The sequence below is a fragment of the Pleuronectes platessa genome, chromosome 2, assembly GCF_947347685.1.
Source record: "Pleuronectes platessa chromosome 2, fPlePla1.1, whole genome shotgun sequence".
Classification (NCBI taxonomy): Eukaryota; Metazoa; Chordata; class Actinopteri; order Pleuronectiformes; family Pleuronectidae; genus Pleuronectes; species Pleuronectes platessa.
In genome coordinates, this window is record NC_070627.1 from 14,544,821 (window position 1) to 14,669,613 (window position 124,793).

The window sequence follows — 124,793 nt, forward strand, 5'->3', positions numbered from 1 at the left end:
AGGCAGCTGTGAAATACACAAACTAAATAATCTTATCCTGGGCACAGAGATAATACGATTGGCATCAGGACTCCATCCCCACTATATTAAGTTCACTTGGAGATACTGGCGTCTCTGACCTGTGGATTCCTGCTCTAAGTTGAACCCGCTCTGCTTTGTGTTGATAAAAGTCACCAAAATATAAAAAAGTGACAATTACATATTTTTATTTTCTCAAACCAAATGCCGACATTTGCTGGTTCCATTGTCTAAAATTTAAGAAACTGACACTTTTATCTTTGTCATCTCCGGGAAATTACAATGGGGAAAGTGCTGTGGTAAGAAAATAATTGGCAAATCAATCAAAAGAAAAAAATCCATGTCAACATTCTTGAATTGAGAATATTTGCACATTGACAGTCTTCACAATAACGACTGACTTATGAAAGGAGAAAGAAATGAACTGCTCTCTCTCTCTCTCTCTCTCTCTCTCTCTCTCTCTCTCTCTCTCTCTCTCTCTCTCTCTCTCTCTCTCTCTCTCTCTCTCTCAATAGCTCACACTTTTACTCACCTACATCAGTGGATTAGCAGCAGAGTGCACACGATATGACTCCATCAAGGTGATGATAAAGCATCCATGACAAACCTCGGATGTATCATAATCACCAATGTTCGATTGTGGATCCAGTTTCATGTAAAATTTTACACATCGTACAAAAGTATAAAACGTGGATATATAATTATGCTATCGCTTAAGTTATGTCTACATGGATCAGCAGGTTTTCAGCATCACTGAAACAGAGGCCGTTTTCCTGGGATCTGTGGCCTGAGATTGGATTTTCAGTCTGTCATTCCCAAGCATGTCTCTTAAACAGATGACCACCTATCTATGACACAAGTGTCCATCTTTTTATATACAGTCGTTATGGTTTAGCAACACTGAGGAATCAGGAAAAAAAATCCTTAGTCTCCATGTACCTGAGCTGGTGAAACTCCTCGTCTGAGCCACAGACCACAACCGTATGTGTAATAATCAAATAAATTAAAGTGCTTCAGTTTTTACTGCGTTAAATAAAAGATTATGTTTAACGCTTGTTGCATTTCATTTCTGTGCCTCTAGAGGCACTGGTCCCTTACGTCACACAGGAAGTATTAACCATGAACCTTTGGAGCGTCCACATCTAAGGTATTTTCATTTTCCAATAAAATTAAAATTAAAATAGATGTTTGGACCTCAAGTTCCTACTTCATAAATGACATTATCTGGAGATCTGCTTCCTCTGTTTAATACCTGATTGCTGTTTGTATATATGATTTATACAACGCAATTATTTTTTCAAGTCAATACTTCGTCCCTGTCTCAGCATCTCTATTAATGGACACATTGTTGATTCCTCTGGAGGAGCTCTACGATGCTCCAAGATCAATGTGAAGGTAATTCTCCATTATGTATAAGAGTGTATGTAACCACTAGATGGCGCAGGACTCACTAACATCCATGCGATTCTCCTGGGAGGGGACCGAGGAGAGGATGAGTCATCTTACTTAGAATTCAGGCTTTAAAAAACACAGAGTCTGATGCCAGTCATTCACTGTCAGCAGGTGCTGACTTACATTCATACCATCTGTGTGTGAAGTGTAGAGATCTGAGGCTTTTCTTTAGGCTCCAGCATTCACTCTAATTATAATCTGTGATTTAATATTCAAAGGGGATGAGTCACTCGTCTCTTTTCCATTTAAACATGTGAACAAACACACATCAGTTATTAACCCCCTCGGGCCCCTGTACACAGTTTGATTTCATTTTCCATTCCTGTTAATGAGGAAATACATTCTGCATCCCTATATTGTTGTGCTGCTTTTTCCAAATGGTTACATCTAGGTACACACACCTGGCTGGTGAAGCGTGCATTATGGGTAAACAGGGTAACATGAGACGGTCGATACTGGAGCAGGGAGCGTGGGCATCAGTGCAAACCTCTCCTCTTCAATCATTCATCCAGCAGAGGAGTCACAGGGCAGGGGGTGAGGTTTCACACTGCAGCTTCTATCACAACGACGGACCAACGACCACGGACAGATAATGCTCTGCGGCTTCTCAAATGTAAAAGAAAAGTAGCTTGTTTCACATAATATTCATACTTGTTATAACTAAAGAACATGAACGTTTTCTTGCACGAAAGCAGGCAACTTCAACATACTGACGATGAAACAGCTATCCTGAAACTAAGCATTCAGACTATGACTACTATACATCTTTAACTAATTCAAACCTGGTCAAAGGCAACATTAAAAAGGAGCTATTCACCTCTTTTCTAGTTGCAGGGCCGCACTTCTATACAAACGCTTCTTCACTGTTCCATAAAGAAATGTGATTGTGTATGATCTACAAAACGACAGGCAAGTTTATGCCTATTGCTACAACTACACGACAGATGTTTGGACTTCAGGTTGTCTGAGGCCAATATATTATTTATCCAGTTGACTGTTCTGATGCTAGCACACTCCTGCTCGTGCTGTTTTAGGGAGATCCTGTGGCCAACTACCCAAATAAGGCTGAAAAGCCAACATCAACAAGTGTTGCAGAGGAAAGTGGGTCTGATGGACGGTTGCTGTAAATATGACTCCCTGCATGAACACTTCTCTCTCCAGCGATCTGTGTGGTCTCCCATTTCACCCTCACGTGAACAAGGCCAAGTCATTAGTCTAAAACAGAAACTGAAGCCAGATTGGATGCACTGAATTCAATAATGAGGAGACTGACACCAGTATGTATGCAGTTAAAAAAAAAAAAAGTGATAAAAAGATTAATAAAAACAAAGCTACAGTCAGTGGCTGGATAGCTTAGCTTGGCACAAAGACTGGAAATAGCCAGCTCAGTTCTGTCTAACAGAGATAATCCACTAACAAGCACCTTTAAAGCTCACTTATTAACACATCACACGTAGTATAAATGCTTGACCAATCGTGAGTCAGTATCAGCTGTCAATCATTGTATTACACCTCATTTGCATGGCATCAAATAACTAATTAAAATCGAATTAGCGGAAACCAACACCAGTGTGTTAATAACCTAAAATGTCCAAAAACATCTTTGAGAAAAATGTTTTAGTCAACTATCTTGGCTTTTTAGTTGTGTTCATGTTCCATCCATTAACACGGAGGGGGCAGGGTTAATACAGTGACCAGCCACTAGATGCAGTGGCTTCACTTTTGGGGAGCCATCATGCTGTCCATCTTTATAAACAGTTTATCATCAGACAGAGCAAGGCTAGCTGTATCCAGTCTTTATGCTAAGCTAACATTACAGGCCTTAGATTTATAAGGCCTGTGGATATTTAGATATTTTTTTTATTATCTAACTGCAGCTCTGACAGATTCATTCATCAGTGTATTAATGCCACTCAGTTCTTGTTGACATGAAGTTTATGAAATACAGGATCAATACATTAACAGACAACGTACAATACAGCAATAATTTAACAGCAGTCTGTATACAGGATTGCATATATTAAAATATAAGTTTGTGTCTCAACACAGAAATATACAGTAGGTGAGCTCAACATGGTAAAGACAGTATAACTGTACTGACTGTAAACACTGAACATATAGGTTATTAATGTATGTTTGCAAATAAATCTTTGGTTTTAAGAGAAGTATGTACATTAGCATAGAGTAGATGTGTCCCTATGAGAGATATAAGGTTTCTCAGCATGTCAAGCTACATTATTTTACAGTCAGTTCCATAGACGTTGAATGAAGGTGTAGAATCACCCAAATTATTTTTGAAAAAGCACCTACAGAACTGAGAGGATGAAAGTATTGTTCCTTCAAAATAAAAGCACTGTCCATTGCTACATCCAATATCTAGGGGAGTTTCATTCTGCGTTAAGTTGAATCCATTTAGTTTTGTGACGCATTTTTTTTTCCTGATTTACATGTGTTCATACCAAATGGAAGCAGCATTCGTAACGACACCATTATTAACACCTCTAAAGTCAAGAATTTAAAGGCATTTTCAAATGAACTAAAATGTAGATGTGTTTGAAAAGTGCAACTTCTATATTTACATTTCAGCTGTGTCCGGCTGCCTGTGTGCTGGCCCGGCTACAAGCTGCTATTCCTGACTGTGTTTATGAGACTTCTGGCTGGCGGGCTGGCATTTCCTGATTTGCTCTGGGTGAGGCACTAACGCCCAGAAGCATTCAGTAGATGGTACTCGCTCTCAGTTCTCTCCCCTGGGCCACTCCTCCTGCCTGGCTGCTATTAACTATCCAATATGGAAGGGTGTATGTTTATGTTGCTGGTCTGAATGTCGCTCTCACCATAACATATTATCCTAACTGCAATATAACAGTAGATATTATATTTGAAATTCCAGCCCAAACCAAAAATTGTCATTATAATGTTTTTGAACATTTGAACCCTAAAAATTTAAAATGTTCAATCTTGATCAGTGGTTCTCGACCTGGTTGTCCAGACCTCTAAGAGGGATCTGGAGATAAGTGTAATAGTCCCTGTATTAGATTAGTGTAGTGAAATATAAGACAAAACATTATTATCTATAAAATGATTCTTATTCTTCAGACTCTTATCTTATCATTGGCTCTTTCTTGGGAAACATTGACTGGTTGTGCCTCTTCAGGGTTCTAAAAATGACTCGGGTCAGGCAATCTGAGAAGGGAAAATCACTCTGATTAGGTTAATTACAACTCGTCTGTCCTGTGATTACTGGTTGCTGGATTGTGTTACGAGATCAGAAGTAGAACCGACTGGGAACCTCTCTACCGGAGAAGCAAGGCTGAAATCTGTCGTCAGTCGCTCCATTAACAGAGAACATCTTGGATGACTTGTGGAATGTGATTTAAATGAGCTTCAGTTTATTACGAGGGTTATATTTATTTTTAACTCTAAACTGTCTCTGCAGACTCTCTGAATCCACTGTCATGTCAGTTTACAAAGAAACTGCCTCTTTATACCTAGTTCTGCACAATAGAGCTCATCAATATTCAAATATGTTCCTTTGTTCAATATTTTTACAGTGAATCTGGAATGTAGCATTATAATATTAGTGACATAGATGGCTTAACTTAATTTTTCATGTCAATTTGTCTGTAAATAGCTAGTAGTTGTGTTTATATTGATGTAAACGAATAGATATCAGTTTGACTAATACCTACAGTGTGTATGAGGTCAATGATCAATGGGAATAACTGCCACAACAATACATATAATCTGCTGGTTTTTAAAACAGACTTGCATACAAGGTTTAAGGATTCAAAAACCCTTCAACTGGAGCACTAAATCTAAAACAATTTAAAATGGTAAAATTGCATAAGAGTAATTAACAGTATCACGTCCTGTAAGTGCTGACCAAACCAAACAGGAATGTAAAATGAAGAATAAATAATCACATTTATATTTATAATCGTTTCTATATCACGCAGCAGCTTCTGTCAGACCACTTTAAAACTCCTAGTATTTGTCGTGCCAAGATTCGCAGTGCATAACAAAAGCTGTGTAACTTTTATCTAATAATAACATCGAGCATATTTTCATGCTGTGAGTAACTGGGGTTGATGGCTACTTTTTTTTTCTCAATCAAGGACTTAAGTGAAAACTATATTCAAACTCCTCCATTACAACTTGCATAGCGATTCCTTGCAGGTTCAGCCAGTAAAAGCAATAGTTGCAATTTTCGAAAGCTCATTTGCAATGAAAGAAGATGCTTCATGTTTTGTGTCTTCACAAATACCACTCTTGCGATGTCAAATTAAATTTTCGCTAAATATCTTTAAGCATTAACAGAGTGCTTTGGGGTATTATTTTTTTTCACCGCACCGATAATCTTTCCTTTTTTCCTAATCAATGATACATGCTACTGAAACACTGCCGCTGACCATGAGAGACAGAGCTTTGGCTTTGTTTGGAAGATGCCAATGTTTGAGTCCTGCACAGCCGTGTGGATGAAGCCCTCACAGCACCATGGGGGTATCGGAGCACACGGAGCTGACCGACTCTGCGTCGGACCTCCTTCTCTCCTTGCTCTCCCCGTGCCAATCCTCGTCCTCCTCACCTATTGGATTCAACCTCCCATTCTGCTCCAGCTGGTCCTTGATATCTGGGAAGCCCACATGTCTGTAGCTAAAGCCACCTTCAACTCGCTCTTGCCCCGTCTCATTGTGTGCTTGAGAGACGCTGACAGTTGAAGAATGGAGGCTGTCACAGGGGTCGTTCTTCTCCAGGCCCTGACCCGGACAACAAGCGCAGCGACAGGGTGTGAGGTAGAGGTAGATTAGAACCATAACAGCACTGACCAGACATGCTACGAGGGTGGTGTAGGCCGTCTTCATGTTCTCCATGCCACCAGTCATGGTGGAGTTAAACACAACTACAGTCACATACAGCGTCTCGTTGACCGAGTCACTTGTGGCATAGCAGGTGTAGACCCCGGAGTCCTCTGCACTCAGGGGCCCGATCTGGAGGTTGCCGTCAGGACGCTTCACAGCAGTAGTGTTTGCTTTAAGAGACAGTGGGATGTTTCCAGGCAGTGCCCATCTCTTAGTCATGTCCTTCTTCCTGGTATCACAGTCCAGCACGAGGAACTGGTCCAGATAAGCTTCTTCGTCCAAAAGTTTGGCCTCACTGCAGTTCAAATGGACCTTGTTCAGATCCAGTATGGCCATTCTCTCTTTCTGCTGCCCTGGTAACACACAAGTGTGGCTGCTCCTGAAGTCAATAGCGGAGCTGAGCTCCTTGAGGCACCAGCGTGCCACCACTTCATACAGCTCACAGCTGCAGGGCAAAGAGTTGTTGTGGAAGTACAGGCCATTCTTGATCCAGGCTGGCAGGGCCTGAAGCTCGTGCAAGGGCAGGACTTTGATGCGGTTGGAGGAAACATCCAGCAGTCTGAGAGTTTCCAGCCGGCTCCGCTCCTTCACCAGCTCCAGGGGGAAGCGTGAGATCAGGTTGTGGCTCAGGTAGAGCTTCTTCAGCATGATGAGGCTCGAGAAAGCGGAGCGATCGATCTGAGAGATGCAGTTGTTGTAAAGCAGCAGCACCTCCAGGTTGACCAGCGGCTCGAAAATGACCTCATCCAGCAGGCGGAGGCGATTGGACGAAAGGTCCAGGTACTGAACCTTTGTCACGGACACAAACGCCTCGGAGGACAGAAAAATGATGCCGTTGTTGTTGAGCAGCAGAGTGTGCAGCCTGCTGAGTTTGACGGAGGTCCACTCGGCACGGAGCTTGGTGATGGAGTTGAAGCTGACGTCCAGGACGGCTGTGTATTCTGGAAGAGCGATGGGGACGTAGGTCAGGTTGCTCTTGGAGCAGCTAACGATGTTGCTGGCGCACACACAGGTCTTGTGGCAGTCCAGGGGGCTTCCCATGAACTGTGCACTGACTCTTACTGTTGGTAGCAGCAAAGCAAAAGGCAAGACCGTGATCAAGCTCCTTGTTCTGAGCACTGCCTCGGCGACGCGTAGGGAGATGCAGAGGGAGTCCCCCATCATGTCAGGATAACAAACTGTAGGAGTGTGGACCTGCTGCGCCGAGTCGTCACAGTGGAGAGCTGTGAAGCTGTGGGGACATATTCAAAAGACAAACGTAAATCATCTCTGCTGTGAGGGCTATGTGAGATAATGAAGCTGCAGATTGAGATGCCTGCAGGTGCACTGCAGCAGCCTGCCAGTCACTGTTGAAAAGTTGTGGTTGCTCAGCAGAAAATACAAATGTCAACCAATGAGTGTTATTAAATCAAGCCATCAAATTAACAATCCAACGATCATTAACATACATGTTTGTTTCAGTGGCCTCCTCCCATCACCTTCCTCTGTCAGGATTTAATTTAATTTAACATTGATCCCAGCGGACTGAAGCGTCCCGCCCGCTGCTGCTTCACCTGTTTACTGCCGGTTTCCAAAGATCCGATCAGAGGAGCAGGGACCAGGGAGGAGGAGGAAGAGGAGGGCTGGTCTGGGAGCGGGGGTCTTCAGCGGCCCAGTCTCGGAGATGATCCACAACAGGACAGCGTCATCCTCCTCTTCATCGCAGCAGCAGCAGCAGCAGTAGAAGCAGATCCGCGGAGCTCACTGGTCCCTCCTGCCTGTCATCCTCCTCCTGACGAACACACACGGTGCTCGGTGACGAGCGAACCATGTGATCGATGATCTGAGGGGCGCGCGCTGCACAGCGGAGCAGGGGGTGTGTCGCATCCAACACCAACCCTCTATTTACACTGTAACACTAGTTTCCAAACACACACATGACCTTAACATTATAAAGGATACAGCATGTGTATGATAACAGTGTATGGAATACTCTATAATAATAATAATACATAATAATAATAATAAAGACTGTAACATAATAAATAATTCAAAAGTAAATTTACAATAATAGAAGTGTGTACATTTAAAAAAAACGTATGGGTCAACATCGTCTTATGTGTATGAGGCAGTGGCGGATCTATTTGAAAAGTGTTCCTTGTTCAAGCATATTTTGTAAACAATCCTTAATAAATGTTCATCTTTGTGGTTAGTATTGTAAGTACGTGAGTATTTACCCCTGGTATGAAATAATCTGTCTGTATAATGATAATAATGATGATGGTAATAGCAATAGTAATAGCTAGTTAGGAGCTCCAAGATGAAACCCCCCAATGAAACCGCATCTAAGTTCACTAGATCCAGATTTGTATTTGGATCTGCACCAAATTTCACTTAATCATAAATATTATCCCCAAAAGATATGATATTTATTCATTCTGAATGTTGAAAAACATCTTATCTCACAATGTCACAGAGAGTGGAAAATAAATACTTGGTTTGGCCCAGGATCCGGATCTGTACCATAATGTACCGGGTTCTTGTGCCTAATCCTGCTGATTATCAAAAAATTTAATGCAGATGTAAACATATCCTCCTTGGCGAAAGTAATAATGAGAAGAAGAAGAAGAAGAAGAAGAAGAAGAAGAAGAAGAAGAAGAAGAAGAAGAAGAAGAAGAAGAAGAAGAGGTGTATAATCACTGTCTGTTAAACACATTGATTGCCATGCAGAATAGGTAATCATCTGGGAGGAGGATGATGAAGGTTAATTGTTCTCCTTTTTCTACTCTTCACACATGGGGGGTTGGGGAAGGTGAGTGGGGGTCCTCGGGGAGGGTTTACCATCTCTTTGCTCTCATGGCACATTCACAGGCGATGGCTCTTTCAGTGTTATGATGGTTTTAATGATGAAGCCCTTCCTCCTGGTCTGTGTTATTATTCATGTGAAGGAGAGGGCAAATGCTCACTGTGTGTGCTTGTGTGCTTGTGTGTGTGTGTGCTTGTGTGTATGTGTGTGTGAGTGCGTGTGTGTATGTGTGTGTGAGCGAGCTGCAGCAGTCTTTAGGTTGGGACGTGATGTGAATGCAGAAGTGTGTGAGAGGATCAATATGGGGAGTACTGTGCAGCGCTCTCATTAAGTGGTTAACGTAAACAGCTTTGAATCCTGCTGTGAGCTGGATAACAACAGTTATAACATTAGTAGGATATGTGTAATCATGAAGCACTGAAACTAGTTATGTGGAGTCTTTACAGATGATTCCATCTCATGTTGACCTGCCCTGTTCTTAGCTTGGCAGCCATGATCACATCAGCTTGCCAGAGGACAAATATGAGTGACAGTATAACCATGTAGCTTCATCTCACTTTCTGAGCCATGTGTAAAATTGTCCTGTGCTGGAGTGCAGGGGTGTTACAACAGGTCGGTTGCCTGGGGCCCCGGGGGCTCAGAGGGGCTCCGCAAGAACTATTGACTACATTACAATTCTGTGCAGCCTCTCCCAGGTCCATTTTGTCCCCGGCCCCCTTAAGGTTCTGTGTGGTAAATTGATCATACAAATAATAGAATTATAGATGCTTCCCTGTGCACCCTGGCTCACTGTCACACAGTCCTGACTCCATGGAACATGCAAGCCTCTGTTAATTGTATTTGTGCCACACATGATTTATGACAGGTGGAAATGTCTGCACTGGGAATTGTGCGAGGGAATGGGGGACGGCTGAGCAGGCAGGTGAGTGGGTCATGTGATCTGCAGAGCATCCGGAGAGCACAGTGCTGAAAAAAATCTGAGAACACACCCCCACACACCCACACACGCAGACACACACAGTTAGTAGCCTGCAGCTGAACAAGGTTGAAAAAGGGCGAAGATGTAAACGTCTATATGACAGACGACCGTCCAGCCGATGTAGAGCTGCACATTAAGTATCTGGTTATCACTCTGCTAGGCACAAGGTCACCTCACACGGAAACCTTCACATAGAATAGAGACTGATTGCTATGGGCGCCAAGGTCGCAGGAGATTAGGGGACAGTGGGGAGAGAAGACAACGAGAGCGCCATCTTCAGAATGGAATGAAATGTCATCCGTGAAGGAAGCTGAATTCAGACATTAGGGGAGATTTGCACATAGAATAAAAAAGATTTGAGTCTGGTCTGGTACTTGTACATCCATCCATCTACTGTATAAACCTTACATCATCCATACCACTTATCCTGTTGAGGGGTGAGGGAGGCTGCAGCCTATTCCAGCTGACATTGGGCGAGAGGCTGCGGAGGACGCCATTTACACACAGACATATCTACGGTCAATTTTCCAATCATCCTAACCCATGCATGTCTTTGGACTGAGGGAGGAAGTCGGAGTCCCCCGATAAAATCTACATCGGCATTGGGAGCACAAGCAAACTCCACACAGAAAGACAGGGTTTTGAACCATGAACTTCATGCTACAAGGCAAGGCACTTTACCACCATGCCAGAGACAACATCAAAATGTGGTTTACCATGTTAATGTGTAATTTGCTCTTGTTACAATATAGAGCTGCTATGATGTACAGCTTCAGTCTATTTACTTTGATTCACTGGAAAGGAATCATAAGAACAATGAATTATACATTCAGATTAAGTGAGAAAGTTTACGCTATAGGAAATGATTATAGCCTATCCTCTAACTCTCCGCTCACATTTCCTTTTTACACCACACTGGGAAATGATCGATGCTTTCGGAGATGTGATGAATGTGTCAAAACTTGGATGAGGATGCTCAGTTATAAAAAAAAAAAACTAAAACCTTTTTGAAAGTCCCGATGGAATATGTTATTTATTGATTAGCTCATCTACAGAGCGGTTAGTAATATTATCTGCCTCCATCATCATTAATCTCCTTGCTGGATGTCTCTTTCGATCCATGCTCACATCCTCCACCAGATCTGTTTGTGTTTCTTTCTGGACAAAGCATATGAAGTATTCATGATAATTTCATCTGAAAAAGTGCCAGTAATTCAGCCCAGTCACTTTCCAATTAGGTCAGTTACTAATGAAATACGATATCTCTGTTTTGAGCATTGAGACCAGGAATTTCTAAGTAATTGAATCAGTATTCAATGTTTTTAGTCGACAGCATTGAAGAACTATCTGAACTCATTATAGTTTATTTAATACCCCAATATGATTTTTACTCAGCAACGACATGCATCATGATAATTTCTGGTCCAGTGAGATGTGGAGCTGTGTTGTTAGGGATGTGCATCAATCTCCAAAGTGAAAATGAACTCAGTTGTAGTTATTACCCAACATTTCAGCTGCCATGATGTGAAAACAATGGACAGTGGCTGATTTCTTTAGTTAACAGTACCTTGAACCATAAAAAGAACAGTGTTGCCTGATAAGCCAAAGCCAGATATTCTTCGGGCCACAAGCTCCATTCTTGAGGAAAACACGTGAACACCATTAACATGAGCACTCACACACTTTATGTCGACTTATTCCCACAAAAAACAGCCAGCTGATAGTAAATAGCTCAACCAGCAAATAATACTCCTGTTTGAGTCGTGTGCTAAAAAACATAATTTGTACATCAAGATCCACAAATTATTCTCTGGGAAAACAGTGAAAATATTTTAAGATAAAAGTTTAGCAGTAATTGGTTGAGTTATTTTGTATAATCTTTCTCACAAACGTAATAACATACAAACCAACCAACCAACGGACAGACTGGGGTGGAAACATAACCTCCTCAGCTGAGGTAACAAAAGGTCTTGGGGCTGACAGGCACACACATACTGAAGTCTGAAAGTATTGAGATACTGACTGATCTGTCAGTTTTGGTCATTCATGGAGTTAATTGACAAATCACCAGTGTCATCCTTCAAATTGATCACAAAGGTCAAATCTGCTTTATCCTTTCTTTCACATTCTCCTTCAAACATTGTCCCAAATGAGTGTTGTTTTTTCTATTTGCACAGTTGAGACAGTTTGGATTTCACTTCCAGAGTTGAGTCGTGTAAACTCACCTGTCGCTGTCACCACAGAGCGTTCACAGAGCGGATTCTGCTTGAGGTGCTTTCAGCTGAGATGTATCAGATAGCGAAGTTGATTAAAGATGGGCGCTCCTCCACTCTCTGTAGACTTACAGTTCCCTTGTGAATTATAAATGAGCTGCCGCTCTGGGGCAGTGGCAGCAGGTTTGGATAATAATAACTCAGCACACAGCTCTATAGCTCCATCAGCTAAATGAAGCCAGCCTCTGCTGCTGCTGCTGCTCCCAGCTGGAAATCAAATAGATTTAAATGATTTGCAGGAGCTGATACTAAACATCATGTGAATGTACAGTGGAGTCAAATTGAAGCCCTAGATAATAATGAGGTAATTATAAATGTTAGACATTGACACAGCAGATCTTCAGGTTTTGTTTTTGTTTTTGGTTGTCATCTGTTGCATGTTGAGTTGTGTCATGTTATGTGTTGCTCCTTTTCAAAAAATGACTGTATATGTAGATGATATCCTTGCTTGTGCTGTGAATTTGGTGATTCAAATGTCGCAAAGTCCACTAACTTGGTCATGAGCGAAATATCTCAGCCATGATGTAGTTCCTATTTTCTTTCCGCGGATAATAAACTGAGATGTCTTTGGAATAATCTTGACTCCTCCTCAGATCTGTAACATTTATATTTTAGTGAATGACATTTTTAATGACATCTTCTTGTCATTGCAAAGATCCAGTCTTATTTTTCTCAGTGAATCTCCCTAATTATATGTCTATGAATGTATTAGACTCAAAACCCAGAGGGAGAAATAATGGGTTAACCAATCACAGGGATAAAGCTCTCTCTGTGTAGGCCTAAAGGACTTAACAAGAACAATTAGGTACTGTATAACCCCCCCCCCACACACACACACATACACACACACAGTCACATGCACACTGGTTGTAGTTAGGTTGGTTGGTTGTCTTGAAATAACATTCCATTTTAATATTTTAATATTACATATATATCATTTCTTTTTTTAACAAATACATGATGTTTGCGAATAGTTGTCAGATCTAACATTTTATCTAACGTCTGCCAAAACAGTAGCCTTGTTAAAACCTCCATATAAAACAATCTTTCCTCATCTTCTCTTTCCTCTGCATTGTTGTGATACAGTTTAAGGGCATGTGTATTCAAGCCTTTTATTGTGTGTCTGTTTATGGGTGTGTGTGTGTGTGTGTGTGTGTGTCTGATATGTCGAGATAGCAGGTCTCAGAGATGTGACAGTCATCACACTGGGCAGCAGGCAGCTACTTCACTACATGTACTTTATAGTGGACACACTGCCACCCTCTGGTATAACCAGTACGTTCAGGGGCCTGTTCAAGAGCCCAGTCTGTGGAACAAATACCAGAGCTCCACTGAACCTCAAACCTGTAAAATGTAATGTTCAGTGCTGTATTGAGTGGAGTCACAGACAACTTGGTAAATATGCTTCTTAGAATAGACCTCAGCTCAACTATGACAATATTTTAAAGCATTTTGTCCTTCTCTTTCAAATTTCCACAGCTAATGACAACAACCTCTTTCATTACAAACATGTTGGAAGCACAGGAACACCGCCACCATGACCTCAACTAGAGTCTATAAAAGAGTCCATACTATAGTCCGTAATAGTGTAGTAAGCATTTATTATAAATTTTATTATTTTATGACACATATAATCAACAACATGTGCTTAAAGTCTGAAAATGGCCCTTATAAGTGTAATTAGATATAATTTAAGGAGATGGTTGGACAGAGTGCAAAGCTGTCGACCCTGATGGACACCCAGTCCCAGCCCCTGCAGGACAGCATCACAGCACTGGGCAGCTCCTCCAGCGACAGGCTGATCCACTCAACGTGTCTGAAGGAGAGGTGTCTCAGGTCGTTCCTCTCTACAACCAGCTGGGCTTCCACGAGACTACATGCATCAACCCTGGACAGCACTTTAACTCAGGTTAGACGTTTTTTTTACTGTGCATTATTCATCTCTGTCTGTGCAGCTAAATGTCTAATATGCAACTGGTTTCACTGTATATATCCACACACTGTACATATTCTTTTTACACTGTATTATTTCTATTCCATTTTTATTTCCCTTGCTTTTATATTGCATGTTTCCCTTTTATCGTTTACTTTTTCTGCGGTAACACCGACTAAGTAACTCTTATAAAGGCTCTTATCTTGTTATTCAGCCTTTAAACACAGTCCTTTGTTTTAACTCTTCCTCCAGCTCCTGTCTGACGGTAAAGCTGTGAACCCTCCTCACCAAGTGTCTCCAAGGCAACATCCATCACTTCATCTCCAACACATTCTTTTGCCGGAGACATCTGTAAAATGCGACGTGACAGATGCTTGTTAGTGCAGCATGTTGGACATTTGTACAGCATCTCTCCCTCACTCACATCAGGTAACTGAGCAGCTCCACTCAACAATCAGTGTGTGTGTGTGTGTGTGTGTGTGTTTGTGTGTTTGCTTTGATGCTATTAAACACAAGGAGCTGGTTAATGTTCTCCCACTGGTACACCCATGCTAAACGTGCATTTGAATGTGACTCGATTGTTTGTGTAGGCTGCTGTAATTATGTTTTGGTGAGAGCGACGGCAGGATTTTATTCCTGAGTGCGGCTGATATTTATGCGTCCCTATCTACCGGTAGTTATTATTGGCAGCGGGGACTCTCTGGGGTTAGTGCATCGTCCTTTGCTATTTCTGAGTATATTGTATGTGGAGTCTATTTTTTCACGGTTGCCATGGTAACCATTGTATTTGTGGTGGCAGTGATTGGTGCTGCTGGCCGAGCAAGACCGCTATTTTTATCACGAGTCAACACCTGATACACACGCGCACACACACACACACACACACACACACACACTCCTGCATTCAGACGCACACATACATGTATACTTCACACAACATGCTAAAACCACACGACATTCTCGCACTATTGATTCTCTGGCATGCAGCGCTTTAGACGCACCATGTGTTAGACAGGCGTGAGTGTGTTTCCCATCTTTCCTCAGTGTTGCCAGACATCTTGAGACATCTTCACCATGACAACAGTTGTAATCGCTGGCCATTAAAACTCTCCCCCCAACTGCACCATGTTTGTCTTATGTTCTGCTGTCCTGGCATGTTTCATGATGGAAATATTGATGGGAGGAGACAGATGATGTTACACTGTAACCAGTCAGGTTTACAACAAACCCTTCAATTAAAGGGGCAATGTTTGTATGTCTGATATTTAAAGGTAAAATGTTTTTGGATGGTGAGACTGTGGATAAAAAATGTACTATTCTGAATGGTTTTCAATGATGACGAGATCTAGACGTTGGGCTGTGACTATCATCACAATGTTTTTTTTAAATGATCAGTTATTCAATATTTCATTTATCAGTATTTAAAGTCATCAAAACCTTAAGAAATAAAATCAAACAGTCCAAAACATAAAGATATTCAATGTTCTATCGTACAAAACAAGGTCTAGAGTTTGAGTTTAGAGTAAGACCCATAGGAAGTTACATGTGCATTCACACAAACATTTGCACATGTGCAAACAACCTACTTTACGTGCATGTGCTACTTGATGCATTAAGTACATTGATGTGTGAGCTGAAGCTAAAAATAGTAAATATTACAACAAGAAGACCTCTGTTCTCATGGTTACTCAACCTATGACATCACTATTACAAGTTTATTACTGGACTTGATTAATAGATCAATTCATGAGAGGTGCTGAAAATGTATAAAAATGCTTTTTAGCGGTTAAAGAGGTGCAAGGCCTCATCTCCATGAAATGCAAATCTTACACGTGTTATCACGGGGGGGAACCTTACAAATGCAAATGAAAAACTATCCAGGACTCTGCAGCTCCACTGCCTGCTCCTTCAGCAGAGTAGCCCTACCCGTAATAGCCCAGATTTCATTGTCCTCTGCAGACAGAGCAATGAGATGGACTGTATATGAAAAAGATCACCGTGGCAACAGGAGCCCCAGTTTGAGGAGCTGGGATTGTGGAGGCTGAGGCCTAATCAATGCCTCACAGTCTCAGTGAATCTCGTACTGGAGCACACTTTAATCCATGAAATTACTACTTTAATCATCGCTGGCTGACAGAAATAAATGAATTGGGAGAGGAACAAGAAGAAAGCAATTCGATAGGAGGTTGGTGGAGCGTTTTTTCACATGCAGGGATTTATGAGTGCACACTGAGAGTTCACTCGGAGGCTGTGTGTTAAGCGTATAGGAAAGAGATTGACCATTTATCCCTGAATATTTCTACAACAAATAAACAAGGGGCATGTCACACAATGGAAAACAGGTCAGAATTCAATCTGAAAAAAGTAGGAAACCACTGTTTGATCCTCATGATTACATGGTGGCCTTACAGGGATGCTTGGTTTAGGGTGAGGAGAAGTCATTTTATCACCTCCACCAAGGAGGTTGTGATTTCATTGGCGTTTCCTTGTTTGTCTGATAATTAGCAGCATCACACACAAACAACTGGACGGAGGATGCTACACAGATCAAAGAACAAATTCAATTTCGGGCTGATCCATTTCAGGGGTCAGATCCAGGATTTTTTTTTTCACTTGGGGGTTTTACAACATATCCGTGGATTCCTCAGAGAATAATTTATTGATCTGAGATGAAGAAAATCAGGAATGTTTAGGAGTAATAAATGTAGCAGCTTGACAGAATTTTAGATGGTTGTTGGGCCTTGGTGGAGGTAGGTGCTCTACTAAGTGCGATTCTATATACCTAAATCAAACACGAATAGGGAATTTAACAAACTTTCAGGTTTAGGTCTGCAATGTGACATCTTATTAGTCTTGAGCTTCTTTCAAGTCTGCCCCCGCTTAGTGAAAAAACTAAACACATAAGTGTCTGGCAACACAGCTGCAAAGAGACAATCCCCGGCAGTGACATCTAAACAAAATACAAAATGAATCAATTCAGCTTGTCAACAAACTGCTACAAGATACTTAACACATAGGCTAACAAGTATCCAAATTTTTTCTGTTTGGAGGGGGAAGTAATCATGTTGGAATAATGCTCAAACAGTCCCGGGGCTTAATAATGGGTGGTCTTCCTTTTCTTTCTGATTCTGCAGACAGTGTTTGAATGCAGCATCACTCAGCCACACATCCAATAACGCTCAGCTGTTTGAGCTGAGTATGTCAGCCAAATATATATTTTCATGCTAATAACAACAATATTTCCCTCATATCAATTTCCTTATTTCTTAAGGAGTAATAATAATACACTCTGGACACTAGGACCCTGCAAAGGCAGCAGCTCTAGGACGTTATTTCTCACTGCCTCCTGCTCCATCTCTGCAGTCACTGTGTGTGAGTGGATGGGGGGGAGGGGGGGGAGTGTGGGGGGGGGGGGGGGGGGGGGGGGGGGGATGAGGCAGAGAGTGAGCTGGTGTCTCAGCTTTGCAAACATTTACATCAGCATCGCTTCAGATGCATCCTCGCCCGCCACAGCTGTAGCCATCCAGGGAGGAGGATGCACGAGGCAGATGAAGGTACGAGAAGGGAAACGAGCTCTTGCAGTGGCGAGAACCTCAGCAGCATTCACAAGGTAGAGTGATTGATGTCCACTGTGTGCCTCAGCAGTGGGAGCTGAAGCAGGTTTTCATCCTCAGAGACCAAAGCTGCAGACAGCTGTAGCAGGGAATACTCTGATCCAGGAACATAATGCTATCTTGCCTTCTTCTCTCTCTCTCTCCCTCTCCCTCTCTCTGTTTCTTACCATCACGCAAACCTTATCCTCTCCACATTTTCCTACTTGTTCTCATCCACCTCTTCTTCTTCTTATCGGCTGAGTATATTCTGTCGAGCGCAAGCAATAGATCAAATCTGGAATGTGATGTATAAACCGTGGCCCTTGATTTATAGAGTGGGTGTAAATGCATTAATGATTAATATATAAAAATGAGTAGGCGTTAAGACATGACTAAACCAGACAGGAGGGTTGAAGTGAATTGGTAATACCCCTATGTGGGATTTAGAGACACTGCTCACTGAGGGAAACCATTCTCAGGTGAGGAGGGAGGTTAGAGCTCAGGTTTTAGCCTGATTCGTGCCATTATCAATGTAGACAGAACAACCTGGGCTTTGGTTACATCTCGAGAACTCATTGCAGCAGGCAAATGGGTTTTTGCTTGATCTGACATATATACAGCAGCAGCCACCCATGTCTGTTTGTTGCCTGTTACAGCTATAGGCACAGTTAATATGCAGCCAGCCTCGGTAACCCTTCGAATACCCTAAGCTTTCCCAGCTGAAACAATAAATCCACTCATCCTTCCTCAGTGGTAGTGGCAGACCTCATGTCGTGTCAAAACCTCACACATTGAATTTGGACATACACATATATGGGGAACATACTTATGAGGCCTCCCTGCATTTGACGACTGTTTATTTCTTTCGGAGTAGCAGCCAACCACTGTCTAAGATTAAACCCTCAGTGTATACGTATTTCTATATGAGTCCACGCATCTGGTGAGGATGTTATGGAAAAGGTCTGTTATGAATGTTTTGGGGGAATTAGCTTGGATCCATGCATTGACAGGATGTGTGCATGAGAAGTCCAGACTGGATGCGATGTAAAAAAAAAACATATATGCATCTTCTAAGAGTACGAGTTGATTGTCAAAATGCATTTTCAAAGTGATGACTGCAGATAAATGAACCAGGTTATGTTCAAGTAGCTCAACTTGCATCATGATTTAGGATAGTTCATATCCTGCAGCTCTGTCAGCATATTACTAAATAGGTTGAAAAATGTGTAATGAATTGAGTTGATTGGTTTGAGTGCTTGTATTGGATTATTATTATTAGCTAGATGGCCTGAACAGGGATCAGAGAAGTTGAGGGGGATTTTATAAATCTTCATTAGCATGAGCAACCTGATTGGTTGGATTAGTTCATATGACCCAGAAGTGCTAATAAGAGGTTGCCTATGACATGAATACATAACAAAAATAAAAAAGCCACTGCATCTGTAAAGGCCATCACCAGCCAGGATTGTCTAAGTGTGCAATATGATCATGTCCAATATAACTATATATAACTAACCTAGTGTTTTAATTTTAGATTTTTGTATTTATATTTATAGACTGTAATGTCTCTACTTGTCTGTATCTTTCTATTTTTTCCACTGGGACACTGTGCATTGACAATAAAGGCATTGGAATGAATACAAATTGTAATAAACACTCACCGTTTATTTTCCCATGTTTCTCTCCTGTTTTTAGGTTGGCTTGTAACCGATCGCAGACTTGAAGATTTTTATAAAAGGGCATGAATCATAAGCTCTAAACCTCCAGACAGGCACATCCTCTTACTGCAGAAGACCAGGCAGCTTTTGACCTCGTTTCCAAGCCGCTGCTTTCTGGCCGTACTTCCTGGCTTTGAAGGATGGGTGATGGGCCTGTGACTGATCCTGCCCGCCCGCCTTGTCCCACCTTTCAATGGAACCGATGTGGAACTCCTCCCACTCGCCTCCACAGCTCGTATCCAACATGTCTGCCTCCTCTCTGCCCGAGGGCTGGGCTCTGTCCCAGTCGCTAGCCCTGCTAGCCATGCTGCTCATGGATCTGCTGGCGGTGGTGGGTAACGCGGCCGTAATGTTGGTCATTGCCAAGGCGCCACAGCTCCACAAGTTTGCCTTTGTCTTCCACCTGTGCGTGGTGGATCTGCTGGCAGCCCTGGTGCTGATGCCCCTTGGTATGCTTTCCAGCCGGGCGTTCTTCGGGGAGGCCCTGTGCAGGAGCTACCTCTTTCTCAGTGTGTGCCTGGTCAGCGCTGCCATCCTCTCCATCTCTGTCATCAATGTGGAGCGTTATTATTACATCATGCACCCCATGCGATATGAAGTAAAGATGACTGTTGGCCTGGTAGCGTCAGTGCTCGTGGGGATATGGGTCAAAGCCCTGGCCATGTCTGCGCTGCCGCTGCTTGCCTGGTTCTTGCAAGGTGGAAGAACGCCGCTTCTGGAGAGTAGTGGGGTTGGAGGAGGAGGAAGTGGGGCAGTCCCATCTCCCCCTGCTCAGGGTCACAGGCGCTGCTCACTGCACTGGACGGGGGGAGGGTCAAACCGCTTGGCCTTTATGGTCCTCTTCACCCTGGTGTATTTCCTGTGTCCAATTCTGGTCATTCTTGTGGTGTACTGCAATGTCTTTAAAGTGGCTCGGGTAGCTGCCATGCAACACGGGCCTCTGCCAACCTGGATGGACACTCCTCGTCGCCAGCGGTCAGAGTCACTCAGCAGCCGTTCCACTATGGTTACCAGCTCTGGGACGGGGACAGGGACAGACAGAGCGACTCCACAGCGCCCCTTTGGGGGAGGAAAGGCTGCAGCTGTGTTAGCGGCAGTCGGGGGGCAATTCCTCTGTTGCTGGCTGCCCTACTTTACTTTCCACCTGTATTCAGCACTGGCTGCCAGCCCTCCAGCTGCACTGGCCTCTCTGGAGGAAGTGGTCACCTGGATCGGCTACTTCTGCTTCACCTCCAATCCCTTCTTCTACGGCTGCCTCAACAGACAGATCCGGGAGGAGCTGGGCAAACATCTTCCCTGCCTGTTTCGTCGAGCAGGGATCGACATCGAGGACAGACTGCCCAGCCGCGAAGGATCCATCGAGGAGAATTTCCTCCAGTTTCTTCAGGGTACCGGCTGCAACTTGGATCCTCAAAACTCTCACAGCACCTCCAGCCCAAAGGGGGAGGCCTGCTGCCCTGTGACACCGTCCCAACCACTTGAGCCAGCACAGCCCATACCCATTGATTTCCGTATCCCTGGACAAATTGCAGAGGAGACTTCAGAGATTATTGAGAATGAACAGGGGAAAAACAACCATATGTATACAGAAAACTAAGTTATTAATGTCTTTCTTTCCTAAAATTAAGTATCATTTGGGTCATTCAGATGTAAAGTGTTTCAGGAAAACATGCCTTTTCTATTTCTACTGAGAGCTGTCCAGCAGGTCGCTCAGTGAAATGACTTTATAATTGTATCGTTGAATCGCTGCACTTTGCCTCATCAGATTTCATCTAGTCACTGTGATACAGTCAAATGCATTTGTTTAAAATTTATTTCTGCCTGTTGCTCATGACCAGGGAAATAGATAAAAAAACAAAACACAACTGCATTTTGGCCTACCACACAATCGCTCAGCTCTGTACAGTAAATGTCTCAGTGAATTAACACTGATGTAACTTCTTAAAATTAAAAATAACATGTAAGAGCAACTAGTACTTGTACTAAACGTTTTAAGAATATCTCTTTTGATCTTGGATGAATCAGCACATGCTTAAATACACTGGTGATGTTCTGCTATAGGACGATTTGCCTAAAGACACCAACATGTTCATAACCGTTGATTCAATCATTTTGAGACTGTGTCAATTTGAACATTTTTAGAAAGAATTTTGTAAATTACTGCAAGAAAAATGACATCAGAGAGGACGACAAGAAAATACAAAAATTAATTTGTGTGTGTCCATTGGAGGAGAATGAGAATTGATCGATTCAAATCGATTGGTGTTCATCAGTGATAACGCTACTCTAACCCTTAAACCAATCTGATCATATTAGATTAGGAGGCAAACATATTGTGGCCTAACTCTCATTGAATCACGAAAAGTTGTTAACAGACAATCTTCAGAATTTTGTTCTCCTTTTCTTTTGGTGAGGGTCCAATCATTCTTCTTTAATTTCCTACAAAACCAGATCTGTTGTGACTCGGTTTAGGGTGTGGGTTTAATCTCTTACGGGTCACCAAGCTTTCTGCCATGTGATGTATTTAACAGTATATTTGGATACAGACCTTAATAACCAGTATTCTATTGATGCACTGCATTGCATTAAAAAAATTATCCTAATTTTTGCATTATGTTAAATGTACCTAACTGTTTGTTATGTTTAGTAAAACTGTATAAGTTTGGGCTGTGTGTTGCAATTGGACACACCCATTTTCCTTTAAAAAAAAAAATTATAAGTAAGTGTAAGTATTTGTCATTAGTTTCATCTCAAGGAGGCTGATGTATTTTGACACGTATGCAGTAGCTGCCTTCTTTGTGTGTTTTTCAGCTGTGGAAAGTTTTTATCCAGGAAGGAGAATACATGATTCTTTGACTACCGTGCTCATCAGGGGTTTTACAGGACCTCAGATGCTGGGAAATTAATCAGCAGCCCATGGGCAGTTCCATGTCAAGTGTGACTCCTGCACACTATTCTAATGTTGTAAGGAGACTAAGGCCCTGTCCACACTAATGAATATATTTTACCTTTTCCTTTTCAGTCTCTTTTTGATCTCTTGTTCCTCACACAAATGGTGTTTAAAGTCGCAAAAGCTTTTTACAAACACCTTCCAAACTCTGGGATGGCATCACAGCTTACGCATGTCCACTGTTGCTTTGTAGTATGACCAGCAATGTAGTATGAACAGCAATGGCGAATATAGAATATAACAGTGACCGGCCACTTTTAGAACTCTGGTTCCTGAAGTAATGCATTTTCTTCATTGACGTTTCAGAAAATCCTTCTAAAAATACTTAAAGCCTGGAACCGGACCAACGAGCTACCAATTGAATCATGACCGTACAACATTTGATACGGAACAAAACAAATATTGTAAAATAGAAAACTCAAAGGGTACAAGACTGTGTAGGCACTACACATCCCATCAACCATTGCAAACGATCCCTTTCCAATGACTTCTAGCATGCTTCTACTTGAATTTAATCTTTAAGTTGTCATTTTCACTCAATCAGGCTCTTACCCTCATCTCCAAAATAAAAAGAAACACAGCATGTTAGAAAGAGAAATCATGGTTGCTCTGTGCTAAACGCAATGTAACACTGACCCATCTGATCCAACCCAACGTGATTTTCATGGTTTACAAGTTCTATGCAGCAAGCTCCACTAATCAAAGCCTTTGCTATTACTCTGGAGGATGGTGGGTAGTTTAGTATTTCTCCTTGACATTGCGCCTAAAACATGTTTTTCCTAAAACGCAGTTGATATCAAACAGACTTGTCTACAGGAGCATATAACATCGTTTCACGGTCTTGTAGTTTGTGGTAAATCTACTTTGATGGATGGTTAAAATATAATGGCTCATTAAAAAAACTCTATTAAGAACAGGAATGGTATTTTTACTTCTGGAACCGCGCTGTTGAGCTTTACATACTGGTTGACAGGAGAACAGCTCACTGAGCATCTTCACAATGCTCTTCTCTGGTCTTTGACGGATTGTCGATGTAGACTCTATCGACATGCTTGTTGTCATTTCTGTGTTCCCATCTGGACGGAAATATTTATAAAAAGAAAGTTTGAGGTGAGAGATATTTTTTTTTAAACGGAGGGGAAAATATCCGTTCAAAAAAACATCCACAGTAGTGAAGACAAGGCCTCAAAACGATGTGGTTTCTTGTTGAGCTTTTATTAGAAATGAAGGTTCAGATTTTGCTATGTTTTTTAGCTTGAGTTTGATGATGAGAGGAATTTGTACTTTATAGCAAATAGTTAGGGATTCAGATGATAAACTGTGTGTGGAGATGTATGACTGAAACAACAGATCCTTTATTAATATGGACACAGGGTTATTAAGATTTTTTTTACAGATTCCTTTGAGTGGCAAAGCCAAAACCGAATTAAAGCTCACTGAGCTCGATCCCTCCTTTTCATCACTTCTAAATATCCCAAACTGTGAATGACTTTGAATGTTTGTGTTACGATTTCATTGTTTTTTTTTTTTAAATGCTGTGATTGAACTAAAACAACTTCCATTGTACTGCAATGAAATGAATGTGTGTAGAAAAAAAACATGGCTAAAACATGAGTGAGAGATGCAGATGTAATAAAGACTTTCTATGTTTGTAAAACATTTACGATGCACTCTCATAATTTTACAGATAGATAGACAGATAGAGAGATAGATAGATAGATAGATAGATAGATAGATAGATAGATAGATAGGCCTCACACCTTTACGATGGACCTCAGTCAAGCCGCCCCCAGCTTTGTCAGGCTCTGCCATCCCCATGGCAATTATACCTAGTGACATTTCTCAGAGCGCTGGTGGGTGGTGGGAGGAGCTTGCTCTATTCGGAATCCAACAAGACACTCATGTGTGTGAATTCTTAAAATATATTATCTCAACTTAACCAGAGCTGACACTTTGTTATTTTGTCACAAACTGAACTGAAATAATCCTTCATTTGCTGTTGGTTAGAATGACCTTTTTGTTATTTCCATATAATCTTAGAATACTTAGATTGATGCACACCTTACATTATCTCCTTATTATTTTCCTAAATTGTATATATGTTGTAAAATGTTAATATACTTACATCTTGTTTTACTAGCTTTTAAATTGCAAAACCCTAGCTTTTGATTAACTGGCACGTGTCATGTGTCAAGATAAAAACTAACGGCCACTAGACGATATTTTCCTACAAAGGATGTTGTTAAATGTAGGACATGGCTTGTTAAAGGATTTGAAGGGCCTATAATAAGATACAGGACAGGAACAGTATGACTGTCAGTGGAGGTAAAGAGTCTCGAGCGTAAACCAGGATAAACAAGTGAGACGTGAGCATTCAGCTGGAGGGAACATTTGAAATCACTCCCTTGGATAGACGTGGTGTTAATACAGCTTATTTGTGGCCCAGATCCGGCAGAAAGGAAACTTCAATTCCCCATAATGAGCATGTTGGGATACAAAGGGGACAGATATAATTGGACCTTTACTGTCACTTATATATAAAACTATTAAACTACAGTTATAGGAGACTGTGACTTTAGCAAGCCTCAGTGAATCTTGTCTCTCTCTGTGTGTGTGTGTGTGTGTGTGTGTGTGTGTGTGTTCACCTCTGGACACAGCAGGCGGCGCCTCTCAGAGTTTTGGGAAAAAACTGAATTTACATCAAAACAAAATTCAAACAAAAACCTGCGCAGCTGAGCGAAAGGTGAACACGACGCTTTGTTAGCTCAGGCTAACTTTTACTAATGTTTATTAGTTAGTACATCGAGTTGACCGATATTATAACTGACTAATCAAGTGACTTATTGTTGACGTTTCACTGTCACATGTTTAACGAACGCTAGTGAACAGCTAACTATTTGACTAACTAGTCGGTGTAACTTCAGCTAAGGAGAAGCGTGTTAGCTATGTGAAAATAAACAATAGCCGCTTGTGTGGAACTTCCCAGAAACAATAAGGAAACTGTCGAGGAGGAAGCTCCGTGGTTCAGCTGGCTAGCTTAGTAGCTAACGGACTAACACAAACTCACAGTACAGTGTTGTCACTGTGTGTTTTCAGGCGGACATCTCTCCTGTGTGCACCTGCTACGAGCTGCTCCTCAACATGTCCGGTGGTGAGTGAACCAGCGGGGACACGGTGCTAACATCTGTCAACCATCACACAACACACACACTGAGTCAGTGTCACAAAACAACAACACAACCTCAGTCTGAGCCACAGCAGGACTGAGTGACGCAGCATCATCACATAGATAGATAGATAGATAGATAGGAAGATACTTTGTTAATCCCGAGTTTCACAAAAAATATGAGACACAAGAGCATAATAATAACAAACGGGTCAAGAATCAGTTCACTGCCCTGAACTGACACAGAAAAATAGTTTAAAAAAACTCATTCAAACGATTATAAAAAAAGTAAGGACAGTGTATGTATTACCTGCAAACCATGTAAACTAAAGTTTAGAGACAATCATTTAATGTGAAGCTATAAACACCCACATTTTATCATTTTAAGTTACTTTTGTTTCCCCCGAGAGACAATAACAGGCCGAGGGCTGGAAAGGCAAAAAATGACAAAGACTGGATAAAAGTCTGAAGTAGATCGATTATGTCTTATACCTTCTCACTGAATATTGGACCTATTTTCTTTTGCTATAATAATGTATTTTGTTTTATTTTGGCGCCCTAACTTTACGATGTTTATTGTGTTTATTCATTTTCAGTGTTAAAGTAGAACAATGCCACCATGCACAGGTCACAGGTTTTTGTTGGAAACAGTTGGGTGCAGGAGTTCATCAGAAATCCCCTTCATCCAGTAGTGTTTGGCGATTAGCAGAAGTCTTGCTAATAGATGCAATGACTTTTATTTTGTTGCAATATGCTGCATGATACTTATTTATTCTTATGCATAGGCTTGGTAAAGACAACATCTGTATGCAAGTTGTGTGCGGTTTAATCTAATTAGGGAAAAATATACTTTGTTCTGTTTGGTTGGATGCAGTTTTATTCTTTATGCATTACTTCTCAGATGGCTTTAGATGGAAAGAAAGAATAAGCAATTATTTTTGGGTCGCTGCAATAAAATAACTGAACTCCTTAACTTTCCAAGGAATGAAGAAAAGGAACAAGCAGCTGGTGATATGCACAGTGGTCTCGTTTTTGGCTAACGGGTGTGCTGACAGAGAGCTTAAGCAGCAGAGGCAAATACCATAACTAACAGGGAGGAATAATCGCCTCGTGTTTCCTGGTAAGGTTTCTCGTTTTATCAGAATGCAGGAAATATTTATGGGGTAGTGATGTTTTTTTCTTTTAGACTAAAGTAAGCGTCCGTTATTATCATTTTCTGCTGTTACTGCACCAGATGATGAGTCATCTTCCTCAAAAAGCAGGTCAGATTTCAGAAGAAGCTGGAGACACTCAGAAACTAGACTTTATCAAAGTTGGCAAAGAAAGATTTGGACTTCAAACTATTTTGTCTGTTGCCAACAAGATGTAATCTCTTTGCAAGATGCAGATCTTTTATTATAAAGAATAACTATAGTTATAGATTGTTGTGTTTCTCAGATTGATTATAGTAAAGCTAACATAACAACTGTGTCTGAACATCTTAATCTGCTTTGTTACTTCCGTGAAGTCCTAGTTGTTTTGTCAGAGGATTATAGTTGAAAAACTGTATGAATAGTTTGACATTTTTTTGTGCTGAGGAGATGTAGATGATGTAACAGAAATCTTGTTCTCAGAGGAGACCATATTTTCTTCTACCACTAGATGGGGGTCTTTACACGTGTTTATGACTTCTCTGTGTAGTAATGGAATCCAGATGCTCTGGAACTCACTTTTGAGATATTCACCAGTCTGTCTTCCAAAATCAGTAATAACAGTAGATGCAATACAGTTTTAAAATATAGATTCATAAACAACATTTTATTTAATGTATGCCCCTGGAAATCAAATCAAAAAATGTTGTATTTTGAAAAGTCAAATGAGTGCTCATAAGAACCCAGACAAGAAAATGTTTGATGAACCGTTCATAGAGTTTGATATGAGTTTGTTTAATATGACGTGTCAGTGGCACAAAATGAAGAAGTGTCAGGAAAAGCTAATATCCCCTTTTTGTTTTCTTGATCAGGGTCTGCTAACTTTGAAAGTGTGTGTGGTTTCTGTACTTGTATATGTTAGTGTGTATTGACAATTATAAATGTTCCTTCACTACAGGAACTAGATGAAAGAGAGTAGTGAGCGGACTGTACTCCTTACAGGGGTTGCTGCTCGCTGGGCATTGGTTGTCACTATTTATAATACTTTATGTCAGGCGGGTCTCTCCTTTGTGTGTTTAGGCTCACTCTGTCTCCCCTCAGAATTTTCCAGCAAAGAACATTGGGAGTTCACCAGTCAGCTTACACGCTTATCTGCTTTCACTGCTTATCCACACCGACCATTGCTTATTCTTTGCCATTTTTCGGCACTTATCATCTTGGATCCACTGTGTTTGTTCCACTTCCTTTGGCTGAGCACACAATCACAGGATCTGATTGTTATTTTTAGATGAATGGAAAAAACTTTTGTCCTTCGCTCACCTTGGCACTCAGCTGGCGGGGTGTAGTCAGTGTTCAGGCTCGCTGGCTGTGATGCTAGTTACACACTGGGATCTGGGTTGCCCTCCTCTGTGGCTGCTTTTCACTGCATTGGCTACACGAGGCTTGTGCCCAGGTTGCTAGGGCAACCAAGGAGGATGGCCCTCAGCAGGGGCTGGGGAAGCCTCAGGCTGCCTCTCAGCTCGTCACTGTGCAGCACGCCGGCCGATCTGCTGTTGGCTGGGAGGAGGAGCCAGCTCTGCAGTGGAGCGTCTTCCAGCCCAGTATGGTTCCTGCCTCCCCTCTGCCCCACCATGAGACAGAGCTCCAGCATTAGAGCCCCTCCCTCCCTCTGCTGGCCACTGCGCCGCTCTGACTCTTACTGCTCCAGTGATAGCAAGAGCACAACTGGCAAGATGTCATCCTCTTCCTCCACCTCCAATGGACAAGGGAAGCCTAAACCTAAATCCCCCTTTCGCAAAAGGGGGAGTCTGCAGAGCACCACCATTCCTGGTGAGTGGGTGTGAGTGGATCCCTTAGAAAGAGAGAGATAATGCTTGTTTCATGAATGAAGGTTCGGGAAAATACACAGATGCTTTTGTTGTGATATTGAAGAATTGATGCTGCTCCACAATGAGCAATAACACTGAGATATGAGTTTACAGATGTTGCTACAACTTTAGTTTGTGTACGTTTTGGTTTAAAGCTTTGATTTCATTTATTTAGCATTCAGCGTGAATGCTAAAACTGTAATTGTAATGCACATATCGCTTTAGGAATATTTTTTCAAATAATACTCATGAAACTGTGCTAATCTATTCGTAATTACTAATATTATTATATTTTTGATTAACCAGTTCATTGTTGAGTGTATGAAATGTCCACCTGGACTAGAGCACTCAGAGCCCATCTAGTCAGTCAGTTGCTACCCTTGTTACTGGTGAGGTATGACTTAAAAATATTTAGCATTTTAATTTGAAAAAGTTCAGCTCTCTCTAAAAGAGACGTGAGAAGCTCACCCCTTAATGTGGCCCCTCTGCCCTCCTGTTCATCAGCCATCTACTGGTGATGGTCTCTCCTTCTCTTATCAGCTCGGTTCAGACAGAGCAGTGAGGTCGTTTTATCTTCATTCGTGTCATCGTGACGAAAATGTCCTCGTACTTTTTGGTCAGGAGAATATGCAGTGACGTTGTAATATTATGATGTCAGTGGTGGATCTGAGTGTTTGCTACTTCAGCAAAGGTTTATTAGCATTTTATCAACCCTATAATATTCAATCAACATCCCATATATAACAACAATTGCAAATTTGTGTTAAATTAAAAAAAATTGCAGCTCGTCACAATTTTTTTTTTATAGTTTCGAGATGCCAATTTGATTATTTGGATTTAGCTACTTTTATTACATGCATATATAATTATGGTTATTAGTTACAGGATTAATATGACATATTAAGTTTTGCGTGCTGTTGACATTGATAGAACATATTTATCACAACAGGCCTTCCTCTCTCTGGGATATGGTATGTCAATGTTATGCTAGTTTCAGTTGACAGGGTGTTTGATGGACCTTGCAGCGTGATAGGAGTCGGGCCAAATAATGCTAGCTCTGTGATCACCTTTTGAAGTTCTTACTAACAGGTCTCTGTGGACAGAAACTACAAAGCTGGACCAGCGATTTATCTGCGCAGTAATTAAATGTTAATATTGATTTAATTTGAAGCTGCAGCCAGAGTGGCACAAACGTTGAGGGTTTGGACGCTACAGCAGATCTCCAGCAGTAACTCACGTCGACACACAGTATATTGTATTTGCTGAGAAAGCCTGTCTTTGCTGCAGTCATAAATAACTTAGAGGTCTCTCCATCCATGCAGTCATTTAAGTCCTCTCAATTAGTCGCTTGGCTGAGCCCTCTGCACTCCCAGTCCATCATAAGAGCCACATGTAGGCTTCCCATTATAGTTCCACCATCTGACCACGCCGTTCCTATTCGCATTCTTGATGCCAAATTGCCGCAGTAGAAAAATCCACCGTCGATGCAACTCTAGCCGTTTGAACCAATGAACTGGAGGCTTCAACATTCCCTCTGTTCATTCTTGCAGCATCACCAGAAATAGCTCAGCTCTGTGGCATCTGTCTTTTCAAGAACCTCAGAAGTTACATTTTTGTCCAAATATATTCTTATTTATTTGTGACAGATCTCTTTTTTTAAGTGTCGGCGTGGATTTACTGGTGGAAACAGTGATTGAAGCTCAGTCAGTTTTCTCATCTGCAGGAATCTGTCTCTGCCTGCAGGCTGCTCTCCCCCACTGGACCCTCATGGCATCACATGAAGCAGAATATATAATTGCATCGCTGTGCAGGCGAAAGTATATGACGTGATATATAGATGCTATTAAAGTGTCTTCCAGGGAGGTGAAAGGGAGTTCCTTTCTCCAGCGTAAATCAATGCTTCGCTTTCCCTTGGGATCTGATCAGATGCAGAGGCTCTTACCTTCATCACTAACTTGGTCTCTGATTTAACAATATACCGTGGGCAGTGAGCACATATATCCAAGCCGGATAGTCTAGCTTGTCAGATGTTCTGCTGGAACATATTTTTGTTCATTTTGAGTTGGCTTGTCAACTCAGTAACGTGAACAGACCTGGTATCCAGCCTCATTACATAGATGAGCCACTGTGGATTAGTAATAATAATGTGTAGAGAGTAAGAAGGCTCTCTGACATGTGCAATTTGTGAGCCATCACAATTTGCCCCTGACTTGAGCATTCAGTATTTGACAGCTGTACAATTCAATGCAAAAACTTGTTACAAGACACAAGAGCCGGACCAATATGGGTCTGATGCTGATTTAACAATGTAACCATGAACTTGAAAACATTAATATGGATCATGAACCATATCACCCCACAGTCACGTGACCCAGACATAGATCAGTGGGGGGCGGTCCTGAAACAGCCAGCTCTGCATTGGTCTGTCAGCTCTGTACCATCTGCAGTGGACTCACTCGCTCCACTACCTGAGCCCCATCTTGTTCTGGTTCATTATTAACCAGATATTCTGTCTCCTGTCGTTGCATTCCTCTGTCATGGCTTCCTTTCTTGGACTTGAAGTGTCTGTTCTGTCTCATGATTTGCATCATTACATCGTATCTGCTCTGTTCTGTTGCACCCACAGAGCTTTGTCACACTCACCACTGAATCATTAGCACATCTACACAATGTTTCCATATGGACTTTAACCTGCACAACTAGCCCACACACACACACACACACACACACACACACACACACACACACACACACACACACACACACACACACACACACACACACACACATCCACATACTAGAGTATAGACAAAAAAAGAAACATGTGACAAGGTAGCAGTCCCTGCCCTGGGCCACATACCCTCAGAGCTGTGGTTGTAAGGGTTATATCTCATTGAAGGTGTAACTGCTTAAAGGCTACAGTTGTGGAGTTTTTGGCTTCACCATTGAGAGTCCAAGCAGATCGTCGGTGCTTGTGCAGTTGAACCATATTATTAATATCGAGCCAGTTAAGAGATATTTGGGACTAACTTCAACTAAGGTATGGCACTAATGACTTTTGTAAAATGACGATGTCTATGAACCTTATGTGAAAACGGTAAGACCAGTGTATCTATGTGGAATTTTTATTTTTTTCATTATATCTTAAATTGTTCGTGGATATATATTAGTTAATTGTCTAATGACATGCTTTTCAGCGGTACATTTCAATAGTAGCACTTTTCCGTCTCACCACTAGAGGGAGTATGTGGCACAAAGATGCTGTTTAAGGCCGGACCATCAGTCTTAAACAAGTTGCTCGTTGTCAGTGTCTCAGCTCCTCGGCTGTTCTGCAGTCAGACATGACTGAGGATTTGTTGTCTTTGTGTTTGAGTGGAAAATTCCACAGCTCTTCTCCAGCTAAGTATAGCTTAGCTGCTTCCCGTATAGCAGAGCTAGTGTGTCAGCTCTGGAAAAGGGATTTTGGAGCACCAGGAACTAAGGCCTTGAAAGCTATCTCACCAACAGCTGGTTGGGGCTGGGCCTGTTGTTACTCGATGGGACCAGATAGTTAGCAAGGCCACTGTATCTGTCCTTTAACCGTCACCACAAACACACACACACACATACAGGGCAGCTATAGATTCAAAATTAGACAGGTGGAATGACATGAATTGCACACACATGCTGTCCACAGACTTGATGCAAACTCACACTCAGAGGAGGAAGGTGGGTGAGGTGAACTCTGGGTCAATCCAGTCACGCTTGACTTTCCATAGATAAAACACTCAATGAATTGAAACTCAATTCAATTCCATTCAAAAAGCATTATTTGTTCCCGGAGCACAATTCTCAATGTACTTGAATGACACATTAGCTGCATAGCTGCTTCAGAGTGTGTTAAAAGTATCGAAAGTTGAATTGAACCTTTTATTGCATCCCTCCACTGCAATTATAGCAAGCTAACAAGACACTAAATCAAAGCTTGAAGACCAGAGTATCACTAAGTAAAGACTGTTGTGCTTAGATGTGTTTGCATATACATGTGAGTCTGTATCAAAGTTCATAGTAACAGGACATTGTTATCAGAGGCCTCCCCATGTCTCCATGAAGCAACGCTCTTTTTATTACCTCTAGCTTTGGTTCCTGACACACCTTTAGGGCACGGATCTAGATATTAACACCTCAATGAACAAGCGAGCATGCTTAGCAACATGTTACATTGTTACATGTTGGTAGTGTCAAGTGACAAACTTCTCCTCTTTGCTATATTCAGATATGGTGAGAGCTGCACTGACAGTGATCGGTGACTGGCCCCCCAATGATTGGTGTGTGCATATGTGCGTGTCTGTATTTGTTTCGTTTGAGGTGTGTGACTTGCAGTGTGTGTACACGCTGGCTGCGTGTGTCTTTGTATGTGTTTATATGAGGCCTTCAGTGAGTTTTTGTGTGTGATGCACGACAGGGAGGATTTGCTGTTATGAGAACATTCCTGGTGGAGGTTTGGAGGAGACATACACAGAGTCGATCTGAATGTTGAGAAGCCTTGAGCCTCATGTTTAAACATTTTTCCTGGTTTATTCACATGGGAGTTTTCTTGCAGGGTTTCAGATTAGATGTGATTGACGTGGCCTTGACAATAATAGCAACTCAAGCAGACCACACCTGAGTGCTTTTGAGAAATTTTAAGAAATTTGGTACATACAGACATACATGGAATGTTATTTCAGTCCTTAACAGAAAGTCTAAACTTTTAATCTTCCCTAAAATGTACTCCTACACTTAAAGCTTTAATGGGATGAAAAAAATATTAGCTTACTGGCCTTTATGAAAGTCATGAACAATGTACCTAAAGGCTTTGAGAAGTTATTTTCTTATGGTTTCAGCATTTTTAGTTTTTCATAAATTATCATTAATCAATTTTTAAAAACGCTCTTGCAAAAATGGATAGTATATTTTATTTTTTATCTCTTCATATTTTTAGGTTGGGAATTTGAGTTAAATGCAAAAGTGGCATTCATCTCTAACCACATGTGTAGCTATGTAAAGCACGGAACCATGCAGTGTATTGACTGTGTGGTAAAGACCCATCTCTGTTTGCGGTTTTTAAGGGAAGTCTTGTGAAGTGAAAGGCTTGAAATAGATTGTTGATTTGCAGTGGTGCAGTAGACCTTGGCCGGGCAGTAAAACTCCTGCCCACTCAGTGTGCAGCAGAAAGGATTTGGAAACAGTGACAACCACATTTTAGGCTGATCATGGTCCTGGTTGCACTGACAGAGCAATGAGAGTATCGTGTATCTAGGTCACTTTGTTTTCAAACTCTGTTGGAAATGGGTAGGTGTTGATTGTGGTTAGTGGAGTATCTAAGATATTCCAGGATCTGGACAGAAAGTTTATTTAGCTCCTTAGAGTCATAACCAATATATCTTATAGGGAAAAAACTACAGTGTGACAGATACCAAGAACTCAGTTCATTCCTCACCTTCTCACCAGTTTCATTAAAAATGTCTCTCTGTTCCTGAACTACGATACACAAATCGATCCTTTCCCCAGATTTAAGAAGTGGAATTTGCAAATGAATATATTTCTCTACTTTCAAACTGGGCCCAATATTGGCTATATACTTTCCTCTTAATCTTGTGTCATGTAGTTTACATTGTTGGCTTGAGTCATTTGTTTGTCAATACTTGTTTGACTTCGATGTGAAAAAATTCCTGGACGATTTGCACATTGAAGTGTCACTTTGAAATTTCACAAGGAAATTGAAATTAAATAGGGGCTGAGCTGATTTCTCGTGCCCTGTGAAATACGGCAAACAGGCTTTCCTTGTGCCATACAGCAGTCATGTGAGAGAGGAAGGAAACAGTGTCCACTGGAGTCATGTGATCAGTAGAGAATGGCCACATTGCAATGTAGTTTTACCCACAATTATACATGTGTTTGTATACATCAGTATAACTAAGCACCTACATGTGCTTAGTTATACAGATGTATACAAACACCTACATGTGCTTAGTTATACTGATGTATACAAACACCTACATGTGCTTAGTTATACAGATGTTGACCTCACAGGCACGAGTGATCAGTTTTCAGACATTGATTTTCAACATCTGAAAAGTACATTTCTATCTATGCTTTATATCTTTTATATCTATATAATATATAATTGTTTAAATCATGAAAGAAAGAGAAGACAGAAACATATGGCTCATCAACCCTAAGCAGAATAAAAACTCTTGCATGTTCAAATATAAATTGATTCTATAAATTAAAAGCCAATTAAAACAAAAAATAAATAATACATTTATTTAACAATAAATAATTTATAAGAACAAGTACACACAAGAACAGTGTTATAGAGCTTATAAATAGTAGGATGCAAATTAAATTATTAGAATTAAATACACGATTAGGAATGTTTGAATCTATGTGCGTATAAATATAGCTTTATTGAAATATGAAACAATCTTTTTTAACACTGATGTTCATGACATAAAAAAATATAAACATAAGACGTCAGCATTGAGGCTCGACGTTCATGTGACGTCGTCATGAACAAGAGGAGGGGGTTGGAGAGGAAGTGGGAGTGGCCAGAGACGCAGGGCCACATCCATTTTATAGCACAATAGAGCATTAAAGCGGTGGACTGCTGTACCGCCCCCTCCTGTTGCCACGTGGTACGTTCTAGCCCAGTATTTAAACCCGGAGGCTCGGAGGCTGGGCTGCTCACACTCCACGAACCGGTGGGACTCAGGAAGAAGCTGAGAGACAGAGAACCCGAGGAGAAGAGGAGAAACTGTCTGAGCGGCACAGAGGAGGTGGCGACAGTTCCAACAGGAGGTGCAGAGAGTGAGGGGCTTGTGTGATCCTGCTGTTAAAGCTGCACGAGAGCACATCCTGTCTATTTGCTCTCTCTCTCTCTCTCGCTCTCTCTCTCTTTGCTGTCATTTTCTCCTTTGCCAGCGGGGGAGGGTGCATCGACCGTCCCAGGCCTAGTTACAAGTCCCAGCATCCCGCAAGAGCTCAGACAAGGCCACTGCGACCGAGACTGGGACGAGGCAGGGACACAGAGGTACTGTAACCTCGGCCGATCGATCACCAGTACGACCGTTAGATCGTGAATTGTGACTTGACCTGTGCTGCACAGCGTGTTCTTGTGAATACTGCGTTGCTCGAAGTTTAACCAGTTCTGTGTTGGTCATGGCACTTATCACTCCAAAAATACTGCACTGGTAAGCTCATGGGGACAGACGGGGTGCCGGTCAACCCAGTTGCTGTGTACTGTAGTAAGCTGCACAAGAGACTGGGAGGAGATGTCAATATGAGGGAGTTATTGGGAACCATAAAGGGAGGGGAAGTGAAAAATACATCACCCATTTGTTATGATAGTCTCTCACTATGATGCTGGTCTTCTGAAAGCTTCCTGTGGTCCATAGTTTATTTCTGAGTCTGGCTGCTGCATTGAGTAAACCTTGGGGGTTTCTCCTCCTCCTGCTGCTGTTTGTTTTGGGTTCAGCATGATGCAGTGTTATTTCCCAGCGGAGTCATCACTGAGTGTTGTGTGGGTTTCTCGGCCAAACACACACGCAGACATTAACATAAGGAAAATGTTAAGCACCAGTGTGCACTAACCCAGAGAGGTTGCTGTTGCAGCAGAACATCAACTGCTGAACAGCGGCTACTGTAAATAAATATTCCACATAAACTCTTGAGTAACATATGTGTGAGCAGGCAGACAGGGCTGTGGTAGCGTGTTTTAAAACTCCACTTGAACATGTTGACCTTCCTGATGTTTTTAAGGGTATGAACAGCTGACATGTATGTGATGAGTGATTTACTCTTCTCAAATATTACATTTTACTTTACAATGAAAGGGTAATAGTTAAAGTTGTTTATGTCCACAGAGCCTGGTGAGTACTGATACTATATCCTCGAGATGAGGCCGCAAAGTAGAGGTTTATTCTCATCTGTGGTTGCTAAGGAACGTCTGAAGCGTGTGTCATTTCTCTCCCTCTCTGGGAATAAAGTGAAACTCTGTAAAGAAAAATAAAACACTGGCGCCACAAATAGTCGAACCAAAACCGATTCACGAAAACACACACACTAGAGTATTTGTTTAATGCCAGCAACAGTTTTCTTTCTGCCCATCATGCTTCACTCCTGCATCACACCACTGGGTGTCAATGACTTTTTGCTCAGGCTCGTGAACGGCCATTCATTATTTTGACTCTTTACATTTTCTTTTGTGGTTTGATGCTAGCAGATGTAAGCCCATTGTGTTCGTGCTTATATGTCTAAATGATGCAGTAATTAATACGTAAGTTAGCTATGTAAGTTCTTGTTTAGGCTTGATGGATCACAATTTTTAAGGATTGTACATGGGAAATTGCAATAATCTTAATACTTTCATTTCAACAATGTTGCCATACTTTACGACATACTCAGTCTTTTTAATGTTTATCAGAGAATCATGATAATATAATTATAAGCTATTATTTCTGTACCCTCTTGGTCGGCTTTGGCAACTCTCCTTTCAGGTCCACAGGGTCATGTTTTCTGCTGCAGGGAGGATTTTTCTGACAGCTGTCCTAGTCACACACATAATGAAACAGGATAAAAGGGAAGAAGTATTTACACACAGGCATAATAGACATGCCCATGAATTTATGACATGTCAGTGTGTGTCTAATGTAAACCTAGACAAACAAGAAAAGACAGAAGAAACTAATTAATTTCTTCATGCAGTTAGCATTGCATACACTTTTGTTTTTTAAGTGTAGGTTACAAATAAAATGTGTTGGTGGCTTCATGCCATTTTCGGCATGAAGCCACAAGAGATATCAACTTCCTACCATTTTTAGATTTAGGTTTCAAAGATTCAAGGTGATACCTTAGTGAAAATGAGAACCATCAATTATCTATTGAGCACCGAACCTGAGACTCACGGTTATACTTGTTGGAGCTCTGTCAAACTGAATGGTGAAGGAATCCTTTGCAATGAATACTCCAACATGTTGACATTTTTCCCGACCAGTCTGTCTGTTCCTTTAGTGTTTGTTTACCAAGCACAACAGATTGAGATGCATGTAAATAAGTGCAGTGCGAGGCCTGGTGTATTCACCAAAAATCCATTCACCTTGGATGTTGAGTATTTGTGCTGAAAATGTTCCTGAACGCTGCACTGAGAATAGTTGTGTAGCAACAAGGTCTGTTTTTAGAAGACTTTCATGCAGTTTGTTATTAGGTAATTTAATAAGTTAGCACGCTGTAATTTCATGACTCAAACACTGATCAGATATATAGAGACACCGGATAAATGTCGAAATGAATCTGGGAGATAACTGACTATAAAAGCAAAGGAAGCACTGTTGGTCTCCACAGAACTAGCCAAGTCTCATTACATCTACAGATAATGTCCAGTTTATCATCACAATGAAAGACTTACACAGTATAGGCCTGTTTGGGATAATATGGTAGCAATGTGGGGCTGGTGGTGAAAGGTGTTCAGTCATCAAAATACACTTTTAGATCATATAGGACTAAATGAAAATTGACAAATTGATATAAATTCTGGTCAAGGATTATTTTCATTGGTAAAATGTTTTGTTGGACTACTTCTAGTTCTGCTTTCGGCCTGAGGGACAGAGAGGACGAGACGGGCTGGAGGGATCGTATTGATCGTTATAGAGCAGAGGCAGCTCCCCGATAGATGACTCTCTCTCTGGGAGGGTTCAAAGAAACAGTGGTGCACTGTGTGTGGGCGGTGTGCAGACTCAGGTCCCAGGGATGTGAGAGAATGCTGGGAGGAGAACTTTGTCAATATTAGTCTCCCGCCTAAGTAATAAACTCAAATATTAAGGTGGACGGTTTGAAGCATTTCGCTTTGAAAGATGAATAGACACACAAGCAGTGAATTGTGTGTTTTAAGTGATATAAGAGCATAGGTTTCTTGTCCAGAACCAGAAGCTCTAATATAAAGTCTTAATATAAATACTACCTAAAAGAGAAAAATAAGGATACACAAGATTAGGTTTTGAGTCCCATGTTGACACAGACTAAACTTGACTGAAGTGTTTCTGTACTTGGACTTCATCATGGCCTCATAATTATAGCTCACAGGTTTGATTCAAACACAAAGACATTTATATTGATTGTTCTTCAATTCATTACCTGAAAGAATCATATTTTGACTGTCTTAAGATTTTTCTGCATCTTTCTTCACGTTATTCATCAGATGTCCGGGCTCCATGTTGTTTTAATGGTTTGCTCTTGATTTAATTGTTGTTTTTGCTTGTCTGGTGATCTTCCTTACCTCAGGACTGTTTATTTTTTGAATATTTAGCAGAATTATGCAAAAGGTACAGAACAGCTGTACATGAAAATTGATGAAAGAATGGAACATGAACAGAAAAAAAACATTCAAGTTTGGCGGGGATCATTACAAGGTTTTTTATCACTTTCTTGAATATCCATCAATTCATGAATCATGTTTAGGCAACTGACTTTAATGAGTGTGTGTTGGTGCAGATCCGGTGAGATTAAATTTGGTTCCTTAAGGGGACTGTTTGGACTGCCAAATAGGACCCTGACCTGCAGAGAGAATTTGCAGTTTCTTTATTTAGCTTTTCTTAATTTTCTATGTTGTCTCAGTTCTGTTGTATTTGGATAAGTTTGTGGAAGGTCTGTGCATCCCAACACAGTGGTGTCACTGAAATAAATAGAGTCAGGGGTGCTGGATTACGAGACATATGAGGTGGATAGGCCAGGGGATTACATGGGTATTATACTGGGGACAACATGTTTGTGTGTCTGTATACTCGAACTTATCTGCTGTGCCATATCATACCATCCATGATAATACCAGTATACATTATTATGTAATAAAAATATTACGATATTGATGATATAGCAACGCAATGACGCATGACACATTTATGTTCCCTGGTCGGCACAACAACATTGAAAGCCCAAACATGCCTGAAAGAGAGAGCAGCGTATCAGCCTTCGATAACAATTTCCCTAAAAAGGAGCTACATCAATAGTGTGGAAAAAACAGACAGGAAAACTGTTACTGCTAAAGGTGGAATCACAACAAACTTGTTTCACCTCTTCAAGCGAAAACACACACCGTTGAGTACAATCAGGCTATGAAGGGACGTGAGCAGGAGACACGAGCAGCTGTCGAAGTGCGGACCCAAAGTAAACAAACGACTCAACCGAGCCTCGCTGGAGTATCGCTAGTATCTCTCACTAGTGACTCTTCATATGACAAGACCAAACAGTGGATGTAGAGTACTGATACGGTTACATATCTTTGCCTGCGATGTATGAAGCATGCCAGCACAAACTAGCAGTATCATTGGTGGTTTTTTGAATTACTGTGTCTGTACTTAAATGTGGCACTTTTTTAAATGATAGTTCTTAAAGTTAAATATATGGCTGTGTTTAGAAAGTACACAGAAATCAGCTAGCTTGGTTTTTCTTTGTGCACCTGGAAACGGATGTATTTCGTTTATTGCTCGTTCTCCTCTATTGTGTTTAGTCTGGAGTGGAGCTGGCGTCATCTGTTTCCAGCAGGTCTGGAGTGCATGTGGGGGGGGCTCTTTGTCACTCTCAGGTGTTTTAAACACGTGTCACATGTTCATGTTTGTCTGGGTAATTGTTTTTCAAGTGTGTGCACGTGTAAGTGAAGTGACACAGTATCTGCTGGTGCAGCTGTCTTCCCTTAATCCGGCTTCTGTTGTTGGAAATTTACAAGGATTTTCATGCTCTGTTGCAGTTTACAGCTGCAGTCAGTGTCCCGGGAGGTAATGGTTGTTATGCCCCACTTGACTTTGTTTAACTTTGGCTGACTGTTTGTGTTGAAACTGGTGTCTTCGTCTCTGATGGCTTCTGTTTAGTTTCAAGAAAATGGGCTAATGTGTTCATGAACCTGAAGGAAGAAAACAAAAGGTTCTTGGCCAAAGATTGCTCCATAATGAGAATACGTTCTCTATGGCCTGTCTGTGGTTGAGGCCTTTTAGATGTGTTTGGTAAAATCATAGTCATTTATCTGTCGTTCTCGGTTTTCCGTAGATTGTGAAATGATAAAGAATTGTCAACTTTGTCTTATCTCAACCAGCGATCAGCCTGATTATTCTGTCAATCACTACACACAACATAAACGTTGGTAACAGAACTTTCTCGTAGACACCATGTGCCGGCAGGAGTCAAATGATTTCTAGAGTCCATTATGTAAGCCTGCGATTCAATGGCGACCTGTCCAGGTGGGACCCCGTCTCTCGCCCAATGTCTACTGGGATTCGCTCCAGCTTCCCAGTGACCCTCAAAGTGATAAGCTATATAGATAATGGATCGATCGATTTCTTACTCAGAAGTACAATGACTTATCCTACATGTAACTTAAGATCTCCATAAGTTTGAGCAAACATTTGTAGAATATAAGTTGCAGAAAATAGAAAATAACTTTAGATGTGGTCTCTAACATGTGGCGAGAAAAGGCTAATAAATTATGGTTAAGTTCAAAACTTACATTAATGATATTTAACATCAACACCATAAACTGCTGTGCATTCTGTCTGTTTCTGCCTCTTTCCATGATGGCTTGCAGAGGCTTGAACGACTTTAGGGCTGTTTTATATTTGAATGATGGCTGAAAAACCGCATTGTTGCTGTTTGTCTTTTTTTGTGTGTAATCCATTGACTCTGCCTTTACTGGGCACTTCAAAGACTCTGTGTTGATATCACCATAATATGCTTTACAGATCTGTGTGGTGCATCTGGGTCCAAGCCCCTCAAGCCCCAGCGATCCCTGCCAGGGACGCCTGTTTCTCTCACACACTACCCGATTGACCTGCGGACATCCATGGACGAAAAGTACAAAGAGATTGCAGAGGTAAGAAATTAAAACCAGACGCATGTTGTTTTTTAACAGTCAAATTACAAAAACAGAAAACATGAGTTGGTGCAAAATCCTTCATTCCTCTCCTGCATGAAGTTCCTATACGGTCACTGGTCTTTTATCCTCAGACCCACTCACTCAGGTGATTGATCCAGAGCTGATAAGACCCGAGCTTACAATCCATCAGCAGCTGCCAACAGATCCGCCCTCTTGATCCACAGCCCCCTAGCGTTTCTCTCTGCGGCTTCTGTTATGGATTTTTTGGAGTCTTTCTTTTTGGCAGCCCTCGTGATGCCCAGCATGTTAAATGCTCTGAGGATTAAATGTCCTGCAAAGCCCCGACAGCCCAATTCAACATCCCTCAACTTCCAGGCCCAGCTGGTCTAAACAAAATGACGCTAACTGCCATATTGTTTCATTTAGAAGTCAGGACTTTTCTATCAGTCAGATATTTCAATCAGATGCCACTGGTATTTATTGTGACTTTTAAACTATTAAGTTGGCAGGTTTAAAAGTTTCGAAGAATCAATGAAAATATGAATCCATAACAAAGCAGTTAACTTATATACTATATGTCAACTTATTTACTGACTGCAGAAAAACCCCAATAATATAAAACAGCAAAACTGTAAAACCCCAAATAATTACTGTTGATTGTGCAAATTGTCGGAAACCAGTTAATTATCTCCCACAGACATTAAAGGCTTTATTTTTATTTTAATGTAGCAGGTGGTTTTGTGTTCATCTCTGTGTTTTCCATATGTCCACCACATGGAAATTGACCTGTTTCCTGTTTTATGGCACCAATAATGGTCAAATTGATGTTGACCCCAGGAGCTGTTCACACGCAGCATGGCAGAGAGCGACATGCGAAGTGCTCCGTACGAGTTCCCGGAGGACAGCCCCATCGAGCAGCTCGAGGAGCGGCGGCACCGTCTGGAGCGGCAGATCAGCCAGGACATCAAGTGAGGAAATGCAAACACATCACACCCACACCCACACACACACACACACAAGCACAAAAACACACACGGCCAATTAAATTACATCTCTTCTTGACTCCTGACAAACACAAGCCCTCCAGACTTTTACACAGACTTGCTTCCACCCATGCACACATGCTTATCAGCTTCCAACATGCCAGTTTGTGGGCTAACTAACCCCGGCATCAGCTAACTGGGCTAGCTAGCTGGTGGCACCTGTCCTGGTGTTTGGTCTTTTTCTACCAAAAAACGTTTCTGAGGAGGTGGGTCTCAATCGCCGGGCTCACTGCCAAGCCGATGGTTTGGGTGATTATCTGATATGTCCCCCTGCAAGCCTTTGTTTACCAATCAGAGTTTACAACTACTAACTGATGTATGAAGTTCTGTACCTGGATAAATTAATACCTAAGGCTTTATGTGTGAGTGAGTGAGTGTGTGTGTGTGTGTGTGTGTGTGTGTGTTCTGTATTTGGTCTCTCTCCCTTTGTGTGCTTAAACCTTTCTCACCTCCTCTGATGCTCCTCTGCTCCCTGTGCCTTTCCCACACTCTGCTGCGCTGCTGCATATCACCACAAGGCTTGAGCCAGAGATCTTGCTCCGCGCCAAACAGGACTTCATGAAAATCGACAGTGCGGCAGACCTAGAGTGAGTGAGCTCTGCTTCAGTATCAACGTCTTGTGTAGTGATTTTCTCTGTGGTTTCTTTGTTTTCCATCTGGATTTTGTTCGTACTACCACAACTCACCTGATTGGTTAGTATTTATCAATATTGTTTATTTATCAGTGTCAGGTTTGCAGTATTTAGGAACTCTGGACGGGTGATATTATCAGCATATTGAGTTGAACCTGCTGGTGACTTGGTAAATGTTCAATGAGCATTTTTGTTTCTTTGCTTTTTAATCCCTAAACAGCAAATCTGCAACTGCATTAGTATATTACATTGATATCTAAACTGATTCACAGAAATACCTCATTTACAAACAGTATGTGTTGGTTTTAATACTCTTAATTAAGAAAATCCTTTCTCCTTGAACTCCACACCCCTCTACTTTTTTAAAGACTCCGCAGTACGCAGTGTTTTTGGAAAATAGCCCTGAAGTCCTCCTTAAAGGGATAGTTCACCGAAAAATGTATAAAATAAACTATCACTTTGAGGAAGGGTATCCAATTATTGTAAATATAAAGTTTGATTCTCCCCAGTCTCCAAAGCTTGAAACACTGAAATCATTTAAGGCAACTTTTCCCTGATGTCTTGTCTGTGATCTCAGAAAACGCAGGATAAGACAGAAACTGTTCAACAAATGTTTAATGCTGCCATATATGGCAATTTCAGATCTATAGATGTAGGTAGTTAATGTATAATATACATACAGCTATAGGTTAATCTGATCTCATTATTAAAATGTGCATTAAATGAAGGTGTCTAAATACAGATGTGCATTTCTTCCGAACGTCTTCCATAACTCCACGTGTTATCAACCTTGTTCTCCCATTCCTCCTTTCTCTTGTTTTACATTCTACTTCACTCCGAATCTTTTCAGGTTTTTGAAGGATCAGAGTGTGGATACTCTGGATGATGGCTTCATGGAAAGAGAAATGCCACTGGAGCGCGAATACCAGCGGGTCTCAATATCTGGCGAGGAAAAATGTGGGGTGAGGAGTTTCTCCTGTATGAAGAGTGCACTGAAATGCCGTCTTTGGATTTCTCTATGAACTCACATGCAGTTAAATTACCCCAACAAAATAAGTTCCAATTGCAACCAAAGTCAAAACTATAATGTAATGTCTCTCCAGGTCCCCTTCACAGACCTGCTTGATGCTGCTAAGTGCGTGGTGAAGGCGTTATTCATTCGGGAGAAGTACATAAACCGATCCATGCAGAACTTTTGTAAGACCACAGCTCATGCCTTAGAGGAGCTCGGGATGAAGACTGTGGATTTTGGAGTCTATGATGATGTAGCAGAGACCCCTGTAGATAATGGTATGTTGGCAGACAACATACACACTCTGTTGGCAAAACACTGAACAGTAAAGTAAATATGAAACACTCCCACCATTCCTTCTCAATTCTTACAGTTTGTCCCTTTCACCACAGCAGTTTCTAAATTATCATTTCATTCTTGCATGAAAAAAATTTTCAGTATCAACCCCCCTGTTTTCCCAGATGCCCCCGTCCACGCACCGGTTTCAGAGACACACCCCTACGACAATCTGGACCCTTTGAACATGCCAGCAGACACAGGATATGGATGCAAGATGGTGGATGGAGTAGTTCATGTGTACACCAACAAAAGCAACATGGACAAGTATGTGTTTGTACCTGTGTGATGACACAGTAAATCAAATTGTGAGTCTGTTTGTGAAACTTTAATCATCTCTTTCAGAAGTGCAGAACTGGACTTGCCATATCCTGACTTGAAGGAGTACATCGGAGACATGAATGTGATGATGTCCCTCATCATTAACGGGCCAGTGTAAGTGTTTCTTTGAAAGTATCTTCGAATGTGTGATTAGTTCATTGTATGTTATTAAAGAAAAACGTCTTTGTCTCCTCTGTGTGGTGTTCACAGGAAGTCCTTCTGCTACCGCCGCCTACAGTACCTGAGCTCTAAGTTCCAGATGCACATCCTCCTGAACGAGATGAAGGAGCTAGCTGCTCAGAAGAAGGTTCCTCATAGAGACTTCTACAACATCCGGAAGGCAAGAGCTACTAAACTGCAGCTGCTGCTCGGTTTAATAGATTATCTGTCTGTGGACTTATGTTTGTTGATCAAAAATCACTGTGTTTTTGATGATATCACTTGGCTACACCCCAGGTGGACACGCATATACATGCATCGTCCTGTATGAACCAGAAGCACCTGCTGCGATTCATCAAGAGAGCCATGAAGAAGTACCCTGGGGAGATCGTTCACATTGAGCACGGCCGGGGTCAGACCCTCAAGGACGTGTTCGAGACCATGAATCTCACAGCCTTCGACCTGAGTGTTGACACTCTCGACATGCATGCGGTGAGAAATGGCACCAGTCATGGGGGGAAAAAAGTGAAAGGAATTGTGCTAGTTTAAGAAAAAATGTTGGATGAATGTGATATAAATACAATTTAGATGTAACCGATTTCTCCTCCTTTTTTAGGACCGTAACACATTCCATCGCTTTGACAAGTTTAATGCCAAATACAACCCCATCGGCGAATCCATCCTGAGAGAGATCTTCATCAAGACTGACAACCACATCGAAGGAAAATACTTTGCACACATAGTCAAGGTGTGAACAAATTCATTCATCCTTTTTTTTTTCCTAAAATCCAAAATAAATGTACAGAGTCATAAATCTGCATCTCTTGTCTTGTACCCCCTTTCCAGGAGGTGCTGTATGACTTGGAGGAGAGCAAGTACCAGAACTCCGAGATGCGTCTGTCTATCTATGGCCGCTCCCGAGACGAGTGGGACAAGCTGTCTCAGTGGGCTGTGAAACACCGAGTGTACTCTGATAATGTGCGCTGGCTTATCCAGGTGCCCCGTCTATTGTGAGTAAACCTCCAGCTTACTTTACCATGGAGCTGATGTGTATGATCTTTGCAGCACATATATGAGGACACTATCATCAAACCTATCTAAGGACTGAGGGTCTTTTACTGATGTTACTGGCAAAGACGTTGGAAGTCAGGGTGCCCATTAGGAAGGGGCTGCAACAGCAAGGAAAAAGACACGCCCTTTCTTGTCATTTATTTAGATTAACATTGTCAGAGTAGCACAGGAGTGGGGTTAACCTTTTTAATTTAATATTTTTCTCTAATATTTTTCTTTACTTCAGAATATTCAGTGTATTTTCTGATGGAGAAGTAAAGAATGTGATGAAAATCAGGTTTGATGTGACCTGTAAGGATTTTAATGATGGTAATAGTGTGTAAAAGGTTATTCTTTATTTTCCCTAAAGCCGAGTTTACTTCCCGTTATTGTTTGAAATATACAAAAACTTGAATAAAATGTTTTTGGCTGTTCAAAATTAAAAACTAATTAATTTAGTTGTAGAACTGCTTTTATATTGTTGTTAAATAGCCTTATTTTCAACTCTGACTGACTTCCAGTGTCTGTGAGGTTCCTGGTCGATAGATGTCCATTAAACAAAGTTGTAATTAGTGAATAATACAACCGGAATCAACTCCTTTGGTATTGTGAAGGTTGTGGGTACATGATCCAGCCTGTGTGTTGTTATCCCGTCTACATGGTTTTACCCTACTCAAGAGAAACAAACAAAATTCATATATTTATAATATAACTTAATCTACAATCAAATCTACGTCGGTTATAAGGTTGTTTTCACTTTTACAGTCTTTGCGATAATAACAAGTATCGTTGTTCAATCCCCGCCTCTCCAGTGACGTGTACCACACAAAGAAGCAGCTGGCTAATTTCGGGGAGATGCTGGAGAACATCTTCATGCCTCTGTTTGAAGTCACAATAAACCCCGCCAGTCATCCCGAGCTGCATCTCTTCCTCGAACATGTGGGTATCACTTCACAGGAAATCCCGGCTGTGCTGATAATTCACACTTAGAGAAACTGAGTGTTTTTTTTCCTCTTCATGTGTTCGTATGTTGGAGCAGGTTGTGGGCTTTGACAGCGTGGACGACGAGTCCAAACCTGAGCACCACATTTTTAACCTTGACAGTCCACTGCCGGCCAATTGGACCAATGAGGCCAACCCGCCCTACTCCTATTACCTCTACTATACCTACGCCAACATGACTGTGCTCAACCACCTGCGGAGGTATGACCGAGCCAGCTGGACCCATACATCACATACAAGACACTTTACTCGCTCAATAACCATTCAGAAAACTATTAAACACAAATGTATGTGTTTTTTGATGTTTTTAAACATATATTTGTCTGACACAGTCGGCGAGGCCTTCATACGTTTGTCCTGCGGCCTCACTGTGGGGAGGCGGGGCCGATCCACCACCTGGTGTCAGGTTTCTTCCTATCAGAGAACATCTCCCATGGGCTGCTGCTCAGAAAGGTCAGGGCGGGACCGACTGGAGGGATTGTTTTTTACTTTACAGAGTTCTGCTGTTTAACTTTCTAAATGTTTTCTAATTTGGTAAACTTTGACATTATTATATATATATATATATATATATATATAATATAACATATCTTGCGTCATACGAAGACACACTAACATGAACAACAGAATTGTATCCCCTTTGGGATATAATTGAAAGAATACTGTTGAGTGTATAAGTGACGCGCTGCTTCATTCAATAACAGGTGAGAAGTGTGTTTGTCTAAAATCGGTGATGTCAATGCTACCAATCTGCTGCTGTGTTAAGAAATCTAAGACCATGATGTTTTCATATCAACCTGTGACCATTTGTGTGTCTCTATGTCTCTCACACATCCAGGCCCCGGTGCTGCAGTATCTTTACTACCTGGCTCAAATTGGCATTGCAATGTCCCCACTGAGTAACAACAGCCTGTTCCTCAGTTACCACCGCAACCCACTGCCAGAGTATCTGTCCAGGGGCCTCGTGATATCTCTGTCCACGGATGATCCCCTTCAGTTCCACTTCACCAAGGTCAGTATGAAGGAGTGTTTGATTAAACATTGTTCCCATCATCATGCATTAGAAGATCAGTGAGGAGGTTGAAATTACATAATTGTGTGTGTGTGTGTGTGTGTGTGTGTGTGTGTGTGTGTGTGTGTGTGTGTGTGTGTGTGTGTGTGTGTGTGTGTGTGTGTGTGTGTGTGTGTGTGTGTGTGTGTGTGTGTGTGTGTGTGTGTGTGTGTGTGTGTGTGTGTGTGTGTGTGTGTGTGTGTGTGTGTGTGTGTGTGTGTGTGTGTGTTCGTGTTCCACCCAGGAGCCACTAATGGAGGAGTACAGTATCGCTGCGCAAGTGTGGAAACTGAGTTCCTGTGACATGTGTGAGCTGGCAAGAAACAGTGTTCTTATGAGCGGATTTTCAAACAAGGTACCGGTTATAGCATTTCTCATTCTGTGTATTTCATTTGTTTATCTGTTAAAGTTCATCTGTTCATCAGACTCTTAAAAGGATATTTTATCAAATTGTACTTAATTTGCAAAAAAAACAGTCAGATGTTGTTTTCATCTGTATTTTACTTGTATCTGATTTTCTTGTTCTCTCTCCTGACTCCAGGTCAAGCGTTATTGGCTGGGCCCTAAACATTCCAAGGAGGGGCCCATAAGCAACGACATCCGCCGCACCAACGTCCCCGATATCCGCGTGGCGTACCGCAGCGAGACGCTCTCCGAGGAACTTCAACTCATCACCCAGGCCGTGCGCACAGAGGAGCTGGTCACTATCGATGAGGAGGACGCTCTGTCCATGGGCCCTCTGCCCAGTCAGCGCTGAAATCACTGGCGGTCGGTTCTGGTAAACCTAGCATGACACTGGAGGGGCAGTGTGAGAGTCATTTTACATACAGTATAATCCCCGCCAGCCATCACTATAGACATATGCCGCACAGCTACACAGATATGAAAACACCAAGGATACAGTGCTGCTAGAGCTCCACAGCCTCCTCGTTCATCCGCTTCCTTTGTCTTAGTCATTTTTTTTATGTTGCGCGAATGGATTGTGAATCCATTTAGTTGTTAAAATAGAAAATTTATATTTGAGTTCTCCCCACCTCTGTTGGTCACGGTGTCACATTTAGCCTGAGGAGGATCAGCAGGGATGGATTCGTGGCCAGTGTTTACCTCACCGACCACACAGCTCTACTCTCTTGTTTAGTCCACGGGTCGGACTGGCTGCCACAAATGAATCCGTGGATAAAAATATTTTTGTTTATTATGAAAATGTGGAGGGAGAGGTTAGACCACAGTTTGTCATATAAATATATATACATCCAATATAGTGTGTAATATAATGGAATAATAATAATATAATAACATCATCTGAAACACTGATTCAGTGATATGTTTTCATCAAAATGAATACATAAGCAGTTTTTCAGACACGAACTTCAGATAATGTCTACACAATGGGGGCTGCACTTTCTCCCAAGTTTGATTTTCATAGCTGAAGAACGCAGCAGGAGATTCTCCGCTCAGACGCGCTCACAACAATACAAATCTTTCAGCGTTCAGCTGAGGGGTGGCGCTGCATGCAGGAGGCGGGACATGATGTGTGAAGTCTGCAGCAGAGATCACATGTTTTTGTTTACAGCGCATCCCCATCAGCTGTTATCACCAAAAGCTCCAAAATGTATTTTTTTGATGACAACTTTCAAGTTGACATCTTTGTCTGCGTCTTCTAGGCATTTGGCTTCTCATTTTCACCCTGGATTAATAATAGTGTTCCAGCTTCTGGTCCGTTATGCATCAGAAACATCCCCAACATTGCCGACCTGCTTGCAGTGAATCCTCTGGATATTCTCCTGCTGTGTTATCACATGATCTTACTCTGAGATTCTGCGGACATTTTACTTGGGTGCTGGCAGGAGGAACTCCACATAATGTCCACATCAAGTGACTAGGACATTTGAGTTCTCAAATACAGCCCCATCAGATGGTTTCATGAATTTATCTGGAGATCAAAACATGCCTGAAAGCAGCCATAGTATTTCTGTAAATTTATACTATATATTCACAGTTATATATAGTATAAATTTACAGAATACTGACAACCAACATTTACACATCCAGAACAGTAAACCTGTTCTGTTGTTCTTGTTTATCCGTCTTCATTAAATGGATATAAATAAATAAAATAATTCTGTGAGATTGTTGGTGAAAGTATGACAACCCTACACATCCAACATTGACCGGTGGCATAAGGTTGGTGTTGTTCTGTCTGGATGCAGCAGTGCTGTTTATCAGCCGTGCATGGCGCATGGTTTCAGATCTTTTATCCTCAGCCCTGAAAAAAAGACGCTGACTTTCTATGGTCAACTGCAGACATTCCATAAAGCAAACAGAAATAAGTTTCAGTAAAATAATGTTGTTTTGATATTTCTATGAGAGATATTAAGGGAAAATGTGTATTGTACTTTATAATCGGCTCCAGTTAGTGAGGAGGAGTGTTGCCAGGGGAGAACCTCCTCACCTCTATGGCCACTATCACTCTCATTCCTTTCCCCAGAAAGTCGTGGAGGTTATTTTCCGTCTGCATGCCGTGCACTGTGCATATGCACCACGACTCCACAGTGCCTTTTCATTTTCAGCTTCGGGCCCCGCACGCCCACGTCCTCTCCAAATTTGTTTACATGTAAACACCTATTGAATATTTGCTCCTCGGGCCATTGTACAGTCGACCATTATGCTGTTGTCATGTCCACGCCGGTGGAACTGAAACCACCCAGCTGCATGCTTGGTGTGACAGTTTTGACCTTGGCCTTCTTTTGAGGAGAGGAGTTGATGTGTCTTTAATTCTCAGCTGTAAGTGCGTGTTTGCATGCCTGCATGAAGAAGTGATGACAGGAGAGAATATGAGCAAAGCGGAAACATAAAGCATCTTAACTAAATCAGGGCTGCCGACCAGCTTACGAGTCACACATCTGTCTGTGGTGAATATGACAGCAGACAAAGGACTCGCCATGTGGACATGAGTAAACCCTGCTGGGTCACGGCTGTGAACGTCACATGGTTTCTTGTAGCATTTGCTTCCAGCTCAACCCCAAATCTGGTGAAAGCTGGGATCACACGTCTCTTATATTTGTCTCACACCGTCATCGTGTTATCGAACTACTCTCCTGTCACTGGACACTGTCCAACCTCCCACCAAACTGTGAACATTCTTCCTTAACCTCGACACTACTGTCGGGTTATTTATGATGCCAAGATTAGAAGATAGTGAATCAGAAAACTTTTGCCTTTATATGAATAAACAGCTGTAATGTTTTAGGTGTGTTTGCTTTATAGAAAATACGATTGAAAGGTGAAAATCTATCGTGATTCAGGAAGAGAGCATTAGATTAGAAGTGTTCAAGGGAAGCACGGAAGTTGGGCGCTGAACCAGCTGGACCGTGAATGATAGGGTTTCATGTATAAAGTATATTTTTAAAAAGGCAATATAGAGATAAGAAATTTTATATTCACAATTTATGGATGTCAAGGTTTGACACTTAGTTTTGTTGCCGTTGATCATGGAGTAGAGCCTATGTCATGAAAATGCTCAATGCTCTTTTATAGTTTTTAGCTTTTTTTCAATTTCTTTAATAATTTGACTAAAGTCTTTTTGTCACCTCTGTCTGTTTTAATATCGCAGCAACTGTTTTCGCTCATGTTTAATTTCTTATCCCTGGTTGTTCTTATTGTGTAAGTACACATTCAACACTCATGACAAAAAGCGGCATGACTGATACCTCTCACTGTAAAGCCAAAAACTGTCTCTGTTTAAAAACTAAGATTCATAAAACATCTGTAAATCAGCACAGGTGACCTTTTTTGTTTTTGTTAGATGCAAAGACTGATCAACCACAGACTGTGTATAAAGATGGACGACATGACGGGTCCTCAAAGCATCTCTATCACCACCTGGTGGCTGGCTGCAGTACAGGTCATAAACCCCACCTCCTCCATGTTAGCGGATGGGGCATGGACCAAACCAAAAATATGTCAAAGATGTATTCTGTCATTTCCAGTAGTTCTTGTCAATTTTTTATTATATTTTGTTCAAATAATAATTTTCCGCTAAGTTTTTTGACTTTAATTGATTATTTGTTGCTGAAAAGAAACACTTTATGCAGCATCATGATTGACAGCTGAGACTGACTTGCGATTGGTCGAGCGCAGGTATTGGCGGGACCTTGCTACTGCCCCCCCCCCCCTCGATCGTTGCTGCACAGACTCTGCCTCCTAATGCACAAGATGGCAGCGTTCGTATCCCTGGTTTTTTGTGGCTTAATTTCTGGATAGTTGGAGGAAGTGAAGACACGTCGTCCATCTTTACTTACAGTCCATGTGATCCACACTGACTTGTCCTGATTCCATTACTCCACAGGCGAAAGCACAAAATATTTTTAAGAATATTTCTTAAATTATTTCAGCTTCATTCTGTTATCGACCATTAAATAGTTTCAATGTTTAACATCCACCCTGTTGACCTCATTTTTGATGACAGTCTATCTGCTGTCAAACATTATCACATAAAGCAAATAGGATCTGGATTCAAATGTTTTCCATCCACTCGGCTTCCATCCGTTCATCTTCATGTTATTTACTGTTCTAACGTCCAAGACACCACAGAGTCACTCATCTGTGCACTCACGTCACAGTGCACCCTACCTCACAAATACTAATCTATGATCATGGTTCTGATCATTTCATGATATTTTCACTATTGACTGGTACCGACTATTTTCTCAATTAATTGCTTGCTCTGTAAAATGGGAAAAAGGAGAAAATGGCCATAATAACTCCCTGTAGTACAAGTTTATATCAGATTGTTTATAGAGCCCGAATATATCTGCTTGACCTTGATTAGAAAAAAGAAAAGATAAAGATAAACCCACAAATTGTCACGTTTCAAATCTATTTCTCACAGGTTAATAGTTTACAATCTATAATGAAAATGTTCTGTTTCAGTTTTATTTCTGTGCACTCACTTCACAGTGCATTAATTACAAGCTCACTCTAAAATTGTTTGTTTATTTGATATTTTTTCTCATAAAGTTTTATGTTTTGATTTAGCCTGATATTGTGTCTGTTGATCTGTAGCCACTTTATTGCCTGAAACGGATCACCAGTGTTTTATACATTCAAATGCTTCTGCCTAGATTCATGTGTAATGTCTGAACAATGAAATAAAGCATGTTTATTCACTTAGTCATTGTGCTGAGTCCTTTATTTACAGAATTCACATGTTTTCCACTGTACCTTATTTTATTTACACTTTCAATCAAGTTTACTAATTAAATAACATGTCAACTATTTCTGACTCACACCAGACAACTGTATTAGTTTACTTTTAAAATTACATATAAGTCACTACCCACAGGGGACCTGTTTAGCTCCATGAATCCTTGTCTTCCTTCAATATCGCCTTGTAGCTCTCACTTTAACTGGCAGCCTACTGAGTTGAGACATAGAAACAAACAGAGACAGAGTCTGTGTTTACACCAGAATTTACCATTAACTTTATGATAATAAATCTCAGACAGAGTTGTTGCTGCTCTGGGATCTGTAACTTACAGCCAGTGTGGACTTGACAGCTTGTAGCTGGAAGAAGACTCGTCCTCCTTCCTCTGGACACACGGTCTTCAGCTCCTCTCTGCTCATCTCCAGCAGCATGGAGCCGCTCAGCCCGCCCAGACAGCGCACAGTGCTACAAGAGATAAGGGCTTAGTCGATAAGGCTTCACTTCAGCAGGACAAGTATTAATAAACCCAACTTTACCAGATGCAATAAAAATAAGTATAACTAAAACTGGGACTTTATGTATTTCTAGTTAGGCCCTATTGCCCTTTGTTGTAAAAAAAATCAACAAAAGGCATCAGATGTGCAAAAGCAGCTGTGTGAAATGAATAGTAGGTGTTCCGTAGTGAATACAAACTGCATGGGTCATTCTGACTGATGTGTGTAAAAGGGATGTAGAAATACCAAATTTAAGTTTGTTTATAAAGTAAGAAAGGAAAAAGCGAAATTATGATTTGTGGTTATATAACACAAGATATTTAATGAATAACTTATCAAATACGTTAATTTAAAAAATATACCAAAGAAACATCCGTGCATGACATAACACAGGAAATGAAAATGAGTCATTTTTTACCCATGTTGTGCATTAGGGAGTGATACAAAATTGATTTTTATTCAAAAGCAAAAGATTGAAATAAGGATTTGTGATGATCAAAAACAAGTTCATTGGGGAACACCTGAAATACTGAATGATGAAATTAATTCACTGCAAAGATGAGCCAGGTCACTTTTGACCCACATTGTGTATCAAAGGGTTAAGATGAAGAATAACACTGTTTGTTCTCAAAGGATTAATTAATCAAAGAATTCCTGTTGCCAACTTGCTTAATGTCAGTGTCAGTAGTCATAGATTCCTCTGCGTTGCAAAGGTGAAGGATTTCAACGATCTGAAGAGAAACAAGTGTTTTGGACCTGAACAGATCTAGTCTGTATAGGGATAGGGATAGCACCATATTGCCAAAAAGAGGTAAGCCTTGTTTTATAACTTTAATTCGATTTACATTAACTTTTCACTGTGTGGTGTGCACCTGATGGCTTGGATCTTCATGTAATGATCATCAAAATGAGTTTCTAAATGTAAAGATTGGGTACTTACATTCTACTGAAGCCTTTGTCTTCCAGCCAGGCTTTCACGTCTGCAGGCTTGGACTTCTTTGTCAGTACAGGAGAGCCTCCAGTTTCCTGAGAATACTATTTGAGTTTATTATTATTGTTATTATTGTTATTGATGTTAGTCTTGTTGTTGCTGTAGCTGTGACTTTTCCAGTCTAATTTACTCTCAGCCAAAAGGTCAACATCATTAAGTATCAAGCACTTATTGTATTGCATATCAGATAGTAGTATCTCTCTACTTCCATAATTGATACTGAGTCATCATAGAATTACACACAATCATACTGTGTGAAGAGCAGCCTCTGTATTTACTGCAGTGCAGCTTGAACTGACTGTCTGTTAGTGGTTGAGGAGAAGTACGGTGGCCCTGAGGGTCACGTCCTTCTAAATGTGGAGAAATGCTGGAGGTGCCTGAGGCTTTAAAACATCAGTGGTTTCTGAGGTTTTCCGTAACACTAAGCCGTTGAGCCGTGCTGTTCTTGTTTTCTTGTACCTCGTTAGGTTGTTCATCATCTTGACCGTTCAACACATTGTTAGGAACAAATCCCTCCTCTCCTCTGCTGTTCCTCACTTTCCACCACTGCTTGGACATGTCCAGCAGCTGTGGACAGACAGAACACAGACCAGCCTGGTTACTGAAGGATCACAGTTATTAGATTACAGAATGAGAGTGCTGTTAGTTAAAGGGGAATAATACAAAGTACTCGGTTCATATCACTGAGAGACTCACCTCAACTATTTCCCCTTTAGTGACGGTGAGCTCTCTGTGGTTTCTAGCAATGAAGTCGTACATAACTGGCATGTGACGTGCATTAGATTCACCTGAGCTGAAAAACAAAAAACATCAAAAATACAAAACCGGTTTAAAATGTCCCCACAGTGCAAAAAAAAGACTCTGTGTGCTTGTACATACCGAGCTATTTGAGGGTGAGGTTGTGGCTTCCGGTTGACTGGAGTCTACACAGAAACAGGATAATATTTACTTTTTATTTTCCCAAAGTTTTTTTCCCCTGTGATTTATCTATCGAACAAAACACACAAAGTAAATGTGCCAGTAAAAGCCAGGTGACTGTGTGTGTGTGTGTAATGTACCTGTGTGTAATATTCCTGGCTGGGTGCAGGATATGGCCTCTCCTGTTTGCCCACAGGTTCACTGTGTGAAGGCGCTGAGGATACTTCAGGAGGCTGCCAGCCATCAAAGAACTTCAGAGTGTATATCGGGATGTCCTCGTCATCCTCTGGCCATTTGGTGCTGACATAAGTCAAAATCATTCCTGATTATCATCCTGGCACCATATCACACACATACACATACACATAGAGCAGTCTGATAGATCTTAGGCAGATGTTGTCCCTTCCCACCTAGGGATGTTCCAGGCGTCTCCCAGGGACTGCCACAGCTGGTCCTCCTCTGGAGACGCCTCCTCGCTCATGAGTCGGATGCACAGAGGCGTCAGCAGTGGAGCCACTATGGTCTGTGGCAGATCCTCAGGACAGTGAGATACTACCTGCAGAGACAAATGCTAATCTATTAGTTCTGATGAAAGTAGGTGCTGTGTGGCGGCTGCTGTGTGCACGTCCAGTCCTGTGGGATTGTGTCAAGTCTGCATATTAACCAAAATACATGCAGAAATGGGCACAGGGCAGGATTTAATGAGCCATGATTTCTTTCTAACACGGAAAATCGATGAATTATAAAGAACCACTGTATGAAAAGTGGGATTTTCATCAGTAAACAGTACTGTCAATTACTGTGGAAGTGCAGGGTAACGACTGTTCGCAGGAATTTGCAGGCTGAGCAGGTTCCTGTATCTGGCAGCTTTACAAGCCTGAGAAGCTTGGCAGTTACCCCCCCCCCCCCCGCGCTCCGAGATCTAGGACAGGCTTTCACATGTAAATGACTAAACTGTGAGCTTTACGAAATGCAAATCAGGATAGTTTCACTCACCAGTGGTGCAGGTACTATCTCCATTTTAAGAAAATCGCTGGTATAAGCACATCAGGCTTAATATAAATATATAATCTAAAGTTGTAGTTTGAATAGATTTCCCTTATGTAAGTAAGTGTGCTATAATGCAAAAAAATACATAGAACTCAACATTACATTTTAATACTCTCCAATGAGGGTCTGTGAGTCTGTTTCCCTGGACTGGACTGAAAACCCACCTCTTCAATCTTGCCTGTGAGCACTATCCTATATTTCAACCACTGTGCAGAGTGACATGACTACAGGCCACTTTTTACTTGTGTTGCTGAGATGCACAGTTTACCACACATACACATAAAGCGCAATTTCTTTTACAGAAAACAACTGGACAAACTAAACACCTATGAGCTTTTATAAAAACTGAAGGCTGCCACAGGGTCTCCTTGGTGTTTGGAAGTGGAGGGAGGGGAGAGGGACGGGGGGGGGGGGGGGGGTATTCAGCATCCTTGAGATGCCACTAAATTCCTCACACTGAACCTGGATGTGCCACGTCAGTCGTCCACGTCATCACGCTAGGGGGCTCGTCCAATCACACAGGAGTTCCTGGTCACGTGAAGGAACTCGCGAAACAAGAGCATATGATCCACAGACAGAGACGTTGAAGAACCGTCGTTGTTGTTAGGGACACGGACTGAACCTGCACCATGCCCGGAAGACGCCTCTCCCGCCGCTCGCCTGTGACTCCCCCGCACCGCGGCCGTCTCGGGGAGCGAGGCGACAGCCCCGAGCCCAAGGACCAGAGGGTGCTGGCCGCGCTGGAGGGCTTGTCTCGGCAGATGGCGGAGTTCGCCGACGATTTAAACCACAAGCTGGACGAAGTGAACATCACGCTGCTGGCGCTGGACGAGAGGATGACCGCGGTGGAGAGCAAAGTCCACGGCGAGCACTGTGTGCTGTCGCTGAAGCGGAAAAGACGCGCGCACAACCCCAAGATTGCGGTAAGAGCCAAGCTCAAGAGAGAAGCCATGGCTCGCTGCTGAGCTCAGAGACTAGCAGACCTGGATAAAGTGTAGACAACTCTGGGTTAAGTTGTTAGAGGAAGAAGAGAGCAGCGAGGGGCCGAGCTGAAGTAGAGAAACCATCAGATGTGTTCGAGCTGCTCAAACCCTTTGAGTTGTGTTAAGTTTGTTCACCAAAGTGACTTTTTCCCCATGTTGTTGTTTTTTACAGGAAACTGTGCGACGTCTTCACAACTCTGAGTCAAACGTCTGGCGCTACCAGCCGGAGGAAGGGTAGGATCACACGAACAACAGACGTGTAGTGCAGTGTGTGAAATAGGATCCTTAAGTTGACTTGATCTGACCCTCCTCATCGTTGTGTTCTCGCAGTCTGAGCTCCCCGCACAACGAGGCAGTCACCGAGCACTTGTTCGAAGCTCTCGCTGCAACTCCGTGTTTGCACGGTGTGCCAAATGACGTCATACTATGTAGGTAACTGTGTGATAATGTTGTCTTTTTTTAATTGAATTTTTTGAACACTGGATCTTCTTACAGTGAATAAGCCAGGCTATTTCCGCTTATATCTAACACCCTCGTGTTGTTTTACAGCTGCATGTAAGACGTATTACGAGACCTTGCGAAGGAACTTCCGCTACAGCCAACCGGACCTTGTGGATCAGGCAGCCGCATTGAAAAGCACGGCCCGGAGCCGACAGAGAAGGAAGAGGGTAAGATGAGAGTCATTGGCTGATTCAGTTCCACTTGGAGGTGCAATGTGTCATTGAACTGTGCCGTCTGTCCTGATTTTGTCTACAGCTGCTTGAAGCCAGGGAGAGTGTCCTGCTGGCAGATGAGCTGGAGTTCTGGAGGTGCACCACCATTGACATGATGTCGGACGAGGAGGACGGCGAGTGTGAGGGGGCGTCCGGCTGGGTGGTGAGGTGTCCATCGTTCCGCAGCCAGGAGCTCACCGACCTGTGCGCCACACTTCAGACTCGACTAGAGGCGTGTCCCAAGTACGCGGCCACTCACCACAGGCGTCTCACGGGGGACAATTCGGAACGAGTGCCACCTAGAACGTACGACCGAATGGCGGCCGTGAGACATTTCAAGCCCCACATGATACCCAAGTTCCGTCTGTAGGCCTGTTTGTTCTCTTCACTGTCTGTTCCAGTTGTGTTTGTGCACTTAGCACTGTGTAAATAAAATTTTGATTCAACATATAGTCCCAAAACGATTAATATTCACATTATCGATGATAGTGTAGCCAAACGGATAACAGTTCAAGCCGGAGGATTCACCACTATTATTATGCTGATAAGACAGCACCTGCTAATTGGACCCCTCCCACCCTTGTGATTGTGATATAGGAGATGCATTTACTTACAAATTCTAATGAGGAGAAGAGGGTGTGAACAAATTCAGGAGCGCTGGGATTACTGATCTGGCCATTGAGCTCCCCCTGGAAAATAAAACATGGACACATACAGAACGTCACAGAGAGACCAGGAATACACAAACGTGATGAATGCAGCATGTATGATGACTGTATGTAAATATGATAAACGACACGCACCAGAAGGTTGAAACCACTTTTGATCTTATGGAGACACTCTGCAAATTCTTCAGCAGGAGGCATACCATCCATGACTGGGACAAATCCAAAAGTTTAATGTTAAGATTAGTGGTAGATCATAATGTAAATATGCTGAGATCGAGAAATTACCTTTCCCTTTTTTCTTCTTCTTTTTCTTTCCATTTTTTGCCACGGCCGCAGAGACTTGTCCCATGAAGGTTTCAATGTCACTTAGAATATGATTTAAAATATCCTGGAAAGAAAAAAAAAGTCACTATTGTCCTTATTTATTCAAATATACTTTGCATAAAAGTACTACTACTATTACTGCTGCTAGTACTACAGGTGGTATAATGATAATTATAATAAAAATTGCTTTGTCCACACTGTTTTGAGATATGGTGTTTTTCAAAAAATGTCCTTCATGTCCTAGAGAATGATTCATTGATCTCGATGAAAAAATTCCAACAGCTTCAGCACATTGATATTATGTTTTCAGTGTCATCCATTCCATTCTTGGCACAAACATTCAAGTGGACTAAAAGAGAAACTGGTCAGATTTAGCTGGTTAAAGGTCACTGTCACTGAGACTTAAAAAAACAGCATTATTGCCCCTTGAACATAAAATCTTAAATCTGTCATTAGGGAATTACTTCAAACCTGGAAATTAGATTTCAGTGATAAAAGGTCAAAGGTCATGATGACACGATAACTAATTTAAAATATGTTTTCATAGAACAAAAGTATCTTTCCTATTTCCTGTTTCACGTGTACATGAAGAGCACTTACCACACTCCTGTCCACCTCTGTGTACGGACGTGGAGGACCCTCCTCAGGGCTGGAGAGCTGTGGTAACGGTACTTCCTCTTGGAAAGGTGAGTCCTCCTCCTCCTCTTCCTCCTCCTGGCGCAGCTCAGGCTCAAGGAACACCTCCCTCTCAGAAGCGTTTGGAGCATTATATTTTTTCTCTCCTTCGCGGGCTGCTGTAACTCCTGAACTGCTGCTTTCAAAAAAGTGGGAGAGGCACAAATCATAAAGCATCGAGTGTGCAGCATATGTTCAGGGACATTTTCTGAAGGCTCTTACTAGATGCTTGGATTCTCTCTCCTGCGCGCCAGTGCCTGTGTCAGGTCCTTCTGGACATAGTCAGCCTATAAATAAAAATAAAACCATTAACTCACTCATTTATTTACTTTGTTAAAGACAATGCGCATGTCTTCGTTCTCACCCTGACGTCCTCACACTGGAACATGAAGACAGTGGTGGTCCTTCTCCCGGGCTGAACTGACACAGTGAGCAGGGAGTTGAAGATGCCAGCGTCCAGCACTGCCTTCAGCTCCACGACGTCACTGAGAGCTATGCACTCCAGCTCCTCCTGAATAAAGCACAGCAGTTTATCTTATCTAATACACAAATGCTAACAAATGAATGGGTTTTTCTCTGTGTTTGGCTGCTTTACGTTTATTTCCATTTCAAAAAACAAAACAAAGTGAATGCAAACAACAATCTTGCCAATATTTGCTTCAAATATCAAATAAATTCAAATGGAACTTACATCGAAGGAAACACCAACATCAACCGAGTAACCACATATAGAAAATTGGTTGTCCGCTCAATGTAAACACGTGCAGATAAACTATTCACACAAATAATTACCTTATAAGTACCACAAAATGATTTTATGAAAAGAGCATCAACATCAGTTCTCTAGAGGCGTAAACGTTTCTTGATTAATAATCCTGCTACCGTTGGTTCATACTCATTAATCCATGCTGTGCCCTTATGTCCTGTTGACATATAAGTCGGTGAGAACCTCGGCGTCCCATTGGTTTCGTGCTCCTCACCTTGGTGTCGGTGTCGGTGAGCAGCAGGTTGACTCCTCGCACCTCCAGCAGCATGTTCTGACCCCACACACGGCCCATCCCGTCCAGCAGCTTCAGACGCTCCACACAGTCTGCTACGCTTCTCAACTCCCTCCCATCCAGGTCACAGGTGAACAGGTGCTGTGACACACACACACACACACACACAACATATATATATGCTACTACTATTTTGCTGTTATACATGAGTTTCACAGTTCAGCATCTATAAGCTACATCTATCTATTTATCTATATATCTATGAATCATCTTTGAATCATCTATTCTTCACTATGTGAGAACTTTACGTACGATACCTCCACTTTGTACTGAAATCGGTTCATCATCCTGTTTACAGACACTGCGTACACCTTCCTCTGCACTGTTGGAACATAAAGCAGAGCTCTGTATTCTTCACACCATCAGACTGAACAGGTGAAACCACTTGTTAAGTTGAACACAGCAGCGTGAACTCACAGTAAATTGACTTTGCACTGGGAGTGGACACGTTTGAGACCAGTGACGACACCTCATCCACAGTACTGGAATAACCGCTGTCAGAAAAAAGTGCAGCAATTTACATCAATAAATAAGAACAACAATCAATCAATCAATCAATCAATCAATCAATCAATCAATCAAACAATCACATACTTAGACTGGATTGATCCTGCATAGCTGCTGGTGTCGTTACCAAAGGGACTGTTACTCCTGAGCATCCTCAGTGCTGAGCTTCGCCTGCAGTATCATATGACATGTTGTTTATATGTATCATAAATGTGGTGTGAACTGAGTCATGTATTTTCCTCTGAGATAAATCTATATTTCATAGTATACTACATTTTATCCATATCAGTCTTATCTAATCTTATCTTTTCTACTCCACAACTGTTTTGTTGCTTGAGGTGAAAGACTTTTATGTAACTTTAGTCGCGAAATGTTAACTTTAGACGTTAAACATGCATTTGTCCAAACGTCAGCAATAAATGAATACGATCGCCTGGCAACACGTGATCATCCTCACAGCAACAGCTCTATGGAGCTTTTAGAATATTTCAAGAGTTTGCGTATTTTAAAGATGGTTTGCTGACAAATGTGTGTGAACATAGGAAAATTATATTTTAGAAAATAATAAAGCGACAGATTTCAAACTGTAAAATACACACACACTTAAGATTGTATCTGAGTTTAAACTTTCCTAAAGATATATTTCATATATGGAATATGGATAATGGTATCGTAATGTTAACTTAAAATTAAAGTTGAGTTAAATGAGCTATAATTATCAGCTGTCCTCAGCACAGTTTATTGACAGAAATAAGGAAGACATGGAGTTTTCAGTTCACTCAAATGTTCTTACCTGTGATTTCTGGCAGCCGGATGTTTACTTCCGTCTTTGTTATTGACTCTTTAGTATAAATGCAGCCGATATTTTAATCCTGTTCACCAGTCGACTCCATGCTCACCCAGGACTTCCTCATAAAGCAGAAGGACAAAGTCCACTGTCTGTATATAGCAAAGCGATCAGAGCGAAGATATATAGCCTACTCAGTTGAGGGTGTGAGGTATTTAGAGCATCCTGCCCGAGCAAAGGTTAACTGATAAAGAGGAAATCACCGGGGAACAGCCTAAAGGTTTCCAGGACAATAAATAATAATCGATGTACCCTATCAACATGTTGTCATTTTCCCATTTGGAAATATTGAGCCACAAATATCCCAACTCTCGTTTTACTCTTCCTTGTTTGAACAGATAGGGATTAAAAGTTCTACCACAGAGGCATTCAAGAGGTTAGAAATATTTAATATAGATAAAGTTCTTCCTTTTTCTCCCGGATCAGGTCTTTGTGACATGGAGGCGGTGGACTAGTGGCAGAAAGTTGGACTATGGGCAGAGAATTCAACGGTGGTCTCTGGTTCGACTCTAGGAGTGACAACACAAAAACATACCTGGACGGACAACACCTGGATCTTTTCCCCACTGTCTAAGTGCTCCTGAGCAAGGCACCTTACTCCCCCAACACCTGCTCCCTGGCGAATCTCTTCAAAAGAGAGATTCGCCATCTCGACTGTATTCAGAGAATCTTTTCAAATGGAACTGTATTGTTTGACTCATTACGGTAAACCCAGCTTTGTAACTTTACTTTCACAATTCGATCTTACTACACATTTCACGCAGTCCTTTTGGTTTGTTTTATTTTTATTCATTTATCACCCAACAATTCGCATGGCGCTTTTCAAAAGCACAACTGAATTCGACACTATGTCTCGTGTTCCTGGGGATAACGTGCATATTTTCAAATGATAGCAGTCTTATAAAGTAGCTCAGTTTACAGTTATTAAACTGATCCTAATTCCACCTATCCTTAAAAAGGGAATATGTGCATATGTCCTGTAAAGCCCATATGATTGTTTGATAGACCTATAGATTGACTTCGAAACGGGTATTACATGCAAATACACAGGTGACAAGTCTTTAACCTCAAATCATCAGCTTTGTTTTTTGGAATATACACTCTCTCACTCTGTTAGTTTACTTCAATTCAAACTCTTTCCACTTTAAAATAGAGAAATTACACTTCACTCTAATGCTCTGAAGCATTCATATCCTTCATCAGAAATATTTTTATCTGAATCAAAGTAATGGACTGAGCGAGGGATAAAAATGTCACACTATTTGATTTATTAGGGCCCGAGCACTGACAGACAGACAGTGAAATTGTAACTATTATTATTATTATTATTTTGCAGGCAAATTAATTGGCTTTTTGATGGCTTTAACCATATATTATATTATGAAAATGTATGGATTCTGGAGGAAATTAAAAGAAATTAAATTAAATTAAATTAAATATAATTTTTTTTTAATTAAAATTAAAATGAAATGAAATGAAATTTAAAAAAAAAAAACTGCGCGCGCACATCCTGTGCAGATGCCTACTGCGCACATTCTGCGCAGATGCCGATTGCGCACATTCTGCGCTGTAGCCTTTTGCGCATATGCTGCGCAGAAGCCAATTGCGCAGGAATTGCGCACGCAGTTTAATTTTTTTTTTTTTATTCATTTAATTAAATTTCAATAAAATTATTTCCTATTTTTTTATTTAATTTAAATAGTGTAAGATATTTTGACATCACTGCCAATTTTAAGAGTTCAGTGTATTCCCGGCATGAAGATAGGAGAAAGTGGTGATTGAACCCAGGACTTTCTATTTGAAAAACTGCCTCTCTACCGACTAGGCCACACCGCCTGCTGATTCCTAAATAGAACTAAGCACATCAAGAATAGCTGCTTTTGATACAGACTTCAGAGAAAATATTTTTCTACTTTTCTCCATATATTTGACAGCCTTACTTAAAAGTGACTTTCATGTTTTTGGATTTTAGATACTTGATGATTTAAAATGCTTTTAAAAACCTATTGTTAGAGAATAACCCAGTAGTTTCCAGCCCTGACTTCTGACGCCTTTCAAGAATCAAGCTGCTGCTTGTTTCCATGTGATGTCCTGAGGCTGCCCCCTGTTGGCTGCTGGGTTCCTCTGCACTCCAGCTGCTGTCCTGAATGAGCTTTGCTAATTCAAGAATACTGCATAGTCACATGCAGTATGAGTTGAGAGCACAGCATCCTGGTTTAAATGTTACTATCAACACATCTCCTTTGGTACTCTGTGTGCAACAAGCTTACTGTGTCAGGGAGAAAATTAAAATTAATTACACTGCTACAGTACAAGCGACACAAACGTTTTGTACTAACAGGAGAAAACTCATATGGATGATGGGTACACAGCTGTAGCGATGGTGGATACTTGTGTATTCAAAACACATGAGCTGTTAAAAGACCTACCTTGTACATAACTAACCGTCAAGTAGATAAACCACAGGTCTATTAGAAGAATTTAGATAAACCATTAATATTCGAAGAAGAGAATTTCCTTCTCAAACAGAGAAACTGTCTCTGTTTACACCTTAATCCTAATATAGCTTAAAAACCCTAAGCAAATAATTAAATCATTTCAACATGCATCAGTACACATTCAATTATCCGAAATAGTTTTAATACAAAGTGTAGGTGTGCTATGTCAAGAAAAAAAAAAATTCTGATTCCCATCACTTGTGCACATGTCCCAACTTTCTGGAGACCAAGTATGAATTACGAAATGTGAGAATGGATTTAAAAAAAAGAACTGTACTTGTCTAACAGTGTATTGTATATAGGTGCATCATTGTCAGCTGTATAGCCAGTTACAGTTTTTAAGTGGGTCGCATCAAAAAGTAATTTCAGGTAAAATTGAAAAAAAAAAAAAAAATCAAACACACCTGAGCGTGGTCACTGGATGTTGTCTGGGAAATTAACTGTCTCACTAGTTCGACTCTAAGCTGCCAGTCTCTTCCTGTCTGACATTGGCACTGCTGTGGCTTCTACCTGGCTTTTACAGAGGTGAAGGAGTACTTTGCTGGTTATTGATGCATACTGGAAGGAACCCATTCAAGTTTGGTGTGGATCTGTATGAGGGGGACCTGTCCAATATTACTGATATTCTTATTTCTTTTTGATTTCTCAGAGAAGAATTAATGGATCTTCTTCTTATTGTTATTTTTTGAAGTTCATGCATGTTTAGAAGACTGTCATTGATGTTACAGAAATTTGGTTCTGATCAAGATAAAATCCAGATGTAGTGAATTTAAATGTGGGCCTGTTGGGCCTTGACAGAGATATGTGCTCTACTAGTTAATGCCATTGGTGAACCTGTGAGGTCTGAAGCTTAGGTTTGTCTGTAATAACAGAAATAGATGACAGCATGAATAAGCAGGTTGGTTCAGATCGGTCTGCTCATTTTCCTAACAAGTGCCCGGTTCAACTTCAAAGTCAACAGACGTGTTGCTGAGAACAGGAGAAAGAGCGGTGTTGACAACCACTGCTCCAGACCCGAATGCCATGTTTAGTTTGAACTGAGCTTCCTTCAATGCTGCTGCACTTGTGCATGTGATATTGTTGAACCGAACCACTGGAGGTCAGTCATGTGACATTAGCGCAGTCAAAGGCAAAGAGCTGCACTAAACTGAGTGATGTAATCCTGCAGCACAAATGTGAACAAACAATTTTCTAGAATGTAGCTACAACCGAAATGTAAGGGCACTTTGAGAACTCATGTGGTAACAAGTTAAAAAGAAAAATTGCTGCATTAATCAATGTTTTTAATTAACGCATTAATTCACAAGCTCAAATGGATATTTTGTCATTTTTATTGATAAAATAAACCTACAATCACATGATAAATGCATTACATTCAACTAGCCATACAACAGAATTCAGCACCTCAAAGTGCAGTGGCATCCATGATAAAACAGATTCCTATTGCTGAACGTTGTGCAGTTAAATGGCTGCCAGGATACAGTAGATTTCTTAAAAATCAATGATATGAATAACCTACTATCCTACAATATAAATGGAAAAATAAAATGAGTCAAGACAGAAACTGCCAGGAAGAATTTTTCTGTCATCTGTTAAAACTTCCTTGTGCAAACAGGATACTGGGATCTAAAACAGCTGGAACCCCCTGGACTAATTCATCTACATGTACCTATATTTCTCCAAAACACGCAAATCCCTTGATACATGCGTTGATTCCAAAAATATAGAAAGGTCAAAATATACAAGTGGCTTTCTACCCCTTTCTTTTATGACATGAAACACCCCTGGAGAGTATCACTCTCCTGTTCTGGATAAATATGGCACAGGGCAATTTCTGTAACTCATTAACTGTGTTAAATGTTCCCTTGCAACGAGCAGGACTTTGGCCTGTGTAGTCACCACATCTGTCCATGCTTCCTGCACACACACACAGCGCAGGATAACACAGGCCTTTATGTACAGAGAAGCTTTGAAGCAGCACAGTCACACGAGAGAAAAGCTGAAAGCAAATGCATATGTCTAAATAAGATTACAAATAAGTACTTCTTTGCCAACAACAGGAATTCTTAGTAGCAGTTTGAATGAACAAGAAATATATATATATATATATATATATATATATATATATATATATATATATATATATATATATATATATATATATATATAGACAGTGTTTGCCATTTCACTGTGCCTGCAGGGCCTGGGTGATATTCAGACCAGACCCAGGGGGCAAGCCCCAGCCATCCTGTCCCTGGTGGGTCTGCAGCAGACAGTACAGCTGCTTCAGGTGGGTCACTATGTTGTCTTTGATATCTGGGATGGAGATCTGCAGGCGAACGCTGCCGCTGTCAAAGGAGCGCGTGTTGTCCCCTGAAAACATCTCGCTTATCATGCGGGCCACCACTGGAATTACCTGCAGACATACGAACGGATTAGCTATAGAAGAGGGACTTACAAATGTTTAACAACCAGCATTCTGCTCGTTCGGGATTTTTTTTTGTCATGTAGTAAAATATTTGTATGCTGATTAAAGATTAACAAGTTTGAGACAACTAAACAACTAAAGTACAGCTCCAGTACTCTTAAAAACTTTTAATTATGCATTGTAAGGTGTTCAAACAGGCCCTGCGAGATTAGTTATTATCATCATCTTTGATAATCACAAATAATCTTAAACGAAAACACGTCAACATTTCTCACCTGCACCATGATGAGCTTCCTCTCTTTGGGTCTTCCATCGGGCCACTCCTCCCCGAAACAGAGGTTGATTTCAAACTGAGGGGGGCTTGGTGTCTGGCCACGCTGCTGAGCTATCACACCTACACAGCATGGAAACAATACTCCTTCAAATAAGTCCATTCCGACAGCATAATATTTAATTTTACAAGAGGAGAAGGGCTGCAAAGATTTAACTCAAATCAAAGTAGATGCCAAATTTCGTTTATCTAATTGTGCTCATTAAGCAACGGTACAGTGTATATTCGGCTTACCGCTGAGAAACGACTCCAGGCAGAACAGCTTGACCCTCCTCTGTCGCTCTATAAGATTCGGTGCAGTCGGGTTTGGAGCGCAGGGTCCGGACCAGTACACCTTACACTGGCAGAGTCGCACTGCGTAGATGTCGTGGCCGCTGACCTCCAGGATGAGACCCCTGTCCATCACGTCCAGCAGGCGGCTGGTGAAGACCCTCTGCTTGTCGTTGGTGATGTGCTCTGTGGTCGGGAAGCGGAGCTGCTCCAGGTTCACGGGCCCGAACAGCTCCTCCTGGTTGACCATGGGCCCGAGGTCTCCGTAGAACAGCCTGCAGCCCTGAGGGTTACTGATGTTCAGCGTGGGACACATCTCCTTCCCTCGGTACAGAAACTGGACCTCCAGGTCTGTCACTGAGTCGGGGACAGGCACAGGAAAGACGGTTAAAATCATGTTTCATGTGCAGGTAAAGTTATGCTTCGATTTAAAGCTTCATTTCACCCAGGACCGCAAAATTGAAATCTCCCAGCTATATCAAAAAGTTTGTAGATGGGCAAATAGTTTTTAAGCATAAATAAGACATAGCAACGCACATTCTCCTGAACTATGTACATGGATGCCGTGGTTTATTTTGAGTTGATCTCACAAACACGATTACTCTGCTGCTGTGAATACTGATATATGCTGTAAATAGTTCCCAACAAATGCTCCATTTACTGCTGAGAAACGTCAAAACTGGAAAATGGGGGGAAATACGCAGCAAAGAGCCGAGTCGCTGCAGGAGGACTCACACCTCTGTATGCGGAAAGGATGGATGAGACAGTTAACATTGAGAGAGAGATTAATGAGCACGTTGTTGGTTGTTGTCTTGTCACTCAATTTGCTTATAATGATGATAATATAAAAAAATCGACTGGTTTCTTTTTTTAAGACTACACTTGCTACAGCAGGTACCCGGGCACCTCAGCCTACTTCACTAGATCTAGAGTCGACTAACTGTCCATCCTGGGAGAAGGATCCCTCACTTGTGATTATCATTATTATTTTTTTCTAAAGTTAAAAAGTTTCTTGTAGTTTTTCCTCAACCTATAATCGAGGGTTAAGGATAAAGGATGTCGCACCCTGCACAGGGCTTTAAGCCCTTTGAGCAAGATTATGGGCTTTACAAATATAAAATTGATTTGATACTCGACGACACATGAAGAAATATGTATTGGTGCTTTTACGTGAACAGTCTTTTGGGATCTATGGATTTCTGCTTTTTTTGAATCTATACTTACTCGGGAGGGAACTAATCCATGTCTCTGGGGAGGCAAACAAGGCCTCGGTTAGAGGAGAGGGGTGCAGGATGGGACCAGGCAGAGGAGCGGGTGGCATGTCTGCCAGGGGTGTGGGTTGCATCTCCACATCCACAGGCTCCTCTTTAGGCCACATCTTCACCGGCTCCTCTTTGAGCCAGCCTTCGTTTGAATGGGGATCACTCATAGACTGCATGGGCGAGTCTGGGTCCTTAGGAGACCACATGATGAGGGGAGACGGGCTGGGGCCTGTTAAGAGAAAATAAGTCATTGTTTATTTAATGCATTTACACTTTATTACTTTGCTTTGCTTTTTTTATTGCACGACCAAAAAAGCATGAGAATAATTCAGTCACCATTGGATGGGTATGGAGGGAGAGATTCCGGCGTATCTGGAGTATCTTCCTCACCACCATCATCGTCATGTGGAGTCCAGGAACCAGCGTCTGAGGAGCCTGTTGAGTGACAGAAAAACCGTGTGAAGCGAATTTATAAAAAAAAAAAAAAGAGTATGTAAGGCATCACTGAGCATGAGGAAGTTCACTGATATTCCACCGGCTCTCATGTACCTTGGTTGCTCAGCGGCTGTGGGATGTCGCAGACGTCATAGATCTTCAGGGGATTCATGGGGACCTCTTTGGTGCCGTCGTAGAAGAGGTTGAACTCTCGGCTTTTGTTCAGCGCACATCGCAGCTGGGCTTTCCACTTCGCAGGATCAGGTTCGTCCACTCCCTCCTGGAACTTCCCGGTCTCCACGGCCCACGCCTGGAGGATCACGAAACAGGTTTCACGATCACAATCCGTTGATTGTATATATTTTACACAGGATCCGGGGTTGGATTGTTTTTGTAAAATATGGTGACTATGTGTAGCATTAAAGTTAATGGGTAATGATTGAAGTGCATAGACTTGGAAAGTATTTAAAGCTATAGCTGGAGTTACAAAACATTTAAGGGAGACTTCCCCCCCCACACAATTCATGTTCAATATATTACCTGATGTAAAAGTTAAAGTGTTCACCATTATTACATTTATATATATGCATCCATTTTCTTTTCTTCTATTACTTTTGTGGGTCTTGATTTATAAAAAAAGTCTCTATATATATTTATTAAGTCAAAACAGCAGTTTGCCTACATAATAAACATAAATCTAAAACAGCAGGATGCCTAAAAACACACACCAAGTGTTTTTTAAAAGAAAACATAAACTTAAAGAGCTTTTGTTTGACGTACATTTGGGCAAACAGCCATGGTAATCTGAGAGGAGTGCTGCTAAAAGCTGTTTCGCCATTATGCACCAGTGAGTTTATCTGCCTATCATAGACTGCTGAAATGAAGTTGCGGCCTGAACGATGTGAATATGAATACTATCCCATCTCCCCGTGGGTCTGAATCTGGGACTTGAGCAGTTTATGCATGTGTAGGTTTAAAATGGTGGTTCTGATCCAGAAATGTGCTGAAGATCAATTTGCTACAGCGATAGGATCAGATAAGATCAAACTTTATTCATCCACACAACGAGAAATTCACTTGTTACATTGGTAGACAAGTTAAGATGAGGTAGACAAACAAGAACATATGTTGAACATGTCACTTCAGAAAGAGATTGTATGGTATATGGTTTTTTTAAAGTATATTAATGATGCAAGACCAACCATAAACCCTTCTTAACAGTTTGGACTAAAAGCTTATGAGTCCTCTCTCTCCCTGTTTGTGTTGCAGAACCAGAGGAGCATATGTACATGTCCTGACTCAGAGTAAACAAAGTAAATCCCCCCCCGTGACATCCACAGAGTGTAACCCGTCCTCACCTTGAATATGGTGTCTTCATCCTCATGCTGGGGCGTGTGTCGAGTGGCGTGTTTCCATGGGATCCTGAAGCGCATGGCCTCACGGTCGAGCCAGCCCAGGCCCGGGTATCGGCCGCTGTCCACCTGCGCCACCAGCCATGGCTTCAGGCGCACACGGCGAGGGGTCACCGACATGTCTGCAACCCGGAGAGTGCAGCTCAGCTCGGGGTGGTTCTCCACCAGCTGTCAGGGACAGTTAACAAACACCGCTGCAGAGGGATTCGACCACAAGACCTGCAGGTCGCGACTCACCAAACATTTTAAAGCCGCCGCGACTTCATCATCTCCACAGCTTCTTGCCGGTTTGTTGTTTAAAGTTGTTCGATGCGAGAATAATAATAAGATCGGTCCGAAAACTTCAACAAAACAAAGCAGGAAACTAACTAATGACGGACATACCTGTGGAGAACCAGGAAGTGGCGGAGCTCGTTCCCTCTCGGCCCTCCGCGCGCACCGCCCAGGATATAGAAACCGTGCGCGTCCTCCGTGCCGCTCACCGTCATCGATCACCGATAATCGATTCGACGAGGCCCGACTGGAGACCAACAACAAACCAGAGGAAGTGTGCTGGTGTGGAACCAGCGAGGGGACTGGGATGTTTTTTCCACTCGGCTCGGTCCTTCCCCCTTTTCCTCACCGAAACTCAGGTACGGCCGTGACGTCACGCTGGGAACACACCTTACTCTTTAGAAGCACGTGGACACATGACACGTTTTTTTCTTTTTTTAACAGCAGCGTCTCATTTCATCATTTCACACAAACAATTGATTCAAATAATCATGAGAAAAACTAAATGAGCCTGACGTACCTAAGGGTTATAAATAGAGGTGAATCATTATCTATATAGAATAATCATAAGTATATATTCATAACTTCCACTTGGAATAAAGCAAGCAACCTTCTTGTCCTCTTTTTAATCTCGTTGAAAGACTAATTTTAATAATATGGCTTTTAACTGGATTTCTTATGTCTTTGTGTACGTCAGTGTACGTAAAGTGTTGTATAAATAAAGCTTCATCATTCATTCTTATTATACCAACGAGCTCTTTTTTTTATTATTAATTGATCTTGATCTCAGTGAATGGGCTGAAACAGAAGTGTGTATATATTTAGCTCTATATAATGTTTGTCACAAAGAAGAGTTTATATCTATACAACTTTCGCCCTGGAGCCGAAATCAATCTTTAAACTTAATTGAAATGTGACATTTATCATGATAATTATTGACATCGACAATTTTTTTTATATTGATATAAATATGTCCGTATAGCCTCCCCCTATAATCTGAAACCTCATTAATCGCATTAATTTGGCCTCTGTTCACAACTGTAGCCATTTTTCATCTAAACAGCATTGTACAGTTTTTTTTGTCAAATATATCAGATGCAGAGAAATTTATGACCAAAATAACAAATACATTTTATTTATATTTATTTTCCTCATAATAGTTGAGCCACAGGACCTGTGAACGGTTTGTTATGATCCCGTCCCTAATCAGACTCACAACAACCCGACAACAGTGAACCACTCCCTGAAACTACTTACCGCTTCAGAGCGTGTCAACATCAATCCATCCGTCCATCCATGCCTTGGTCCTTCCATCCATCCATCCCTCTTTTTCCTAGTTTCAGTGTACTTTTCTAAATGAGCCTGTTGCCGTGCGTGTATGTGTGTGTGCGAGTGTGTTTGTGATGTTAATGTTTCGCATTATGGGATGAGGTGGGTGGGTTGTTGTGTGTCCATAGACGAATTTGTTCAAAGGCTTTGTCTTATTAACATCTCTAGGGGATGTGTGCGATGTGCGCAGCGGTCCTTTATGGCAGTACTGAGGAGTCTTCAAATGTGAAAATACAGAAAAGTATATTTTTGTATCACACTACATATTTAAAGTTATTATATACTAACACTAAACAAACATTTCTCTGCTTTGTCTCAATAATATCAGAGTTTTTATTGGGAAATTACGTCCGTTGGACTCGGAAAATACAAGGAAGCAGAGAGAAGGAAATCAACACTGTACAACAATAAGGACAGATGAGTCACCTACAGGTACAATTTGAGGTAGTCAGAATCTGAAACACACACACACACACGCACACACACACACACACAAGCACAGTGACTGTTTGAGGAATTGGTGCGAACACGGAAGACTCCTACTATGAGGAACTATAAATAAGTTTTATTTCCTGATTTGATTTGCTTATGTAAGTAAGAAATCTGAGGCTGACAAACATTTTAAAATATATATTAAAGCTAGTGCTCAGTGACTACATCATATCAGACCTGTTCAAAAATGTTTGGGAAGGCTTTACAAAAGTACACACTTCTCTGTGTTGGTTCAAAGGAAGGATAACAGTCTACTCTATATAACACACTACAATCAGGTGAGTTAGCATCTCTGAATGCTGCAGATAGTTCATCATGTGTTTACTGTTAAACAACATGCAACAAGTTCATGCATATAAAGCACTTAATGGTCGTTGGACAGAAATCGTGGTGTTTCATTTCAGCTGGTGTTTATCAGAAGATTCAAAGAACGTGTTATTAACTTCATGCACCTGATACCATGTTTGTTTTTGGCTGTGAATATCTACTCATGTTTTAATCATATGGCGTATTTGGTCATATACTTTGCATTTTAAAGTTTGTGGATTATCCTGAAACCGCATTTTCACTCATTCTGCTGTGGCACAGTCATGTAAAAGTCTGTAAACAGTTGGAAGTCCTAAATGTTGGCCCTAATCTCTCCTTGAATCTTTTGGACTATGTGTGTCAGGTCCAGACTCTCCGTCAGCGTCTTCAGGAGCATTTCGTCGTTCAGGACCCCCTCTATGAACTCCTCATAGGACAGTTCACCTGGAAAACACACAAACATACACACTCAGCCCCAGTGCTTCAGTCTGAACTTGTTCAGTTAAACAAATCTCATCTGAAGATCAGTTTTCTGCTGTCCAAATCACAAACTCTCAGTCAATCACAGTGAGAGTGATATATTGTAAGGGTCTTGGGGTCTTACCGTCTCCATTGATGTCAATCTTGTCAAACACCATGTTGGCAAAGTCCTCTGCGGACATCTCCTGAGGGATTCCATTGATTGCTCGAATGGACTAAACATGACACAAAAAGAGAAGTTAAAAGCTGACTGGTGTATTGTTGCACTCATCAACCAGCAGATGTCAGCTAAATGTCAGCCGTGGGCCTCAGGTCGGAGTCTGGTCTGAGCCTCAGGTGAGGATTCCCCTGCTAGGTCCCTGAGCCTGGGCATCTCCCTGAGAGCTGAGTGGTCTCAGCAGGTTGTTTCAGGACAGTCCTGTGGGAGTTTCCACGATCTCTCACTAAGCCCCTCGTCAAGCTCTGACCTGACATGGAGGCTCATTATCAGTACCTTAATAATCTGAAGCAGCTCCTCGCGGTCGATGCAGCCACTCCCATCGATATCATACAGTTTGAAATACCAGCGGAGCTTCTGCTGCACTCCTCCTTTCAGCACCAGACTCAGTGCAGCCACATACTCCATGAAGTCAATGTAACCATCCTGCAGGGGGGAAAGACTCCGATGAGCAGCAGTAAATCACTGTCAGACACATTAATAGGCTATTTTTGCCTGTTGACCACATCTTTTTTGAATTTCTTTAAAGAGAAATTTCTCCCGAAGTGATGCAGTCACAGCCACGAAAAAATGATCTGTTTATGTTTGCAAGAGGATAGAAAATTTGTCCCGATAACCAAGCATCCATCGGTCTCCAGTTCCCGTGTGTGCATTAAGAGGATGCACCTGCTATGTGAACGACTGCAGGTCAGCTGGGTAAGTGGTGTTGGTGGTTTAAGCTCCCTCTCTAATAGAATAAGACTACAACAGATTTTCTATGAGCAGAAATAACCCTAGCAACCTTCCTCTTGTCAAATAACACTGGGGTAGAAAATGAGGCTGAATATGATTTAGCTCCCTTTTTCTGCTTATTTATTTCTGCTTAAGTTTGCCTTATCCAATATAGACAGAAAATAGCCAATAATTTAGGGAAACCTTGAGTATATGCAAATAAACAATTATTGATACTTACGACTACTTAGTCAACCTCATGAAAACCAGTGGGCTGAAACATGTAGGTGCATTTAAAATAAATCCTTGTTGGTCTTCGTTTATTTCCTTTTCTGTTCCCAAACCCTCCTTTTTTCCCTCTTTTCTAAATAAACAACTATCTTTGGATCACAATAAGGATGAAGATAATTATAATTTATATTTTTTGAAACAGTAGATTCAGCATAATTTTATATTTTTTTGGCATACATCATATTGATATTTTAACAAGATATGTACTTTAAAAAAAAGCCAGCTTCCTTTTTTTATTTTTAAGCAGTGTATTAATGAAAATGTGAATAAAACATAATAAACACTTCACTTCATCATTGATGAAAAGAAACTAACATACCTCATATAAAGATTCCTCTTTGCTACTGTAGCAACATTAGACTCATTACACTGATTAGTAAAATTCTTACGTCATTCATGTCAAACGTGGTGAACATGGTCTCGATGTAGGCGTTTGATGTGTCCGACAGATTCCTCAGGCCGAAAAACTGCTTGAACTCGTAGAAGGTGAGAACTCCGGACGGGCACTCGGTCATGAATTTTCTGTACCACTGATGACTCTCACAAGCTTGTAGTTCCTCCACTGTGGAGCTGTTATAGTTTCCCATGTCTGTCTGTCAAAATATACCTGTAACATATCCCATAGACGCCATAGCCAGGATGTGCTGCATCCACCAAGCACGCAGGCACGGAAAGTATGTTTACTGAAAAGGCTTTGCAAGTATCAGTGTGTGTGTGTGTGTGTGTGTGTGTGTGTGTGTGTGTGTGTGTGTGTGTGTGTGTGTGTGTGTGTGTGTGTGTGTGTGTGTGTGTGTGTGTGTGTGTGTGTGTGTGTGTGTGTGTGTTGTAGCCAATCAGCTTTCTGTGCGTCTGTATGAAAGCCTTCTGAAGTTCTAATCCACTTTGCTTGCCAGCGTATACTTAACTAATTAAAGAGAGCTAACAACAGAAACTAATCTTTGAGCACAGGATGACACCAGATCACCAAAAACTAATGTTTCCAAATATTATATATTATTATAACTTACACATAACATGTGTGAATCAAATATGAATCATTAGGACTACTCTTTATTCATCCAATATCTTTTTCAGCATTATTGTGTTTCATGATGTGATACAAATTTCCTCGATATTTAAATGTTTATTCACATAATTTATCACTGATATGATAGATGACTATTGTTTTATTCACATCAGACTATACGGTTTATTTCAAGAAACCATTAATAAGTCTGGGAATTGGGCTAACTAACAGAATCCTGTCTATATTGTGATTAAAAAGCTGTCCATAATGTTAATTTTTAAATCGCGATAAATCAGTAATGGTGACTGGTTCATTGGCTTTAATGATGGATGTTATTGATAATCCTTTTTTAATGTTATTCTTTACAAAACACGTTTCAAAGTGCTTTCTATGAAATATAAAGAAGGTTCCTTTTCATCACTTTTTAATGTCACGACAGGTGAAATATGGAGTTTACTGCAGTTCAGAGGGCTGTGGAGGCTGGTGCCATTCAAACTATAATACTCATCTGCAGCTTCTCTGTTGCTCCACACATTGACATGGACTCAACTTCAGCAGTAACAGCGGGCAAGTGACATCTAGTGGAAAAAGATAGGTAAACACAGCGGCACATTAGTCACATGGGGAGGAAAGCTAAAGCTGAAACTGCATTAACCTTTTTTCAAAATCAGAAATAGCAGTTCAAGCGTATAGTTCAAATACAATGTATGAAAACTAACCTGAGTGACAATGACTCATATTTAAAGTAGGCCACGATATCACAGCCGATGTTCTTAAATATCCTTTGCTTAAGTGCTCTCTCAGCTTTCTCTCAGGAACAACAGTCACTGGTTGATTTAGACCATTTCAAAGCTCTTCAATCTCCTGTCAGACACTGTGATGGGTGGCTGGTCTGTTTGGCTGGACGTGGCAGTGCTGAAATCATTTGATGTTATGGTTTGGAATTAACATCTGATGTAAACGTGCATTGTTAAGGAGCAGTTCACCCAAAATACAAGAAATGTTCCAACTATATTTATTCAGCTCTTGGCTTTATTTCCCCTGATCTGAAGATCTCCGCTTTCATCAGGGAATATAAAATGTAAAATGAGACAATGCACATTGAATGTCCGGTAATACACTGCTGTCTTAGAAACACGTTCTTCCACATGATAAGTTTGGTTCAGGTATTACAGATAATTCTATTTAAAACTCATTAATGATACCCCTGAGCACAGAGCTGAGCTGCATGTTCAGCACCGTCAGGCAGTCAAAGTATTAAAGCTCTTCCCAGCACATTCTTGACACTTCCGCCAGCATCAGACGGCACGGTGACGGATTCCGACCCAGCACGGAGGAACTGGATGGACCGGTCTGTTCGTCTCCAGGACAACTGAGGTTGTAGGTGCGACAGACACACTTGACAGAAAAACAGGGATTGTAGCGAAGAGAGAAAGAAAAAATGTCCTCCATTGAGCATAAAGTTTTAAATTGTTAGATTATTACCATGGTTTTAGTGGTGGTATTTATCAAATACTGTAAAAATGCCTAATGAGGTGAATATAATAATCTAAAAGCCCCATGTAAGCAGTTACAGCTTCATAAAACGATAAATGACATGAAAAGTCTCCCACATACCACAATAAGGTAAAGTAAAAGTATTAGAGAGCTGTACTGGCACCTCAGTAAATGTGCTTTTCAGTGCTCAGTTTGGTCTTGTAACAGAATGTCAGGTGTAAACAGACCCGGGGTTAACCTCCGCAGCTCAGAGGCCTCAGGGAACCAGAGATCTCCGTTGAGCTCAGCTGTACAGTGGGTGACTGGCGCTGTGGGGTCACCGTCAGGGACCAGCTCAGCCGGTGCTTTAGAGGATTCATGATCCTCTTTAGACAAGCAGGCTCTTAGCATCATCTTTACTGTTATCCTGCTTACATCGGTCACATGCTCCACCATCCCTATGTAAATATTGAATACCTATATACGGCGACGCAGATCTGTAATAAAGATAAAAAATGAACCAATAAAAAGTCTCTGTGAATATCTGAATCATTAACAAGATTGGCCCAGTAGAGGAAATACCTCCACCTACGTACTATATTTCACACACTGATAGATATCAGTCATGAAGAACTAATATTTGTTTTCTGGAAATTGGGAACACTTTAGAAAAACATGCCCTATCTCACAATGTTAAAGGAAGTAAAAAAAAATAGCAACAGCTGTATAGATGAGGTGGGAAGTATTTGTCTATTCACATCTTCTGGTCTTCTGGCTTTGAGCTGTACTTTGAAATAAAAGAAGATTTGATATCTTGTTTAATGATAAATGTTGTCGAATGAGCTTTTGGCTGAGCTCGAGTCTGAGCTGACACAATGCTCCTGCGTGTCTCTGCATCCATCCTGTTGTTTCTGTCAGCAGTCAAATCATCTGAATGCCAGTGTACCAGGACGTCCTTTGGCAGCCACACATGACCAAGTCATAACAGATCCACTGAGAGATGAGGTGGTGGCTCAGTTGCCCTCAATTTCCTCTTTTAATTCCTTTGATAGTTTGACTTCTCCTGTTTCTGAGGGTTACCAGAGATTTGCATGTTGTGGTTGTGATCATGAATCATTGTCCCGATAGTTGGCAAGGACACATGGACACCTGGTGATAAGCTACCACGGTATAAAAATAGCCCTAAATTAAATATTTACCAAACTAAATGTGTAAACACATTTTTAGTAGATGTAGTTAAAATAGGCTGTGATATATTAGATCCTTGGTCTAACCCTACCCTGAGTGCCATTCTAGTTTTAAATATTATCACATAATTTAACCTCTAAATGGGAGTACACAGTGGCACAAATATAAATACTCCTGTCAGAGTTGTTTTGAAGAGCAGTACCTTACACCAGGAGTTTTGAATGGTTATATATAAATAGCCTTTATGATAAGGCTTGCGTATTTAGGACGATTGCCATTTTATTGCACAATTACAACCACAAGACCAATATAACTAGCTCATATCATGTCAACATCTCTCTTCCTGTTCAAAGCCACGACACAGACTAACCCAAATACAAGTCGTATGTTTCTTTTTTATCAAGGAGCTGTAAAGAAAAACCTGAGCTTCTAACTGCTAATTCCACAAACGTCTGTCTGTCCGGCCATTTGTCTGTGGAATATATATCTCGAGAGCCTTTCGTGCTATTGACTTCACACCGGGCCTGTCTACTGTAAACTGCAGTGCAGAGTTTGGTGCGATTTGAACACGTGATATGTTCAATATTAATCAAAAATGAATGAACAGGCGACCGGCACTCTGTAGCTGTGTGCCTTCAGTCTGTGGGCCCAGTTGTCTTCTTCACTGCAGATTAACCAGGTAGGATTTCTATCTTCAGGTTTAGAACTAGGACCTGATGGGTTAATATTTGATTGAACTAATGGTTCCTGCCAAGTTCATAGACCACAGTGTCTTATATGAACGTGATGAGGATGAGGGTGAGAATCACTGCCCCATTTCCTCAAAGCTGAGCAGTATGACGCAGCACAGTGAGCCGTCACAGTATCTCACATTAAATAAATGAGCAGCATGTTCAGTGCGCAGGTGAGGTGTGTGCTGGAATGTGGCTAAAGAGAGGCAGAGCAGAGGGAGTGAGTGGGGAGTGAACACACACACACACACACACACACACACATGTTTGTACATCTTAGTTAGGACACTCATCAGCATATTGCATTCCCTAGCCCCTTACCCTAACCCTAACCATCATGGCCGGGTCTAGACAGGCATGTATGAGGGGGCAGCCACAAATCTTGAGGGGGCATGGTGCCTAACCCTAACCCTAACCCTATTTAGTTTGAGGGGGCACAACATTTATTTGAGGGGGCCAGGCCCCCTCTTGCCCCTGCCTAGACCCGGCCCTGCTAACCATCCAAACTAAAGGCCTTATCCTAACACTAACCCTTCACCTAAACCAAATTCTAACCCTAACCCTAGAGCCAGGTCTTGACCCCCAAACAGTCCACACACACACACACACACACACACACACACACACACACACACAGGGAGGCCTCATCTGTGGGGAATAAAAAAAGACACACACACACAAACAGGGGAGGCCTCACCTCTGAGGAGTGAACATGCACGCACACACACACACACAAACACACACATAAACACACACATAAAACACACACACACACACACACACACACATACACACACACACACACACAAACACACACAAAACCAGAGGAGGCCTCACCTGTGGGGAGTGAACACACTCACACACACAGACAGGGAGGCACAGTAGAAGCAGGGAGGAGGAGGAGTTAGCTCCATTTTCTCTGCGTGTCGTGGATCGGAGCAGTCAGGTTCACCTGCAGTCCGGAGTTGCACCTGACGCAGACACTCACCTGAGCTTCACCGAGGATTTACCTGCTGATCCAAAATGTCCCGGTAGTCTCCAGCTGAACCTGCACCAGTCGCCCCAGACCGATCGACCACCATGAAGAAAGGAGCGCTGCATTTTCTGGGTCGGAAGAACCGGTCCCTCTTCGACACCAATATCCAGATCAAGGACAGGGGTGAGTGTTCTCTCTCTCTCGGGCCTTTTGGGTTGGAACAGAAACACGAGTTCAGCCCGTTCGCACGAACCGTTTGCTGAAGCAACCTTTGTACTTGGTGTTGACCTCCATGGACCGGTGCGTAAAAGTTCCCTCAAAGTTCACTTCACCTGTAGACGTTATAACAACTCATGGTATTAGTGGCCCATTAAGGAAAACCTCCTTAATGTTGGATATTTTGAAGGACGTGTGCTGGTGAACAGGTCTCCTCCTGGGAATGGGATTCAGCCATGAAAGACCTGTAATGTAAAGGTTTTGGTCTACATCTGATTTCATTTCTGCATGTAAACTGCTCTAATACAACTTCAGTTAAAGAAGGGATTCGGGTGCAGTGGACAGCAAAGACAAAACATCTGTTACTTAATATTTCTGAAGAAACAACATGATAACATTTACCTCTGTACACACAGTTTAGATGCAGTTTGTGTGAATATAAGTGAACTGTCATCTCAGATTCACACCAAAGTCATATCTAATGGGGATAAATTATGAACTTTATATTGGAGATGAAATAGTCAGAAGATGTTATCATAGGGCTGGAAGATCAAAATTACATCACGTCAGGCATTAGAACCAAAGTATTTATTAATATTAAAAGAACTTGGCATAACAACATGATTCATACGGTACCAGCTAAGCACACAGATTATTGAAAAAGACACTAAATGTACTTTGAGTTGGGACATTTTGCCAAACTGTAATAGTACCAGTAAGTCTTTGAGATGGACTCATTTATAATTTCAATAGACACCCATGCATTCACTTAACATTAACTATTAAAATACCAAACCTGAACCACTTAAATTGAATAGCTCAGGAGAAGACAGCTTCAAAATGAATCACGCAGGTTGGTATAAGCTTCCTGCTAAACTGCTTAGTCCACGATACCTTTCCATTCTATCGGCGAGTTCAGGAAACCAAAGCGACCGCCATGCAAAGCTGCATGAGCGTGACCATTTCTCTATTTAAATCAGACTGGTACACAATAAGGAAGCTAATTATTTGGTTATACTGGTTCCATTTTCAGATTTAGTTTATTTTCCATTACCTGCGTGAGCATCAAAGGTATTGTCCTACAGCTTGAGTAATGAAAGAATGTGGGCAAAAAGAATCCATTGGTTTTCAATGTCAAGCCCTTTGGTTGCTCTTTATTCTGACATCATGAAACGTAAAGGCTGACAGAACATGGAGACTAAGTGGCCCTCAGTTACTCACGTCTTTCATCAGTCACTTATTGGACCAACAGCATGAGTGACGGTGGAGACAAAAGAAAAGGAATGTGCGACTAAATGTCTCTTCTCCAACCAACCTCAGTAACCTCTGATTGTATCAGTTAACTTGTTTTTGGGCAGAATGTTTTTCTCTATTCAGTTTTTTTATTCTTCTACATCTAAAGTTGGATGGAGATAAGTTTAACAAAGGCCAGCTGTCCATTTACCAGTTCCATTCATTGCAGATTAATATCAACTATGATAACATTTCGTAAATATGTTAATGTATAAATATCACTATGTTTATAAATATGTTAACAATGTATAGATATCAGTACAGTGTACAAAGACATTAACAAAGTATAAACCCTTTATCAATGTATAAATATAAGTACCATGTATAAATACATTAACTTTATATGCATTGATATATAAATGTTTACATATTAAATGCATTGGAATATCAATGTTAAGCTGTCAAGTGATGCAATTTATTATAAACAAAATGCAACAATATAGAATTCAATGAATGAAGATTGAAAATTAAAATGACTAGTATTTACATATGTTTACTTTCATTTCCTGAAGTCAATGACGAAAGAGTGCAGCTTCTCAAAGGGCACTTGATTTCTATTTGAACATCATTGTGTGATATGCTACAAGTTGCATCGCAGTAGTTAGGTTCACTTGTAACTGAGGTTTCTCTTCAACACAACACTGAAATACATATCAAGATTTCACCTGTGTAACTAATAACTATTGAGTCGTCAACAACAAAGCCATAGCAGCAGGTGAGATCACACGGTAGATTATCATCTTGACTGACAGCCTCTAAGTGTCCACTCTGGTATCTCATTACGTGCACAATTAGCAGAATGCACTAATCCTAGAGGAACAATGCACAGTTGGACAGTAAATAGCAGTTTTGGAGGATTACCAAGGTTACTGCCCCCGTCGTGAGTCTTTTCTCACCAAATTATTCACGGTGCTTTGAACAGAAACTTCGATGTCTGACATCAGTGTCCGGGTAATAATGCTCCGATTTTTCTACTTCCTCAGACAATGTGGAGTTGGTGCTGGGCTCACCAGCGATCCTTGAGTCAGGGACTGCCAGTGTGCGGGCCAGACCCGGAGTCAAACATCATGCCGTGAGTACTTCAGTGGAGTCTATGTGGTCCATAAACTGCAGATATTCACATTCATCATAGTCTCTTATGGTGAACTTGGATATGTCTCAGCAGTCTCCCACCTGTGATTTACCAATGTACAGAATACTTACCTTAGCTTACCTTTACCATGCATCAGCAGAACTGCACAGATACAAAGTAACTGACACTTTATCGTTTGGCAGAGTGAGTGTGCATCAGTTTAAAGATCCACTGTGCCATGACATGCGTTCGCCTAAAGCACTGGTCTAACTTAAACAGAAACACTAGAGTTCAGCTCAGAGCTGTGTAAGTTGAAGAGTTAAAACCTCACATTTACTCTCCTGGGATTGAGAATACTGAACTGTTTCCTTGTTGTTCTGTTATTCTGCCTTTCATGGTGCAACATAGGTAATAGAGCAGGGAAATAATATATCAAAAAGCAAGAATCAATGACAAAAGTTTAAAAAGCACTGAATAATAATAGCAAGTTAGTAAGTTATTCAAATATGTAACAGGAACAACTAAAGTCACTGACAAGAGGGGAACATGTCTCAGCATCTTTACCTTCAATTACCGAAGTCAGGGATGATTTTGAGTGACCTGTAGTCTATGGGAGTGTTTACATTTTATGCTGCTTATTACTTCTACTTCTACTTTTATAATATTTTTGTTTACTGGACCAGATGTCCATTACAATTATTATTTTCTTATCAGATTAGGGTTTTGCATAAACATATATTATAAGCTAATGAGATAAAGCACATTTTTAAAGATTAAAGCAGCTATTCCTAACCTTTTGGACCTATCAAAAATGATGACGCAATTGAAAACCTATTTAAATCAGTGTGTAGTAGGGGTCCCTTGTACAGAAGAACACTCATGGAGGGTATTCTAGTGCGTTTAGCTGATACTTTTTAGAATTTGAATGTAAGTGTTTATTTTGTAAGAGAGTATCTTTACACTGTGGTATTTGTAATTTCACTAACCAACACATGGATAGGGTTAGGGGTTAGGTTTATACAAGGGTAATAAGATACTGTTCACCTGCTGACATGGAAGCTTTCCCTTTAAGTGGTTTGCAGGGATTCACCTTCACTCATAACATCACCAGTCCTTACGACAGTTAGGCCTTCCATTATATAATGATGGTGCAGATATAAACAAAGAGCTCGTCCCTGGCCGGGTTCACACACCTTGGTTGGGAGTGTTCAGTGAATGTGTCTGTGGCATGTGTTGGTTGTGGCACACCCAGCAGCACATGGGCAGGACAGCTTAAGGCTGCCGCGACAGATGAATGTGAGTCATAACACAAGGAACAAACAGATGAAATCAAACTGGATCCTACGCCATCTTCACTGACACACCCTCGGCCGGAGGTGCAGTGTTCATACTTTAACGAGAAGAATCCTTGTTATTATAATAAAGAGGGGGTAGTTACCAGTCTATATTTACTGTCAGGTAGACGTCCAGCTGACTTCCCTGAAACCTTTTTGGAAAGTGTGATTGCAGCAAAACCAATTTTATCTAGAATTTGAGTAGTACATTACATTTCATTAAGCTGACGCCTTTATCCAAAGCGACTTACATTAAGTGCTTTGTGTAGTGTAGTAGTGTAGTTTTATAACATCTACGTTACGTCTTTATGTCATTATCATTATATCACCACCAGCCTATTTATTTGGACAGTATTGTGGAGTGAAACTAGTGTGAGATTAATGCTTTGTTATTGGATTAGCATATTATGCATCATCGGGCTAACAACAGATTAACATCAAGAGTCACAGCAGTAAAAGATGTTGTGTTGTTGGAATGATTTTCTGCCCGTTGAAGGGCAAATGCCCTGTGAAATCTCATGGAGCTGTTATGTGTCAACACAGTGTGTTTGTCATTGATTGTGTTTGGGATTTTAAATCTGAAATCTCTCCATTGCTCTTTCCCTCCTTTTTAACTCTCAGATGCACACACACTCCCACGCACAGAAACACATAGACACATTGGTATCTAAGTGACAACCCAACATGACCTCAGCCAGGCCTTCTTAAACACTAGACAATGTGATGAATAACAGGTGTATCCTCTGATTCACTCAGTACTCATCATGAGTATGGTATGTGAAAGTGTGAAAAAAACGATGACCTCCGCTTTCATGGTGACAAATCATGGAAATAAACATAAAAACATCCAAAATGCAGACACTGTGAAAACATTGAGAAGTAATGATTCAGATTACATTGTGTTATCTTCGGTGAAAAGCTTATTTTTACAGGTTTATTTAAAACTATTGTAAACAAGGCTGTGAACTGCTGTACATTAGGGGTCCTCATTATACCAAAACTTAGATAGATAAATAGATAATTGATAAAATTATTCGAAAGCAACTATTTTTCTCTTGATACTAATGATGTAACAAGTATGTACTGTATGTGCTAACCTGTTCACTGGGAACATTGAGCTCTACAGTAGCTGGAAACTGGTTTGTTCACTCAAGGACTCAATAGTTGGTGAATGAAAAATATGTTTTCAGTTCCTCCTCAAAGTTTTACAGAGAGTTTCACCTGTTCTTGAACCGTGCTTTGTTTCTTGTGAAAAACCAACAGTCTGACTATGTTTTCCTTTTCCCCCCCTCACAGTCATCTGATACTTTTCAAGGGTTTGCTGTCCCAACACCCAAAGTCCCTCTCCTTCCCCCTGTCAATGGTCTAAAGGCCAATGGTTCAGGTGAGCGTCCAACAACCAGATATGTACTTTAGGATTATCACAGCAAAGGTTAGAAATCTTTTACATACACTCTGAGGAGCCGGATCGTTTGTGATGCCGCTACTCAGTCAATTGCTTTATAAAGGCTTTATAATGTGGAGCAGGTAAATGTTTACGCAGGGAATTTCGCAATAGCCCTCCTGAATCCCTGAACAGTTTTACCAGCTGGCAAGCATATTTACAAAATGGAAGTGTGTGAATTTCTGGAAGGAAGAGAATATCAATCCTTTAATTTGAGCTGTAAGCAGTTCTGAATTTAAGTGAGATTCTTATCTTAGTTGATTCTACTATTATTACCATTGCTACAGAAAAGGGATCCTTATATCAAGAGTCTTTGTAGGAATTTTTATGTATTTCTTTATTGCATTTGTCACATACTGAACATATCTCACTTAGTTTATAATACTTGTATTGTATATGAAAGCTTAAAACATGGGGCTGAGGCACATGTTAATCCCTGAAGTTCTCCAGCCGTGCTGAAATTTACTCAGGATCTCTCTCTTCTTTCACAGGGTGGGAAGATAGGCTGTCCAATGGATCTGTTATATCTGTGCCTGACCTCGTGGAGGGGGAAATAATTGTTCCTCCTCCTCCCTCTATTGCACCACCACCTCCTCCAGGGACCTTTATCCCTCCTCCCCCAGACTTCATGGGTGACCTAAACAGTCTGGACCTCTACGCACAAAACCCCACTTTAATGGCACCTTATATGGACGAGGATCTAGATCTTTTAAAACCACCACCAATGGCTCCACCAAAGCCTCCATCTACTGGCTCTTCTGGCTCTGCCTCATCCGTTCTCAGTTCACCACCAGCCAAATTTCCTGAGCAACCAAATTTTGCCCCTGCACAGCCCCCTACTGAAAAGCAACACAAGACTAATAAGGCACCCCCTCCAAAGCCCATCAGACTGTCCTCCATGTCCAACCTTGAACTCCCGCCACATACTCCTGCCCCACCTCCCCTTGAGCAGACACCCACACGCTCGTCCTTTAATCCCCAAAACACAGCAAAGCTTTTCACTGTTCCTCAACACTCAATTCTCAGCGGGTATAACAGTCCTGACCAGATACCCAAACAGATGTTGCTCCTGGAAGATTCTGGGTCTGTTAGGTCGGCCCCAGTGCGTGCCCAGGTGGATGGGAAAGTCTCTACACCAACAAAACCGGTTTCCAGAGTTCCACAGGTGTTCAAGGAGAACTTGCAAACTACGCAGCCCTCTCCACCTTCCCTCCCTGCATCAAACCAGGAGACTACAAAAGGGACAGTTTTGGCACAGCCGGTAGTAACCAAACCTCTCCCGACCCCCCCTCGGATGTCACCACAGCTCCTGAAAGTGAACAGTTCAGAGACTAGAAGGGACACACTGGAAGGATCTCCAAGTCGAGGTCGTAAATTTAGTCCCTTATTAGATCGTAAACTGCGCAATCTGAAGAATAGTGAAACCAACGGGGCCCGAGAGGGACCTGCGGCGTCCCCCCTGGCTCTCTTAATGGCAGCCAAAGAAAGAGAGAAACACAGACCAACCCATTCTCTGTCACGGGAAAACAGTGCCAAAAAGAACGAGCAACCAAGCACAAGTATTTACCAAAGCGACTCAAGTCCCAATTCCTTTGTTGTCACCCCAAGGTCAAGCTCATCCTCTTCTCCTACATCTCAAGAAAGAATAGAGGACAGTCTAGAGTCTGCAACTAAACTTCCTGAAAAATCTAGCAGCCCTGCAATGGTCAGGGATCTGATGCAATCTACCAGTCCAGCTCTAAATAGGCTCACAGCAGCTGCAACCACACGAGCAACAGACCTGGATCGGCAGAAACACAACAGAGAGCAAACACCACCAAAGACTCGATCTGCCCAACCTGGGGTTAGCCAAGGGGAGTTAAGTTTGCCACTACTCCCTCCTCCTCCAGGGTTTGATGATTTAGAAGAGTTTATGGCGCCCCCTCCTTCCATCCCTCCACCTGAGCCTCCCAGGATGAAGCCACCAGCGCCACCAATCAGCCTCCCTCCTCCAGCTCCAGCTCCACCCCCTACTCCAAAACCTCCACCCCCAGCAGCTCCAAAACTCCCACCTCCTAACATTGATGTCAAACCAAAGCCCCAAATGGCCCCTACTCCGCCACCATCCAGTCTTTCTCCCAGTCAGGCCACACTACTGAGCATCTTACAAAAGAAGATGCTGGAAATGGACCACAAAATGGCCCCTGCGACAACGGCAGAATCCAGTTCTGATGACTGGGGAACCCCCCTGCCTGATGAGTCCAGTAAAATCCCTGTTCCCAGAACCACTCCGCAGAGCAAGAGTAACACTGTAGTCAACAAAGCAGCGACATTAGACATGCGGGAATTAGAGAGTAAAGTGGCCAAAAAGTATCAGGAGACGTCCTCGCTGAAACTCCCCAGCAGGTAAGAATTCAAGTGCTTAATCATAAGGCATTTACGCTTTAACTTGATGCCCAGTATTTGGGTGCAGGAGCCACTCATAATCCCAAATGTCTGTTTCTTTTTCAGTAATGGACGATCAAAACATCAGTATGGAATGACCTTTACAGTTCGGCCTGGAACCAAACAGCCTATCACCCCCCATTATTAAATAGGAATCTTCAACATGTGTAGAAATTAGACACATCCGTGCAATGTCCATTGCAAATGAATATATCATGTGATTTTGCATTAGCAGGTGTTTGTACAATGGGGAAAAAGAACTTTGAACAAATGAATGACATGAATGTGTTAGATAAATATGTTCAGAATGTCTCATAATAGTTATGAGAATGCTCAGTTTTAAAATATGTTATATATAAGTATTGCTCAATTTTCAAATTGCGCGGTGTCACTGTCATACAATAAGTCTCAATGCCTTATGGGTAATATTCATAGTATGAGCAAAATCTGTTAATACAATGCTTAACGCTTAAGTTATTCACAGCTTTAAACTTAAATCTACATTATGCCGTAATTTCAATTAATTCATAGATTTGTGATTCCCGATTGTAGAATACAATAATAATGTAAAACATAATTATTGTGAAAAATAATAATGTAAAACATAATTATTGTGGCTTGTGCTGTAATTGCCTTTCCAAGATGTGCAATGTTCTTCCACTGTTACATGTAAATTACATAGATCTACTAGAGCAAAGTCGTCAGTTAGTGTCGGAGCACGCTGATCTCTCAGTAGGATTGTTTCTCATTCAGTTAATGTTCCAACATTTGATTAAATGTTATATGCTGCGGTTGAATGTCTGTCTGTGTTGCGGCATTTGTGTAGTTATTCATGTATTTATGTTTGTATAAGAAAACTTGTATATTGTGAAACGCTGAATAAACAGTGAGGTTCAAAACCTATGGACCCCACTGTGCATGTAAAGGTTATGTAATCAAAATATTTAAAATCTATTGGTTATGAAGTAAATCAGTTGTTCATTTACATGAAATGTTGCCAACAATTCCTTAATTTGAAATTAATTCAAGCAGTAATTGCCAGACTTAATAAACGTCCTTGAGTTTTTGGTGCACAATGTTAAGTTTTTGGGTCAAAAAGATACAAAATGTTTTACTGTCAATGATTTTTTCTTCTTAAATCTTTGTTACCTACATAGATCAGATTAAGTAGAAGACAAACCAGTAATCACTAACTGGCAACGGCTACAGGACAAAAGCCTCATTCAAAAGTCAAATGTAAAGGAGTGTCATTTGTCAAAAAGCAATTCCGTGGAATAACACTGTTTATCCATGGTGGGCCTCACTGCTCCACTTATTTCAGTGCTGTTTACATCACTACTGATCCAAGCACATTGATTACCATGGTAACGTTTTTATTATGATCTAGGCGGTACGTTGGGCTGTTGCCATGCGAGAAAGATTACGACACTGAAATCCAGTCAATAACGTCACTCCACAGATAAGACACCTTTCCTGCGACTGAGCAAATCACACGTGTAATCCTGTTAACTGCGGAGCCTACCACCCACTCGTCACACATCAACATACTGACACACGTATGTCCTCTTGTGACCCAGTGGTGGGCTACAGGAGACTCTCTGTAACGGAGACAATATGGAGCATATGCTGATGGTTTATATAGCCTCATTAACACTTTCCATCCCAGTACTACCCAGTAACACATTGTTCAGTCTTGCAGTTGTCAATATAGAGTATATTCCAGAAAACCAAAGAATTCTTGCCATCACATCAAGTTACCTTTAATGTAAAATTATGCAATACAAATGGGTTGACTCAAGTGTAATTAAACATGAATGAAAGTACTTTATAGTATGAAAGAAATAGAGTGATACAGAGACCATGACAGAAAAGAGCGGTAATGCACCAAGGCTAAATATTGTGCATATATCTGGAGTACTGGATGACAATTAAGCACTTCAATCCATCTTTCCTCTCTGACATATTAGTTTTAAACTTTTTAGATGCTCCCATGACAAATAGGGGGCGAGTGAAGGGACTTTGTCGATAGTGCTCTTCCAGGGGGTGTGACCAAGTGCTGGGTCTAAGAGGAGGGGTTGGGAGCTTCGGAAGCTGGACCCACAGTGTGATGAAGCACGAGGTGATCCCAGCCCACAGTCGTGAGGGTGTCAGAGCCACCGTGGCGCCAGCTCACACTTTTGGCAAAGTCCTTGTGTCGGCGATCTCTCAGTCTACAGTAGAAGAATGTCCAATTAGTCATTGTTTTAAAACGGTACAGGAAAATCTGTAGATTTTAGTATCAAGTGCAAAGACTCACATCTCTTCCAGTTCAGAGTTCAAAACAGCAAGGGAGCAGTCATCACTAACTGTGGCAAGCATGGGGACACTGAAATATAAAAGGAAAACTACAGTTTAGCGGAGGAGCTGCAACATCATTGTGAAAAATGTGCGAGATATTTGAAGACTTTAGATTGACCTGTGTGTGGAGAAGGCGAGAGCATTAATTCTGCGGCTGTGGACGCTCTGTAACTGCGCCGGTTGTGTTCCCTGGAAATCCTTCAGCGTCACTCTACCCAGCTCATCCCCTAAAGCACAATAAACATGAGGAAAATGCAGGGACTGACACTTCAATGTTTCTCTGAACCAGTGGTCTCCTGCTGAGCCTTACCAAAAGCAATGGTGCTTCTGTGGTGGGGGTGCCAAGCTACAATGGTGGGGGCGCAGGTGGGGGTCTCTCCCTCTTTGACTTAAAGAAAGCAATGGAAGAGGTAGTATCAGAATCATATCTTGACATGGTGTAATGTAACAATTAACTTATGCAGAGAAAGACTATTATATTATGGTTGAATTAAGGAGCGTTATATTATCCAGATAAACCACCGGAGAAGCTTCTTGGGACTGATTAACATAATTCCCGAACTCAACAACCTGGAGAAAAGTGTGAGGTGAGCTGCTCACGTATTTTTGATGCAGGTTTGTCTGGCTTCCTCCGGTCCCACAGCAGTACACGTCCATCCTGATGGAAGGAGGACAACAACAAGGTATAATCGTATAGTTTTCTCAATCTGCTTCTTCACAGTTAATCCAATTTTATTTCTGCCGTTAATATACAACATTCAAAATCCCATCAATCTTTTTCATGCCAAAAAACAGAACAAACCCCTAAAGAATCACAACTCTGACAAGTAAAGACCATTAGTATAAAAAACGGAAGGGTACACAGTACAGAGCCTGGAAGTTATTTGACCCTATAAAAGAAATCATGGTTTCAAAATAATAGCTGCTCAAAAATATGTATTATTTGCAAATGTACAATGAAAATCATTTCCAAACTTGATCCCAATTCAGTGTTCCATCAGAATCTTACTTGACCACAGGAGATGAAGAGAGACTCGTCTGTGGGACTGCAGGCGACACATCTGACCGGCTGCGTGTGAACTAAAGGAAATAGATAAAGACACAGATTCAATTATTGACTTTATCATCTTTTGTTGAGTCTTGTTACTTCTGAAATGTAAAAAAACACATTTATTATGCAATAAGCTTTGTAAATAACCACACAGAATCTAGTGTAGTTTTGCCAAAATCATAGACTACTTCAAAATTATTTAAATACATAAAACATTTTAAAACTCCGTTGAAATGAAAACACAAACTGGTTGTTATAGGACTTGTGTGCCTGCATCTTGTATTCTCTTAATCTAACATAGGTATCCTGCAAATAACCAAGGGGAATATCAGTTTTTAAAGAAGTTATCTTTTTTTTAACATTATTTGTCAATTGATCTATGCAAATCTGTAAAATCCATAACATTTGGATGAATTTTTGTTTATGTTCTCTTACCATTGTAGGTGGTGACTACTGTCTCCTGACCGAGATCCCATACTTTAATTCTGTAGAAAGGAAAATGAAAAAGGATGCACTGAGTTGAGAGTGGGATGAAAACAATGCCATACAATGTTACTCGTTCCGAGAGCATACATCCAGCAGGAACCAGCAATCCTGGACACGTGGTCCTGCCCTTATATTAGAAAATAAGATGTTAACAACAAAAAATTACCAAAGTCTAATAATACCAAACTGCATGAACTCATAGATAACTAAATAAATAAGTCTGTTTTTTTTACATCAAGCTCCGGACATTATTTCTTCAGAAACTACAGAAATATAGGTCCCTAACCAATGCACATTGGGTTAGCACTTTTTGTGTAATTCTGATGAATTGAAAATAATCAACAGCTTCATTCAGGAGTCACTTTCATGGCTAACCTGCAATCCATGCTGCCAGTGACAACGCTGTTCGCTCCAGTTATGGGACTGACAGTGGTGACAATGTCATCGTGCTCATGTTTGGTGAAGCGATTCACGAGCAGACCCTCGTCCTCCGCCAGCTCCCACAGCTCCAAGGCACCTGCATAGTCAAACAGTCTGAGAGTAAAGTCTGAGTCGGGCCAAACACTGGATTAATTTATACAGTCGAACCGCTGGGAACGGGCCTCTCACCTGAGTCTGATGCAACAACAACACCCTTCTCCGTCACCCACTTGACATCCGTGACCCCAGCCTCAGTCTGCACACCAGCTTTGCAGAACCCCTCGTTGGGGGCCTTCTCGGGGTCACTGTAGATCCACACTGATCCCTGCCAGCTCCTGCCAGAGAGGCTGGAGGCACCCAGCAGCAGGCTGCCATCTGAAAGGAAAGAGCACCAGGGAGGAAAACAACACGTTTAAAATCAGGAAAAAACTATTTATTTGACACGTTTACTGTTCATCCAGCCCCACGCACTACAGTAAGGAGCCCTGCTGAGCTGATGCACGGCTTCAGCAACAAAACTGCATGCAGCCTTTTCCTCCGTTGCACGTTGTTAACATGTAGCATCAAATCCGTGCAGGTCAGTAAACAGTGACACTAACAGCGTCCCCACGTGTTTACCTGTCTAACCTCCAGCCCTGGTGTTAGCCTACCTGCTCTGTACTCCGCCGCGCACAGGTGCTTCTCCATGCACGCTGGGGCGTTGGGGGGGATGTTCCACCGGTTCTCCTTCACCATGCTTGTGTCCACAGCACTTTTCATCCAGATACCGAAGTGCACTTTAGCGCGAGATCCTGCGTCAGCTAACTAGCGCCAATGTTTCCTTCAGAAGAAGGAAGCAGCTCAGTTTCCGTCTCCGGTGAGTTTCAGAGCGAATTAACTAATAATCGTCTCGTTAAAACACACCGATGTTAATGAGAGAGATACGTCTAAATTCCTGCTAAAGTTGCCGCTATGAAAAACAAATGAATGAAGAGTGAGCCACACATGGGACCCGGTGAACAGACACTTCCTGTTCCGGGTCTTTCTCTTCTTCATCGTCTTTTTTCCCCAACTTATATGGAAAGGGGGCATTAGCGCCACCCACTACACACACACACACACACACACACACGAAACAAGCCAGAGCAGCGGTGCAATTGTTATAATAAAACTAAAGAAAGGTAGAGTTACCGATAATAAATTCAAGTAAATACAAAACAATATTAAATCCATATTCATTCAAGGTGAATTGTGGCATTTGAGTATGTAAATCTATTGACAACTTGAGAGATGAGTGTCATCACAACAAGACGGAGATACAAACTAACTCAAAGATCGATTTTTTATTTACAATTTTTTATTTTGTTTAATTTAATTAAAAAATGTATATAAATATATATATATTTACCTCCTGCGCAGAAGTGGACTGCGCACCCCTGCGCAATAGTGAATTTAATTTAATTAAAAAATATATATATTAAAAAAAATTAAAACATTTTATTATTATTTTTTATTTGTTTTGTTTTATTCAATAATGGAAAACAAATGCAAAACGATAAATTCAGACTCAATCCAACACAGGACATGAATATGTTAGGACAGAAATGTGTAACCATATTTAAATGAAAAAGCAAATTGTTGTGACATACACTGCATGAAAAAAACGATTTTCAATTAACACCTTATTTGTACAAATAATGCACGAGACTGAAGCATGACACTAAAATGTAATTTGACCCATTTTCATGGTTTCATCTGCATCACACATGATAAGAATAAAGACTCCCCTGTGTCCATAAGTCTCCTTATTGCTCTCTCTGGCCTGTGGTCAGTGATGTTATGTTGCGAACCTATTGATTTTCTATTTGTGTAACTACTACAGACCTCCTTCTTAGCTGAAATGAAGTGTCTCTCGTCTATTCCAGCATCTTTTGTTTCTCAGCTTGCTCTGCTGACAGAGTGTGTAAACAAATATCGTGGTTTGCAGCAAAGGAAACAGGCTTTCATGCTGGTGAAGGATCATGTGTGGAGTTTGCATGTTCTCTGGGTACAACACCTTCCTCCCACAGTGCAAAGACACGCAGCTTAGGATAACTGGAGAATCTAAATTGGTGTGAATGTGTGTGTGAAAGGTTTTTGTCTGTTTGTTAGCCATGCGATATACTGGCACCAGCTCCCTGCAACACTTACAGAATAAGTTATATAGATAATGGTAGGATGGAAACATCAGACAGTATCAGATTGAGAATTCTTTCCAAGTACAGTTTATTTTTCCTCCAAATTAGCTTGTCCTCTCAACATAGTATTTATGCTGCTTAAACAGTTAAACATACTGAATACTATCATGATATTTTTTGTGTAGAAATGATTACAACTCTGTATCACTACCTTGCTTGACCCACATTTTCCTGATCATCAGGTCACCTCCTCTGTTTTCAGTTTATTGTTTTGCTGTGATACTTGTTCATAAACTCAACTCTATGCTTAATGATTCTTATCATTAATACAGTTTGTCATATCTCAGAAATGTGGTATAACCTGCTGGCAACTTTAGGAGTGGCAACTTTGAATCTTTTCAAGGGCGGACCAAATAATTGAAGGATTTTTTTCCCCTTTTGATTTTTTAAGTTATTTCTTGTGTGTCCTATCTGGTAAAATCCTTAAAATTCAAGCCACCATCTTCTGCCCTGCCCTTTGTCATTGATATTACACTGCATTCGGCCAGTTTAACAAAGCCAACTCAGTTATTCCATTACAAGTTCAGTGTGTAGGTATGAGTGACATCTTGTGGTAAAGTTGCATGTTGAACTTGTGGCAGCCTTCAGTTTCCATAAAAACTCATTATTATCATGATTATTTTATAGATAGATAGAGAGATAGAGAGACAGACAGACAGACAGATAGACAGATAGACAGACAGACAGACAGACACGCAGATAGATAGATAGATAGATAGATAGATAGATAGATAGATAGATAGATATAGGAAACTTAAGGTATTAAAAAATAAAATAAAGATAGACATATAGGCAGTAATGGTGACTGTCTGGGTGCCCAGTAACAGGATCCCTTTCATCTAAATCTTACACACTTTTCAATTAAGCCAACAGGAACTGTGGGATCAGTGAGAAGCTGTTTTGTAACGTAGTCTAGACTGTTTCTTCTTTTCTCCTCTTCTTCCTCACAATGGTAGACAGTCAAATTAAAATCATCTAACCGGAAGTGGGTTTCACTCACTGTGTTTTCAGCGACATCGTTATTTTCCATCTCGAAACTGTGGCGTGAAGACCACTTCTAAACATTGAGATCGTCACTATTTGGCAACCTGAGTATCAAACACAAACCTCACATTAAACAGAAACGAAGGGAAATGACCACTGTGTCATCAAATAAAGCGTTTTAACTCCATGGACAATCACGCGGGCTTTTATTGTGAAGGCGCCCAGGAGGAAACAGGTGGTTAAAACCATTATTGACTTCACGCTTGTGTCTCGGCGTAAAATCGATAAGTGATTGGTTTTGTTGATGGTAAATATTTTGTGGGTCTGGTAACGTGCGGGCTGAAGGTAAGAACTCCAACATGTCGCCGGGTCACCCCGAGGTTTCCCCCCGGGTGTCGTCGCTGTGTTTGGCGGCAGCTCCGTGCGACGTTCGCGGCTGCTGCGGTGATGTGTCTTTGTGTCTAACTGATGCCGGAGGCTAACGGTTAATGGAGCTAATGTTAGCCGCGCCGAGCCGCCTACCTGGCCGCTCTGAGTGACTGACAGGCGGTCAGGTGGGTGGACAGCCGCCGGTCTGCGTGTTAGCTTAGCTGCCGCGGCTGTGTGCGGTCAGTCACACCCACAGACAGGTCAGTACTGCTGATAGAAATACCTCCGTCCAGGTGTTAACAGTCAGCTGGAGGGATTTGAACACTGAAGCACCTACATTAAAGCTGCTGCTGCGTCACACTTGGAGTTGACCACTGTTGAGCAATATCTCAAAATCCACATTTCAGGGTCTTAAACTTTAATATTTAATCCGAAATTTCAAGTTCACAACAATAATTAATGTTAAGAATTTCTTGACGACTCCCCCCCCCCCCCCCTTTCCATTATGGCCCCTACAATGGACATAATAGTAATAATTATAATAACGATGTCATCTGTAAACTTTTAAGTTCATATAAAACGTCATTAGATTTGTCTTCTTCCACAATAATAAAAACAAACATCACAATTTGGTTATTCAGTTGCACCATATTCTTTTCTTCCAGGTGAGTCTCTATCTTTATCTTAGGGCTGATTTATATCACGATTAAGATTAACATATTGGTCCATATCAATATTTATCACGTTAAATTATTATTTCCGTTAAATTTAAAGAAACACTTTGCTTCTGAGTGAAGGCTGCAGTGTTAAACTCTTCTTTATGAGCCGAGAAGGACGAAGACTTGATGAACAGCAACATATTTTATAAACGTGATGAAGATCTTCTGCACAGATGTCTGATGAAGATGTCTGGATTCCTCTTCGGTGGTCACTGTGGTGGATTAAAGAATGAACTCGACGAGCCTCAGTTGTCCTTACTTGAATATACAAGGTTATTACAACATGGATCTGGCGACAGAGAAGATTCTTGGTCTAACGCACAATCTGACGGTCAAACCAAAAAGCATAAAGTACAACAGAAGCAGTTCAGTGTACCAAATGGGAGGGAGCGGATGGCAGTCTGCGTCACTGTATAGGTTGTAACACAATGTCCTTTATGCTCATGCGATACAGACACTCAGGGTTCAACCTTATCTCAACACCAGAGACGGGATGGCAACTCCTTACACGTAACATTTAATCTTAAAGGTATTAGATGGTCTAAGACTTACAATTTCAAATGTATTTATTGAGATAATTATTTATTTATGTTGTTTTATTGCCCAGCCCTAAGTTGTAGGATGGTGATTTGTGTTATTATCCTTATAGTGAGACACAAAAACCACGAAACTGTTTCCTGCTCACTCAGTGTCCATCCGTCTTCACTGCCTGGTAAGACCTGTCATGTTCAGCTGGTATCCTCATGTATTTCATCAGACCTTCTGGAAGGAATCTAACTGAGTGATAACGTGATGGCATTCATTTTGACAACAATCACAGTTCACAGTATTTAAAGATCCAAACATAAAAGTTAATAATATTATTTGTCCATACAGTATGGTTGTACTTACAGTAGCCGGCTTCTGAGTGGACACATTAAGCAAAGCATTCATTTGTTTGAAATACAAGTTCTGATATAGGTAAACATAAACAACACTGATATGTTGTGAAAGGCACATTTCGGGTCAAGGGTTAGTTTCATCACCCAAGGAATAAATGGGTCAGGCTCTTTTATAGTCTGTTTATAGCGTCAATCTAAGCTCTGGTTCATTTCCCATGTAGTGATACTTGTTACTCTATTGTTATTTATCTTTACTTCTAGGGTTCGCCATGGCCTTGAAAAGGAGACGGGCGACATCCCCTTCTAGCAGTGTGAGTGGAGGAGATCTTGACGATAACCCAACTGCAGCGTTAGTGACTTCAATTGGGCGAAAGAGAAGAAGGACCGCAAACATACCGACTGTGGATCCTGTAATTTGACTAATTTGAGTTCCTGTATTGTGAATCGTCAGAATTATACTGAACTATACACAGACTGATTCAGTGGTCGCCATAGGAAGGGATGTGGATATTTTTCAGTGTCTGTTCCTTGTTTTGCAGATCGCTGTGTGTCATGAACTGTACAACACAATCAGAGATTACAAGGATGACCAGGGCAGGATGTTGTGTGAGCTGTTCATCAGAGCCCCGAAACGAAGGTGAGGGGTCACAAGCGATCATTAGACAAGTGCTTATAATTACATGTTGGACTTTCTTTGATATCAGTCAAGTAACTGAACACAAAAAATTCACACATTCTTTCAGGAATCAACCAGACTACTACCATGTAGTGTCTCAGCCGATTGACATGATGAAAATCCAGCAGAAATTAAAGATGGAGGAGTACGATGACGTTGAGCAAATCACCAGTGACTTTCAGCTGTTGTTTAATAACGCTAAAAAATATTACAAGGTAAAACAAATATTGAAAGGTAAGAACATTTGTACATGTCTAAGAAAGAGCACAAGACTATTTAGTGTTTGTACATGACTCAGTATATGCACCTAAATAAATATACTGTATCCTGCTTGTGTGTAGTCCGACAGTCCTGAGTACAGGGCAGCCTGTAAACTGTGGGACCTCTACCTGCGGACCAAGAATGAATTTATCCAGAGAGGAGATTATGATGACGATGATGATGATGGCTACGACGTACAAGACAACCCTGCAGGCACCACTGAGGACGAGGTGACACTCCTTTATCAGGATTTTTGATTTCATTCAGTACCTCTGCAAATCAGATCCATCACTGTGCAGTGTGCACCTGGCTACATTAATTTGCATAGTTATATATAAATAATTAGTTTATTCAAAGTGCGATGAAAGCTTCAGATTGCACGCTGAATTTATACCATGATAATAACGCTTACTGTATATTGATATCTCGCTTGTGTTTTATCAACTCCTGTATTTGAATTCAAATGATTCCCATATGTTATTTTGTTTAATTTGTTTATTTTACATTATGTAGGTCAAGTGGCTCCACCTCTAACATAGTGTCAGTTTATTAATGATATTTTCATAAAGTGAAACCACGCTGAATGAAAATTTTGGGGGTTTGTGTGTATATACTTTTTGCATGGGTATGACTGAGGGTGGTACTGTGTAACTTCCTTGTCTAACCTATGTGAACAAATTGGCAGAGTGCACCAACCTGTTTGAAAGAGCTCCTCGAGCAGCTCCTTGACGCTGTGGTGACTTACACTGAGCCGACTGGACGTCTGGTCAGCGAGCTGTTCCAGAAGCTTCCCTCCAAAATGGTACAAACACACGTTCAGTATGACATCATCAGTGAAATGGGCGACTTGGTTTTGATGTGTTGTTTCACTTTTTCCTTCAGCAATACCCAGATTATTACGCCATCATCAAGGAGCCAATCGATCTGAAAATAATCGCTCAAAAAATTCAGGTATGTTAAATGACATTATAACTATAAATGACACTATTATTTTCCCTCATTACAACATTTTGTTGATAAAATGTCGAATAAGTGTATTTGCTGTTAGTTGGGCCAGTACAGGAGCGTCAGTGTCATGGCTAAAGACATCGATCTGCTGGTGAAAAATGCCAAAGCCTATAATGAGCCTGGGTCACAGGTGTTTAAGGTGAGTGTGTGAGGGTAATATATTTACAGTACATAGGATGCACTTGAAACACAGACCCTATCTGACGTACTCTTATGTTCCAGGATGCAAACACCATTAAAAAGATTTTTACACAAAAGAAGTCTGAGATGGAACATGGAGAACCAATCAAGTCCAGCATTCGCATCAGGTAAATAGGAAAAAGCTCTTGCAGTAATGTGGAAGAAAGTATGAAAATATATATTTATACTTTTTTTTAATGCTGCCGCTCGTCCTCAGGAATAGAAGGACAGCACAAGGAGACCGCCTCTCAGCTATCACCATGGCTCTCCAGTATGAAAGCGATGAGGAAGGCATTCTCTCTGGTACAATCTCAATATCAAACATGGTTACAATACTTTGTACAGTGAAGCGTTGCTACAATTTGACAGACCTGTCCTACTTTCCTTATTTCTCAGGGTCCGTTCACTATGACGAGGGGGAGTCCGAGGCCGAGAGTATGACCTCGAACATGGACATGAGCAACCCGATCTTCCAGCTGTATGAAGCTGTGCGAGGTGCGAGGAACAGCCAGGGTCAACTGATCTCTGAGCCCTTCCTGCAGCTGCCCTCCAGGAAGGACTACCCGGACTACTACCACCAGATTAGCCAACCCATCTGTCTCCATCAGATCAAGTATGCCACTAAAATTCCTGATGTGAATCTATGTGTATATTTGTCACAGGTTCAACAACATTCTTGTGTATTTGTGTGGTATCAGTCACTACAGCATTATTAACAACATTCATATGTTTTCATATATATTTTTTACATTTCAGTTGACTTTTTTTGTTGTAGACCTTTTTAGATCTTAAAAAGGAAAGACCCCAGAGACAAGTTTAGCAAATTTTTTAGAAAAAACTCCAAAAGAGAATTTTACAACCAGTGTGTGATTTTCTTTGCATAGGTTGTCTTAGCTCTAGAATTTGGGATTACATCTAAAAAATCTCAGGATTAATAAGCAAATGCAGCATTTTGTCTTAGAGCTTCTGTTTATTAGTGCATCAATGGATACAGTGAATTTTTAACAAAGATAAGTCAAATCATACCAGAAACATTAAATATGTCAGATCAAGTAGTTTGTGGTGCTTTACTATTGATATTTCAGTGGAAATGGTTATTAACAATCTAGAAATGTGTCTTTCAAGCAGAAATCTGAGGAATTAGTCCATGTTTTCATCATTGATCCGATTTCTTTTCTTTCACCAACATTCTCTCTTTTTTTATTTTCTACCCCTACGGCATCACACACATTCACTGTACAGTACAGTATTTCTGTGCCCTCCTTCCCAAATGTGAGAGCCCGTAACTCCCCACAGGAACAAGATGAAGAACAACGAATATGAGAGCGTGGAGCACATTGACTCTGACGTGACGCTCATGTTCGAGAATGGCAAACGTTACAATGTCCCTCACTCCTCCATCTACAAGCGTGCGCTCAAGCTCCAGCACATCCAGCAGGTCAGTCCCAGCTTCCATTGTCACTGTTGTGCGTCCGTCCTCGATTTGATTTGACCACTTCTTGGTTTTGTGTGCATGTTCTCAAGTGAATTTCTGCCAGATTGATGCTATTTTTCAGACGCGTTGTAACAATTTGAGCTAAATGTTATTTGTTGTCTGTCTAGATTAAGAGAAAGGAACTTTTACAGAGAGATGAAGATGATGGAGACAGCATGCTCTCCTCTGCCACGTCGGACACCAGTAGTACAAAAAGAAAAAGGTGCACTTTGTCACATTTTACTTTCTAAACTCACAGTAGTGATTTTTTTTTCGTGGTGGTGTGAAGGAAAGTGACAGCTGACTTGCATTTCATTTCCAGTCACAAGAAGAATACAAGGAAAAACCGGATGAAAACTCTTTTAGCCGCGGTGACTGAAGCGCGAGAAGCCGTCACCAGTCGGAGACTATGTGACCTTTTCATGTTCAAGCCCTCGAAAAAGGACTACCCCGACTACTACAAGGTCATTCTGGAACCGATGGACCTCAGGACCATCGAGCACAACATTCGCTCAGATAAGTACATGACTGAAGATTCAATGCTGGAAGATATGAAGCTGATGTTCCGCAATGCACGGCACTACAATGAGGAAGGCTCCCAGGTAAGCTTGAGTTTTTCAATGCTTAATGTTCCTGAGTAGATTCGATTGACTGAAGATGGAAACCCCAGTGTTGTTATTAATTGTAAAGCTGCTTTCAGACACTAAATTATTCTCCTGAAATTATCCAGAAACGCTGCATGTAATAACATTAATGTCAAAGTCAATTACTCTGGACAGTCTCTGGAATTTTTCCTGCCAGCGCCTGAGTAAAAAGACTCTGGACAGTGTCTGACTTAGCTCTTGGAAGATAGTCCGGACCCCATAGTGTGGACATTCTCTTGAGTTCATGTCTAAAAAACTGTTAAAGTAAAAAAAGTGTAGCCTAAAGTTTTTACAAAAACTAGGATATCCTAATGATAAACGTCTTTGTTGTGTTGAAGGTCTACAATGATGCTGATGTCTTAGAGAAGATCCTGAAAGACAGACGCAAGGATCTTGGGCCATCGACTGATGAAGATGACATGATGTCTCCAAAGTTGAAAATAAGTACGTCACTTAGTCACCAAGTTCTTCTTCATGTGAATCATATCCAAGAAAATGAGAATAGAAATAATGGTTGCTGATTTTACATAATACATTTTATTTGATTGTAGGAAAGAATAGTATTACTTTGAAGAAGTCCAAGTATCTAACACCCTTACAGCAAAAGCTGAATGAGCTTTACGAGGCTGTGAAGAACTACACAGACAAGCGGGGCCGTCGTCTCAGCACCATCTTCCTGCGGCTGCCGTCTCGGGCCGAGCTGCCTGACTACTACATAGCCATCAAGAAGCCTGTGGACATGGAGAAGATCAAGAGCCACATGTTGGCTAATAAGTACCAAGATGTGGACGCGCTGGTAGAGGACTTGGTGCTCATGTTCAACAACGCCTGTACGTACAACGAACCAGAATCTCTGATTTACCGCGACGCTCTGATGCTGCACAGGGTGCTGCTAGAGACGAGGCGTGACCTGGAGGGTGGAGACGACGCCCACGTGCCCGATGTGCCCCGACTCATCCAGGAACTTGTCCGCAGCCTCTTTGTTTCTGTGCTCAGTCACCAGGATGACGAGGGCCGATGCTACAGTGACTCACTTGCTGAAATTCCCGCCCTTGATCCTGCCAACCCTGAGAAGCCACCTCTCAATTTTGATATCGTCAGAAAGAATGTAGACCGAGGGCGTTACAAGAGGTTGGATGTTTTTCAGGATCACATGTTTGAAGTGTTGGAAAAAGCCAGGCGATTGAATAGGTGAGGAACTGTGGACCATCATGTGCAAAACCAAATCAGTCATAGGATCAACTTGGAGCCTTTATATAGCAAAATGATTATATTAAAGGAAAAGTAAAACTATTGTTACGTATTTTGTTCATTACAGGACCGACTCTGAGATCTTTGAAGATGCTGTGGAGCTGCAGCAGTTCCTAATCCGCATCAGAGATGAGCTGTGTAAGAATGGAGAGATCTTGATGTCTCCTGCTCTCAGCTACACCTCCAAACATCTGCACAGTGATGTGGAAAAGGAGAAGAAAGAGAAGCTACCCAAGGAGTTCGAAGAGGACAAAATCAAGAGGGAAGAAGAGACTAGGGGTATGCAGTTTATTTGTTAACGTTCTCAGTGCATAAAAATTCTATCCCATCATGCTTTGTGTCAGCGTTGACATGGGCCTTGTTTCACTGGGTATGTTGTGAATTCCTAGAAGCGGAGAAGAGGGAGGACTCAGCTGGCGGATCATGGCAGTCCAACCTGCAGCGCACGTACAGTCAGGACTGCAGCTTTAAGGACAGTATGTACCATGTGGGAGAGTATGTGTATGTGGAGCCTGCAGAACCCAACCTCCAGCCCCACATCATCTACATTGAACGCCTGTGGCAAGATGACACTGGTCAGTTCCTCGTGTGAATCATAAAGGAATCAGTTTTTATACGACAATCTGTACTCTTTATATTCTGCAGATTAGTTTTTTCAGTCCATGTTCTTTTTTAATGAAATCAGATCTAATTCAGTCGAATCTTTTCCACCTCTGACAAATACAGGTGAGAAGTGGCTGTATGGCTGCTGGTTCTACAGGCCAAACGAAACCTTTCATCTTGCTACTAGAAAGTTCTTAGAGAAGGAAGTCTTTAAGAGCGACTTTTACAACAAAGCTCCCATCAGCAAGATTCTGGGCAAGTGTGTGGTCATGTTTGTGAAGGTAAATGCTTGATTTTTTCCCATTCTATGTCTGTTCGGAGTGTGGAGTGAATGCTGACTAAATATTAACGGTGTGACATTTAAGGATTACTTCAAGCTTCACCCAGAGGGCTTCAGGACAGATGATGTGTATGTTTGCGAGTCACGCTACTCGGCCAAATCCAAGTCCTTCAAGAAGATCAAGATGTGGACGATGCCCCTGAGCTCGGTTCGGTTTGTTCCTAGAGAGGTACCCCTCCCTGTGGTCCGTGTGGCGTCCATGTTTGCCCCCAAACAAGAGGAGAAACCACCAGAGATGGCTGATGAAAGCAAAATGATAGATGGTATTGTAGACAAGGTATATGTCAGTAGGTTATTTCTCTACCAATGGTATGAATACATTCAAAATGGCCAAATACTGTTAGTAAAACCTCTTTATTTCTGCAGGAGAGGGAGGATGTTACAATGGATATGAGCAATGGAGAGCCAGGGTGTCTGTACTACGAGCAGCTCTTCTACAACAACCTCTGGCTCAAAGTGGGAGACTGTGTCTACATTAGATCTCATGGACTAGGGCTCCACCGTGTGGGCAGGTAGAGTTAATGCCATCATGCTTCACAGTGCTTCCAGTGTATTACAATGGTTGTTTATGCTCTGAAGTGGATGTAAACATTCAGGTTAGACTTCATGAATGTTGATGAATTGTTTAAATTAAATAATAATTAATTAAATAAATGCTATTGAAGTCAAACACACTAATGAAAATACCTCCTCATCAATCACAGACATAGGAACATTATAATTGCAGTGATTTGTTAATTTATTTGCAAATATTTAGAGGTTATCTAGTTTCAAGTATATCTATTGAGGACTGTTTTATGAATGTATTGAATAGGATTGAGAAAATGTGGATGCGCGATGGAGCAGGCTACTTCTTTGGACCCATTTTCATTCATCCAGAAGAAACCGAGCATGAGCCCACTAAGATGTTCTACAAAAAGGAAGTGTTCCTCAGCAACCTGGAGGAGAATTGTCCCATGACTTGCATCATAGGTACCCTCCGCACAATATATCGGATTGAACTGAATACAAGCAATCGTGTCATTGTAGGAGTTCATGGATTTGGGTTGGATTATTTTGTTTCATAGGGAAGTGCATAGTGTCATCCTTCAAAGACTACCTCTCATGCCGGCCAACTGAAGTGCCTGAGGAGAACGTCCTGCTCTGTGAGAGCCGCTACATTGACTGTGAGAAGCAGATGAAGAAATTCAAGGGGCTCAAGCGCTTTTCCCTCTCTGGGAAGGTGGTGGAGGATGAAACCTACTATTTTAGGTGAAAGACCTGTACATCAAAATTGTTTGTCCCACAGGGAATATGGAAAGAAACAGACTGTTAAGTAAGCATGCACTTAAAACACATCTGTCCTCCTTTGGTGGATGGGTGTTATTCGCTCTTTTTATCTGATGCTCTATAAATATTTTTCCTGTTCCTCTAAAATTATTTATTTGGGAAGTTTTTGATGAATGTTCATAATAATTTAGATTATCTTCTATAGAAAGCTCATTGTGCCCCAGAAGGAGCCATCACCTCTGTTGGACAAAAAAATAGAGAAACTGGAGGCTAAGTTTGCTGACATGACTGATGAGGAGCTGGAGGATCTTGGGGATGATGATGGAGAGCTTGGGGACCAGTCTCTTCCTCAGATGCAATCTTCCTTGTCTAGTGATATGGATATCATACCTTACACTCCTCTACAGGTCAGAGCGGAACTATTTCATTACAGATTTCAAATTCTGCCTTAAGCTATGTCATTAGGTATCTGGTAGCATTTTCTAAATGGCTTGCTCTTCTGTGTTTTTCTTTTTAGTCTACACCTAAATCCATAAAAGGCCTCTCAAAGAAGGAAGGCTCAAAGCGGAAGATCAACATGAGCGGTTACATCCTGTTCAGCAGTGAGATGCGAGCGGTCATCAAAGCCCAGCACCCAGACTTCTCCTTTGGGGAACTGAGCCGGCTCGTTGGAACAGAGTGGAGGAACCTGGAGAGTTCAAAGAAAGCAGAGTATGAAGGTGAGCCGAACCTTCACTAACTCTTACCAGACAAAATGATCAGTTCAAGTCGTGATCCAGTTTGTGTAAAAATTACAATGTTTAAATATGGTACCTGTGTTGCAGAGCGAGCAGCTAAAGTGGCCGAGCAGCAGGAGCGTGACAGGGCCCATCATCAGACGTCCCCTAGAGCAGGTACCCCAGTAGGGGCAGTGATGGGGGTGGTGCCTCCCCCAACCCCTATGGGGATGCTAAAATCCAGCATGCTGCTTGTGTCAGGTAACCCCTCATAGATGCAGATGGACCCCCAGTGTACACTAGAAGGCTGGATAAGAAGCTACACTGCTTGATTTATTCACCTTTTCTAGTTTCCTAATCTTACTCATGTCAGCATGTTTGTTGTGTTGCAATGTTGCTTTTGTATTTTCTCTGACATCATTTAACCCAATTGATCAAATCAAACCCTGATTGCTGTCATTACTGTTTATTCTTTAACTTTAACATCATGATAGACTCCACGTTTCAGTATCTGAATGCATTACATAAAGAGGAATGGTTGCTCTGGACCATTTGAGAATTTAAACAAAAAAATGATTAATTCTTCTGCACGTGCACCCAATTGTTTTTATTGTGCATTTTTGTGTGTCCATTATTACCATTCATCTCCATCATAATTATTTGGTGATTAAGTTAAAGCATAAACACTATATTAACAAATTGTCTGGTGGTGTAGTAGTGATGCATGATTGACTGATGCATGTTGCTGTTTCGTGTTACTACTGTCCCTTTTTAAGAATGTATGATAGGGCCATGTTGAAGGCATGGTTAATTTGATTGGCACACTACCACATCACTTGGGGAGCCTGTCTTTCCCCGACATCTCCTGCTTGTTATGCCTGGGTTCCCTGGAATGCCGTACTTTGATAAGAGTGCTGTCATAGCTAACCCTCCTACCACACAGTTGCTTCCTGTCTACCAATCTGACTTGCTAGAGGGGATACCTGAACCAATAGGCTGAGATCTGAAAGGGGGAAATCTGTCTCTAATGAGGAAAACAGTTGACCTCATATTTGAATTAATAAATCCACAATTGGCATTCCTGATTGTTCAAATGTAGATTAGTGTTGAATATGAATGATGTGTTTGTAATATAAGCAAGTATCAAATGACTTGCTGCACCTTTTTGACTGTGTCTCTGTGTTTAATATTGTCACAGGTGTCAATGGTATGGGTGGACATGGAAACATTCATGGTTCCCAGGTAAGCTACTAGGCTCTGCAAGAAAGTAATGTTAGCTAATGATGTTAAAGTGAAAATCCAGTTTCATTCGTTTTACAGTCATTTTGTAGTTTTTCAAATCTGTAGTAGTTGCATACGATGCAAATCTGGTGCTAAAAACACTAAACCACAGAACATACACAACCACTCTGTGACAACAGCTGCAGATTGGGGCTCTTTGTAAATCAAGATATGGATGGAGTCACAATGCAGTGTAAACTCCAGCCTGATTCAGGGTAATAATAAGACATTTATTATTTCCATTAGATGGGCTCAGGGCAACATCCACCACCGTATCCAGGACAAGGCCAACCTGCACTCCAACAACCGTCCACCCCAGTGTTCGTGTCCCCACCAGCCAAGTCTCAGCGGCTGCTCCACTCGGAGGCGTACCTCAGATACATCGAGGGCCTTACTGCAGAATCCTCCACCATTAGCAAGTGGGACCAAGCCCTCTCAGGTTAATTTTGTGCTTGGCAAGTGACAAAATTATGACACTGCTGGAGATGTATATTTTTCTCAAGTTAGTCCTGTTTTTTTCAGTAACGTGGTTGCACCTCCATCTGAGCATCAATTTATTGTTTTATCTTCTTTTGTTAAATCTGTGTTTGATGGACTTCTTAGTGTTTTTTACACACTAATTAAAGCCTATCAGTATTAATGTCACTCATTGCCTGCGCTGAGGAGGTAGTGTTTTCACCCCCGTCCTTTAGTTTGTTGGTTGGTTGGTTTTGTCAGTAAAATCATGTTAAATCTAGATGGATTACCTAGAAGCTTGGTGGAAGAATGAGGTATGGCTCAGTGAAAAAAGTATATATATTCCAGGGAATATGTAATGGATCTTGATTTTGAAAAATGTGGAATGTTATGGGCAATATTTTAAGTGTCACATCTATGTGTGAATGCTATTTTCTACAGCTTGATAAATGTAAGGGCACTATTGGGCCTTGGCAGAGGTATGCATGCCATTCTAGTTGTTATTTACAAGTTAATTGATTGTAAACAAGTGAAATTTCAAAGTTTATCTTATTTGCTCACTTTCAGCTCAAAAACAAGACGTGCGCCTGACAAAAGAGCAGGAGAGCAGGCTGCCATCCCACTGGCTGAAGAGCAAGGGCGCCCACAAGACAATGGCAGATGCCCTTTGGCGACTCCGTGACCTGATGCTGCGAGACACCCTGAACATTCGTCAGACGCACAACCTGTAGCATGCCCGTGCTCTGAGCCTCTGACCCCGAACCTGTGAGATAGGAAGAGGGTTAAAGCTCGCTAAAAGTGTTCACTTTGTATTGTCATTTAAAGAAATGTGTTTGTACTTGTGTAAGCTGCTTTCTGTGTTGAAGCTGTTGCTCTTTCTGTTTTACATTTCAGATTTACTGTTCTAAGTACATGATTGTTGAGACTGTCATTCTGTGATGAATGCCTTCATGCTTTCACGATTAAAATGTGAACAGTTCAGTTTGGTTGTGTTCACTTAACTGGTTCTGCTGTATGATGTTTGCGATGCATCACTTGAACTGTCACTTGTAAAGAACAATCACACAAAAGGAAACTAGTCAAGACATTTCAAGACAGTTAAGGCTTAATAACCCTTAACTGGGACAAGGAATGATTACTGTTAATAATAAAAACTGTAGAGATCATGTAGGTGTAGGCCAAGGATTTTCAACTTGAAACTTTCTCCTAAAAGTAAAAATATTCTGTATTGTTCATGGACAGTAACAAAGATAAATTCCTGGCTTATGTCATTCTGATCCTTAGGAAATGTTAAGTTTTACCAGTGTATCACAGGGCCAACATACAGAGACAAACAACCGCTCAAGCTGGGTTTTGAAAGATGAACCTTCTGGCTGTGAAGTGACATTGATAACCATCTTTGTTCCAAGACAGCTCCCATCGGCCGTTTGGCGAAAGTCTTAGAACAGAGTGAGAACACCATTCCAGACCGAGCTGCACTTTTTGATGAATTTTTTGTACAATAGAGGTATGGAGAATAATAATATATGTGCATCTGTGGAAGCCCATTTCCACCACTTTGATGATTTCTTTCATCAAAGTGGTGGGAATGGGCTTCCATAGCATTCACGGAATAACTACACACAATAAATAAATAGTCAGATAACAAACCAACTAAGGGGCGTGTCTTGCAGCGTTCCCCTGACGTTTGCGCATGCGCAGTGCAGTGACCGCGCAGTTCCACTGGCTCCAGACGTTTGAAAGCTGCGGCCCCGTGAGCTCGTCTGTTCTGCGGCTCAAACTCGCTGTCACGGTAAGAGATCCCATCACTTCAGCGAGACAACACGTGCACTGACAAGAGACTCAAACTTGTTCAAGCCCATCACCGTCCGGCGGGAATTAGCTAAGTTTGTGGTTAGCACAGAGCTCACTCGCAAGCTGGCGCTAACGTTAGCAGGCTGACTTGGACGAGATCCGCTGCTGGATCAGACTATTGACTGGAGCTGGGGTAATGCTCTCCATGCCGGTTTAGATAATGTTGTCGGTTAGTGACAATGTAGTTATAGACACCTTCTATTCAGTACAACCGAGACTTTATATACGGCCCAGTTCATTCAGTTCTCGACAACCGCGCACTCACATTTGAACTTAAAGTAGACTAGACCACCTTTAGCTTGCTAGCTTACCCATTGGCCTGCTCAAACCGATCTGGAGTCAGCGGGGCCAACGTTGCCAGAGCCATGATAGCTATGATAGCTGCTAACAAGCTAACGCTAACGACAGACTGAATTTATCAATGACTGAAACTAATATAAATAACAGCTTTGACTTTTTAGGTCGAGCAGTTTAACTCTAATACGTTTAAGACACAACACGAACTGTTTAAAAACTAAATCTGGCGCAGACTGTTTACTTGTGAGCGGTGTGAAGTTGATGGAGCCAATTCACACGTTTTTCACACAATATTTCTGTTCAGTATTACGAAGCATTTCAGTGTGTTCTGACCAGAGGGAAGAAGGCAGAGCTGACTGACCAGTTTACAGACAAGTCCCCACTCACTGTTTTTTCACCCCCTCAGGTTCGAGCATGGAGCTGAATGATGCAAACCTACAAAGCCTCACCGAGTTCCTCAGGAAAACACTGGACCCAGACCCAACCCTCAGGCGTCCAGGTAACGCATCTCAAGGACATGGCCTCAATAGCACATCTTAATGCAGTTCAGAAGGAATGTGGTCCCCATTGACCTATTTATTCGTATGTTCACTGGATTGTGAAATATCTGCTCTTGAAACCCTGTTCTTCATCTCTCTTCTTTCCTGCTTAGCTGAAAAGTTTCTTGAGTCGGTGGAGGGGAGCCAGAACTACCCCTTGTTACTTCTCACTCTGCTGGAGAAGTCCCAGGACAATGTGATCCGCGTCTGTGCAGCTGTTACATTCAAGAACTACATCAAGAGAAACTGGCGCATTGTGAGTCTCATAACAGGAAATAGTTTACAATTACTTTATGTACATGGCAACAAAGCGTATAACATCTTGAGCATCTGTGCACAGAAAAGACAAATTCATTGTTTGTAATCTGCGATTTCAGATAAACCACATTACAGTGGTAGCTACTGTGTAAAGTGTGTAATCTGGGGGTAGAATGTTTTGCTTTAGCACAGTTCAATAGTTTGTCCCTCAGTGTGTCTGGAGATGCTTTTGCATCTGCACTTACTTTACATACACAACATTTTAAACATCTGTACAATTCACTGCTGTTTATTCTCAAGCAGTGGTATTTTGTAAGACTGTTTGTGATGATGCATTTTAGTTTGATCCACCAACTGTATGGGACAGGATATAAAGTAATATTTTTACTGTATTTGTGAATAATCTTTGCTGCACTAACCTCGTGCACAGAATGGATTATCCTACATGTTTTCTCTTTGTTTTGCCAAAGGTTGAAGATGAACCAAACAAAATCTCTGATCCAGACCGAACAGCGATTAAAGCAAACATTGTAAACTTGATGCTCAGCAGCCCGGAACAGATTCAAAAACAGGTTTGTTCTCACAAGTGTATGATTAACATCTGATTAAAATGCTAAAGTAATAACCTGGTTATGTTATGTGTCTTCACAGTTGAGTGATGCCATCAGTATCATAGGCAGGGAAGATTTCCCTCAAAAATGGCCTGACCTTCTAACTGAGATGGTGACCCGCTTCAGAAGCGGAGACTTTCACATCATCAATGGAGTGCTTCGCACGGCACATTCTATCTTTAAGAGGTAGAGCCCACTATTTACTGGTCTAAACCAATTTTGATGAACTTAATACAGAATTCTCAATAGTTTCTTTTGTTTTTTAGGTACCGCCATGAGTTCAAATCAAATGAGCTTTGGACAGAGATAAAACTAGTGTTGGACACATTTGCCCTGCCTCTGACAGAGCTGTTCAAGGTTGGTAATGACTTTTCAGTGTATGTATCACTACACAAGGTTTTTTTTATAATAAATTTGTTTGATTTAACAAATGATAATGTTCTAACCTGAATAAGTATTTATAGTCGTTCATTTTCTCCCTTCTTCACCGTAGGCTACTATTGAGCTGTGTCAGACTCAAGCCACAGATGTCAATGCCTTGAAGATCCTCTTCTCCTCCCTCACACTCATCTCCAAACTTTTTTACAGTCTTAACTTCCAGGTCAGTTGAATCTTCATTTAGTTTGCTGTTTTTAACAGTTTGTCTCTCAGATTAGATTAATCAATTTCCCCAAAAATATGGTTGGATATGAAACATTAACCTTGGACTGTACCCTACATTATTACTCAGGACCTTCCAGAGTTTTTTGAAGACAACATGGAAACCTGGATGACCAATTTCCACGGCTTACTGACTTTGGATAATAAGCTGTTACAAACTGAGGTGAGTTGTATTTATTTTCTTCTCATGCAATACTAACTGCTATTCTTTAAACACATTCTTAATAAACATCTGTCTCTCGGTTGTGACACCTCTGCAGGATGAGGAGGAAGCTGGTCTCCTGGAGCTTCTGAAGTCTCAGATCTGCGACAACGCTGCTCTCTACGCTCAGAAGTATGATGAAGAATTCCAGCCCTATCTTCCCCGCTTTGTCACCGCCATCTGGAACCTTCTAGTGTCTACTGGCCAGGAAGTCAAGTATGACCTGGTGAGAGCACTGGTGCTGGTTTTCTGTGTTTTTTTTATTTTTCAAGTCCCCTTTCCCTGTTCTAACAATATACCTCGTCTTTGTTGCAGCTTGTGAGCAATGCTATCCAGTTCTTGGCTTCAGTCTGTGAAAGGCCACACTACAAACATCTATTCGAGGACCAGAATACACTCACTAGCATTTGCGAAAAGGTCATTGTGCCCAACATGGAGTTCAGGAGTAAGTAAATGTTTTGTTCTCAGAGTCATCAGATTCCACCTGTAAATGTTATCAGTAGAGTAGAAGACTGAATCAGGGCCCTGCCTGTTTCAACGCAAACTTGTAATTATGTACTGTTTTAAACTGAACACATTATCTGTAATATCCAATCAGGCGCAGATGAGGAGGCTTTTGAAGACAACTCTGAGGAATACATCCGAAGGGACCTGGAAGGATCTGGTAAAGATTTGTGTTATTGGTTATTTCCCCTTCAAATGCAAATTAATCTTCTAATAATATTATGAAAACACAACATATGTTACTCCTCCAGAAGTTTTGTGTTTGACTGTTTGGAAAACCAGAAATAAGTCAAAGTACATATCCATAGCTAATGAATCACTTGGTTGGTAAATTAGAACAACGGCATCTGAAATGTCCACATATACACAGGTTATCATGGAGAGTTAACGAAACCATGCCAACAGTAATCATTATCTCATCCTTCCTCAGACATCGACACTCGTCGGAGGGCGGCATGTGACTTGGTGAGAGGCCTCTGTAAGTTTTTCGAGGGCCCAGTCACAGCGATCTTCTCTGGGTATGTGAACTCTATGCTGACAGAGTATGCAAAGAACCCTGGGCAGAACTGGAAACACAAAGATGCTGCCATCTATTTGGTCACATCACTGGCATCTAAAGCCCAGACACAGAAGGTAAGTTGTAGATAAATACTGTTAAAGTTAATTGGTGCACATTCATGAACTCATAAGTTTAGAGTGCCAAGGTGTTTAATTTATTTTTATTTATCAAATATACTTTAGCATGGAATAACCCAAGCCAATGAGTTGGTGAATCTGACTGAATTCTTCGTGAATCACATCCTCACAGACTTAAAATCTCCCAATGGTAAGAGCACTTTTTACAGCCTCAATATACTGTGGAGTAGCTTAATATCTCTTGTGTTAATACAGCTGGCTAACTGTTAGCTTTGATTTGATAAGTAACCTTTTTAATGCAGCTGACATGTCTTTGTAATTGGGTTTCAAATTTGAATGTCTTATTTGTGAATCCACATTAACTAACCTAAAGCACGTCTACTCTTCCTGTAGTCAATGAGTTCCCAGTGCTGAAGGCAGATGCCATTAAGTATGTCATGATCTTCAGAAGCCAGGTACGAGCTCTAACTTCCTCTGCAGCTAGTTAAATAATAACAAATGAATGCGTCATATTCGGTTTCCTCTGTTCTTCAGCTTCCGAAGGAGCAGCTGCTGCAGGCAGTTCCTCTCCTGATAACTCACCTGCAGGCAGAGAGCACGGTGGAGCACACGTACGCTGCTCATGCTTTGGAGAGACTGTTCACAATGAGGGGCCCCAACAACAGCACACAGTGAGTATCGAGCAATGTAGTGGTACACATTCATATTGTAGATCTTTAAGTTATTGAGCATAATTTGAAATATTCAAAATAAGTTGAGATTTATTCCCCTTTCCCAGTCCAGTCTAGAATGAGGCAAGTTCATTCATATTTGAAAACAATTGTAATTGCAGCCGCAACTCACATTAGTGATGGTAGATGTTAATATTTACTTGTACACCCATAGTGTTTCTGTAGCTTCTGACACATTTTTTTAACCCAATCATTCTCAATCATTTTCAGTATCACTCCTACAGAGATGGCACCGTTTACTGAACAATTGCTCAGCAACTTGTTCAAGGCACTGGCTCTTCCTGGTTCTGAAGAAAACGAATACATCATGAAAGGTAAACCGGACTTTGCTCCTTTATCTGAATGCTCTACATAAATGTTCAGCGTCAGGTCAATTCCACAATTATTCTAAGTAGTCATCATATCTTTTTCATTTTTAAAGCCATCATGCGCAGCTTCTCCCTGCTGCAGGAGGCCATGGTCCCTTACATTCCCACTCTGATTGGTCAGCTTACTCATAAGCTCCTATTAGTCAGCAAGGTAATACATATGTTGTTATTATCCATATTTGTTGGTAGATTTCACCAGAATGTCTATTTGGGGGAATTGTGTGTTAAGTATTCTAACCTGTGTCACCTATTTTCAGAATCCCAGCAAGCCTCACTTTAACCACTACCTGTTTGAGTCCCTGTGCCTGTCTGTACGCATCACCTGCAAAGCCAACCCCGCTACTGTCGTTAGCTTCGAGGAGGCTCTCTTCCCAGTCTTCACGGAGATCCTTCAGAATGATGTCCAGGGTGCGTCATTGAGCCATGAAAGTGATTTTCAGATTCATGTGGATGATATTTTCTTTGACAATTGAGGTAGCTCATCTCCTTCTCCTTGTGTCCTCTGTTACAGAGTTTCTTCCATACGTGTTCCAAGTGATGTCTCTCCTCTTAGAGATGCACTCAAACTCCATCCCCTCCTCCTACATGGCATTATTCCCTCACCTGCTGCAGCCTGTGCTTTGGGAGCGGACTGGAAACATTCCCCCTCTGGTGCGCCTGCTTCAGGCTTACCTGGAGAAAGGAGGTGCCAGTATTGCCAGCTCGGCTTCAGATAAAATAGTAAGTGATAGCAGTGTTGTGTGCTGTAGAGACTATTGCAATATTTTACTTGTCTGCAGTGGAGTACACTGATTCACTGCAACATGAGTGTTAATGCTGTAATCGAATTCTTCATCCTCAGCCTGGTTTGCTCGGAGTTTTCCAAAAGCTTATTGCCTCTAAGGCCAATGACCATCAAGGATTTTACCTCCTCAACAGCATCATAGAGCACATGCCCCCGTAAGTCCAATTTAATTGTTCAATCTGAAAATGAAATGTATCACCTGGACAAACTTATAGGTTTATGTTGTGGCAAGTTTTGTAGACTATTCACGTTATTTTTCTTCTCTTACCAGGGAATCAATCATTCAGTACAGGAAACAGATCTACATTCTGCTCTTCCAGAGGCTCCAAAGCTCCAAAACCACCAAGTTCATCAAGAGTAAGTTCTGTCATCACACTAATTTATCAATCATCAATCAGTCAGTGAGAAAGCACATGAGTCTTAAGTTCTGACATCAAAAATGATTCAGTCTCTGGTGTCACTGTCTGTTGATAACAATGATTCTTAAGTGTTATAGTTTCTCCTTTTTTCTTTTCTCCAAGGTTTCTTGGTGTTTATCAACTTGTATTGTGTCAAATACGGAGCAATTGCACTTCAGGAGGTTTTTGACAGCATCCAGCCAAAGTAAGTGTATTTTCCATGTAAACCACAAGGTGTTGACAGAGAACACAATGATGGCCGACTGTAGATATGTAGTATAACACCTCACTGCAGCATTAGGCAGTGGTAACATGACAAGTTATATTAACCAATCCAATTTTTTACACCTGCCTTACTCAATTTCTAGAAACAGGACTTTAAAGAAATGTTGTGACTATCACAATATCAGATTTTCACAATACGATTATTGTTGCCAAAAGAATTCACGATACGATGATTATAAAATGATCATGTTTGTTAATAATAATTAGTTATTTATCGCCAATTTCCTATCAATGTTAAACATGATTATATTACTTATTGTAGAATTTTGTCAACAGTCTAATACGCCCCACAAATGTTCTCAATCCCAGTGCATTTGCATCCCCCGTCGGATTTTATGCTTGTACATTCCCAAGAACTGTAGAAAAATTAATAAATCCTGTTTTCTTTGTTGTATTGCAGAATGTTTGGTATGGTGTTGGAGAAAATAATTGTTCCGGAGGTACAGAAGGTTTCTGGCCCAATTGAGAAGAAGATCTGTGCTGTTGGCATCATCAAAATCCTTACAGAGTGTCCTGCAATGATGGACACAGAGTACACTAAGATCTGGTAAGAAGGAGGCTGAATGAAAATACAAACCTTGACTTTCTATCCTTCTTGCATTTACTTGGTTGAATCAGCGACACATCCAGCACTGTTGTCATATTCAGTTCACATTTAAATCTGTTAGGGAAGATATTTAATAATATATGACCAGTTTTTATCATATCTGAACCTTTTCCAGTATAACCCAAAATTGAAGTTACTAACCATTACATGGGCAAGTAAACAATCTTAATGTGGTAGAGTCAGAAACTCTTGTATAATACATATCATGATGCAGGTTGTTTAATTTGTTTCAGGACGCCTCTGCTCCAAGCCCTCATCGGTCTGTTTGAGTTACCAGAAGACGACAGCATCCCAGACGATGAGCACTTCATCGACATCGAGGACACCCCAGGGTACCAGACAGCATTCTCACAGCTCGCCTTCGCTGGGAAGAAGGAGCACGACCCCATTGGAGATGCTGTCGGAAATCCAAAGATCCTGCTGGCCCAGTCACTCCACAAGCTTTCTACTGCCTGTCCAGGAAGGGTACGTTTGAACACGCAGGAAATGGTCTTCAGAACCAATAATCCACATAAGTCACATGACTTGGTTTGGTTTCGTTTGGAATAAAATGACTGTTAACATGACTGTTTTCTTCTTGTCTCCATTTATTGTGGTGCAGGTTCCTTCAATGCTGAGCACCAGTCTGAATGCAGAAGCCCTCCAGTACCTGCAGGGCTATTTACAGGCAGCCACTGTGCAGTTGCTTTGAAACTGATGTGAGGAGGAGACCACAACACGCTGCAGGAGTAGCCACACTGGCCTCGGGTCACACAACAGACCTGCATCAGCTGAACTTTAAGTCTTTTACAGATTTTGGTTTTGACTTGACAGTTAAACAATGGATTTGTCGGAGGAATAATCATTCTGCCTGAATTCAGGGTGTGTTCTCAGATGAAAGCTTTTTTGGTTTTGTTTTAAAGGGTTTTAAAAAAACATGAACAAACGTTGACATTACTCAATTACAGTTTAGGCCCTTGGTTTTGCTGTTTGGCAAAAGGCTAACAAGATGTCGAGCTCTGATACAATTTAAAGTTTATTTCAACAACAAAAACAACTTAGCATTGGAAGTACATTTCAACAGTATTTTGGAATGATGACATAATAATTCTTATAGGAAGGATTTCTTTTTGTATGTTTGATTTCCTTTTTATGGTTCTGGAGTCTCCAGTGGCTTAAACACAATGCTCAATATTTTTCTGTTGCATGTTTCCTGTAGGTTTGTTTGTCTAAGTCTTTGTTTCTGCGCTGTTTGTTATTGTGAATAAAAAGAGGCACTTGTATAGATCTGGTCCTGTTGAGGTCTCTTCACTGTTTGTATCTTTCATAGTAATTTGGATTTATATTGGATTGTGAATCGTACTGGCCTCCAATGGAGACATCAACAACTTGGTTATTTGTAACTGGAAATAACCATTATTCATCGAAAGTCACTATATTGCTACGAGTCAAGTTTCCATGCAGCCTGAGACTGAGTGCAGATATTGGGCTCTCCCTTCAGATAACATTCATATATTAAGAATGTATGGTAGGAGCCTTCCGTGCTTCAATTGGTTCACTATTCAACAAAGTTATAAAACAGTCACAGAAGTGTTAGCAGGATTTGATGTGGCCGTTGGACGTCTTCGATTCAACGTTCTTGATGAAGGGTAGCATACATTTGTCCCCTCCCATGAAGCGATATGTTGCCAGGTTCGCCTCCCACGGTAACAACCTAGAGGTGGAAAACAAAAGAACCATTTTATTTCTGGCTTGGTCCTGGAATGAAAACTCTACCCGAGTCCTGTGAATTACTTACGCTCGTGTGAGGAAGGGGATGTACATGATGCGAGGGATGCAGATCATTTGCTGATCGGCTAAAATGGCCTGCATGGATTGCTGCACGGTGTAAAGCGGTTGCAGAGGTGGAATCAGACTCCTGATCTCCTTCCTGTCAGATCCCAAACAAGTACAAGAATAAAGCATCCATTTTTTTTTTTAACTGTTACCAAACCAAATGCGGATTCTCACCTGATCTCACAGCCTGCAAACATCCCCGTGTCTACAATGTAAGGGCAGACTAAAGTGGTTTTGATGCCGTCCAGTTCCTCTGCCAGCAGCTCATGTGTCAGTGATTCATGGAAACCAACAGCTCCAAATTTACTCGCACAGTAATCCTGCAGGAAAGAGCAGATCCCAGTACAGGATCCATTGAAATGATTTGTTAGCTAGTTACCAGGAAGTGCCTTTAAATGGATTGTACAAACGTGTCTGTTCAGTTTGTGGTTGGGGATGTCATCGGGTTTTACCTCCACACATGCTGTGCTGAAGAGTCCGAGAGCACTGGCGATGGTCACAATGTGTCCGTGGTTATTTTCTTTCATCTTGGGCAGGAAGGCCTTTGTCATCTGTTGAAAGGTTATACAAAAACATTTAACAGAGAAAGATGATGACTTGAATAATCCATATATGCCCTGTGTGACCTACGTTGTGCCTCCTATCAAAGTTAATGTACTGACTGGACCTGCGTGGGGATTTTATATGGAAGAAGTCAGATGACTACATGTTAACCTGGTGCTGTAGAGGCCAAACCCCTTCAGTTTTCACAAGGCTGTGGCTCAGGAGGTAAAGAGGGTCAACCGCAAACCTGGAAGCTGGTAGTTCAATCCTCAGCACCTCCAGTTTGCAATCTCAGGAGTCTTTAGGCAAGAAACTGAACCCTGACAGTATATGTGTCTGTGCATGTGACTTCTACTGCAAAGCACTGGTCGAAAAGACTTGGAAAAGATGCTGTATGAATACAGGTCATTTAACATATATTTGGAGGAACTGACAACTTGACTGGACCTAGGGGGGTTAGGGTTAGGGACCCCTTATATCTCAATGCTGGGGCCATGTGATATTCCAGCATTGAAATACTGTACAAACAGCACAGCATGGGGGGAATTTGGAATTAAAAGATGATCTCCTGCTCATTTTTCCCACACCATCACAGGTTGTGGTTCCAGTGTCTTTCCAATTAAGTGCATTAGAGAGTGTAAAAAAGGCTCATTCACAAAAATGTAAAAGCCAAACCGCCCACTGTATGTGTGTCTGTTATATCCAGAATATGTTATGCTAATGAGCTTATACTTTTATTGTACAGGCATGAGACCCGGGCTGTAAGAGGATCAAGTGCAGAATCACATGCTGCCTTTGCTGTTGGGCTCGCGTGCATGGGCTTCTATTATTCTGTGGATGAGTGCATGTATACCCCCCCACCCCCCCCTTCCCTCTCTCTCCCTCTCTCCTTCACTCCTTCTCTCAGACACAGAGGTTTGCATTGCTTCCCTCCCATAGGACACTGCAATGACTTCCAGCCATTTCTGCAAACCTAACCAAAACCTTATCCCTAACATTTAGAATGACTAATTCTGGCCAAAACCTAATTTTGACCTAACCACAGTTCCCACCTTGCAACTAACCTTAACCAGCACCACAGAAATGCCCCAAGTAGGGATGTGAAATGTCCCTACATGTCCTCACTGGACATTTTACTTCTATCTTGATAGGGACACTCTTTGGCGTGACCTGGCCCCAAATTAATTCTAACTAGAGTCTTAACCCTTTAAGAGGCCTGCTTTTACACACACTCACAAACATACACACACACACACACACACACACACACACACACACACACACACACACACACACACACACACACACACACACAATCCTATAGTGGAACAGTCTGCTCTCTGATCCCTTCACGCATCAGGGCGCACAGTGTCCAGCGCCGGCGGGTTGTTATGTGAATGGATATTATGTAATCCATGTCAGACTGTCTCATCACATCCGCCCTGTGTCACTCAGATGGAGTTTCGAGGTTTGGAGAAGATTCCGTGCGTAAAAAGGTGCGTGCGTAAAGTCTCACCCAGAAGAGCGCGTGGCAGTTGACCAGCAGGGTCCTCTCCAGGATCTCGTCGGGACAGTCCAGCAGCCTCCTCCCGGCCACCACGCCCGCGTTGTTCACCAGGATCGACACATCCCCGACCTCCGCCCTCACCCGGTCTGCCACCTGGTAGATGTCGAGGCGCTTGGACAGGTCCACCGTGTACGCGTGCACCTCCGCTCCAGCTTCCCGCGCCAGCTCGGCGGTCTTCTCGTTGGCGACCGTGTTGCAGTCCCATAGCACCAGGCGCGCGCCTTCTTTGGCGAACTCCAGGGCGAACAGGCGACCCAGCGCGCCCCCGGCCCCCGTTATCAGGCACAGCTCCCCATCGATGCTCTTGAGCCTCGGCCTGAGGAAGGTCTGGATGATCGCAGCCAGGATGGAGTAGGTCAGGTCGATGAGCATCAGCAGCAGGTCCATTATGAAGATCATGGTGCTGCGGTCCTGTCTCGTCCCTCTGCGCCCTGGAGAAGTGAAATACCTACACACACACACACCGCTAGGCTTTGGAGTAGTTGTCCGTCAGTGTGACGCGGGATTGGATGGCATTTTTATATAACGTGTGTGCCGGATTAGGAGGCAGATTGATGGTGGCCACCAATCCATGGGCTCTTTGTCTGATGGCTGAGGAGGTGACCTAACAACCCCTGCGCGTTCATAACAGAGGCTGCATGTGTAAAAGCGAGGAGGGGATTAAGGGAACACGTTCAGAGCCAAAACAATAATGTATAGATTCGTAACGTTTATTTTCAAGCACGTGTGAAAACCAGAGCAGGCCAATTTATAACTGTACATACAAGTGGATGTGCCAGTTCATCTGAAATGTTCTCCACAAAGAAGACCCAGCATCTGTTGGACAGCAAGGTGCACAATCCTTCATAATAACATCTTTATAAAAAAAACATACACACTTCAGTTCACCAACTCAAGCTGCATGAGGTATATAGTTTTTTTACAACAAGATTGTGGATTTTGTTTTTCTATTACTTACATTGGAAATGTTTCGGGACGGGACCATTTCACAACAACTGACCGATTCGTGATTTCTACTTTTACATGAGCGAGCACATAGGCTTACGATAGAATTTGGAAATATGGGCATTTATGGCTTGAGCTGTGTCTCTGGACCGAGGGTTAGGGGTTAATTATAATTGAGTTTAGTAGTTCTACTCTAAGAAGATTTTTGTTTACATCCTAAACTAGGAATTTAAATATGTTTTTTGTTTTTTTCTTACTGTGACCAAAGCAGCATGTGTCAGTACAGTAAACCAATCTCATTCTCCTTTCTTAACATGTTTTGCGGAAATTTGAATTGATTAAATCTTAACAAGCTCAATTGAGTGCAAATATTTTGAAGTAATAAATTCACAGCTTTTTACTCAGCTGAGTACATTTTTCCCCTCTTAAAAGCACGTTTGAACTTTTTGTTTACCCTAACACCAAACCCCTAACCCTAACCTAAAAAATCTTCTCTACTGTAAAAATGTACTAATTTATCTTACTGTTTTTTCCCTCCGCTCAACTGACCACCAACAAATTCCTTTTGTGCAAGTATTTCATCTAAGACTGGTCATGTATGACGTGGACATTCCTTTCATCTGTTATAGAAAGTTATTTCTGATCCATGATGTGAGGTGGCTTATCTAAATCTGAGTAAAATGTTAAGTTGTTAAACTGCTTAGCACGTGTGCATAGATCCCTAATCCATGAATTCTGTTTTCTCGTCTGACATTTTTTGATTCGGATATTTTAAAACACAACAACTGTCCATGTGATCTGTGTTTGATTGGTGCACAGTTATTATCTGATGGAAATTCAAACGGTGTCTTGAGGGAAAACTGAAGGATCCGGATCTGATACTTCTCAACTAGTGTTTATTTATTTATTTATCAGCATGAATATAATCATGACCTCTGCTAGTTTATTTATTTGTCTGTGTTTGGTTGTCTGTAAATTGAATCCTAAAAATCTCTTTACCATTATGTGTTAGGTTGTTTTTCAATATTTTGGTTGATTTCTCTTAGAATAATTGAGAGATCTTGATAGGAAAAAACTGCCATTTTCATGGGACTGATATTTATGAGTGTGTGTAGTCATACACTACTTAGTGCCATTGCATTCATGCTGTTATCAATAATATCATTAGTACATATCATTACTGTTTTGTGTCATTATAACAACCAGCCAGTCAGTGTTTCAACAACTCTCCCTGGTCTCTCCATCCCTCTCTTCCCTGCTCTCTTCCCCCTTTTCCCTTTTTTCTCCACCCACATGGTTCTGAGATTCTTTCACCGTTGTCAAGTGGTGCTCATTGTTGGAACTGTAGGTTTTAATATTACAAGACCTTGACCTTAAGTGCCATGAGAATACATATAAAATGTAACTGAATTCAAAGAAGTCAAAGTTTAAGAAACTGAAATATAATCAAACAAGTCATCTGTTGTATTAATCTGAATAGTTGTTTGTCTAGTGTTGAACAGTAGATGGAGCTGTTGTCTAAATTATACAGTCTCCATTCATAAAACACAAACTGTCACTGCACAATCTCACCAGCTTCCTCTCGTGTGTCACTTTCCTGTTGAACATGTAGTCAGTGTTTTTTATAAAAACACATCACAGTGAATAAAGTGAAGCTCTTTAGACCAAACTCTGGATTATTGTCTTTTATTAAGCATCAATCAGTAAAATTGCTTCAAAATTGCTCATCGTAGTCATTTCTTTTCCTCTATAGCTTCTCAGATGATATTTACAAGTTCGGTGTGACAGAGGTTTTAATAGCGCTACATGCATCGAACAACAGGGGACCACAAAGATAACATCATACAAAGTCCACTGGTAGAAAGTACGAAACTTTACAAAACCGACATTTCCCCCCAGACACAGTAATGGGCAGCATACAGACCAGTGAGATCTGAGCAGAGCTGATTTATTCCCTGAAGAAGAACAAGAAGAATAAGGGCAAGAGTCTCAGAATTAAATGATGTGTCTGTTTTTGGCTTAAACCTCTTGTGCGACGTTTTTATTGTGCAGAAAGAAAAATGGTTATCTAACAGCATTTAATCTTGTGCTTTTGAAAACTGTATTATTCGAACCACTATGTCCACACTTGTATGCTGACACGTTTATTTGCATGGATGCTAGACGGCAGAAGATTTAATAAAGAAAATAAATAAAGTGCAGTTCAGGAGAAAAGAAAAGAAAAGAAATAAAAAGCATTGACATTGGTGACATTCATCCAACAGACAAAATAGCTTTAACCATTTCAAAAGACCAGGGCTTGTTTTGAGTAACTGGTTAATCCACTGTGATTAGAGGCTCAATTCCACAGATTTCTCAGTATTTTCCACATGTCTGACTGATGTGTGGTGAATATTAATTAACTCTTCTCTCCTCGTTGTGTAAAACCACACTCCCTCTTGTTTTTTATCCATCTAATCTTTTTCCTCTGTGTTTTACTGCTTCAGTTGTGAAAGTCGTTGGACGATTGGTCAGTTTGACATTTCTCTCACATTACTATGCAGCATTAAGCGTCGGCCTGCAACAAATCCCTCACACCACTGACTGTTTGTGTAGTCTCCTCAAAGCCCCCAGACTCTTTCTTGCTAAGTTGGTTCCGCGAGATCCAGTGGCAGCATCTGACCAAATGTTGTGCGTTGTAACTGATCTTTTCCTGCTGACCCAGACGTTGCTTGATGGCCAAGATAATATTTATAGAACCACAGAAATGAACACATCCTCAACTCAACAGCCACTTTTGCTTTGTCACTTTTCATTGAAAGCTCTCAAGCTCGAGGACGCTCCTTGAATTTCATTTCTCATTTGCAGAATAGCATTGCAGCCCTCTTGACTCTGGAATGCTGCACCCTCTCAAACGATGAAAAATGACATTTTTTTTGGATGATGGTCTTGTCTGAGTTAAAGAGGTGTTCAGGCTGGAGCTGGACATGGGACGAGGGAGCAGAATGCCTCAGCCATCATTAGGAATGTCAGTTTTAATCAGGCTGAC

At 41.4% G+C, this 124,793-nt stretch overlaps 12 protein-coding genes and 1 long non-coding RNA gene across 26 annotated transcripts; 7 read left to right on the forward strand and 6 right to left on the reverse strand.

The window, feature by feature from the left end:
* Positions 1-3,387: 3,387 nt before the first annotated feature.
* Positions 3,388-8,167, reverse strand: LOC128456083 (amphoterin-induced protein 1). Its single transcript, XM_053440134.1, has 2 exons — positions 7,883-8,167; positions 3,388-7,560 (listed from the first exon to the last, which is right to left on the reverse strand). Exon 2 carries the CDS (start codon positions 7,491-7,493, stop codon positions 5,955-5,957), a length of 1,539 nt encoding a protein of 512 aa, XP_053296109.1. The 5' UTR covers positions 7,494-7,560; positions 7,883-8,167; the 3' UTR covers positions 3,388-5,954.
* An 11,636-nt stretch (positions 8,168-19,803) lies between these two features.
* On the forward strand, positions 19,804-21,207 carry LOC128456141 (G-protein coupled receptor 61-like). The gene has a single exon (XM_053440212.1). The coding sequence runs from the start codon at positions 19,804-19,806 to the stop codon at positions 21,205-21,207; it is 1,404 nt and encodes a 467-aa protein (XP_053296187.1).
* A 3,965-nt stretch (positions 21,208-25,172) lies between these two features.
* LOC128456093 (AMP deaminase 2) lies at positions 25,173-53,382 on the forward strand. Of its 7 annotated transcripts, XM_053440164.1 has the most exons (19): positions 25,173-25,303; positions 25,657-25,711; positions 41,471-41,601; positions 42,442-42,572; positions 43,166-43,234; positions 44,130-44,241; positions 44,383-44,569; positions 44,753-44,894; positions 44,973-45,062; positions 45,159-45,288; positions 45,405-45,599; positions 45,724-45,855; positions 45,954-46,117; positions 46,970-47,096; positions 47,197-47,360; positions 47,492-47,612; positions 47,998-48,171; positions 48,455-48,565; positions 48,752-53,382. In XM_053440164.1, the coding sequence occupies exons 2-19, from the start codon at positions 25,702-25,704 to the stop codon at positions 48,965-48,967; spliced, it is 2,406 nt and encodes an 801-aa protein (XP_053296139.1). In that variant the 5' UTR covers positions 25,173-25,303; positions 25,657-25,701; the 3' UTR covers positions 48,968-53,382. The 7 variants fall into 7 exon arrangements, with proteins under 7 accessions (XP_053296139.1, XP_053296148.1, XP_053296118.1 ...); XM_053440173.1 differs by lacking the exon at positions 25,173-25,303 and having other exon boundaries at positions 25,433-25,711; XM_053440143.1 differs by lacking the exons at positions 25,173-25,303; positions 25,657-25,711 and adding an exon at positions 28,317-28,686.
* A 32-nt stretch (positions 53,383-53,414) lies between these two features.
* On the reverse strand, positions 53,415-62,155 carry eps8l3a (EPS8-like 3a). Its single transcript, XM_053440200.1, has 18 exons — positions 61,885-62,155; positions 61,708-61,784; positions 61,548-61,612; positions 61,213-61,371; positions 60,597-60,743; positions 60,455-60,519; positions 60,158-60,371; positions 59,519-59,621; positions 59,369-59,442; positions 59,176-59,254; positions 56,230-56,371; positions 55,960-56,119; positions 55,781-55,824; positions 55,598-55,694; positions 55,361-55,468; positions 54,851-54,936; positions 53,749-53,881; positions 53,415-53,629 (listed from the first exon to the last, which is right to left on the reverse strand). The coding sequence occupies exons 1-18, from the start codon at positions 61,947-61,949 to the stop codon at positions 53,627-53,629; spliced, it is 1,821 nt and encodes a 606-aa protein (XP_053296175.1). The 5' UTR covers positions 61,950-62,155; the 3' UTR covers positions 53,415-53,626.
* On the forward strand, positions 57,466-59,757 carry LOC128456151 (uncharacterized protein C14orf93 homolog). Its single transcript, XM_053440223.1, has 5 exons — positions 57,466-57,792; positions 58,025-58,086; positions 58,183-58,280; positions 58,402-58,520; positions 58,609-59,757. The coding sequence occupies exons 1-5, from the start codon at positions 57,499-57,501 to the stop codon at positions 58,933-58,935; spliced, it is 900 nt and encodes a 299-aa protein (XP_053296198.1). The 5' UTR covers positions 57,466-57,498; the 3' UTR covers positions 58,936-59,757.
* A 4,302-nt stretch (positions 62,156-66,457) lies between the features above and the next one.
* On the reverse strand, positions 66,458-71,806 carry irf6 (interferon regulatory factor 6). Of its 3 annotated transcripts, none has more exons than XM_053431511.1 (8): positions 71,665-71,806; positions 71,227-71,402; positions 69,983-70,178; positions 69,770-69,868; positions 69,396-69,662; positions 68,136-68,528; positions 67,846-67,964; positions 66,458-67,558 (listed from the first exon to the last, which is right to left on the reverse strand). In XM_053431511.1, exons 2-8 carry the CDS (start codon positions 71,398-71,400, stop codon positions 67,328-67,330), a joined length of 1,479 nt encoding a protein of 492 aa, XP_053287486.1. In that variant the 5' UTR covers positions 71,401-71,402; positions 71,665-71,806; the 3' UTR covers positions 66,458-67,327. The 3 variants fall into 3 exon arrangements, with proteins under 3 accessions (XP_053287486.1, XP_053287478.1, XP_053287472.1); XM_053431503.1 differs by having other exon boundaries at positions 71,227-71,448; positions 71,665-71,799; XM_053431497.1 differs by lacking the exon at positions 71,665-71,806 and adding an exon at positions 71,518-71,659.
* LOC128448763 (uncharacterized) lies at positions 71,394-77,229 on the forward strand. Of its 2 annotated transcripts, XR_008339797.1 has the most exons (3): positions 71,394-71,912; positions 73,211-73,652; positions 74,045-77,229. It is a non-coding gene; the product is annotated as an uncharacterized LOC128448763 (long non-coding RNA). The 2 variants fall into 2 exon arrangements; XR_008339795.1 differs by having other exon boundaries at positions 73,211-77,229.
* On the reverse strand, positions 73,098-78,467 carry si:ch211-103a14.5 (guanylyl cyclase-activating protein 1). Of its 2 annotated transcripts, XM_053431529.1 has the most exons (5): positions 77,105-78,467; positions 75,769-76,963; positions 74,654-74,803; positions 74,285-74,375; positions 73,098-74,124 (listed from the first exon to the last, which is right to left on the reverse strand). In XM_053431529.1, exons 2-5 carry the CDS (start codon positions 75,964-75,966, stop codon positions 73,994-73,996), a joined length of 570 nt encoding a protein of 189 aa, XP_053287504.1. In that variant the 5' UTR covers positions 75,967-76,963; positions 77,105-78,467; the 3' UTR covers positions 73,098-73,993. The 2 variants fall into 2 exon arrangements, with proteins under 2 accessions (XP_053287504.1, XP_053287497.1); XM_053431522.1 differs by having other exon boundaries at positions 75,769-78,467.
* A 2,243-nt stretch (positions 78,468-80,710) lies between these two features.
* Positions 80,711-89,615, forward strand: LOC128448771 (uncharacterized). The gene is made up of 5 exons (XM_053431546.1): positions 80,711-80,939; positions 83,249-83,337; positions 85,968-86,055; positions 86,607-88,500; positions 88,606-89,615. Exons 1-5 carry the CDS (start codon positions 80,861-80,863, stop codon positions 88,685-88,687), a joined length of 2,232 nt encoding a protein of 743 aa, XP_053287521.1. The 5' UTR covers positions 80,711-80,860; the 3' UTR covers positions 88,688-89,615.
* Positions 89,616-90,283: 668 nt separating this feature from the next.
* On the reverse strand, positions 90,284-93,861 carry wdr77 (WD repeat domain 77). Its single transcript, XM_053431548.1, has 10 exons — positions 93,484-93,861; positions 93,023-93,208; positions 92,789-92,930; positions 92,363-92,412; positions 91,886-91,956; positions 91,477-91,534; positions 91,187-91,264; positions 90,995-91,103; positions 90,836-90,904; positions 90,284-90,749 (listed from the first exon to the last, which is right to left on the reverse strand). The coding sequence occupies exons 1-10, from the start codon at positions 93,590-93,592 to the stop codon at positions 90,602-90,604; spliced, it is 1,020 nt and encodes a 339-aa protein (XP_053287523.1). The 5' UTR covers positions 93,593-93,861; the 3' UTR covers positions 90,284-90,601.
* A 2,661-nt stretch (positions 93,862-96,522) lies between these two features.
* LOC128456464 (protein polybromo-1) lies at positions 96,523-109,142 on the forward strand. Of its 4 annotated transcripts, none has more exons than XM_053440649.1 (29): positions 96,533-97,833; positions 98,264-98,412; positions 98,542-98,639; positions 98,746-98,893; positions 99,020-99,169; positions 99,625-99,741; positions 99,822-99,890; positions 99,988-100,086; positions 100,170-100,255; positions 100,345-100,430; positions 100,524-100,740; positions 101,424-101,565; positions 101,730-101,824; positions 101,924-102,203; positions 102,584-102,689; positions 102,797-103,436; positions 103,564-103,775; positions 103,886-104,071; positions 104,223-104,380; positions 104,465-104,716; positions 104,806-104,951; positions 105,254-105,411; positions 105,507-105,690; positions 105,914-106,115; positions 106,226-106,427; positions 106,533-106,685; positions 107,623-107,666; positions 107,952-108,144; positions 108,729-109,142. In XM_053440649.1, exons 1-29 carry the CDS (start codon positions 97,710-97,712, stop codon positions 108,890-108,892), a joined length of 4,860 nt encoding a protein of 1,619 aa, XP_053296624.1. In that variant the 5' UTR covers positions 96,533-97,709; the 3' UTR covers positions 108,893-109,142. The 4 variants fall into 4 exon arrangements, with proteins under 4 accessions (XP_053296648.1, XP_053296624.1, XP_053296630.1 ...); XM_053440655.1 differs by having other exon boundaries at positions 96,535-97,833; positions 106,533-106,601; XM_053440664.1 differs by lacking the exons at positions 96,533-97,833; positions 98,264-98,412; positions 98,542-98,639; ... (5 more) ...; positions 100,170-100,255; positions 100,345-100,430 and having other exon boundaries at positions 100,601-100,740; positions 101,370-101,565.
* A 719-nt stretch (positions 109,143-109,861) lies between these two features.
* On the forward strand, positions 109,862-118,161 carry cse1l (CSE1 chromosome segregation 1-like (yeast)). The gene is made up of 25 exons (XM_053433653.1): positions 109,862-109,953; positions 110,719-110,811; positions 110,965-111,107; positions 111,580-111,681; positions 111,761-111,906; positions 111,987-112,077; positions 112,214-112,321; positions 112,451-112,543; positions 112,641-112,808; positions 112,898-113,027; positions 113,181-113,246; positions 113,517-113,719; positions 113,828-113,912; positions 114,116-114,177; positions 114,257-114,393; positions 114,664-114,767; positions 114,875-114,972; positions 115,079-115,229; positions 115,333-115,541; positions 115,663-115,760; positions 115,877-115,962; positions 116,127-116,208; positions 116,689-116,835; positions 117,129-117,360; positions 117,497-118,161. Exons 2-25 carry the CDS (start codon positions 110,727-110,729, stop codon positions 117,584-117,586), a joined length of 2,916 nt encoding a protein of 971 aa, XP_053289628.1. The 5' UTR covers positions 109,862-109,953; positions 110,719-110,726; the 3' UTR covers positions 117,587-118,161.
* Positions 118,162-118,467: 306 nt separating this feature from the next.
* Positions 118,468-121,219, reverse strand: LOC128462132 (retinol dehydrogenase 10). Its single transcript, XM_053447429.1, has 5 exons — positions 120,770-121,219; positions 119,163-119,261; positions 118,885-119,030; positions 118,673-118,804; positions 118,468-118,588 (listed from the first exon to the last, which is right to left on the reverse strand). The coding sequence occupies exons 1-5, from the start codon at positions 121,217-121,219 to the stop codon at positions 118,468-118,470; spliced, it is 948 nt and encodes a 315-aa protein (XP_053303404.1).
* Positions 121,220-124,793: the final 3,574 nt, after the last annotated feature.

Excerpts from the sequence above, each read along its gene's own strand:
- LOC128456083 (XM_053440134.1), bottom strand. The coding sequence starts at position 7,493 with ATGATGGGGGACTCCCTCTGCATCTCCCTACGCGTCGCCGAGGCAGTG.
- LOC128456141 (XM_053440212.1), top strand. The coding sequence starts at position 19,804 with ATGGAACCGATGTGGAACTCCTCCCACTCGCCTCCACAGCTCGTATCC.
- LOC128456093 (XM_053440143.1), top strand. The coding sequence starts at position 28,332 with ATGGCCCTCAGCAGGGGCTGGGGAAGCCTCAGGCTGCCTCTCAGCTCG. Across the intron at positions 47,097-47,196 it reads TGCATCTCTTCCTCGAACAT|GTTGTGGGCTTTGACAGCGT; the intron begins GTGGGTATCACT and ends ATGTTGGAGCAG. Across the intron at positions 48,172-48,454 it reads TTCAGTTCCACTTCACCAAG|GAGCCACTAATGGAGGAGTA; the intron begins GTCAGTATGAAG and ends TGTTCCACCCAG.
- LOC128456151 (XM_053440223.1), top strand. The coding sequence starts at position 57,499 with ATGCCCGGAAGACGCCTCTCCCGCCGCTCGCCTGTGACTCCCCCGCAC. Across the intron at positions 58,087-58,182 it reads CGCTACCAGCCGGAGGAAGG|TCTGAGCTCCCCGCACAACG; the intron begins GTAGGATCACAC and ends GTGTTCTCGCAG. Across the intron at positions 58,521-58,608 it reads GCCGACAGAGAAGGAAGAGG|CTGCTTGAAGCCAGGGAGAG; the intron begins GTAAGATGAGAG and ends TTTTGTCTACAG.
- eps8l3a (XM_053440200.1), bottom strand. The coding sequence starts at position 61,949 with ATGCTCAGGAGTAACAGTCCCTTTGGTAACGACACCAGCAGCTATGCA. Across the intron at positions 56,120-56,229 it reads GACGCCTGGAACATCCCTAG|CACCAAATGGCCAGAGGATG; the intron begins GTGGGAAGGGAC and ends GACTTATGTCAG. Across the intron at positions 54,937-55,360 it reads ATGATGAACAACCTAACGAG|GAAACTGGAGGCTCTCCTGT; the intron begins GTACAAGAAAAC and ends TAGTATTCTCAG.
- irf6 (XM_053431497.1), bottom strand. Across the intron at positions 69,663-69,769 it reads CCCTCCATACCCATCCAATG|GCCCCAGCCCGTCTCCCCTC; the intron begins GTGACTGAATTA and ends TTCTCTTAACAG. Across the intron at positions 67,965-68,135 it reads CCTGGAGTCGTTTCTCAGCG|GTGTGATAGCTCAGCAGCGT; the intron begins GTAAGCCGAATA and ends CATGCTGTGTAG.
- si:ch211-103a14.5 (XM_053431529.1), bottom strand. The coding sequence starts at position 75,966 with ATGGGAAACTATAACAGCTCCACAGTGGAGGAACTACAAGCTTGTGAG. Across the intron at positions 74,376-74,653 it reads AGCTGCTTCAGATTATTAAG|TCCATTCGAGCAATCAATGG; the intron begins GTACTGATAATG and ends TGTCATGTTTAG. Across the intron at positions 74,125-74,284 it reads GATTGACATCAATGGAGACG|GTGAACTGTCCTATGAGGAG; the intron begins GTAAGACCCCAA and ends TGTGTTTTCCAG.
- LOC128448771 (XM_053431546.1), top strand. The coding sequence starts at position 80,861 with ATGAAGAAAGGAGCGCTGCATTTTCTGGGTCGGAAGAACCGGTCCCTC. Across the intron at positions 80,940-83,248 it reads TATCCAGATCAAGGACAGGG|ACAATGTGGAGTTGGTGCTG; the intron begins GTGAGTGTTCTC and ends CTACTTCCTCAG. Across the intron at positions 83,338-85,967 it reads CCGGAGTCAAACATCATGCC|TCATCTGATACTTTTCAAGG; the intron begins GTGAGTACTTCA and ends CCCCCCTCACAG.
- wdr77 (XM_053431548.1), bottom strand. The coding sequence starts at position 93,592 with ATGAAAAGTGCTGTGGACACAAGCATGGTGAAGGAGAACCGGTGGAAC. Across the intron at positions 91,957-92,362 it reads AGTAGTCACCACCTACAATG|TTCACACGCAGCCGGTCAGA; the intron begins GTAAGAGAACAT and ends TATTTCCTTTAG. Across the intron at positions 91,535-91,885 it reads TCTTCATCTCCTGTGGTCAA|GATGGACGTGTACTGCTGTG; the intron begins GTAAGATTCTGA and ends TCCTTCCATCAG.
- LOC128456464 (XM_053440649.1), top strand. The coding sequence starts at position 97,710 with ATGTTGTTTTATTGCCCAGCCCTAAGTTGTAGGATGGTGATTTGTGTT. Across the intron at positions 97,834-98,263 it reads CCATCCGTCTTCACTGCCTG|GGTTCGCCATGGCCTTGAAA; the intron begins GTAAGACCTGTC and ends CTTTACTTCTAG. Across the intron at positions 100,741-101,423 it reads ATCTGTCTCCATCAGATCAA|GAACAAGATGAAGAACAACG; the intron begins GTATGCCACTAA and ends AACTCCCCACAG.
- cse1l (XM_053433653.1), top strand. The coding sequence starts at position 110,727 with ATGGAGCTGAATGATGCAAACCTACAAAGCCTCACCGAGTTCCTCAGG. Across the intron at positions 111,682-111,760 it reads CGGAACAGATTCAAAAACAG|TTGAGTGATGCCATCAGTAT; the intron begins GTTTGTTCTCAC and ends GTGTCTTCACAG. Across the intron at positions 114,178-114,256 it reads TCATGATCTTCAGAAGCCAG|CTTCCGAAGGAGCAGCTGCT; the intron begins GTACGAGCTCTA and ends TCTGTTCTTCAG.
- LOC128462132 (XM_053447429.1), bottom strand. The coding sequence starts at position 121,219 with ATGATCTTCATAATGGACCTGCTGCTGATGCTCATCGACCTGACCTAC. Across the intron at positions 119,031-119,162 it reads TCAGCACAGCATGTGTGGAG|GATTACTGTGCGAGTAAATT; the intron begins GTAAAACCCGAT and ends TCTTTCCTGCAG. Across the intron at positions 118,589-118,672 it reads ATCCCCTTCCTCACACGAGC|GTTGTTACCGTGGGAGGCGA; the intron begins GTAAGTAATTCA and ends TTCCACCTCTAG.